This window comes from Dermacentor albipictus, chromosome 1, assembly GCF_038994185.2.
Source record: "Dermacentor albipictus isolate Rhodes 1998 colony chromosome 1, USDA_Dalb.pri_finalv2, whole genome shotgun sequence".
In the NCBI taxonomy this organism is placed as follows: Eukaryota; Metazoa; Arthropoda; class Arachnida; order Ixodida; family Ixodidae; genus Dermacentor; species Dermacentor albipictus.
The window spans coordinates 88,810,743-88,947,012 of NC_091821.1; the positions used below are offsets into that span (position 1 = coordinate 88,810,743).

A 136,270-nucleotide genomic window follows, 5' to 3' on the forward strand; every position below is an offset into this window, starting at 1 on the left:
TCTGTTTCTCCGACCTTCTCCGCTCTGGTGTTGAGCACTTCAGGGAAGCCGCATTCACTACCTGTCCGTTGTGATCAACGAGGGCAATAGCGAAGTTAGACGACTGTCCATATTGGGCTGCGTTGACAAAACATGCCAAATAGGGATCGTCTTTGGTATGCTTGAGGAGGGTGATGGCTCTTGTCCTGCGTCTGCGTACGTTGTGTTGAGGATGAACATTACGGGAAACGGTGCGACTCGTATGTTGTTCCTTTGATATTCTGAGATTTCATATTTTCGCTCTTCCATGAGGATAGGGTTGATTCCAAGAACCGCCAGAATGTTCTTTCCAGCCGGGGTACAGCATAGACGGGCCAGTTGGGTTGACTACTGCGCCTCGATTATCTCGTCCACTGTGTTGTGCACTCCTAGTTGCATAAGGAGGTCCGTGCTCGCCCGTAACGGAATGCCTAGTACTTCTTTGATACTTTTTCAGATGAGCGTGTTTAATCGTTTCTTCTCGGAGTTATACCAATTGTGCATGGGTGCCACATAAAATATATGACTCATGAGGAAGGCGTGGAACAACTTGAGGAGGTTGTCTTCCTGAAGGCTTCCACGGCTATTCGAGACTCTGTTGATGAGTCTGATCATGTTCTCAGTCTTGGCTGTGAGATTTTCGAGTGTCGTATTGTTACTGCCATTGGATTCGATGAACATGCCGAGGACCCGAATGGTGTCTAGTCTGGGGATGGTACAGCCGCTTTTAGAGTAGAGCTTTATGTTTATTTCAGACAACGGTTTCCAGCCTCTAGGTTTGGGAACGGTTTCCAGCCTCTAGGTTTGGGACCCCTCCTGACTGGCCTGTAGAGGAGGAGCCCAGACTTGCTCGGGGAGCATCTAAGCCCCGTATTTTTCAAGTATATCTCTGTTTGATACTTGGTAGAGAACGTGAGCTCTCAATTGGTAGAACATGGCGCGCAAAATGCGGAGGTTGTGGGATAATCCCCAATCTGCGGCAAGTTGTTTTTTCATCCCCTTTCATTTCCATTAATTTATCGTTTCTTTATTTCATTTATTAAGCAGAGCTAATTTCCCCTATGTTGTCCTCGGTGTCAGTGTTTGTTGGCTTCTTATGACATGGCTAATAAAAATCGGGCCCCTCGGTTAACCCAATTTCTTCTCGTTTATTACATAACGAGGATATCGAATCTGGCAACATTGACGCCTTCAGGTAGCATGTGTGGGTTTACTGACCGGCTGCCTTCGCCCAAAAAGATCACGCTCTCGTGGCGCCTGGGGCAGAAAGGATGTTCCACATCTGCCACCAAGGTCTGTCAGTGGTGGCGTGGGCTAACGCTACCAGGGTTCTACTAGGAAACATAAATACCCAAGAGAATGGATGGGGAAACGGCGCGTTGGTAACTCAATTGGTAGAACATCGCACGCAAAATGCGAAGGTTGTGGGATAATCCCCAACCTGCGGCAAGTTGTTTTTTGATCCCCTTTCATTTCCATTAATTTATCGTTTCTTTATTTCATTTATTAAGCACGAGTAATTTACCCTATGTTGTCCTTGGTGTCAGTGTTTGTTGGCTTCTTATGATGTCTCTAATACAAATCGGGCCCCTCGGTTAACCCATTTCTTCTCGTTCTTTTCCAACAACGTAATGTCATAAGCCCGCGTTGAACGGCCGGCCTAGATATGCCAAAGGCATATCTAGGCTGGCAGTGACAGCAGTGCAACAGCGCATCATTCCTGGCCTTACGCGCGACTCTTTACTGCGCAGTTATCCGTGTTTCGACGCATCGACAAGGACCCGTGGACGCCAGCCGCTTTATCGTGGAAGCAAGCCTGCTGCACTGTCATCGACGACACGTGTGGAAGCTGCGGTCATTCATCTGTCTTCGCACTGCGGGGATAGTTGCACTGGCGATCCGCTAGATGGCTTCACTTCGGCTGGCGCCACCATATAAAGGCACCGGGATCGACGGCTGGGCATCGTTCCCAAGGCCGATTCAAATAGGTCGCGAAGCTTCGGGCGAAAAGCGGTTCAGTACAGATTGTCACCGACATCAGCATGGGGGGTTATGGGAGCAGCGATCGAAGCGCGACTATGTTTGGAGGGAACAAACATTTGGAAAGAAAAACGCCTTTTTTAATTCAAACGAGACACAGTTAGATTCATTCAACGAAAATAAAATTCCTAGTCAATTTTATATATTCGTGATGAGTTAAAAAAATACGTTTAATTTTATTATTATTATTAAATGCATTTTTTTTCAGCGCCCGTCGCTACAGGGGGCGTTGACGCCACTATCACTCGCAGTGCAATGCACGTCTTGAAATGGGCAGAAAGGCGCACTCGTATCACCTGCTGAAATACGCCCCCCTCACAATTTGTGCTTTCTTGCTTGTCGAAGTTTGTCTGAATTTGGTGACGCGGGTAGCTTCATTGCTTCTTAATCTGTTCAGTCAAAAGTAGTGAGTTGCGACCGCCAGATAATTGTGTAGTTGTTTTCGTGCGACTGCGCTGGCCGACGGACTTGGCATCCGACAGTAGGATCAGCACTCTACACCTAAAGCTTTCGTCGGCCTCCAAAGAAAGTATGTTCTGCGCAGGGATGCGATTTCGACAACCGTACGGCTGGCCTTTTCCTGCATCGCTTTCCACGCTGAAAGCTCGAAACGCCCATCAAGTCGAATGGCAGGGCATTTGAATATATAGCTCCAAAGGAAGAACAACAAAACAAATTTCGCGCCTTCGAAAACAAAATGACGTCACTTCTGCTTTTAACGGACATGGCGTCACGTTATTTTTTCTTCCGCCGGAAGTGTTCCCACCACATACAGATGGCGCTAAGCCCCATGAACCGGCGATGGACCGCCATGTTTTGAACGTATGGGCTCCTATGGAAGCTTCGCTACCAGGTACATTTACCTTGTCGTTCCTGCCTTTACGTACGGCTCTTTTTCTGAGCAGGTTAGTCGTATTCACAGGTTCCCTTTGCGTTTTCGTTGCACTGTGGTTGCTGCCATATTGTTTGGGTGTCGCTTGCTGCGACTGATCGTGTTGCGCATATCTGTACCGCTTAGCTAAATTCTGCGGAATGCATACTGTTGCTGAGCTGAACAAAAAAAAAAACTTCTTGATCTTGAAGCAAGACTCGACGAGTGTCCTCATGATTTGGTAGACGCTACCTTGAACAAGTTCATTGTCAAAGCACAGCTATCTGGTGTGAACTTATGTAATGTAATCCCTCGTGTAATGCCTCCGGGCCTTTAAAGTGAAAATAAATGAAATGAAACTTCTTTGACATAAAAAAATAGCGTGCGCAGCTTGCACTAGTAGTGCAAGGCTGGAGTCAACAGCGGAGTTTGTGACAGCCTAGCTTTACGTGGCTCGCCGAAGTTGTTTGTAGGTTGGTGGGAGATTATGGTACGCTTGGCTAACTTTTTTCCAGGTTTTGCGAGGTTATGCTAGGTTTTGTTAATTTGTCTCGGGGGCTTCACGCTACAAATTTTCGAGCAGTCGCAGGCCACGATCGCTTTCTTGGTGACGTCGAGCGTTCAAGCGCCGACTCTCGCGTTTCCTGGACTGAAACTCGGGATCCTCGACTCGGCGTTGCCTCTTTTCAGCCGCAGCTTCAGCGCGGTGTTCCGGATCAGCTCGGCGGCGGCGCGTCGCATTACGCTTGGCAGTACTGCGTTCGTGCTGGTAAGCTGCCTCTTCTGCGGGCCTCTGGATTTTCTTCAGTCTTCCCACAGCAGCAGCACGTACCAACAGAGTAGAGGAGGCAAGAGGTGTGTCGCCACGCCAGCTGTTCCGAGCTTTTACTCGCCTGTGACGTCACCACTCCGCCATACGCGCTTCGGGTGCGAGGAGTCTACGTGGCTCGGTGCTCTCACAGGTGGTTGCTAGGCAACTTCTGCGGGCCTCTGGATTTTCTTCAGTCTTCCCACAGCAGCAGCACGTACCAACAAAGTAGAGGAGGCAAGAGGTGTGTCGCCGCGCCGGCTGTTCCAAGCTTTTACTCGCCTGTGACGTCACCACTCCGCCGTACGCACTTGGGGTGCGAGGAGGCTACGTGGCTCGGTGCTCTCACAGGTGGTTGCTAGGCAACGCGAGGCGGCCCACAGCTGGGCTGAGTTTTCTGGTAACACTCCACAGCGGAACTAAAGCTCAAACAGCTCCGCTGTTAAAACAAATGAATGAGCTAGTTTCTAGCGCTGAGCACATGAATGACCTCGTGGAAAGCTTACGACAGTATAACGCCTCTCTGACTGCGGAGAACAAGGCATTAAAGGCACATAATGCGGCGCTATCTCATAAAGTGGCGGAAATGGAGCAATATTCATGGAGCAACAACGTAGAGATCAAGGGAATCCCGGTAACGGAAGGAAAAGACTGCACAGCAATCACGCAGACTATAGGTGATAGGATTGACTGCAAACCCTATGATCTTGATGTTGTTCACCGTGTTGCGACCGTGAAAGCTGGTACAAAAAAAATATTTTTGTTTTCTGCTCCCGGACGAGAAAAGGCTGATTTCGTGAGCGCGGCTCGGAAGGCTAAACTGTGCCTACAAGACATTGGATTGTCTGAAACCGCCAATAGGCCTGTCTACATTAACGACCACCTCACACCCGAAAACAAGGCACCTTTTTTTCTCAGGCACTCCCCCTAAAAAAAGACGAACAACTGGAAGTTCTTATGGACTGGCAGCTGTCAAATCAAAGCCAGAAGGACCAATGAGAGCAAGGGGCTCCGCATCACTTGCGAAGCTGACCTATCGAAAATCTGTTAGCAGGCCACATTCAATTTGAAATTATCCCCTTTGTTGTAATTAAGTCCATCTACATATGGCTGCCTACTTCTCAATAGACCAACTCAACAGCTTTCTTTCGCCGGTGTCCCGCTCTGCTATTCATATTAATGCAAGAAGCATCCGTAAACATTTTAACGACATACAGCATCTTCTCTCGGCACTTGACAATACTTTTTTCACTTATCAGTATCCCTGAAACCTCGCTTTGCGACAACGACAAAAACCTGTTTTGTCTCCCTTCATACAACTCTGAATACTCGCATACAGCAAGCAGAAATCATGGAGGTGGAGCTATTTATATCAATTCTAACACATACCATATACGACGACATGACATTGCGTTAAGTGTAACTGAGTGAGAAAATGTCCGGGTACAATTCAACCAGGATATTTTTGAACTAGACAACAAAAGCTTCATCTTTGGATGCATTTATCGTTCCCCGTCCTCGTCGGTCATTAATTTCTGCGAAGCCCTCCACAATGTATTACATACGTTAGCTCTTGATCGCACAAATGTGATTATGGGGGATTTCAACATTAATTTACTTGACCTCTTTCCCCCGAATTCTTTGAATTATTCCAGTGCCTTTGAGAGGTTTGGATACGAATGTTTAGTCTCCCTCCCCACTGGCTGCGTTAATGGTGGAAGCACCTTAATTGATCACGCACTTTCTATTCTATCACCAGCACCGGATGCAGGGGCTCTTAATGTCGACATCATTTATCATTACCTGAGTTTTTGCGCTTCAACTTTAGTGCTACTCCAACCTGCAAATCCTTCACCAGGCATGTTTTAGACAAAGGATCGTTCATTGGTACTGTTGTGCGCAATGATTGGTCCTCAGCAATATCCATAGATGATCCAAAGATTGCCTATTTGAAGTTTTCATCCCTTTTTTTTGTCCCTCATTCAAAGTCACATGCAGGTTCGTAAATGTAAAAAAAAAGTATAGGCTAGTCCTCACAACCCTTCGATTACTGAAAAATTATTGAAAGAGCTGGGAGTCAAAGAGAACCTTTATAGAAAAAGAAAACGGAAGCATTTTAATTTAAAGCTACGTGCGTAATACAAAACGTTTTGCAACACCCGCACATTACGACTGGAAAATGCCAAAAGGATCTATTATTAGCGAATAATTGAAGATGCTGCCTCAAATGTTAAGCAAAAAAAAAGGGAAATCGTTAACTCATTCATGAAGAGGAACGAAAGGCAGACTAGCAAAACTACTTTTCAGTATAACAGCGATTCGTATGACAGTCCGTTAGAGATTGCTGAGGCATTCAGTAAATACTTTTTTCACACTGATGGCATCCCCAGTGCTATCATTTTCCCCTTTCTCGTTTGCCATAATTTTTTTTCTTATTTCCGATAAGATCTCATGAAGTTTACGATGTAATTCGCAACCTCAAAACAAGTGCTGGTCTTGATGGTATTCACCCCACCCACACAAAATTGATTGCGCATGCTGTTTCTGACATTCTGGCAGCCATCATCAACGTAGCTTTCTAATATGGCATCTTTCCTGTAGAACTAAAAAATGGTAAAGTCTTTCCCGTTTTTAAAAAAGCCCACTGAACGCTAATATCCAACTATCTACCCATTTGGATACTACCTTTTTTTCAGTAAAATATTAGTAAAAATACTCGAAATTTGCCTTACGAAATACCTCAATAAATTTCACATTCTATCACCTACCGAATTTGGTTTTCGTGAAGGATATTCCACTGATCTCGCTTTGTTATCTTTAACCGAAAAGCTGAAGAAAGCAATTGATGGGGGGCTACTACGCAGGTTCTGTATTTGTATATTTCGCCAAAGCATTCGACGCTATCAACCACCACATTCTTTTTAAGAAGTTTAACGCAATAGGCATAACTGGTCCCGCACTCTCATTAATAAAATATTACTTACTCAACAGAAGTCAGGTTGTTATAGTCTGTTGGGCTATAAATCTAGACCTAAAGCAATAAAGTAAGAAATACCCAAGGTTCTATTCTCTGCCCACTTCTTTTCATAATTTATACAAATGATCTGCCAACTCTCTTACGACTTCAGAATGCCTGCTTTATGCAGATGACACAATTGTTAACACTGATAAATGCTTCCAATCTCTGACAGATAAACTAAATAACGACCTGGCAAGCTTGGCGGCTTGGTGCATCCATAATAAATTGCCAATTAATCGCACTAAAACGAGGTTCGTTGTCTTTCACTCTCCTCAACGCGTCCATAATTATATCCCACCACTATTTCTAAATCAATTTGCAATTGAAGCACATGAAAAGGCTACGTTTTTGGGAATTCAACTGGACCGTCACTTGAAATTTCACTCGCATGTCGCTTACCTGCGAAGAAAAATGGCTTACGGCATACGTGTTTTAATTCAATCTCGTGATATATTTTCTCAGCCTACATTACTTTCGTTATACTGCGCTTTTATTCATTCCCATATTAATTACTGCATCACATCTTGGGTAAATACCTGCAGCAGTCGCATTGCCCGCTTTCAAACTTTACAGAAACAATCCATTATAAGACTTACCCGTAGTCCCTATCGCACTGACGCGAAATCACTCTTACATGCCAAAAACATCAGTTGACAACATTTTCAAATGCAAGCTAGGTTAATAATACTCAAGCTAATCAACAACCAGCTTCCTCCGTTTATCATCCCTCAATCCAACTTTCTGAATACTAACTTGGCAAGGTTTGCACAAAATCACAATTTTATTTTACCTTCAGTTCATGCCAACTATGGCAAACAAACAGCCTGCTTCACCGGAATCAGTCTCTGGAATACCATAATACCGGCAATCAAAATCTCACTCAATTGACAAAATCAAGAAAGGACTGAAAACTTTCCTCACACCTATGCTATCTTCTGCATAATTGTCGTTACTTCTCTTTGCTTGTTTTTTTTTGTCCCGCTACCTATCATACCTACCTGTCCGCAACTTTTTGTTGACGAAGCAGCTCATCAGCTCACCAGGGGTTGTTTTACATTTCTGAAAATAGATGTGACTTCATGTTTTCTTTTTTTTTCGTTTATTTTTACTATTTTTCACCCTGTAACCATCCTACAACTGCTTAGGAGTGTTGAATTATCTTTTTTTTATCCTGTCTAATTTTGGCTTCTGGTTCCTTTGTTTGCTGCTCTTTGTTTATTTTTTGTCTACGACGAATCTTATTGTTTGATTTCGCTACTGCTGTTTTTTCCTCCCTTTCTTTTTTTTCTTAGTTTTGCCTGTGTCGTATTTTATTGTTTGTGTTGGCTATTGGTGTTTGCTGCTTTAATTTTCCTTCGTTCACTATCATAGGAGGTCCCGATCCAGCCCTGCCTCTTACTATGGGACCTCCTTCTGTATGCAAAAATTTTGTAATTTATTTAATGCCTAAATAAGACCACTTCTCACTCTGACTCTGGCTGCCATGCAATCGTCTTTGACGTAGTCGTAGTCGTGCGGTCGTTGTCACACACACGTACGCTCGCGGCCCACACACCATCATCATCATCAGCCTGGTTACGCCCACTGCAGGGCAAAGGCCTTTCCCGTATATCTCCAACCCCGGTCATTCACTAATTGTGGCCATGCCGTCCCTGCAAACTTCTTAATCTCATCCGCCCACCTAACTTTCTGCCGCCCCCTGCTACGTTTCCCTTCCCTTGGGATCCAGTCCGTAACCCTTAATGACCATCGGTTATCTTCCCTCCTCATTACATGTCCTGCCCATGCCCATTTCTTTTTCTTGATTTCAACTAAGATGTCATTAACTCGCGTTTGTTCCCGCACCCAATCTGCTCTTTTCTTATCCCTTAACGTTACACCTATCATTCTTCTTTCCATAGCTCATTGCGTCGTCCTCAATTTGAGTAGAACCCTTTTCGTAAGCCTCCAGGTTTCTGCCCCATAGGTGAGTACTGCTAAGACATAGCTATTATACACTTTTCTCTTGAGGGATAATGGCAACCTGCTGTTCATGATCTGAGAATGCCTGCCAAACGCACCCCAGCCCATTGTTATTCTTCTGATTATTTCCGTCTCATGATCCGGATCCGCCGTCACTACCTGCCCTAAGTAGATGTATTCCCTTACGACTTCCAGTGCCTCGCTGCCTATTGTAAATTGCTGTTCTCTTCCGAGACTGTTAAACATTACTTTAGTTTTCTGCAGATTAATTTTTAGACCCTCTCTTCTGCTTTGCCTCTCGAGGTCAGTGAGCATGCATTGCAGTTGGTCCCCTGAGTTACTAAGCAAGGCAATATCATCAGCGAATCGCAAGTTACTAAGGTATTCTCCATTAACTTTTATCCCCATTTCTTCCCTATTCAGGTCTCTGAATACCTCCTGTAAACACGCTGTGAATAGCATTGGAGAGATCGTAGCTCCCTGTCTGACGCCTTTCTTTATTGGGATTGTGTTGCTTTCTTTATGGAGGACTACGGTGGCTGTGGAGCCGCTATAGATATCTTTCAGTATTTTTACATACGGCTCGTCTACACCCTGATTCCGTAATGCCTCCATGACTGCTGAGGTTTCGACAGAATCAAATGCTTTCTCGGAATCAGTGAAAGCTATATATAAGGGTTGGTTATATTCCGCACATTTCTCTATCACCTGATTGATGGTGTGAATATGGTCTATTGTTGAGTAGCCTTTATGAAATCCTGCCTGGTCCTTTGGTTAACAGAAGTCTAAGGTGTTCCTGATTCTATTTGCGATTACCTTAGTAAATACTTTGTAGGCAACAGACAGCAAGCTGATCGGTCTATAATTTGTCAAGTCTTTGGCGTCCCCTTTCTTATGGATTATGATTATGTTAGCGTTTTTCCAAGATTCCGGTACGCTCGACGTTATGAGGCATTGCGTATACAGGGTGGCCAGTTTCTCTAGAACAATCTGCCCACGATCCTTCAACAAATCTGCTGTTACCTGATCCTCCCCAGCTGCCTTCCCCCTTTGCATATCTCCCACACACACATAACTACTCAATTTACACAAACACGTTGTTTCATCTTGTAACGGTTTGCAAAGCCCCAAACAATGCTGGATAGCCCGGTACCATACTTCGCATAACATAGCTTCCCACCGTGCGCTGGATGTGCATACATTTTTTGAAAGCGAAGCGTTCTTTGTGAACTCTTCATGACTCTCCTGACCGTGGCTGCTGGGTGCTGCTGCTCTCTAGCCGGATTGCTCATGCTTAAACATAATTACACGCCACATGGTGGGATCGAACCACAGTCCCCCGGCACAGCAACCCGATGCTCTAACCATAAGGCCACCTTTCTTTTTTTTTTGCTTTATGGCCAGATTTCTGCAAGTCAGAAAGTGAAGAACATATGCAAAAATACTTACATATAAAGAGAAAAAAAATTGTGCAGTTTTACGTGCCAAAACCACAATCTGATTATGAGGCACGCCGTAGTGGGGGACTCAGGAAATTTGGGATACCTGGGGTTCTTTAACGCCACCTAAGCGACATCTCAGACAGGTAGTGCCTAAAGTACCCGCGACGTCGCGTATGGCACGGTCACCTAAAGCTCCTTTAATGTTGTCAGGGGCTCCACCCTGGTCAGTCACATATGAGGAAAATACTTCTGTTCAATTACGTCTATAAAACGACTAATGCGCTTAGAAGATACATCAGAGATGGTCTTCTATCTGGATCGCGATAGTAGCCAGTCATATGGAAGCTCTATATACAATGGGGGCCAGTTAGATTTATAAGGTCCAAGCGTGTTATATCTTCATTATGTATTGCTAAATACCTGATGCCGCGAGGATTCAAAAGAACTTCTTTCTCTTTTGCACGTTGTAATAAGTCCCAGAAATAAACACCTTCCCAGCAATGAAGAAAAACGTGATCTATTGCTTCTGGTTGCTTACATATGAAGCAGTGTGAAGCGTTCCTGTCTGTAATTTAAAGATGAAAGTCTTCATACCTGGTAGCATCCACATTCTTTTGACTCACTGTAGTACGTTATGACTCTGGCCTCCATTTACTCTGGCCGCCCCTCTGTACAGTGGAGCAGAGAGTGCCTTATCTGATGTGTTCGTATACAGCTAGGCCACAATCACACGTGCACTTCTATATTTTGTCACCACCCACTAGCTCCTTGTGGTGACCGCCGCGTGTGTCCCACTGCGTAGCACGGCTGCCCGAGAGCGCATGCGCGCGCGCCAGTTTCCTTTATGCCAAAGACGAAGGAATGAAATGGCCAAATTTAGAGCATTTGATTACCCGCTCCACGAAAGCTCTTCACGTAGATCCGAAGGTGGGCGTCGGGTCTGCATAGTTTTTGTTCTTGCACTCATCGCTCGACAGTATGCGCCGAACTGGCCGCTTGCCGCTATCAAACAATTGCTAGTACGCTCTACAACCGTTCCTCTCACTGCTATCGCTCTCTGTTTTCGTTCCGAAAAACTTTCGTCGTCGTCTTGCCACATTCGCCACTATGTTCCCATATATCGCCATTGGCCAGCACCTTTTCATGCGTTGTGCCCTAGGGTGTGAACCGCTTGCGGGAACACGGGCCCTGCTGTTCGAATGACTTGGGAACCCTGGTCCTGTGCTGGGCTACTCATATATGCGTTGTTCGTCATCTACATGTATCGTAGTTGCGCTCTTCTCGTATACGTTTAAAACTTATGCCCGGCGTAGGGTAGTGTGTATAGGACACTCACACAAGAGACGTGATATAACCAAGCACTTAGTTTACCCGTTTAATTACTAATCGTCTTGTCGAAGACCTTCAACTTTCTTGTAACTGCCGAAACACTTCTATCTCTACTCGCGCTGCGCACGCGGGTGTTCTCGAACATATCCAACCCCTCTCTACTACTCCTTCGTTCTGACCTCCTCTTACGTGCTCTCTTGTTAGCTTTTCCGTAGTTTCCTCTAAATCCTCAATCTTTCGGATTTGCGTGATTCAGTATACGCGAGTGCTTTTCATTACGTTTGAACTCGGATCGCTTTGTTCTCGGACATGCAGCGACAGCAGAAAGCACCGATGTTGTGAAGCCTTTCTTTAGTATTTTACAATCAAGTGCTTGGAAAACAAAATCAATTTTCTTGCGTTTGTGAGAAAATGTTCTAAGTGGGAGGAGCACTGTTAGACATATGTGGAGAATAATGGGCGCCGTGGAGCTTGAATTGTAGAAAGAAAGGCCTCTAAACGTTGCCATATTTCTTACAAAATGAAAAAAAAATGAGAGAGTAAAGAATGTCAGTGTCATTGCCACTTGCACGTCTAATACTGTTCACTGCCCACGCTTACATGCCAGTCAATACGACGAAGTCGTAGCTGCCATTCATTTTTGTTTTTCAAAATAGGTGCCCCTCGCACCAAAAGGTTCGCCATAAACTGGAGTTGCACTTAAATGATGCGCCCATACGACATAGGCTTATATTATATATTATATACCCGTCTTTTCTAACGCTGCAAGTCCTTGCTACGTCGTGGCATAGAATTTGCGATAGGCAGTATTCGTCTTATTTTCGAGCTACATAGCCTCGAAAAAGCTCAGAAGGATTCTCGTGTCATATTCTTTTTCCCCATTGGTGCTTAACTCTAGGTACATATTGGACAGCTCTCCCGAGCTTTATATACGTGTTCAGCTTCGTAATAACGATACGAGCAAAACAATCCACGGCTGTAAAAGCTCTAGATCTTATGGCGGGGTGAAGGGCTTGAAAACGCCTGCAAGGTCAACGTTCTAATCCCGAGAGGCAGTGCCCGTTTGATGACTATAAGCTCGGGCCCAGCCTTTCATGTCTGCGTACAGCGGTAAAACAACGCGAAAACCCAGAAGAGAAATTTTCCAAAGAACGTGTTTTGAGCGGCATGAGTACCGGCCAACATCCTGGTGAAGCGAACAGGGGACGTAATAACCGGGAGGTAAATAACTGCCGGCTGTTGCAGTTTTGGAAGGCAACTGCACGCGTGTGCATTCTCGCCTTGAGGGGAAGTGCGAGAGTTTGTTGTCATGGTCTGCACGGCTCAAGGATTAATACGATATATCCAAACGAATTACTGCCAGAGGAGATGAAATTTCAGAGGGGAATAGGCGGTGCTTGGCAGAACAGAAAAAAAAAAGCAGAGATTGCTGGGGGCCAATTCCCTACACCTAAACCGATGCTTGTGAAATTTGTTGTCGGAAAATTCTGTCCCGTTCTTTGAATAGTAATTAAGGTGCACTAGGATATGACGCACAGCGCAGTGGCCTTTCTCATTGTGGTAATAAAATCTCTAACAAATGTGCGAGAAGAAGCTAGTCATAAAAATCCCTCTCGAAGCGCTTGAGGGAGGCAGAGCGCTTTAGTGGCAATAAGGGCTTCAGGCCACTGATGCTGAAGGAACGACTTATCACGGGAATATATAAAGTGAGGTGTGTGGAGAAGAGGTGTCGGAAATTTTAATTACTAAAGCGCTGATATTGTTAATAACCCCCTTCAGTCGCATTGCATGACCAAGAGGTGGAAAATTTTTCCTTATTATATGTTTCTATGGAAATATTGTTCCGACTGCATAGAAAAGGATGCAAGCAAGTGACATGAATTCGCTGGTCTGTCTTGAAGGTTCCATTTAGATATTATTTCTGGATGTAGCGTTGCGACAAATGGTCCGCTGTTTGTCGAAGATAACCAAATCTTCGTTAAGAGTTGATGTGAGATGTGACAATTACCCTAGGTCACTTCAACACAGGAGGGAACACCAATAAGTGGCATTGATCAAGGTCACCACTTCAAACTTGTCGCGAAACGATAGTGTTTCTCCTAAAACAGTCGTGTTTCGTATTCCACGCACTAAAGTTAGGTGACACATGGAACCGCTTTCCGTTAGCAGGAGGTTCCACTTATACTTTTTTTTCTGTTACCGCCGATGCCCGTAATAAGTAGAGAGGTTGTGTGTTTGAACCGTGACTGAAGGGCACAGGGGCGTTAGTTGTCGAGGGATACAACGTCACTTAACTTTCTTGCGTCGCTCTTGTCTCTAATGAGAAAATAAACGCATACTAATTTTTCTCTATTTATTCCGGGGGATGGGGGATTCGAAAGCAGTTTTTGAAGTGCTTGCCGTTTCTTATGGACGAAGGTTATCTTTTTTTACTCGGCATCTGGAAAATCAAGTAACGCGTGAATTAGTCCATCAGAGCTTGCAATGTACGTACGGTAAAGATGGAAAATAGAAAGGCAGAGGAAGCTCTGGGTACTATCTGACAGATGTTAATATATACCTGCACCAGATAATATCTAATGCAGACATGAGTAGTATCACGGCCATGTGTGCGGCACCGCACACAAGACCTTACGCGCATTTGTAAAGCAACATTAGAGCCAGTTCACTGCGTGTAAGAAGTGGCTGTAAATTATGCTAAAACTGCACTGGAGTTGTCTAAGTATGCGTAAGCATACGCCCAAACTTCAGGTTGGCCCACCCCCAGATTTCTGTTGGCCCGCCCCTACTATAGGCTTCCCCATGCATTGTATAAGGAGCCATATATGTATGCCTATGGGCATGCATAAATCTGATCATGTGGGTATTCCCTCTGATAAAGTTTTTTGTTTCAATTGTTCCTTATCACCTATAAAGCTACCGATTATCTACAGTTGCACTATTATAACGACTAAATGTGTTAACTTCGCAAATTACGCATTTTTGTGCAGATACACGGTATTACTTTTCTCGTGAAGGATAGATTTTGCTGGGGTACTCGTCAAAGTATGCTTACGCAAAAAATGTCGGCAAAAGAAAACATAATGCCCAACCAACTAAATGCAGCACTTTATAGGTGTGGTATGTTGGTACGTTTTGAGTACATCACAGTGGTGTTCTCCAAGTGGCAGCGTGGGCACACCTTTGAGCTGTCCTCCTATAGATGATGGTAAGACTGCACTTTGGCAAGTGAGAAAGGCCGGTGAGAATCAAGAGCATCCCACTGGTGTTCCGCGCAATTTTTGCGCTGGAGTCCTTGAGGCACTCAACTGCTACGCGGAGTCCGTTCCTGTTTCCAGGATCATGCCGGGGAGATCTGTGAGGAGAGTACTTACCTGATGCCGTAGAAGCTCTTAAGTACGCGTTGTCGAGACACAAGCGGTACAGAAGAGTGTCGGTTCTTCTGGTATGTTCGAAATCTAATGGACTTCAAGGAATGTGTAAACGACGTATTCCTTGCTGTTGTCTCTCTCTTCATTCTCTCTTGAGCTTCTTGTGTAACGGATGATAAAATAGAACTAAATAGGAGTATAGGTTCTTGTGAGTTGGTCCTGTCAATCTACTCACCATTTCACTTTCTTTAGTGCCATATTTCCAAAGTCGTTAGTCATAAGCCACAGTCAATTTATCGTGTGGCTTAGTCACCTTTTCTCAAACACCATATGAATCAGATGTCGCGAAACGTACGCCATACGCATCACGCATAGTGTAAGTGCGTAATGGTTGGTTGAATCGTATCGCTGACTGGTTGAGGCATTCTGAGGTCATGAAAGAGCCGTCGTTCATGTTCATATTCTGTCATGGCACGTATCACCAAGAGCTTATAAAATTTATGACTAGGAAGACTGGCATAAGCGACACTGTCGTTGGGAAGTGATTCTATCCAAGGTAACAATTTGAAGTTGCATTTTAATAGATGGACTTCAATAAGACAAGGAAAGTAAACATATGGGGAGCCATCAAGCCGATATTGGAAGCTGAAACTTTGTATCTGAAAATTTGACTAAAAAGTTTAAAATTACGTGTATTTCTTGCCGATGTGTGCGCTGCACCCATAGCATCAAATTGCTAAAACTGGTATCTATGTGTCAATAAACCAAACACCTCATCTCAGCTGTGTGGAGCAGGGGCTGCAGTCGTACACTCCCATTTTTTTTTTACATCGAATGGTATTGTTAATTTCATTTCGCGCGAGTCTGAACTGCACATTCATTGTGTGGTGACAAATAATTGACTTTAGTATTGGAACCTCTAGCCAAAACACTCGCACCTCATCTTTCCACGCTGAAATAAAAATATCAGTGATTCCATGCATAGGCACCGACTACGGGGGGAGGGAGGGCTCCGGTTCCCGAGCCCCCTTCGGAGTTTTCCAGGGAGAGGGGGGCTGATCTCCGCCCCCCCCCCCCGGCGATGCCGAAGCCTCCCTCCTCCCCCCCACACACCCATATCATTTGAGGTTTCTTTTGACTTGGCTCGACCTTTCCAGTTAGAGTTCCAGCGTTCCAGTTAATCTGTTAACAAAACGTCGTTTCATGCCCTGACGCACGCAAGTAACTGGAACGCCAATGCATTTCTCCGCAAAGTTCGGTAATTTATATCTCGAAACTGGTGTCGTCCGGAGAATTCGTTCCAAGTGGATTAGCCTTGCGAATTTCACTGCTAGAATTACTAAATTGCAATATGGGTCATAAGGTAATTAGCTAAAAAAATTATTAGTGAATTATTGTTCTTTAGTCGATTTTTCATTTAAGTTTTTTTGTGCAAGTAGTGCCCGCCACTTCGAGTAGAACGGCTCATAAACTAGAATGGAGCTATCTGCCACAGGCAACCTTTAAAAAAATTTCAGTGTTCGCTGAAATAATCTGTATATAGCAGGCCCGCACCCAAGGGGGGTCCCGGGAGGGCCCGCCCCCCCCCCCCCCCAAAAAAAAAATTAAGACGCCTACTCCCTCCCCCCCCCCCTCCCCGTCCACGCCACCACTTCTCACACACATTCCTAAAGCGCCGCCTAATCAGTGTTGCTACTTGACAGCTATTCGGCGGTCAACATTTTGCTGCCTTTTTCACTCCTTTTGGATGGCTGTAGTTATCGGCATCTCCTGGGATGTGAAGGCCAGTTTCCTCATCAATTCAGTGCCCGCGCGATTAACTCGAGATGCTTTCAGTTGTCGCCGTCTATTCAACGTTCATGCGCATCGTTGATGCCTCGTTAGTTCAACTTTCTTCGTTTAGACTGATCCAGGGACCAGGAAAGAATTCCGTTCCTGGTCAGCTGGTCTGCATGCGCGTGGAACGAGTTGTGGCCAGAGAAATTGCCAATTGCGTTTAACTTTTTGTTTCATTTCTTCGAGTGACGGCTCGCCGCGACGCTGACAGATCCTAGGAACCATATACCCGTGATATGGGTTAGATAAGGTGGAAAATAAATGAATGCGAGATAGCGTCGATCATCAAACCCTGAATTAACCCTTACACTCATAGGCAATGTGACTGTCACCCGTTAACTCGTCTGGTTTTTCCCTAATTGTACAGGTCTTTTCGTGCGAAATTGCCCACTGGGAACAAGAGTCGTAAGGATTTGAGAAATTAAGTGATCTACTAAGGGAGAGAACCAAGGCAACAGCCAGACAGGAAGGAAAAGCGAAAATTAAGAAATTTAAGCATTGTTTATGAAAATATTTGTGGATCAGCATCTTTTTATTTAAAAAAGGAAGTAGAGAAAACGCCGCCGGAAGTGGAGGACAACTCCGTGTGTACTGAATGACGCTTATACAGTTATCATTCGAGCCGCCTGACGTAGCCTCTTCTCTGCTGTGCTTATATTGTCACGCTCTAGCACAAGAATAAGTGACAGTAGGATCAGCCAGAGATGAAAAATGCCAAGCACTGAGCGATGGTTCTCCAGCTAGCGCGGGATCTTCGACTTCGTCGTCTTCTTCGCCGTTTTGCTGGGCACGCAATGCTGAATGTTCGCTGGCTCAAAACACCAGGTGGCATTATTCCCCCTCCCTATGAATTATCGACTCGATGCTCAAACACAAGACGTACACGAAAGGTACGCGCATTAGGTAGGACATAAAAAAAAGGGGGGGGGGGGAAACGCGCTAGCACACATACGGGCATGCACACGAGGGGAAAAAAATGGGTTCTGTCGGCGGGAGCAAAAAAAGAAAAGAAAAATCACTTCGCAGTTCTTTGGAGGACGACGCGACGACAGCAAAAAACAAGAGTTTGTTTCACCAGTAGACTTAACATCACCGTGCAAAATACGGCTTGAGGCGGACGACATGTACAGTCTCTGCGCGTGGTAAACGGCGCTTGGGCGATGGTAGGTCTCCGTCTGGAATCACTTCATAGTTCACGTCGCTTACACGCCTTAGTACTGTGTATGGTCCAAAGTACTTGCTCAGGAGTTTCTCGCTGAGGCCTCGCCGTCTAATGGGGGTCCAAACCCAAACTTGGTCACCAGGCTCATAGGTAACTTGTCGATGGTGAAGATTGTACCTTATGGCATCTGTACACTGCTGCTGTCTTATGTGGACACGGGCCAGCTGACGTGCTTCCTCGGCACGCTGAACGTACTCCTCGACGCCAGGAGCTAACTGGTCGAGCTGATCAATGTCTTCATACGGAATCATGGCGTCTAGCATAGTTTGAACATCTCGACCATAAACGAGGTGAAACGGCGTAAATCGTGTAGTTTCCTGTGTGGCAGTGTTGTACGCAAACGTTACGTACGGCAGGATTTCGTCCCACGTTTTGTGCTGCACATCGACGTACATAGAGAGCATGTCTGCCAGTGTTTTGTTCAGTCTTTCTGTCAAGCCGTTAGTCTGAGGGTGGTATGCAGTGGTCTTTCGATGAGTCGTGTAACTCAACTTCAAGATGTCGTCCAGAAGCTTCGCCGTAAATGCCGTGCCTCGGTCAGTGATGATGAATGATGGTGCGCCATGCCGAAGCACAATGTGGTGCATAAAGAACTGGGCAACTTCCGATGCTGTCCCGCGTGGTAGTGCCTTCGTCTCAGCGTAACGCGTCAAGTAATCAGTTGCGACAATGATCCACTTATTGCCGGAGGAAGACAAGGGAAATGGTCCAAGAAGGTCCATTCCAACTTGATCAAACGGCGTACGCGGAGGGTCGATGGGTCGTAGAAGGCCTGCAGGCTTGAAGGGTGGTGACTTTCGGCGCTGGCATTCACGGCATCCTTTCACGTAGCGTTTGACGCAAGCAGTCAGGCCAGGCCAGTAGTACATTTGCCGTACCCTGTCCAGAGTCCTTGAGTAACCCAAGTGACCAGATGTCGGCTCGTCGTGGCAGGCTAATAGGATGTCGTCGCGAAGGGCTTGAGGAACTACTAGAAGATGTGGCTTGTCGCCGGCACCTGTGTTTCTTTTGTATAGGATGCCCTCTCGAAGGCAAAATGACGACAACCGTCGCGAAAGTGGGCGAGGAATGGGCGCGATGCCGCCTTCTAAGTGATCAATGATGGGCCTTAACTCAGCGTCCGATCGTTGTTTAGCGAGTAGGTCCGGTCTGCTGAGGGCTCCCAGGAAGGCGCTGTCGTCTTCCTCGTCAGGATTCTGAGATGCAACAGGTGCTCGTGATAGCGTGTCAGCATCTTCATGTTTCCTACCAGACTTGTATACGATGGTGATGTCAAACTCCTGGAGTCGCAGACTCCAACGTGCCAATCGTCCAGAAGGGTCTCGGAGGTTGGTCAACCAGCACAGAGCGTGATGATCGGTCACCACTTTAAATGGCCGCCCGTAGAGATACGGCCTAAACTTTGTAGTAGCCCAAATAACCGCAAGGCACTCCTTCTCTGTGGTGGAATAATTTGACTCTGCCCGTGACAGAGTGCGGCTCGCGTAGGCGATAACTCGTTCAGTTCCGTCTTGTCGTTGCACCAGGATAGCTCCGAGACCGATATTGCTGGCGTCAGTGCGTACTTCTGTGTCAGCATCCTCATCAAAATGACCGAGCACGGGAGGAGAAGACAATCGACGTTGTAGCTCCGCAAAGGCAGTCTGTTGTTCATCAGTCCAGAGGAATGGTACGTCGTCACGTGTAAGGCGAAATAGCGGCTCTGCAAGCTTCGAAAAATTTTCAATGAAGCGCCGATAGTAGGCACACAAGCCCAAAAACCGTCGGACACTTTTCTTGTCGGTTGGAGTGGGAAAAGCAGCTACGGCATCAGTCTTCTCGGGATCGGGCCGAACACCTGCCGCGCTCACGACGTGACCAAGGAACTTCAGTTCCTCGTAACCGAAATGGCATTTCCCTGGCTTGAGTGTAAGGTCAGCCGATCGAATGGCTTCGAGTACATTCCGAAGCCGTCGAAGGTGCTCGTCAAAAGTCTCCGAAAAGATAACGACATCATCGAGATAGACGAGGCAGCTTTTCCATTTGAGGTCAGCGAGAACTGTATCCATCATTCGCTGGAATGTGGCTGGCGCGGAACAGAGGCCGAAAGGGAGTACTCTAAATTCGTAAAGGCCGTCCGGAGTCACAAACGCGGTTTTCTCACGGTCCCGCTCATCTACTTCAATTTGCCAGTAGCCACTTTTCAGATCGATAGAGGAGAAATACTTCGCGCGCCTCAATCTATCCAGAGAATCGTCGACACGAGGCAACGGGTACACGTCTTTCTTTGTGACGTTGTTTAGCTTCCGGTAGTCAACACAAAACCGAAGCGTGCCATCTTTCTTTTTAACGAGAACGACTGGCGATGACCAGGGACTGCATGAAGGCTGTATTACGCCGTCTTGAAGCATTTCCTTCACCTGCGTTTGAATGGCATGTCGTTCGGTCGGGGAAACACGATAAGGCAGTTGCCGTATGGGGGACACGTCGTCATAGGTGATGATACGGTGTTTCGCAATCGACGTTTGACGTATCTTCGACGACCGTGCAAAGCAAGAGTGGAACTGGAGCAACAGCTCACGGAGGTGTTGTTTGTTCTCTTCAGGAAGCGTAGGACTAATGTCGACGTTGCGTATAGATGGTTCAGCATTGTCGATTGCCTCGGAAACAAAACACTCCGTGACGTCAGCGATCGGGTCGGCGTAGGCGATGACAGTACCGGGGAAAAGGTGCCGGTGTTCGTAGCTGAAGTTCGTGACAAGAACCTCACAGTGGCCATCATGGAGATCAATAAGGCTTCTTGCTACGCAAACACCTTGAGAAAGCAGCAGAGAGCGATTGCTTTCTGCGACCGCTTCACCGTGTAAGAGTCTGTCACATGCCACCTGAACCACGACACTTGCACGTGGTGGTAACAGGACAGCGTCGTTGACGACACGAAGAGGTGCTCGAGGGTGGATGGTGTTGGTCGTCGCTGCCGCGCTCTTTGTCGAGAAAGTGACGAGGCGTTGGCGAATGTCGATGATAGCTCCGTGCTCCCGGAGAAAGTCCATGCCGATGATTAGGTCTCGAGAACACTGAGGGAGAATGCTTAAGCTGGCAACAAACGTAGAGCCGCGAATCTGTATTCTTGCCGTGCACATGCCGAGTGGGGTGACGATGTGCCCGCCAGCTGTACGAACTGGCGCTTGATTCCAAGGCGTTGTCACTTTCTTCAGAAGGGTGGCCAGTTTTTCGCTGATTATAGAATAATCCGCTCCAGTGTCCACTAAAGCAGTCAATTCGCGACCGTCGAGGAGTACAGGAATGTCCAAGGAAACTCTTTTTCTGTAATCAGCAGGTACCGTCGTCGTCGATGTATCGTCGGTCCGCGTACGCGTCAGTAGGGGTCCTTGAGTACGTCCAGACTGAGCGGCCTCGCCCCCGAAGGTCGCTGTGGTTAGTTTTCCCGGCGCGGGCTGGGTGACCGACCCCGCACCACACTCGAATACGTACGGCGAGTCGGAGAAAACCGCCGCGGCGAAGGGGAGCGTGACTGGTGTCGAGTTGATGGGGATCCGCACTGTTGGGCAACGTATTGTTCAATTTCAGGAGGACGCTGGCCGAACCTAGGTCGCGGCGAGTTTGCTGAAAATCCGCATAGTCCGAGCTCGCGATAGGAGCACTGTCGGTAGACGTGCCCAGCTTCGCCACAGTGAAAGCAAAGGGGACGGCGATCAGGTGCCCGCCACACGTCTGATTTCCTTGGGGCCTGTCGGTGGTCCTGGTAATACGAGGCCGCTTGGACGGGCTGTAGCATGGCCGGGCACGCGGTGCGAAGCGGGGAGGGAGGTGGGGCAGGTGCCTCAAAGCTTGCGCATACGACATGCGGGAGCTGTCAGTGCTTAGTGGTCGAGCTTCGGTGTTGAAGGGTGGTTCCTCTAGCGCTTGCTGGACTTCGTCACGGAGAACGCTGGACAAGGAGTTGAGCGTCGGCTGTGAGGGTACCGACAGCTTCTGGAGTTCTTCGCGGATGACGGAACGAATGAGCTCTCGAAAGAAATCGACGTGGCCCCCGAGAGCTCCGAAGAAGTCCGTAGGTGAGGCAGCGTTCACTTGGCGTTCGTAGGATGGTGCCCGCTGCCGAAGCGCCTGTTCAATGGTGACGGCCTCGGAAAGAAATTCTGACACTGTTTTGGGAGGACTGCGCACGAGACCGCCGAACAGCTGCTCTTTCACTCCGCGCATCAGGTACCGCACCTTCTTTTCTTCCGACATGCTGGGGTCGGCTCGGCGAAAGAGACGCGTCATGTCCTCGACATACATTGCGACACCTTCGTTCGGCATTTGTATACGGGACTGAAGATCACGCTCAGCTCGCTCCCGGCGATCAGGGCTCGCGTACGTCTCAAGAATCCGGCGTTTGAATTCTGCCCATGAATTTAGGGCATCTGCACGGTTCTCGTACCAAACACGTGCACCATCGTTAAGGCTGAAATATACGTTTTTCAGTTTCTCTGCGTCATCCCACTTGTTGAACGCGGCAACACGTTCATAGTGGACCAGCCAGTCTTCAACATCCTCATGTATGGCGCCGTGGAAGGGATTTGGCGTTCGCGGATTCAGCAGCGTACAATGAATCGGCGTTGGGCCTTCCATACCTGTTGGCGTGGTCGGAGCTGCCATTTTCTCTGGGAGGAGTCCAAACTCAGGGGCTTGTCCACGGATCCTTCTGCTGGCGCGGTGTACAGGCGTAACCACCGGTACAGGGCTGGAGCTCCTACTGCTCGGAGGGGTGTGGTGCATAGATTAAATTACCCCGCACCTCCACCAGTTTGTCACGCTCTAGCACAAGAATAAGTGACAGTAGGATCAGCCAGAGATGAAAAATGCCAAGCACTGAGCGATGGTTCTCCAGCTGGCGCGGGATCTTCGACTTCGTCGTCTTCTTCGCCGTTTTGCTGGGCACGCAATGCTGAATGTTCGCTGGCTCAAAACACCAGGTGGCAATATATATAGTTGTCTTTCTAATCTTCCATGGTGGGCGCAGTACGTTTAGAATCCCAGCGTCCTGCGTCCTAACGCGGTTGTACGGGTCGGTTGTGGCACTTGGTAGAGCAGTAAACGAGGGATCCAAAAGAACTATGATTGGTCCGCAAATATATATTTCTGTATAATTCTTCCAGATCTAATTAAAAAAAGCTTTTCTATAGTCGGATACAACTTAAGTCTGTAATGAAGCTTCGCCCACACCCTCATAACCGCCAGCCACTGTTCCTCTGCGAGGCTGCAAACAATTCGTACTTAAAACTTTTTCTGTTACCCAAATAACGCGGGAACTACAAAAATAAAATTATTAGCGCGTAATTTTATACCTTTTCCCTCGCCTATTATAGTGGAATGGCGAATGCCTAATTCTTCACTGAAGTGAAATAACATGCTTGCTTCGCTGCAACTATTTGTTGTGAAGTTTCGCTTCTGTTGGCAGTGAAGTTTCATGAATAAAACGGGTTCAGCAGTTAAGTGAACTGCTCCACAGACTTTTGAAGAGTGGAATGCTCAGACTCCATTCATTTCGTCCACGTCTCTTGCACACCTCATTGCTTCCGCCTATGAAAAGACTCTTCAAGAACAGCAGACGCTCCGGAGGTATCAAGTATGACGCCATTTCGAAAAGGCCCCATGACGACGATTTTGTTTGCTTCTGTGATTGGCTGGCGGAGTAACACAACTCCGCACCGTCCGTGTGTCTTTGGTGCCAAATGGTGCTTTTTTAAGTTCTATTCAACGAATCTATATTTTACACTTTCGCTTATTTACTTGTTCTTGGCAGTATTCTTCCTGCGCGAGTCCATTTGACGTGGTTCTTTGTTTGACAAACAAAGGAGAGGTGCATCGCACATGCGTACCTGCAAAATACACCTTATTTCATTTCTCTTTTGTGGGTTTATGCGTTTTTATGGCGAATGGTGGGCGTTATTCACATCTGCACTAGTAAAGGTACCCCCCCCCCTCACTTGCATAGAAAGTTTACCTTGAGTTGCCCCTCCCCCCTCCCCCCCCCCCGAAAAAAATTCCTGGGCACGTGCCAGGTATATAGGGTGTCCCAATGAACTATCATTCACCAAGATTAAAAAAAAAGAGCAATGCGTTGCTCGAAGAAAATCTAGTGCATATTGTTTCCAGTAAAGTGGAGTAGCTGCCAGTAATTTTTTGTTACTGATATTTAATTAGGTAATTACAATTAATTACCTAACTCGAGATGTACTATCCTAATTATAAAAGTTTCACTGAGGTATTTGTAGCCAAGGGGCATCTAACTGTGGTAGTTTCAGTGACTTACTAATTGCGTACAAATTTTTTACGATTGATAAATAAAGTCTGCGAAATATGAAGAATACCATGTGACTGCGCTCCCCGCATCATAAAGCAGCGCTCTCGAACGAACTTCCTCTGAGTTAGCCAGGACAAAATAAAGGAAATAAAGAAAAACATCGTGATAGTCACGCCCCGGCCGAATTAACACGTCGCGTTTGGTGTTAGTTGGAAAAAACCGGTGATAGCTGCTGTCTTAGTCTACATAAAGTGCATGGATGGTTTATTGTTTTTGGCCACAAAACCTGTCACCATAAAAGCGAATTGACAACGTCAGTGCAAGGGTTTAAAGGTGCGTTTTGTTTCATCCGAGTCGCCATGTCTTTCTCTAATGAGCAGAAGGAAAACAAGATCCTTGTCTTGCAAATGGCAACAAGAGAAAGGCCACAAGTATGTGGAAGTGTGGTGCAAGACAAAACGCATCGTTTATCGTAAGAAGTTATGAAAACCTGAGACAAACCGGCAGCATCAAGCAACAGCGGCGGAGGATTCCATCTTTGAGACCTAGCCTAAGCACGGATGTTCTACCATTCATGGCCTCAAACCCTCATGCTAGCGTGCGGGACGTGGACGCCTAGTGCTGCGGCTGGGTTGGCGTTCTGGGCACGCAATCCACCAAGCCTATCGACAACGACGTCAAGTTGTAGAAAATGAAGGAAAAAAGGGTTTAGTAAGCTTACTTACACGGCTCCAGTACGGGAGGCTACTCCGTGCAGGAGCAAGTTCAACGTCTCAGTTCACATCAGGACTCTCTGTCCTCACTCTTGAAAGGTATCTGCTTTTAATCCCGTCGTCTTCACTAGGCGAGTCGACTAGGGAATCTGAAGACTGTCCAGCAGCAAATCACCATCGTCGACTCCGTTGCGATGGCACGCCCATGCTATTCATAACCCGCAGCAACTCCGCTTCGAAGAAACTGGTTTGGAATTTGTGGAAGAGAGAAATCCCCCGGCGACACCTGGTTCGTTCGTCGTGGCCCACGCCGTTCTTCGCTCAGTCTGTAAGGTGAAGGGCGGGCTGAGGGCCTTTCGTGAAATCCGGCAACAGCTGGTTTACACACTATCTTGACGGCTGGATAAGCGCCGAGGGATGGGTGGTGATTTGACTCGTCTAGTTAATTGCGCCTATCCATTCGTTGTCGTAGTTCCCTCCCGTTCACCCTTTTCTCCGGTTTCAAGGTAATGGTGTGGTGCGCGCCTTTAGTCGTTGTCCACGCCGCGTTGACGTCTGGTTAGGAGGTGTGGTGGGTTGACACGTGGCAAACGTTCAATTAACACCCTTGGTGTTGTTGAGACGTAACACCCGGTACGTGGTACGGCCTTTCACCCATACCACCTTAATCAGCACCAATGCTTGGAAGATAGGGCCCTGTAGAATCGCCTAGATTTCTCGAATGGGTCCTCACAAATGTCAGTGCGTCACCGGACTTTTTGAGCAACATTATGTGCACAGATGAAGCCATTTTTTCACAGAAACGCCCAGGTAAATTTGCATAATGCACACTATTCAAGTGACTCCACTCATCACTGGGTAAAGCGCAATCGCTACAAGTTTCAGTGGTCGTTCATTGTGTGGTGCAAAATTTACGCCGGTGCTATAATCAGTCCCATATTCTTCGATCACACACTGACTGGACAGCGTTATGTGGACTAAATCTATGAAGGAGTGGTAGATGAGTTTCTCAGCGAAGTCCCGCTCTCATGTCTTCCGCTTCTGTGGTATCGGCAAGATGGGGCACAAGCCCAAAGCAGTAGACCAGCACGAAACTGGCTGGATGCGACTTTTTATGCGCAATAGATTGGAAGGTACGGGCCCGTAAATTGGCTGGCTATAGGTTACCTGACCTCTCTACACTCAATGTCTTTCTTTGGGCTTATGCGAAAAATCCTGCTTACATGATCAAAACGGACGTCAGATTAGCTCAAGGCAAGGATAACGGACGCCTGCCGTAGAGGTCTAGCGTCGGTCATCAAGAAAGCCACTGAAGATGTGATAAAGCGGACTCAGTACTGCATAGCTGCAGAAGGAGGCCTATTCGAACATGTCCTTTAGGCAGCAGCTGGTCTTCAACGACGCTTACGAATTCATAGATAATAGGGGCACACTGAAATATGATGTTGCTTTTTTATTTTTTTGTGCAGGAATCCCGATTGACAATTCGGCCCATCTAGAAGTGGTATATTTTCTTAATGAGCGCATCGGTTTTGCCTTTCCTCTACACGTGGTTCGCTTCTCGGTCTGTTTATTTCGCTTTTATTTTTGCCATGAACCTCTTTTTGCAGCAAGCATACACTTTCATGACACCGTCACTTGAATTTGGTTTTGGCCCGAAGCAAGTTTCTGGAGCGAAATATAGCTGCGCGCACACTCTTTCGATGCGGTGCGAGCAGAGCCCGAATTTTGAAACCTTCCATGTCTATTTCATTGCTTGTCGCATTTCGTGCGTATTCAGAGCGGCGTTTTGGGCCCGTTATCATGGGGTTTTGTTCTCAGTGGTGATCAGTCGTCCTTGAGAGACGGATAATAAGCGGGTCGTAGAAATGAGAGGTAGGAATAGCTGCGAAACGCGAAACCTGCTGTTGATACTCCTTCCGTACCGTTATCAAGGTGATGCGCTGTCTCTTCGGGTTTGCGACAGGCATGCAGTCGTTTTCAATCAGCTTATTTGAGGGTGCTGCTTTATGATGCAGGTGGGAGCACAGTCACGTGGTATTTTTTATATTTCGTAATATGTTTCTTTGCCAGTCGGAAAATTTTGTACAGAATTAGTACGTCGCTGAAAACACCGCAATTAGATGTAATTTAGGTGTGCCTATAAATGTCCTATTGACACTTTGATAATTAGGACAATAGTTCTCGTGTTAGTTAAATAATTGCAATTACCGTAATAAATCTCAGTAACAAAAATTACTGGCGGCTGGAATAATGCTACTGCTCTTTTAAGTCTTTGTGCATGATAGTTGAAGCACCCTGTAGCTTTTGTTATCAATGTGATCAGTCGGCCATGAGAGACGGATTAGTAAGTGTGACGTAGAAATGAGAGGAAGGAAACGCTGCGAAGTCGCGAAACCAGCTGTTGGTGCTCCTTCCGTACCATTATCAACGTGATGCGCTGTCTCTTAGGGTTCGCGACAGGAAATTCAGTTGCTTTCAATCAGCTTACTTGAGGGCGCTGTTTTCGTGAGGTTTCTTTGCGAGTCGGAAAAAATTGTACGCAATTAGTACGTCGCTGAAAGCATCGCAGTTAGATGTCATTTGGGATAGCCTACAAATGCCTCATTGACACTTTGAAAATTAAGACAGTACTCGTCTAGTTAAATGCGTAATTGCAATTACCGAATTAAATTTCTGTAACGAAATAATTACTGGCGGCTACTCCACTGTACTGGAAACAATATGCACTAGGTTTTATTCAAGTAACGCAACTGTAATTTTTTTAAGTCTTTGTGCCTGATAGTAGGGGAACACTGTATAATTAATTCAGTAACCGAAATGAGGCGAAGCCGGATTCACTCGAAATCATAATCATCAGCAGTCATGCGCAGCAGCGATTATACTCGGACTCGCAGCAAAGGAAAATAAGAGAGAGAGGCTGCAGTTTCGCCGGACAGGCGAAGCACTATTAGTGATAGCCAAGTATACCACGATTACACGAAGGAAGATTACACCACCGAGAGACGCCAGATTATCGGTGTGTTGCGAGAGGACTCAAGCTGTGAAGCCGAACACCATGTGTGTCTATATATATATATATATATATGTATATATATATATATATATATATATATATATATATATATATATATATATATATATATATATATATATATATATATATATAGACACACATGGTGTTCGGAAAAATGGTCACTCCCCCCCCCCCCAAAAAAAAAATGAACTCACTCCGCCTATGATACCATGAGCTTTACGGCAAGCATCTTGTTTCCTCTTCAGCGTCATTCATGATTTATGTAAGCGGCGGAACTCTATTGTCCTGGATGAGCAGTGTGGAAGAGGCATATGACGAGTGTTCATTTTGAGGATTGCAATAAAGAGAGGCTTACCTATCTTAGCAGTTGCTGGAGGGCTGCATCTCGTGGAACTCCCAGGCGCGAGCTTGAAATGAGCAGCCAGTAAGTCTCGGTTTACTATTCAATAGGCTTATAGCTGACACATCCTAGGTAATTTCGTGATCTTGTTGCGGATAACACTGAAGTGAACACGCAGTATTTACGAAGTCAACTCAGTCTACAGTGCATCCTCAAAACGCCGAAGGCTGGTTGGTTGAAATGTCAAGTTTGCTCACATGTTCACTGGTAATGCAATTTTATGATAGCACATACAGAGAAAGGAAAGATGAATAGAAGTACTCGACTTCAGCTGAGGTTATTCTACGGTTACAAATTTGGCGCGGAGGCGCAATAATCAGGCATGTGTGAAAAGGAGCGATGGCAATTGCAAAAGTGAACAAAACTAAACGATACACGATCCTAAGACGCAATGGAAGATGACCATGGGAAAAACGAACATCAACAACTAAAGATATTCGGCAAAGATACTTAGGACTGCTTACATGGGGGAAACGCGAAAGCATTAAACCGTTTTTAGACCTCGGAACGTCATGAACGCCCTCATTTTATACACTCATGGCGTGGCGCCACCTACTCCCTATTGGCTGAGCTGTCACGTGCCCAATGACAGACGCACTAGGTCACACATTTAGACAGCCAGATGGCTGTGACTTGGCGTGCGTAATATGCATGCACCAGGTACTCCTTTGTCAGCCAGGAGCGTAGAGCCGCCGTGGCGTCGGAGAAGCATGCTCGTCTTGCAGCCAGACCGAAATGTACCAAATTTTCTTTCCAAAGCTGTCAACTTGCTTTGTTTACAGGAACCTAATAAGAAGTTTGATGTTAATCCGAGCATTTTGTGACCTGTTTTTAGTCTTTGCGCCATCGGCCATCGCTCGGTCACGCCGTCGACGCCGCCGCTGGATTTTCGCGTAATGGGGCATATAATACTTTCGCGTAAAAAAAAAAAACGATAAAAGGCACGAATTGTTACACGCCCCAGAGAATACCTGTACACACACGTGATGCTGTCGTTCAGGTATTCCAACCATTTTTCTGAAAGTTCCGCACGCTGTACGCCCACACAGTTGTCTAGGTATACACTGTCACGTAGTAGTGACGGTGAAGAAAGCATCAAAAATGTGAGTGACGAAACTAGCGTTTTATTGGGTGACCTGTGCATGCCTCTGCCCTGAAAAGCAGGCTACACTCAAAGAACGACAGCGGTGAACAGTTGGCGATCGTCAAAATCTGTCGGTCAAGCGCGTCGGTTTTTTATACATGAGTCATCGAAGGTTCCGAGTAATCACTGGTGCCCGCGTGTCTTCCAGAAAGTTCTACACAATTCGCGTCGCACAAGCAATCAGATTGCACTCGCTTCGTTGACAAGAGACAGCCCGAAGTACCATCGATAACATTCGCGAAACTTCCGATACATGAGGGTGCGTCCCGCACTGAGCGACAACATTTGTCAGAGGGTGCGGTCACACGAAAACGATAAACGTTTAAGTACGCTTGTCGATACGCATGCATGGTTGTGAAAAGGTATATAGGTTACATGAAACGTATAGAACCCATCGTGTTGGCGTAGTGGCTTTGCCGTTGCTCTACCAAGCCAGAGGGCGCGGCCTCAAATCCGAGCTGGGGCGGCCGCATTTCGATGGGGAACGCGAACATATAACGCGCATTGGGTGCACGCTGAAGAGCCACAGGTGGTCAGAATTTACCCGGAATGCCACAATACGGCATGTTTTATGATTAGATGTGGTTTTGGCACGCAAAAGGCCGGAATATAATTATAATCTTATACATTCAAAACAAGCTGGTTTATAAAGACTGGCGCCATCTGTGTGCCAGGTTGAACAGTTCCGGCACGAGGAAACTTGGTGTAACTGTGGATCCTGCTCAACGGACGAAAATTCTCAGAAAGTGAGGAATACAATGTTAAGGGCACCTGAAAGCCTGCTAAAGGAGCACCTCCAATGCGTGCGTTTTTTAAAAGCAATAATGTTTTTAGTTCCCGTTGCCGGCGATCTTCAAGCGAACTTGAGCCAAAAGCCAGAGTGGTTATCCGGGCATCGTAGCGAGAACGAGATCTTCGGGGCAACCAGCCAAAACTTTAGAAAATGCGATGTCTGGTTCCGAACTATTTGTACAGGACTGCATTATATACGCTAGTCAGTGCCCAAACATGTTACAAAAATATTGCTTCTTGCTCTTCCTAATGCTTGTTTACAATATCACTGAAGCTGTAACTTCTAGCTCGCTGAAGTTTTCTTTGTCATTTCCAATAGGAGACGTTCTAAAGGCAGATACAGGGCACCGTAAACTTCATTGTCATCTTTTGGCGCTGAGACAAGGTTGCCCGTGCTCTTTTGAACGCCAGCGGTCTGCGAGTTCCGCGGCGCAGGTTTTGCGTCGCCTCGAGAGATGGCGCCACTCTGCGTGGCGCTTTCTAGCTGAGCAGTGCACTCTGTCCCTCTGGCATCTTTCGCTGCCTGTCGTGCCGCCTTCGGCCCGTTTTCTTCTTCTAGCTGGGCAGCGTTTATATGGACCAGTGCGCAGAGTATGGAGTCGTGCCATGTGGTGCAATGTGGTGTGGTGAGGCGTGGAGTTGAGAATATGCACCACAGCAATTTTAAGATTGCGGCTAGTATCCTCTTAAACGAATCTGCTTTGCAGAAATCAATTTTATGCTTACATCTACTCTGAATGACGGGAGAGCCAGCGATTTTTTTTTTCATATGCCACACTGACTGCGAAAACTTCATGCGCACTATTGACTGAAGAGGGCAGTGGAAATACTATCAAGATATTTCCAGCCAAAATGTCAGAATTGGAAATGACGCGCTGTGGGAATCCGTTCAAACAAATATTTTTTTTTTAGTGTTGGCGAGGAATGCTTTTCTTGTTTTCCGACAATTCACGAGCATAGAGCTCCCGACGAATTCGTTGTTCCCGTTTTCACTGGGAAACCTCTCGCTCAACGTAAACTTGTGGCGTTACAAAACCACAGACGTATCCGACAGAAAACAGAGTCTGTCGCAGACACCCTACCGAACTGTTCCCGTGGACGACACAGTGGCGTTCCGCTGCATTGTACTACGTATCGACGACACCCAACTTCGCGTTAACGAGCAAGTTTGCGCTCGCGTTCCGAGCTATTCTTCGCTGCGATTGACGCTGCTCGAATTCGAGTTTCTGGCCGAAGTGCTCACCGTGTGCTCATCGGCACACCTCGATGCTGCTCCACTTGGCGTTCACGAGCCAACATGCACTCGTATTCGAAACCACACTTCGCTGTGTATAGAAGACGTTCCTGCTTCGCTTGACGCTTCTCCCGAGCTATAGCAGCCAGCATCTGCAAACTGGGTGGGAGGGTTAAAGGAAGCTTGTCTTCAAGAGTGGCGCTGCGTTGAACCGAGTCCTATAACCACCACCACATTTCCTTGACCCTCCCCGCAGGGGCGTCTGCGTCAGCAGGCGTTTGGTGTGTTGCGACACCACGGACCCGAGCACACGAGGGTCGGACCCTCCCGCGTGTAGCCGTGCGCGGCTTAGCCGTGTCCGGGGAAAGGGGGATCCTGGGGGTTGAGCCGATGCCGGGTGTTCGGACCTTTAAGGCCCTCCGGCGGAGGCAACACACCCCTTTGGCCTCTGCTTCACGTAGACGGCACCCCCGGACTGACCCACCCGGGGGAAATCGGCAGTCGCCTTTTCCTGTCTCTCTCTTCCTACAACCTTCGTCTTTCCCTTACTTTCCACCTTTCCTGTCTCCTTCTCTCTTCTATTTACTTCCTTATTCTTGGCGGCAAGGGTTAACCCTGTGTGGCTATCCAACCTTGGGTACACCATATTTGGTTATAGTGGCGGCGTACGACTGGCGTCGTGCAGACTTGCATGCAAGCTCTGCCGCGTCCCCTCGTTGGGCTCCGTGGTGGGCGGTCGGCGCTGTTGCCGAATTTTTATATATTTTCATGGAAACTTCCTACCCCAAACTTCCCGATCGCCCTCAGAAACGAGGGCGCACCGAAGATGTATTTCAGTTTTTTGGACACCAAATGCAGAATTTCCCCCGGTTCCATGTTATTCATTCCGAAAAGCCAAACAAAGCAGTGCGAAACATTTCACCATTTCTTGTGTCAAAGTCCTTGACTGATGTTTTTGGTCCAGGTTACAAGGTGTCCAGGATGGCAAGCGGTGACCTCCTCTTGGAGCTCCGCGATTTGAAACAATATCAAAAACTATCGAAACTAGTGTCATTTGGGGAGACCCACATAACAGTAACCCCGCACCGTACATTGAACACCACCCGCGGTGTTGTGTCGGATGACGATCTGCTTGAACTGACTGAAGCGGAACTCCTGGAGGGCTTCAGTGAGCAAAATGTTATCAATGTCAGAAGAATTAAGATAAGGCGAGATGGCAAAGAGATCCAGACCAAGCACCTAATAATCACATTTGGTTCAAGTGTTCTGCCCGAGTCAATCGAGGCCGGGTACATCAAGCTCCGTGTTAGGCCGTACGTGCCCAACCCACTCCGTTGTTTCAAATGCCAGCGCTTTGGCCACAGCTCGCAGAGCTGCCGAGGCCGCCAAACTTGTGCCAAATGTAGTAATGAAGAACACACCTCTGAAGCTTGTGAGAACGCTCTCCACTGTGTAAATTGTGACGGGGATCGCGCCGCGTACTCGCGGTCGTGCCCCTCTTGGAAAAAAGAAAAGGAAATTTTAACAATTAAAGTTAAGGAAAATATAACGTTCAAAGAGGCACGCAGGCGGGTAGCATACCTGCCAAAGAAAAGCTTTGCCGAAGTGGCGCGTCAGGGGGCAGCGTCACAACGGCCTCCGGCGACTGTCCGACCCACACGCAGTGAGTCGGCAGTTACGCCATCTGCCCCCAAGGTGGTTGCGGCTAGCGCTGCTCCGCCAACCGAGGAAAAGGGGCCATCGACCCCGAAGGTGGGCGCAGCCGAGGCTGCCTCAACCTGCCAAGTGCCTTCCAGTGCCGGCAATGGCCGGCGCAGCCAAATCCCCCAGGGAACTCCATCGACCTCCGGGCTGGTGGGCGCAGGGGTCTTGCCCTCCAAGGCGGGCCCTTCCCTGGTAACTTCTCGCTCACAAGAGCACGTGTCCGGCGCCTCACAAGAGGCAATGGACACTACACCTACCCCCAAGGCGCCCCAGGTGCCTAAGGAGCGGCGAGGTTCCCTCGAACGCTTCAAAAAGAGCAAAACCCCGGTTACAGGGCCTCGAAAGGGCTCTGTAATCTAAGACATCCCTTCCGTTTCCGTAAACACAGCACCAATTAAATTTAAAATATGGATACACAAATCATTCAATGGAATGTCAGAGGTCTACTTAGGAATCTTGATGATGTTCAAGAACTTATCCATAAACACAATCCAAAAGTGCTGTGTTTACAGGAAACACACTTAAAATCCAAACACACAAACTTTCTCCGTACGTATGTTACGTTTCGCAAAGATCGCGATGATGCCGTCGCATCATCGGGTGGTGTGGCGATTCTCACTCATAAAAGTATAGCATGTCAATCTTTACAGCTACGTACGCCCCTAGAGGCAGTGGCGGTGCGAGCTGTTCTGCTAAACAAACTCATCACTATTTGCTCGCTTTATATACCCCCACATTACAAATTAACTAAACATGAATTTCAGTCCTTTATAGATGAATTGCCAGAACCTTATCTGGTTCTTGGCGACTTCAATGCACACAACTACCTGTGGGGCGACCCTCGTATAGATGCGCGAGGACGTCTTGTTGAACAGTTCCTTTTCTCTTCTGGTGCTTGTCTACTGAATAAGAAGGAAGCGACATACTATTCTCTTGCAAACAGAACATTTTCTTCAATAGATCTTAGCCTAGTCTCCCCGTCACTATTGTCTGAACTCGAATGGCAAGTTAACAACAATCCTTACGGAAGCGACCACTTCCCAATACTGCTTAGAACACCCGAAGAAAAGGAATATCCACCACAGGCTCCTAGGTGGAAAATTGACACTGCCGACTGGGAAAAATTTCGAACTCTATCTTGTATTTCGTGGGATGACATGTCCTCGCTAGAAATTGACGCTGCTGTCGAATATTTTACAGCCTTCATAATAGATGCCGCATCTAAATGTATATCACAAGTGAATGGTCTGTCCTGCAAACGGCGTGTCCCGTGGTGGAACGACGATTGTAGGATCGCACGTAAAAATCAGAACAAAGCGTGGGGGTTGCTACGCGCCTCCCTCACTGCGGAGAATCTTATTAACTTTAAAAAAGTAAAATCACAAGGCAGGCGAACCCGCCGGCAGGCCAGAAGAGAAAGCTGGCAAAAGTTTTTATCGGGCATCAACTCTTATACAGAGGAATCGAAGGTCTGGAACAGGGTTAACAGGATAAGAGGACGACAAACTTATTCACTCCCCTTGGTAAACCCACAAGGCGATACCCTGCTTGAACAAGCAGACTCACTTGGGGAGCACTTTGAGAGTGTATCAAGCTCCAACCATTATTCGCAATCATTCCTGAAATATAAAGAAATAGAAGAATGCAAGCCACTCATCAATAAATGCCGACAGAATGAACCCTATAATTGCCCATTTAGTGCTGCCGAGTTGAAAGCGGCATTGAGCGCATGCAAGAGTTCCGCACCAGGATCTGATAGAATCTTATATGAAATGCTCAAAAACTTACACAATGACACGCAACTTACACTACTTACACTTTTCAATACCATCTGGGATGCAGGGTACCTTCCAACCGCGTGGAAGGAAGCCATTGTAGTCCCTGTTTTGAAACAAGGCAAAGACCCTTCCTCAGTGGCGAGTTACCGCCCGATAGCCCTCACAAGCTGCATTTGTAAGGTGTTCGAAAAAATGATAAATCGGCGACTCATTCATTTCCTTGAACAGAGCAAAATGCTTGATCCTTATCAGTGCGGCTTCCGAGAAGGGCGCTCCACAACCGACCATCTCGTGCGTGTTGAAGGGAATATCCGCGACGCATTTATACATAAACAGTTCTTCCTATCGATATTTCTCGATATGGAAAAGGCGTATGACACAACGTGGCGTTACGGAATCTTAAGAGACCTGTCAGAAATGGGCATCCACGGTAATATGTTTAAGATAATCAAAAGCTATCTGTCAAATCGTACCTTCCGGGTAAAAGTCGGCAATGTACTCTCACGTCCTTTTACGCAAGAAACGGGTGTACCCCAAGGAGGCGTGCTCAGCTGCACCCTCTTTATCGCGAAGATGAACACGCTTCGTGCTTCACTACCACCCGCCATCTTTTACTCTGTCTACGTAGACGACATTCAAATAGCTTTCAAATCTTGTAACCTCGCAGTCTGCGAGAGACAGGTACAGCATGGCCTGAACAAAGTGTCAACGTGGGCAGACAGGAATGGATTTAGGATCAATCCTAACAAAAGCTCTTGTGTTCTTTTTACAAGAAAGAGAGGAGTTATCCCAGATCCTTGCATAGAACTGCGTGGACAACAGATACCTGTAAACAAAGAACACAAATTTCTGGGTGTCATACTTGACTACAGACTCACTTTCGTCCCCCACATTAAATATCTTAAACAAAAATGTCTGAAAACAATGAATCTTCTATCCCAGACTACGTGGGGTAGTGACAGGAAGTGTCTAATGAATATCTATAAGAGCCTCATTCGATCACGACTAGACTATGGTGCCGTGATCTATCATTCTGCAGCCCCGAGCGCGCTAAAGATGCTAGATCCGGTCCACCATCTAGGAATCCGACTGGCCACAGGCGCTTTCAGAACGAGTCCCATACAAAGTTTATATGTAGAATCAAATGAGTGGTCACTTCATCTGCAGAGAACATACATTAGCCAAACATATTTTCTGAAAGTCCACTCAAATCCACAGCATCCCTGTTTTAATACCATCAATGACATGACATATGCTACACTCTTTCGCAATCGTCCCTCCGTTAGACAGCCCTTCTCGCTGCGTGTGAGGGAGCTTAGTGATCAAATGCATGTCCCACTCCTCGAGCTCCCCCTAATGCATCCAGCCAAGCTACTACCTCCTTAGGAGTGGCAGCTCATACAATGCGATATATCTTTCATGCAAGTTACAAAACACGCTTCAGACATTGAAATCCAAATGCATTTCCGGGAACTCCAGCACAAACACTCCTGCACGGAGTTCTACACAGACGCATCGAAGTCACATGACGGGGTGTCCTATGCAGCCGTCGGGCCATCCTTCTCGGAATCCGACGTACTGCATCCGGAAACTAGTATCTTCACGGCAGAGGCCTACGCAATATTGTCGACCGTGAAGCATATAAGGAAATCAAAACTCAAAAAATCAGTTATATATACGGACTCCCTAAGTGTGGTGAAGGCTTTGATATCGTTCTGGAAGCACAAAAATCCTGTTATAATTGGACTCTATTCCGTCCTATGTAAAGCATATGTATCTAACCAGCATGTGACTATATGCTGGGTGCCAGGTCATAGGACCATCGAAGGTAATGTTCTGGCGGACCAGATGGCCACGTCAATTGTACGGCCTTCTGCTAATCCCACTGCTGCAGTTCCTGTCACAGATCTGAAGCCCTTCTTACGGAGGAAACTACGGAACCACTGGCAACGCCTATGGGACGCGGAAACAAATAATAAGCTCAACGTGATAAAACCAAAGTTAGGATTCTGGCCCTCTGTAACAAAATCACGCCGAACAGATGTCCTATTCTGTCGTCTGAGAATAGGACACACATTTGGCACGCATAACTATTTACTCACTGAAAATGATCCTCCAACCTGCGGTAGATGCGGGGAGAGGCTGACCGTCCTCCACGTCCTCCTGGAGTGTCGGGAAGCCGAATATGAAAGAAAGAAACATTTTCCCTTAGCCTACCGGCAGCGCATCCCCCTTCATCCTGTTATGTTACTCGGCCAAGAACCTTTATTTGACACCAACGCAGTCCTGAGTTTTTTGAAAGATGTTCTCTTGCATGTTTTTAGCCCTACATGTTCATAGCGGGTCCTCTCTTCAGAGGACGCCGCTGTGATAGCTCCTTGGTATAGCACATGCCTCTAGACCCTTGTTTTCAAGGGCTCTGGCGAGGCAGCAGTGCTCCAAGTTATTTTACCATCTTATACATTTTATATTTTGCATCATTCTTGTACGATGGATTTTAATGTTCATAGTATTCATTAGTCATCGCCATAATTTTATAGTACGTAGATTTTACGCACTTTACAGCGAATATTTTTAGGCCACTCTACAGCCAAGTCACATCTTCATAATACACCGTCAACATTACCACTTGTCATGGCGCTCTTTGGCCAAACCTGGCCCTTGCGCCACAAAAAACCACACATCATCATCATTTCCTTGACCCTCAGCAGTGCAAGACAGCAGCTAGCACCCATAAATGGGGGAAATCACTACAAAATAAGTTGGTATGTATTAGTAAAGAAAGCCGTTCTTATACCCTGAGAGGAGGCATGATAAGCCAAAAAAGGCGCAGAAATGGTGGGCACGCAAAGCTGTCAACGCCGCCTTTGAAGTTCTCGCGCCAGCATGCCGTGACGTCACGTATTTTGACTGCGTCTGCACAGGCCAAATTAATTTATCATCATCATCATAATCATCCTCATCATCATCATCATCATGGTTACGCCCACTGCAGGGCAAAGGCCTCTCCCATACTTCTCCAACTATGCCGGTCATGTACTAACTGTGGCCATGTTGTCCCTGCAAACTTCTTAATCTCATCCACCCACCTAACCTTCTGCCACCCTCTGCTACGCTTGACTTCCCTGGGAATCCATTCCGTAACTCTTAATGACCATCGGTTATCTTCCCTACTCATTACGTGTCCTGCCCATGCCCATTTCTTTTTCTTGATTTAAACTAAGATATCATTAACTCGCGTTTGTTCCCTCACCCAATCAGCTCTTTTCTTCATCCCTCACCCAATCAGCCCTTAACGTTACCGCATATCATTCTTCTTTCCATAGCTCGTTGCTTCGTCCTCAATTTAACCCTTTACTGCACCTTGTTGCATTTACGCAACATTCTGATGAACGGCGTTAAAAACCGAAGCAAAGTCAGTTTCGAGCTTCCTGTACATGTTGTTGCATACCCGCAACATTGGTCTGTAAAACGCGGCACCTTGTGCTGCAATCTGTGCTAATTCTTTGCATCTTCTACCAAAACAAACGTGGCGGAGGCTGCGCGCGCAGGAGCAGTGATATAGGTAAGTTTTACAAATTGTAAATGTATTTCTCCATAAGACAAAGCGCAAAAAAAAATTGTTACGCTATGCTCCACATCCTTCTGACTCTGTAGGTTCAAAAAAGATATTGTAATTTCAGAATAGTTTGTTCCTGGCGACAGAACGTTGCTATGTTGCGCAAAAGCAACAACGTGTACATGGTTTATTTTCTACGGAATAATGAAATGGCTTCGAAACGCTGGTATGGCCTAGAAATTCTTCCTGATAGTGAAGGCAGTGACTATTCAATTAGTCGCGACAGCCACGAGTGTAAATCCGTTTCGATTCTATATGCGGACAAGATGTTCTCTGGTCAAATTTCCTTTTTTCTTTTCAAAAGTACGCTGTGCCTCCGCACGTTGCCGTGTCACGTTGTCACGGGCACAGCTTTACGTCTGTGCTTCGATGTTCTGCATTTTGTCAATAACCCGAAAACACTGTATTGTTTCCTGGCTGGACGGGAATCTGCATGACGTACTGCACGAAGTGTGGGAACCACCTGTGCTGCACAAACATGTACAAGTGCTTCTTTTTGTTTCACACTAAATCATAGGTGCACCAATGATTGTCTTGTGCAAATAAGCATCTGAGTATGAATCGCACTAAATCTATCTTTTACTTTCAACTTCTTCTTTATTGGCACATTGTTGCAAATATGCAACATACCCTTTTTCTGCTAATTGAAACTACAGACATTCGCTAAAGTAAGTTTCCATGGGAGTACAGGTACTATTATGCTTCCCTACAACGCCATGAATAATATTTTGAGGAAACAAAAAATTGTGCAGTAAAGGGTTAAGTAGAACCCTTTTCGTAAGCCTCCAGGTTTCTGCCCCGTACGTGAGTACTGCTAAGACACAGCTGTTATAAACTTTTTTCGTAAGGGATAATGGCAACCTGCTGTTCATGATCTGAGAATGCCTGCGTTTTTATAAAGACGGCACTAATTTCGCGACGGGCTCACATTTTTGGATTGCGATATCAACGGGATCAGCCCACATTTTTTGACTGCACTATGTTTGGGATCGGCCCACGAAAACGGTTAGCTATATAGCCAAAAATAGAACTTGTCTGACAATGCCAAGAATGCGGTTCGCATTAATACCACAGCATGTACGCAAGCTGTATACAGCTAGGTCGGGCGGACGCAGTTTCTGCGACGAGATGTCACATTTATAGATAATGACAGAATTGTTGTTTACGTACTTCTTGTTACAAAGGCGAAGACGATCGTTATTCCAGGCAAATCTATTTAGCAGGATTCTGCTGACGATCGATTATTCGTGCTTGCAATGTCGCGCTTTAAAGTTTGCGGTCGATCGGCTCGATTCGTAAAACTGCGCTGAGCCCGTCCTGTCACTGTAGGCGTAACGGCAGCGAGCGACTCCCTATTCGGAAACACCGAAGCTCATGCTGGCGTTCACCAACAGAAAAGTTGGAACAGGGCACCGGCTGGCGCGTACGTCGATCAAAGTGAAGAGGAAGGGGCCTTGCCAGGTAACGAGGCGCACCGAATTCGACGCCTGACATCAGAGCGCGCACTCATTAGAGCAACTCTACAGAGCGGGTTAACCTCCAATAACGAGCGCTCTTGACTTTGCAATAGAATAAGTGAATTCGGTAAGTAACACGGTGCCGTTAAGAGTAGCAGCTTCGTCGAACTCACTCGTGCAGATTCTGGTTGCTTGGACAAATAATCTGGCATGCACGAATGCAGGTTCTGTTATGCTACACGCTCTTTCTTTTTTTTACAAAGTTTTCAAAAGATTCGTTTCGAATGGTGTGTGTTCCTCCACTTGCCATATCTGTTTATCTCCCCCTTCCACTCTGTTTCTCTTCTTATCCCCCTTGACCCTTCCTCCCGTGCAGGGTAGCCAACCGGAACTACCTCTGGTTAATCTCCCTGCCTTTCTCTGCATTCTTTCCTCTCTCTCTCTCTTTGTGCTATGAAAGATAAAGTCAAAGGGCAGGTTGCCACGAGCCCCAGTCTTACGTACGAGCCGGTGTCTTAGTCAAGAAAAAAAAAGTGACCCCTGCATCCGGGATTGTTATGCCAACTTCATAGCTTTGGTATTGCTTTTTGATGTACTAACTTGGTACTAACTTTGGTCCTGCTTTAACTGTACTACTCTTTCGTCGTCTTCTAAAGCATGCTTTGTTTAAAAGTATTAGTTATTAAGAAAAAAGTGCATAAAGCCAAACATTTCTTTATTATAATAAATAAATAAAGAAAGAAATAAATAAATAAATAAATAAATAAATAAATCAGGAAAGAAAGATGCATTGAAGGCGGTAGACCAGTGGGTGGACAGTGGGGCTAGTTTCGGTATCGGCAAATAAAGCGTAGCCACGACACTGGTAGGCAAAAGAAAATTCAATAACTTTTGCATATGGGGCTGTATCTTTTCAACCTACATAGCATTAAAGCGAAGTGATGCAACTATGTGTAGAAATAAAACGTGTTTCTGGCTGTTTTCTTTTTTAACGTCCTATATCTTTATTTAGTCGCTTCATTTGCTTCATTCGTTGCGCCAACGGGTGGCGCGTTCGCTTCGTCTGCTCCGGCCGCTTTCTATGCACGCGCACGTTTTATTGTAATCTCTGCAGTTAAAAACTTTCTGTGCCTGCGAATGCTCCGGCCATGTAGGAAAAACCGAGGAAAGGATACAAGGCTTGCTTCGCGGCTGCGTGATGTGACAACTCGGGGAGCAACACAAGGGCGAAATTTTTCTGTTTCGCAGCGGATGAGAGGTAAGTACACGTTTCCTGCAGTCGTTATGAAGAAACAGGCGCTGTACTTATCAAGAGAGCTATAAGACGAAACGAAAGGTCTTCCGCACTTGTTTTCAAGTGAACATCGTTTCTGATGTGGCGCGGCGCATTTTTCTGCTGTGTAAGCAATTGATGTTACTTGACCGACTGATGCTAGCTGAGGCGCAGACGGAAATTTCGCTTCTGTATATGTTAGCGGTTGCTGTTAATTTTTTTTCCATGAGTAGAAAACTTGCGATTTATATCAGCCGAAGGTAATTGAATCTTTGCTGCACAAAGTGGCTACGCTGGAGAGCATTCCGGTGACTAGCTTATGTTGTTACATTACGACCTTTGAATAGAAGTAAAAACAATCACGTAGCAGTCACAGTTGGCGTCTTGAATTACAAGTTCGAGTTACCTATCTGACGACATAGGTTCGCTTTACTTTCCAATCTGTGCCTAGAAGGGCAGAATTTTTAGTTGCTTTTTCGTACTCTCAACTGTGGTTTCGCTTTTAAGTGTTATTTAATCATGACCACGCTGCATTTTTCCCATTTTTCAGATGTGACATATGGCGAAACTACGCTAAATGGGGAGTCCTGGCGTGGTTGACATGGGAGCAGATGTACAACGACTATACGGCCTCTGCTCGGACCACTTCAGAGGAAGGGACTACGTCGACCCTCTCGTGGTCGTCTGTGCCGACTGTTGGAGTGGAAGAGCAGTCCCTGGGGATCGACGAAGGTAAGGAAAAGAAGCTATTAGTGGTGGCCAACCTGTGCTTCCGTATTTCATTATTTTCGTACAAAAATCCCATTGAAAGGGCACGGCGACCTTTTCCTCGTCGTTTGCTACGGGGGTATGCGGCGCCGGGTGACGTTACGCAGTGACACTTGCTCCGCGTACGCCAAGAAACCACGTGCTTGGCAGTTTTTCGTTATCGCTTGCTCGTCTGCGGTGCGTGATGATTTCGATTATAAGCGAAACTACAAAGCCGAACAGTTTTCGCTGACAATGAGCGAATTTACGTTCGTAAAATGTCGCTCCTCGCTTGGCGTTACAGCATACGACACAGCGAAGCCAATTCTTGCCGCGCGCTGCCGTCTTCTCCCTAACCTTGGTTTGCCGCTTTATAGCAGAAATTCTTCCCAAGCAACAATTTCAATGCTAGTTGCCCAGCAGCTTTAAACTATTTGTAGTTTTGCTGTTCTGGGTATATTGCAGGAAAAAGCAAGTCAAATAATTAAAACGCTCAGTTACCTAATCCTTAACAAAATGAATAAAAACTCATCGATCAAGAAAACGACCTCTAAAAACTGATGCCTAATATTCTCAGCCAGCTGTTGAGAAACCAGCACTGCTTAGCATGTTACATGAATATAGAGCAGCACTAAAACTTGGAACTTTGCTTATTAAATTTTCGGCGCGTATTTCTACTTTAAATCCTGCAACCAAATATGTTCAGAACTAACCTGCATGTAATAAGTACTATTGTACGAAAACAGTTCCGTTTTTAGTCCTGTGCACTAGAATTTTTATCATGAACGGGCTTTTCATGTCCTGTTTCCATAAACGGGAAACAATGTCATATGGCATGCTTGTGTTGCCAATGGAATTCGCTTTACAGTGCAACATGACACTCAAGCATAGGCAGGGCACTGCGCTCGTCCTGTGTGCATGTGTGTACCTTGACACAACGTGCAACTTCGGCGAAAATTTGCCAACTAGCCTGACAAGTTGTTCTGATGATGTGTCTGTCTTTACAGGTGCACACTGCCGCAGCGACGCAAAAAGCGGAAAATATACTCACGAGAGACCGCAGGCGTCATCACTCGACTGAAAGATGATACACAAAGGTATCGCAAGTCAGCGAAGTTAAAGAGCTGCCGAAAGATTACCACGAGGAAAGCACTAGAGAAGTTGATGCATCATGTGAGCCCCGGAATTCTACCAAATCTTGCAGTGCCAGGTGACGCTCCATTATCGCAAGGGGAAGGGAAGGACCCGGAGAAATGTTTTCCGGAGCACATTCATGTGGTCGCGGCGTTGTGTCGTGTGTCCACTGTATTGAAAGGCAAGCTAAACAGCAGTGTACTATAAGAATTCTTTTGCTCTAATGAACATCGCACAGACCTACTGTTGTAGTTCTGCTATGCGTGGCTTATGCTGCACATAAATTCACCGAAAATATACCGCGTAGCTAGGCGCGTTCAAGGCCGCATGCGTGCGTGAGATTCGGGAACCACGATGTTAGGACCGCTGAGAATTGACACTATATTGTGCAACCTATGACGATCAGCAAAACCCACCAATGGGGGATACTAAATCAACGGATCTCTTAGGCATGGAAGCTTTACGAAAAGGGCTTTGCAATACACTACTGACATACCTTGCACTTGCTTTCTAATGACAACACTATAAAATATAACGCGGAAGGATTCCTAACATCTGTACATGCCGCGATGACGTTGTAAAAAAGAATGAACGTGATTCTCTCTTTGTAAGCCTACATACATAGGAGCTTGCTCATACAGATCTCGCAAACGTATTCAGGGAACCTAATACTTTAATAGATGTTGGCACTGCACACTCCAAAACACTACAAATGTTCAAGAATTTATTCGGAGAAACTTGCGAGGCGCGCTGCCAAAACGGGCTTTCTTTGATGATGCAAAATTTCCGCGCCAGAGGAACAAAGTAACGAGAAGGTTTTGCAGTATTTACGCAAAGAATAAGGAAAAAGCACGTAGCGACACCACTTGTAAGGTTAACTAACAGATTTTCACCATGTCAGAACGATCGCATTTGCGTTCATTCATTTCGTCTACGTTTGCAGTTATTCGTTCTTGCGTATTTTTGTTTGTATTCTCGGGAATTGCATTGTGAGCGTGGCGGAAACAGGGCCGTCAATTGCTTCCAATTGCTTCCATGCTTCCGGAATTTATTTGTACATTTCGGTGATAAGATAGCCTCACCTCCTATGGTATCATCTGACTGAGCTATGTTGAATGCTCCGGGTCCCCGAATTGCTGGCCCTAAATAGGCGTATCGCCAATTGTGATGAGGAGGAAGACCGCGAAAGGTGCCTTCTTGGATGGTGTGGACAACCTCTTGAAGAGCCTCCAGCGTGGGCATCTTCGCCCTAAGGATCTGACTAGGAACGTGGTCACGTATTTCATGAAGAATAACCTTCAGCTCTTGTAAGCTGACAAGGAGAGCGGCTTCGTCGTCCTGTCGGCCAAAGCTCTTAATGAGAAAGCAGTGCAAGCAAAGAACTTCGCCCTAGGCAAGACACAAGGAAATAAGGTAAAGGACAAGGCTATTTTGCTGTACAAAGAACTGGAATCTGTCTAAGACCATGGTCATCTCTAAGCAAGTCGCGCTGTCGGTTTTTTTTTTCAATGTGAAAACACGTAAGCCGGACATGTCATTCAGATGTATTGTCAGTGAGTGGGACTTATGGCAGCAACACGTAAACAAATAATTATTTATGCACTTGATTGCGCGTGAGGTGGATATTCCGTTCGCCATTGAGAACGGAGTTGACGTTACGCAGTTCTTACAGAGCGTTCACGGCGGTGGCAGTGCCTTTTCTGTTTACGCCGAAGATTTATTCTGTACACGCAGAACTGTTTTTAATTGTAAGAGCCTCCTTTGAGCAGAGCGGGGTTCTCGCCTTTGAGAGGGCCGCAAGCATTTCGCTTGATAACTTTATGACCTTATTAAAATTTTATCTGTGCTCGACGTTGGTCTCTTACGATAATAAACTTTATATTCAATGAAATAGGATCTGCATTGGCTCGGGTGTCGCGCCAGTTCTGTGCAAAATATTTTTAGCTACTGTTGACAGAGAATTGGCTAAGGTATTTGACAATGCAAAGATGTTGACATTAAGGTATATTGACGACTTTTTAGTGATCTTAAAAGTTACCCTTTTCGTTACCGCAACTAACTCATTGGATGAAATTTAGCACTATTTAGACAAGCTGTCAAAAGGCTTTCTTTTACGCATGAGTTTCCCACTAAGGGCAAGTTGCAATTTTTAGACCTGAGAATGACAATCTCAGAACAGTACTCATGCTGGGCTTATTGCCTACTTTCACACAACGAGTTTTTACCCTTCGACGTGGCCCATTCCAAACTAAGAGGGCCATTGCTTCCATGTGTCTTGAGGGGACTATGGTGAAATATTGTCCTCACAAGATGTAGGAGAGCTCGATATTCAAGTCACGCGGCTCTATTCAGCTGGCTGTTCTAGTTCTGTCGTCGCACTTTCTGAAACCTTCTTATAAAAAGTGAAGGGAACGAAGCAAAACAGGCATGCAGCCGGTGGACAAAATACCAATGGTTGTGCCTTACGTGCATGAGGTTGCGCACAACCTTAAGAGCGTCTCTAACAGGTACGAGGTACCTATGGTCTTCTCGGCGCCACGCCAGCCGGCTGAGCTGTGTCCATGCTTTTCCTAAGCGCCGAGGCCCTCCCCTTGCGTGAAGAGGCACGCTAGGCCGTATGTCACCTGTTTGGTTGGCCTGTGTATGAAATCACGCTTAGCTGCGGTAGGGTTTACATCGGTCAAACATGCTGGTGCCTAAATGACAGAGATATAAAACACGAGCTTTCGATAAAAGAACACGCTTTCAGCACATTGCTTGTGCATTTGGATTCCAGCATGTGGGAGCCGAGATTTTCTGGTGTTTGCATTCTCGGTAAGAGTACAGATGCCCAGGCACGTGAGATAATGGAAGCATACTACATTCAAAAGAAAATAGACATTTGGATCAGTGAGATATCTGCGGTTCTGCGTGGCGTCGAATTCAATTTTTTTCAGTCTTCACTAGTCTTCATTTTTGGGAACCCGCCTCACCCTCCACGCACGCACGCACACACATGCACGCTTGTAACATTATCTAATCTCTTAGGAAAGCTAGTACTATATAAGATAGTGAGATATAGTGTTAAATCATCAGTCCTCTCCCGCCGCCAGGAGATTTTTATGTGTTATTGGACCAAAAAGTGTTGCGTTAATGAATTAAGGGAGTGACTTGCGATGGGAAAGCGGTTATTGCTTCCTAAAATATCCCATTCGGTCACTTTCAACGTGCTATGTTCTGCATAATTATTTTATCCGCAGTTTATTCGCAGCGCGCGAAATGTGAAACGTACCACGTGATTACGCTCGCTTGCGTCGTGACGCCAGTGGTCCCGAAAGTGATTTGACGGAATTAACTCGGCTCATTGTCTGTCTCGGCAAACACCTGGAAGTGGCAAGCTAGTTGTGTTCGCTTGCGCTGATCGCGAGCTGTGTGGTCCACGTTGCGATCGCAGCGTATACAGATTAACCAGACCGTTGCCGAGAAAAAGAGATATATTTAATGGATCCTGGAGAGGTTTGCCTGGAGGCATGTCTAGCCGAGTCAGGCAAAGTGCAGAGTTAGTTTTGACAGTCTCACTTTAGCAATCATCTCCAAAATTATTACTTGTAAAATGTATGTAGTCCTTCCACGTTGCTCGTATGGGGCCATTTCTTGTCTTTACGCTTTTTTGCAGGATAGATACCTGCACTACAGACTGTATTCGCCAGGAGCCCCGTGGACAGACATTCTCCAAGCGAAAATTTATGGCTGAGCAAAGGTCGGAGATGCTACGAATGGTGTCCTTCAAGATTCATTGATCCCTTCAACAATGCCAGTAAGTCTGTCCCGAAAAACAAAGACGACTCCTGGACGCCATTGACCATCAATGCCAAATTCTACAATTCAACAAGCGTTAGTCATTGGACCACCTTTCCTTCTACGCAGAAACAGCATACAGGCATACCCGCCTCCACATCTGTTTGCGTCGCGCTCTTCTCGCTGGGCTTCGTTATCCTTCGGCATGACTCAAATTCGTGTTACCATGAGTGACAGACTGCGACCGTCAGCCCGTGCAATCCCCATCATCAGCCATTTCTTTCACACATACTTCAATCGTAAAATAAGGGGAATATATATATGTGAATATGTGAAGGGAGTTTGTTTACAAGGGATAAGTGTTGTCGATCGCACAGGCTTATATAATGCATCTATATACTTGAAAGACATGGTGAAGATGCTTGACACTGCATTATTTTAACGCCCTTCAGGGTGAATTGTGTCTAAGTGAGGCGCCGAAGCGGTAAAGGAAAGACGTAAATTGAAACTGGGATCCTCTATAGAAGTGAAAGGTCCTTAGTGCTCGTCGTCACACACGTGTGCCCATCAGTGAGATAAACTTGCGGCGCCACAGAATCGTTGTTGATGTTACACCACTAAGGGTTCTCCTGCCCTGAGAGTGCGGCCAAGTCAACAATCCATCAATCTCACGGCGGCCACAGGCACGTGCTATCGCATCTCTCGGCTCCAATACTTTGAGGGAAAAACAACGCAAGAGGCGAGACGAAAGAGACGAAAAGCGAAAGGAGGGGAAGACAGATACTTTGGCTGCTTCGAAAACAAAGCAGGCGCGTCAGCCAGTCCGGGATCGAAGACTGCGGCGGCCAGCAGCCCACGCGTCCTTCTTTCGCATAGAAACCGCGACGGCGCGCAGCCTTCATGCGTTTCCACTCAAGGCCGCGGGCCGCCGCGAGGGTCGTGCTTGAAGATCCTCGCGAGCCATTGAGCCCACGGGTACGTGAGAAGCCTGGGATTGCGGTGCCGCCGGGACCTGATTCAATTACCTTGGCCGTTTGGGTCATGGCGGTGGCTGCCGCGTATTCGTATGGACGACAACGTGACTGTCTTAAGTGCGGCAGCTAGCACGCAAGCGAGGTTCACAGATTGGTTTCGTACATGCGCCTCTCGCGCAGCAATATATTGAGAGCTCGCGACTTGTATGTGGTTATGGCACCGATTTCAATCTACTTACGCGCCCTTAGTTCTTTCTCCGGGGGACATATATACACGAATTATATGGGGAGTGCTATACGGTGACAAATGGACGAGCTTTGTGCTCTTGCTTCACCGTGCGGCGGCGGCGGTGGCGGAGGCCGTTTCTTGGTTTGCTGCAAGAACGGAATGTCGTGTTCTTTCCCACAATACGCGGAGAATGTGGTATTTAGTCCCGCTCGTAGCGTGTCTCTGACCTAGATTCTTGAATACACTAAGCACATATTTAATACATCAAAACGATCGTATAAGAAGGAGATGGTTAATAGCGACGGATGAATGGATATTGTCGACCATTTACGCCAGACATATATGGAGAAAGAAAATGGGGATTTTTCAACTGCAAAGAAAATGAGTCGAATGAAGGCAAGCAAGTGACGTAAAAGCTGGCATAAAGAAAACAAAAAAAAACATTGAAGAGAACAACTTTACTATGTTATACATGTTAAGTTACAGCTTTAGCAAGTAGTTCTGGCATAACTTAGTTGTATTCATGTCATGCCTCCTTTTCTACGCCCAATAACATTTCAAGACAATGTTCGTACCTCCCTTCAAATAAGGAAGCCTCCTTAGCACATAACATATGGTATGACTAATCCACTGATAACGAAAATATTCGAAGCGGATATCGAGCAGTCGAAGTCTTACAAAAACGAGTTACAGGCGTGGCCGTGTGGACAAACATATGCTCTTACTGCCATTTCATCTGATCCCCATAACTTGAGCAGCCGTTATCCTGTGTTTAGTGCTCATCGCGTGCATCAGAGATAGTAGCAGTTGTCGATCCTCTGCAATGTAGTGTTCGCCTCTCAATGTTAGTTTATAGTTGTCAAGTGGCAGAAGGCAGGTCAAATATACCTTGCAGAACCAACTCAAGGTGAGGGTTTTGATAACTTTTCATGCGTACATTGCAACGTGGGCGCAGGACAGCCAGAGGGAGCGAACACGAATGTGATCTACTTGTGGATACAGATATTTTGTGGAAAAGACACTTTGCCTTCAGGAGCGTGTATGCTCGGTCGAATTGTTAGCATAAAGTGGAAGCACCATTAGACGGGGACAGTGGGGACAACACCCCTGTGAATACGTCGGACACCCTTTCCGCCAACCGCGATTTCGAATGTTAACTTCCCATTGCGCACAACACTTCTACAAAACCGGCACCACCCCCTGCCGTGTGGTGCCGCCGGTTTTTGTCGCTTTATGTGTTGTCCGGCTGTCAATACTCCAAACTACAATAATGCTGCAAAAACAAACTACATTGTCAATGAAGGGAACGACATGCAGAACTCTGCGCACACATATGCACGCAGGACCGCACGACCGGCATGTCTCCTTATTGCATTGTCCTATGTATACATTACAAGGCAGGTCGAGAGCCTCTTTGCAGAGTCAGTTAGACAGTTCAATGGTCTTGGCAAGTTTTAGTGGACAGAGTGAGCAGATTAGAATTTCAGACGTCAGCGTGGTCGTCCCATGTGTCAATGGTGCTTCTTTCGAGCCTTGTTTCCCGTTGCTGTGACGGCGCTCGAGTGGCATGTTACGGGTGATGACCGAAAGCCGTCCCGTAACATTGCACACCCCACAGTTCCCATTTGCCATATCAGCTTGTGCTTAAAGGTAGGACGCCTGTGTAGCTCAGAGAACATTTTAAATAGGCGAAAAGCCGAATGCATGGCCCACCAGCCATGGAATATATCGACTCCAAGTACGCCTCTCATGAGCGCGAAAATACTGAAACATTATCCCGACTTTGTAATCATGTGAATGGTAACTATAGAATGAATAGAACCAGAGTGCTCACTTCTGAATGCCTCGCGGTGCGTAATCCAGTGTGGCACCAAATGAGATTGTGATGCTTGCGCTACCTGCTGAGCTGATGCATCGATGCACGTGGTCAACTCAATGATGACATCATCTGAGGTTGTTCGCGTGCGTTTACGCTAATGTATCGCATGATCTATGTTTGGACCTATATACATAACTCTAGCGACATGCGATCCTTACAGAGGGATGCTACAGGGGAGACAAGCTATTTTTGTTTCCGGATACTGCGCAAGCAGCGCAGCCGCAAAATACGCGGTATTTCCCTTTTATAGCGAAACTTTCTTTGCCTCTCCCTTCGACTTTCCCACTGCTGCTGTCTGGCACTCATTGTCGGGGGGGGGTGGTTCAGAGCGCATGTATACATGACAGGAACGAGTTAGCGAGGAAAGGCGACTCGAGAAACTCTTTTGGAACCGACTGCGTCGAATGTGCATAATGCCCTCCGGAGTTTCCGGGGCGACGCCACCTTAGCCTCTTCACAGCTGAAATTATCATCCGTGACCCTCCTCAAAAGCATTGCGGAAACTGCACTGCTTCTCTTTCAACTAACACGCAAGACCAGAGGGAAGCTAGATAGAATGGTAGAGGGAGGAGAAGATGCAGTTCCCATACAAGGAAAAAAGGGGGGGGGGGAAGGTGACGTTAGAACGCAAGGAAACCCTACTGCTATACAACAGCGATTGCGGAGAAACTGGATAAGCTTAAGTTCAAGCTACGGTACAGTACGTTCCTGCTATTATTGAAAAATAAACACCATGCAAATATGCCAAGCGGACAAATTACCCAGGGCATGCAGAAGCAGAGCCGCAATAATCAAAGCGCACCGCAGGGTCCACGCGGCACTATGGAAGTAGTCGACCATTGAATCAACACTTCTGTGCCCGCCGCGGTAGCTTTGGGGCTATGGCGTTGCTAGAGGTCGTGGATTTGATTCCGACCGCGGCAGCCGCATTTCGACGGAGATGAAATAGAAAACGCACGTGCACTTAGATTTTTGGATACGTTAAAGAACATCACTGTGTCAAAATTAATCCGGAGTCCACTCCTACGGCCTGCATCATAATCCAATTGTGGTTTTGGGACGTACAGCCCCATATTCCTATTCAAGTTTAATGCTTCTGCCATGACGCGATGTGCCTGTGAGGCAATGACAATGCTCAACCCTCTCAGAGGTCAGGAAATATGGCACACAACAATGCCTCAAGCAAACACCTCTCCCTGTGTGTTCTGTGTACTAAGCAAACAAAGAGCAGTGGTGCACGCAAGGTAACGTTTGACATCAACTCACCACTTTCGTGTTGGACGAAATGTTGAAGAAATTTAACATTCGTCGTCAACATCACCGCTAATTATCGTCAAAGTAACCAGCACAGAAAGCTTCGCGTACATCGATTCCCACAGTGCGTGGGATTTGCATAATTTTTCTACTCTTGACCGTTGCCTACTACGCGGCAACTGGTGGTGCTATACGTCGGTGATGCTATCCTGAAACAGCGACTGCCATGACCTTGGTTGCTATTTTCTCCTTTTGCATGTTCGTCGGTATGTTTAATCCTGTGTTTGTGTGCTCGCCTGGGTTTCTGGACTTCTTGACCGTCTAGGCCTGGGACCGTCCACGCAAGCTTTTGAAGAAATGACAAAAGAACCGAATAAAGTTGGTCAACGGCACTGTGACTCAGCAACGCCAGAAGAGATAGTCGACGGACAAATTAAGGTTTGCTTGAGAACAGACAATATAGGCGTAATTGTGGCACTTGTCGTGAGCCTATGAGGTGAAGTGACGCTAAACATTTATTGTAGCAGCTAGGCTAATGCCGCGACTAGTCTTTATGCGAAGCATTCTTTGGCTACATCCACCCATTCTGCGATAGTGGTTACTGTATGGTTCCGCAGTACCACATGAAGACGCCGCAAGAGGCACCACCTGACAGAGGGCAAGCACGCACATCCGTCGACTTGCAGACCGACGGTAGAAAGGTGGCAGCACGGTGGCAGAAAGCTGAATGAAAAGGGAGGCAGACGAGGGCTGGAGGTCCAGGAAATGTAGGATCTAATACGGTAAGCCTTTCATTTAGTCTTTAAATATTGTAACGGGGATAACGTATATTTACAAATTATCATCATACATCAAGTTACAACAGCCACACGCAGCGGCGACTGATGCAAGGCTTTCGTGCGTGCTTCTGGCCACTTCGTCGCCGTCGTCTTCGTTCGACCAACAGTAACAGCCCGCTCACTGTCTTGTGGCACTGCCCCCCAGGTCGACAGCACCGACCCGGTGCTTGTTATGACGGGCCAGAGGGGCCCGTTACGTACGGCTGAAGTCTCACTATGTGCACGATAGCAGAGGGCGGTGGCTCGATGACAGGTTTGATTTCGTATGTAACGTCGGTGACTTGACGTAGCACCCTGTAAGGACCGTCCTAGCGGGATAAATAGCCTTTCGGAGAAACCAATGCGGCGGCACGGAGTAGCACGAGGGCCCCTGGGGAGTAACAAACGTCGCTGAGGCGACTGTCATACAGGGCTCTTTTGGGAAGCCTGAGACGCTGTGAGTCGTTCGCGAGTGATCTGGCGAGCTGTGTCGGCACGCGCTATGTCATCGCGAACAGACGTAGTGGATGAGGTTATAGCAGCGTGAAGTATCGAGAGCCAGAAAAGTTCGCGTCCATACAGAAGATAAAATGGTGAGTAACCAGTGGCATCATATCTGGACGAGTTGTAGGCGAAAGTAACATACGGCAAAGTAGTGTCCCAATCGCGGTTGTTGGTGGAGACGTACTGAAGCACGTTGAAATCATATCGGTCATAGTTTCGTTCAGGCACTCTGTGAGTGCATTCGGTTGTGGGTGACAAGTAGTTGTGAGCTTGTGGCGGGTAGAGCATGAACGAAGGATGTCCTTGATGACGCGAGACAAAAAGTACCGGCCTTCATCAGTCAGAAGCTGTCGAGGAGCACCATGATGAAAAATGATGTCATGAAGAAGAAAGTCGGTGACATCCGTGGCGCAGCTGGTTGGGATGGCGAGGGTGATGGCGTATCATGTCGCATAGTCGGTGGCGACGGCGACCCAATTGTTGCCTGATGTCGAGGTTGGAAAGGGGCCAAGAAGGTCGAGCCTGACGTGATAGAACGGTTCGGCGGGAATGTTGATAGGATGAAGCAGACCTGCAGGTACACTCTTAAACAAATGTACACCCTTTGGGGTGTATAGTTGCCGCACAACAATAATCGTCATTTGCCTTGCTTGCGTTCCCTTTCTTGAAAATGCTGCGCCCGCTACTTTCCTGTCGAGATTGTTCAGTAATGCTGATAACGCGCCTGCCGTTCGTGACATGGAAGTGCCGGGCTCGCAGTGTTAAAGAAAGAAAGTGCGGACAAGACAGATGGAGATTATCGTTGTGTGGCAAGATACGACCCAAAGGGCGTAATTTTGCTTAAGAGTGTACACTCTTAAAAGAATGTGCACCCTTTGGGTCATATCTTACCACACAACGATAATCGTCATCTGTTTTGCTTGCGTTTCCTTTCTTGAAAACGCTGCACTCGCTACTTTCTTCTCGAGAACGCTTTGTCATGCTGATAACGCGCATGCCGTTCGTGACTTGGAAGTACTGGGCTCGCATTGTTAAAGAAAGTAAGTGCGGACAATACAGATCCCGATTGTTGTGTGGCAACATACGACCCAAAGGGTGTAATTTTTGTCTAAATGTGCACTCTTACAATCTAAATACAGTTGCACCCTTTGGGGTGTATAAATTTGCCACACAACAATAATCGTCATCTATCTTGTCCGCATTTCCTTTCTTTAACGCGGCGAGCACGGCATTTTTCATTAAAGGCCGATCCACACGACGGACCAAATTGCTCTTTTGGACCGCGGTCCGCGCATCACGTGATAGGACGTGACCAGTTCGTGCGTACCGCCGTTGGCCCGCGCAAGACCGCGGCCCTCGCGGTCCAACAAATCGCCGAGGCTTTTCCCGCTTCCGTATTGGCGGCGGACCGCATGCAAACCGCAGCGATTTTGGCTTAGCCAACTAATGTTGTCCAGCAACAGAGTGTCTTCAGCCAAATCCAATATAGTTTTCGGCTCAGCAAAAGCCAGTCAAGCCAGTCGTTTCATGTCCGCCGTTCCGCCTACACGTCCGTGCAGCAGATATATTTTTTAAACACCGTGTCCTCTTGGAGTGACGAGGAGGTTTTTTTCATCTTGTATGCCTCGTTGAGCAGTTCCCGGCTTTGTGGGACTCGAGCCGGAATGATAACAATGATAACACTCTGGCCGAGAGTGTAGCTGGTTGGTCCGCTCTGCCGTCTGCTATGGCGGTCCGCCGTGTGGATGTGCTCTGCGCCGGACCGGACCGCTGCGGGCCGTGACGTCGCATCACGTGACCGATCGGCCCGCGGACTTGGTCCGTCGTGTGGATCGGCCTTAACTAACGTCATGCACGTTATCAGCATGACACAGCATACCCGACAGGAAAGTAACGAGCGCAGCGTTTTCAAGAAAGGAAATGCGGGCAAGACAGATGACGATTATTGTTGTGCGGCAAATATACACTCCAAAGGGTGTAAACTTTTCTTACACTCTTAAAACGGTTGCACCCTTTGGGGTGTATATTAGTCCCACAACAACAATCGTCATCTGCCTTGCTTGCGTTTCCTTTTTTGAAAACTCGGCGCTCGCTACTTTCCTGTCGAGAATGCTGCGTCACACTGATAACGCGCATGCCGTTCGTGACTGGGAAGTACCGGGCTAGCAGCGTTAAAGAAAGGAAACGCGGGCAAGACGGATGACGATTATTGTTGTGGGACAAGCTAAGCCCCAAAGGGTGTAAATTTTTCTAAGAGTCTAGAGCTTACAGTCTTAGGCAAAGTTACACCCTTTGGAGGGACCCTTCTGCCACACAACGATAATCGTCATCTGCCTTGATGCGTTTCCTTTCTTTAACGCTGTGAACCCGGTACTTCCCAGTTACGAACGGCATGCGCGTTATCAGCATGATAGCATTCCCGACAGGAAAGTAGCGGGTGCGGCGTTTTCAAGAAAGAAAACGCATCAAGGCAGACGACGATTATTGTTGTGTGGCAGAAGGGGCACTCCAAAGGGTGTAACTTTGCCTACACTCTAAAAACAGTTGGACCCTTTGGGGTGTATATTTGTCCCACAACAATAATCGCCATCCGTGCTGCCCGCGTTTCCTTTCTTTAACGCTGCGAGCCCGGTACTTCCCAGTCACGAACGGCATGCGCCTTATCAGTTTGACGCAGCTTCTCGACAGCAAAGTAGCGAGAGCCGACTTTTCAAGAAAGGAAACGCAAACAAGGCGGATGACGATTATTGTTGTGGGACAAATATACACCCCAAAGGGTGCAACCGTTTTAAGAGTGTAGAATGTAAGAGTATACTCTTAGAAAAGTTTACACCCTTTTGGGGCATACCTTGTCCCACAACAATAATCGTCGTCTGCCTTGCCCGCGTTTCCTTTCCTTAACGCTGCGAGCCCGGTACTTTCCAGTCACGAACGGCATGCGCGTTATCAGTGTGACCCAGCATTCTCGACAGGAAAGTAGCGAGCGCCGAGTTTTCAGGAAAGGAAACGTAAGCAAGGCGGATGACGATTATTGTTGTGGGACAAATATACACTCCAAAGGGTGCAACCGTTTTAAGAGTGTATAGGCACAGGTACACCCTTTGGGGCGTATCTTTGCCACACAACAATAACTGTCACGTGCCTTGCCTGCGTTTCCTTTCTTGAAAACGCCGGGCCCGCTACTTTCCTGTCGCGAATGCTATGTCATGCTGATAACGCGCATGCCATTCGTTACTGGGAAGTACCGGGCTCGCCGCATTAAAGAAAGGAAATGCGGACAAGGCAGATGACGATTGTTGTTGTATGGCAAAAGGGTGTAATTTTGCTTAAGAGTGCGTAGTGACATATCGTCATATCGTTGCACGGAGCGGTAGAGTCCAGGCCAGAAGAAACGGCGCCTGACACGGTCATAAATGCGGGTGACACCAAAGTGACCAGCAATGGGCTCATCGTGAAACTGGCGGAGGACAGCTGACTGCAAATGGGCCGGCATGGCTAGGAGGGATTCAGGGCCGTCAGGATCCATATTGTGGCGGTATAAGGTGCCGTCGTGAAGGCAGAACAAGTGGCGTGAAGGGTCGGGTGTGGTAGAGCTAAGACTGTCGAGTATAGAACGTAAAGTCAAGTCGCGGCGTTGTTCATCCCGTATAATAACGAGGTCCGAGGTAGACACGACACAGGTGTCTGTGTCTTGCTCTGGGACATCAGGGGACTCCACGGGATGCCGTGACAGGCAATCGGCATTCTTACGAAGCTGACTGAACTTGTGTACTACCGAAAACAAATATTCTTGCAGGCGAAGAGCCCAACAACCAAGGCGACCTGTAGGGTCTTTGAGCGAAGGAAGCCAAAAAGGGTACGATGATCGTTACGACGGTAAAAGTGCGGCCAAGCAGGTCTCTCTCTCGCTCAGTGCGTTCTCTATCGACGAGAGCATTTATTTTACTTGTTCCGTTCACTACCTTCATTTACATGACATTTTAGCACGTTACATCTCAATGTTCACTGTGGTAAATTGTTTGATCAAAATCCTAAAACAGACGCAAAGCGCCCCAACCAGCCTCAAAATAATTTTATGAGGCGCGTTGTTTCTTACGGCTCTATGCAATTTCTGTGTTCTTCTCTAAAATGGCCAGAGCGTACAAGAGAAAGACATTCAATGCTGCATTGGCGGGAAATAATGTGCAAATAGCAACTGAATTCGTCCATCACGGGAACGATTTTAGTTGAGCTGCACCGAAAGCTTTCGGTGTGGCGAAAAATACTCTGCATTGGTATTTGCGAAAACTCGCTGAACAAAGACGACCGCATTAAAAGGGATAAACCCTTCCATAAATTTTTTTTCACGGTCGATAAAATAAAAGGCTAAAGGAGAGAATGCAGAGATGAGTTCAATCCACACTTCATCTACCCGCAAGGCTATGTTTTTAGCAAAGCAATAACCAGTTCCTCATTACGCCGCGTGGCAATCCACGAGAATGAGATAATTGAAGGTATTTGAAAATTATCGCCACCCATAGCGTCTCTTCCATGTGATCCAACACCTCTTTTCACAGAATCTCGATTTTTCCACATCGCGCTTCGAATGTAGAATACCGCATGTCTTGCTATAAGTTCATTGCGCGCGCCTGATTATTATTATTATTATTATTATTATTATTATTATTATTATTATTATTATTATTATTATTATTATTATTATTACGAGTGAATTTCCCTTTAAAAAGTCACGATGGCGTATGCCCTCACTTTCCAGCTTCGGTTCTATGCCTATACGCCAGCGATATTCCAAACGTCTCTTATGTTTACTACGCTAGTGTTTACCTTCTCATTACTGTCTTTAGACTCAGCACTGTGACCATCATAGTGCTGCCTCAAGGCTTTTTTTAACAAACTTGCAATAAGTCCACTTGACATCAGAGCTCTATGCGTATTGTAAAAGTGATTATGGCATTTGTTTTGACTCTGTACAGAAGAGTCATGCGTTGTTGACCGAATCTTCCGAACTAAAAAAAGAAAGGCTCTAAAGAAGCGACAACGATGTAGTCATAACTCGTATTGCACAATGCATTTGGGCTTTTTACTTTCTCGTCGAAGGGGTAACTTATGCGTTAGACGGAATTAACGTACATACTGATGCAAGTCACCGAGCCATTTACAGGCTTACGAACTCTTTTAAGAGGCCTTTAAAGAAATCTACCATGGCTCCCAAAAATAAAATAAAGCTTAGAAGGAGAAATAAAAAGAGAGCCCGTGAATCGATAACGAAATAATGGAGATTTACCATGAGAAAAGCAAACTTCATAAAAAGTGTCAAGATAAATCCGGGGACGCGCTTGCAAGAGAAGAAGTTAGGCAAATGAGAAACAATGTTAATGATAAAATAAGATTAGCTAGGAAGCATTACCACACAGGCAAGTTTGCAGCCTGCAGTCGTAATACCGGTAAAACGTGGAACTTGATTAACTTTACAACAGGGAGACCTACAAGGAAGAATATAGACGATACTCTTACACACGCCCTTCCCAAGTCACCCGCTGCCCAGCTAGCGAATGATTTTAGCAACTACTTTATTGAGGTAGTAAACAACATCACAAATGGACGAACACCAGCAAAACTCTGAAACATTATGTTCTCTAACGTTCATTCTTCTGTTCTGCCTACAGTTGATGAAGCCGAATCGCGACATATAATACGATCCGTAAGCTTAGTGAAATCTTCAGGTTTTGATATAATTAGGTTGAGATGTACAGCTACGAATTTTGATGTGCTCAAATCAACACTGCTTTCCTTCTTGAATGAAACATTAGAAACCGGCCAGACACATGAAAACATGAAAGTTAGTACTCTGACCCCCGTATTCACAAACCAAACTTAACTTATCGCGATAAGGTCACTTATGAAAGGACGAGAAAAGTATAAGTATAAGGAAAGAACAAGGTGCGTTTCGAAAACGCTCCTTAACGCGCCATAAGTGTGCCTTATGAAAGGCACCCTTCACTCGTTAAGTGTTTTACCTGGGAGCGAGGCTAGAGAATTTTTTGCTACGAAATAGATACTTTGACGACGTTTAAACTGCTTTTATTATAATAAAGCAATAATGGCATGCACACAAGCATCTGTACATAAATAAAGTATAAATGCTTGATGAAACTTGATGAAACGCTCGCCGTTTTTGGTGAGTCCGCCATTTACGTCTGGCCACGTTGGTCTAAACCACTCGACGCAGCGCACGTTTTTGTACCGTCTTCTCCAGATTGGTTTTGTCCGTGTTGTGTTTGTATTTCGTTCGTCCGTGTTGTTTTGCCTCGTTATTACTTCCTTCGCTTTTTCTTGCTTATTTATAATTAGCTGTGCATTATTTTACTCATTTTTTATCAGTTTAGTTGTTTAAATAGTCGCAGTATTATCTTTTTTTTTGGTAAACCGCGTTGAGAATGGAGCGGCGCAAAATTAACTTTACGGACGAAGAGCGCACCATCCTGATGGACCTGATGGAGAGGCACCGCGATGTGCTTGAGTGTAAACGGACTGATGCGGTGTCGATCAACGCAAAGAACGCAGTGTTATAAGGAGCTGCAGGAGAGGCGGCACAGGGAACCCACGTCCGTCGGTGTGTTCCCGCAGAGGCAGCATTGCGAGCAGCTGCTGCACGGCACTTTTGCTGAAGCGGAATCGGCACAAAAACTCGTCGTCGTTGTAAAGCTCCATCGGATTTAAACGATCCCTGACTACTCGACGCGGCGGCGATGCGTATTCGAAGGCTGCTCCAGTCGATATTTCTTCGTGGCGATCCAGGTAGCCCACAAACTCCTCGAAGTCGTCCATCGCCGCCATTTTGTTTGTATACAAGGGAGCGTTAAGGTAGGTCAGAGGCTACCTTAACTGAGCCTTACTTATCACGACCATAAGTACGAGAAAAGTTCTGCGATAAATACAAGGTTGGTTCTTGAAAAGCGTTAAGGGCTGTTCACTGATTAAGTCATAAGCATAAGTATAAGTTTGGTTTGTGAATACGGCGGTGAGACGTCTTTATAAGAATTGAATTGAATATTTATTATCATGCGTTGTACATGAAGGATGGCGGCCGTAAAAACTGCACAAAAGAAGCTTGACTAGTTCGCACTACCAACGAAAGGGCCGCAAAGCAGTGACATGTAATAGTAAACATAAAATATCGAACATGAGATCGAATAATTATTACAACAATAATTCACAGTTATTGCAAAACAAGGTTTAACAGGATACAATAGCTATACAACAATTTACAGTACAATTCTTGAACAATGGTTTAAAGGATTTCAAAACTTTACGAGAATAACCGACCAATTTCAGTTTTTTCGTCTTTGTTATACAAGGAGCATTTGACACATTAGATTATGAACTGTTACTCTCAAAACTAAGCAGCTGTGGCTTCAGAGGACCGTATTACTCATTTATTGTGAAATATTTAACAGGCACTCAGCAATGTGTCCGTGTAGCGGAGTCTTATAGCTCTTTGTTGTGCTTTAAATCAGGTGTTCCACAAGGGTCTGTTTTGAAACTGCTCTTGTTCAACATTCATATGAACGATCTCCCATGCTTACCACTAAAAAAAGTAATATTTACACAGCTTTGGTTATATTGAACAAATCCTTGAACGAAGCCATTCGAGTATTACAGTATGATATGTCTAAACTACTGGATCGGCTCGTTGACAACAAAATGTTTAACAATGAATAGAAGACTAACATGTGTTTTCACAGCCCATATAAAGTATACTTGTGGGTATTTTCTTTATCTATTTCTGCACCATTGACTGCGATGCATGCTCATCTCTTCCGGCAAATTTGGTCATGGAATGTCCGCATTGAAGAGCTCGCGAGGCGTTTACGTGCTGTGTGCGCTCATTTGTATGCCCTAAAAGCTATGCGCTGTGCAGATGTTCGTAAGATTGTTTACAAATCAGTCAGTGAATCTATCATAAGGTGCGGAATAACAATTTAGGGCGTTTGGCTTCTCTTGCGGAACACATCTCGCCCGTCTCTGTGTTTTTCTGGACTTCTTACTGCACCTGTGGGGTCTACCGCCCCCTCCATCGCGGTGATGGATGTACAACACCCCGAGGATCCTCCCGGTTCCCGTTCACCCGCGGACATCGGTTCGAGGAAGCGAGGAAGTACGTCGAGTGGTAGCGAGGACACGGAGCTGTACTGCGCTTCAGGTGACGAGTCCTCGGAGGACAGCTTTCGACTTGTCCAGTACCGCAAGGCCAAACGAAGAATTATCAACTCATCTTCGGCGTCCAGCTCGAACACTGTGAAAACAGCTCCTCAGCGATGGCCTCACTCCATCCTGTTTGTGCCACAGAACGCTACCGACAACCTGCGCGTCCTCAACAGGCAAGCACTCTCCGTGTATCTAGAGAACACCGTGCCAAATGAGATCAAGGATGTTAGGATAAATACAAGACGAAACATCCTGGCAATCGATGTGATGAACCCGAGTGCACTGACCATACTACAACATGTCGCGCAGCTGGGACACATCAAGGTCCGATCCATCGTGCCAACGAATGGTGCCACAATAACTGGAGTCATCTATGACATTGACAATGAAATATCTAATGCGGACCTCCCAATTCTCATAAAACCAGCAAGCGAACACAACGTGATTGTGCATGTTGGTCGCCTCGGCAACACACGTTGTGTGAAGATAACCTTCAAAGGCGACTGCCTTCCACCCTACGTGAAGGTCGGCCACTTTCGCCACCAGGTTCGACCATTTATTCCAAGACCAATGCAATGCTTCAATTGTCAGAAGATTGGACATGTGAAGGGTGTTTGCAGAAATTCGGCCGTGTGCCCTCGATGTGCCGAACCCCACTCAGAAGACAACTGCAACGCAACCACGTTCAAGTGTCCGAACTGTCAAGGTGATCACTGCGCCTCTTCCAAAGACTGTCCCCAGATCAAGAAAGAGTTCACCATTCTTAAGCAAATGGTGAGAGACAACTCTACCCACAAAGAGGCCGCTGTGAAAGTACGGCGAAGACGACGTCACCGACAACGGTCTTCACGGCGAAAAACATCAAGCTTTCAGGAAAAGTCCCCTCGTCAAGCATCATCATCAGCGGACGTTTCCAGCACTCCGATCACCAATGTTGGAAGGGGGCAAACTGCCAGATCTCTCTCCACAAAGGAATGGCCGCCACTTCCACGTACACGACCGCCAGAAGAGCCGCAGAAGAAGCCGCCCCCAGTACAGCAAGGTGCTGTATCCGAGGAGTCGCGGAAAACAGATGAGCAAGTGATAGCACTTATTAGGCCTTTAATGAATGCCATTCGCGTGCTGCTAAGCAACATGCACACACCGTCTGCCAGAAGTGCGCTTCAAGTACTGGACGCTCTGAGTCCGGTGCTTGCAACCCTTGAGTAGATCATGGCTGCACAGCCACGGTCTTTTAGGGAAGACGTCCGACAAGCAGCTATTTTTCAGTGGAATGCCCGCGGACTCAGAGCGCGCCTTTCGGATTTCCGTCGCTTCGTGTTCGCCAATATGTTTCCCATTATCGTCATTTGCGAGCCGAACTTATCGAACAAAATCAGGCTTTCTGGATATGAATGATTTATGTCGTCAGCTGTTTATGAAAACAGTAAGGTTTTGGTGTTCATTCGCCGTGACCTCACCTACACTCATCAGCCTGTACCACCTAATGACAGTAATCAATATATATGCCTCAACGTAAGGAAAAAGAATCTGGCCTTCACTTTTGTGGGCGCCTACCTATCTCCGTCAAGTCGATTTGATTACAGAAGACTACGAGACATCCTTTCCTCAACTTCCAATCCCTGGGTCATCACTGGAGATTTCAACGCCCATCATACACTCTGGGGAAGTCCGATCATCAACGCAAGAGGCAGAGCTCTGGTATCTTTCGCCTCCAGTAATGAACTTTGGCTGCTGAATGATGGAAGTCCTACGTTCTTACGTGGCTCCACGTACAGCAGCTGTCTTGACTTGGCTTTCGTCTCACGAAGCCTAGTCAGGCGTGCAGGGTGGTTTGCGGACATAGAGACGCACGGAAGCGACCATATCCCCACATACATCAAGATCAGAGGATTGACCGCTTCCAAAATACGGGATACGATCCAAAGAGTGGACTGGCCTAAATTTCAGTCTATTATAGAAGAACACTGCGACGCCAATCCATCTTTCGACCTGGAAGAGGCAATCAAGAGCGTGGTGCAAGACACTATGCGTACTCTAACATGCTCCTCGAAACTTAATGATTATGATGTGGAACTAGAACGACTTCGAGCAATCCGACGACGTGCCGAACGAAGATACCGACGTACGAAAACAATGGACGATCTACGGACCGCCAGGCGCACGCAAAAGAAGATACAGCGCCGGTTAGACAAGCTCGAATCGCAACGTTCGGCTGCCTTCTGTGAGTCGCTAGGTCCACGCAAGCCTTTATCGCAACTATGGAGAACGGTGCGCGGACTGCGGACACTTCCCGTACAGCGATTCCCATTCAAGGCACTTGCCCTCTCTCAAAAGAGATCGGAGATTGACGTGGCAGAGGATTTCTGCGCCAGATTATCCGGCCAACTCACAGCTACCAACATTCCATCGCCTTCGAGCAGCTGTCCGCCACCACGTGATCACCGGTTGGATCTACCATTCTCGATCCACGAACTTAAGGCAGCATTAGCTTTGTGTAGCCGCACATCAGCGCCAGGACCTGACGGAATTTCCTACCGAGCTTTGTGTCACCTGGGGGAGCGAGCGAGAGGGGTTCTTCTTGAGGTGTACAATGAATCTTGGAGAAATGGCACGCTACCAACAACCTGGAAGACAAGTCGCCTTGTTCCACTGCTGAAGCCTGGCAAGTCGCCGTTGGAGCTCTCCTCATATCGCCCGATCGCTTTGGCGAGCTGTGTGGGCAAAGTAATGGAGAGGATGATCCTAGGACGCCTGGAGTGGTACTTGGAGTACCACAACACCTACCCAGATGCCATGGCGGGCTTCCGACGTGGTCGATCATCGATCGATAACGTCGTCGACCTGGTCACCTACATTCAACATGAGAAACGCCGTAAGCGTCTCTGCGCATCCTTATTCCTCGACGTTAAAGGGGCGTATGACAACGTTACGCATGAAGCCATCCTCTCTGCTCTCGCAGAGGTAGGAGTGGGTGGTCGCATGTTTCAATGGATACGGAGCTATCTATCCATGCGATCCTTCTTTGTAAGCACCGAGGAAGGCCATACTTCACTACATTATAGCTACCGCGGCGTCCCCCAGGGCGGTGTACTTAGCCCCGTGTTATTTAATCTAACACTAATTGCTCTCCTTGAGCACGTGCCAACCACAGTCAGGCTATCAATGTACGCGGATGACATCTGCATATGGACATCTGCAGTAACACGCCTACAGCTGCGAGCGAGAATTCAGAAAGCCGCGACACAAACTGCTGTCTACCTCCGTAATCGAGGCCTCGAAATTTCCTCCGAGAAATGCGCACTGGTGCCATTTACGCGCAAACCCATGGCAAACTACAGTGTAACGATAAATGGCCAAGTAATACGACGGGTCCGATCGTACAAGTTTCTAGGTGTCATAATCGACAGGGACTTGTCATGGAGCCCACACATATCTTACGTGAAAAAACGGTTGACAGGCATATGCCACCTGTTCAAATTTTTCGCTGGCAAGACCTGGGGAATGTCGCCTAGTGCCATGTTACAACTGTACAGGGTGCTTTTTCTGGGATTTCTGCGATACAGCTTGCCAGCAATAATCAACACAGGCAAAACGAATCTACGCACTATACAAAGTCTTCAGGGTCAAGTGCTCCGGATCTGTCTAGGCCTGCCTCAGAGTGCTTCAACAGTGGCTACGATAGCAATCGCTAGAGACCACCTTGTCAAGACCCACATTGACATTGAAGTACTCAGGACCCATATAAGGCATCTAGCCAGGACTCCTCGTCACCATTTAGCCTCTCTACCAGCGGACAGGCCACACACATCTTTCAGCCAAACGATAACTGCATATGATGAATCATTGCCAGCTTGTTTCACTCCGGCTGCGAGACCTTCGATCCCTCCATGGTGCCTCGCTCAGCCGAAAATCAACCTCGCAATACCTGGTATCTCGAAAAAAGCTGATCTGTCATCACCAGCCCTTAGACAGCTCACGCTACTATATTTGTACGAGAACTACCGTGACTCTACGCATATTTACACTGATGGATCTGTCCTTCCAAGCAGCTCCGCGGCGGCAATCGTCATACCAGCGCAAGCTACAACAATCAAATTTAAGACGACCCACGCGACAACATCGACAGCAGCAGAGCTCGCAGCGCTATTTACTGCTCTTCATCACATTGGTGATGAACCGCCACACAAATGGACTATATTCTGTGACTCGAAGGCGGCACTGCAGTCTCTACTGTCACCTCTACGACGCGGACCACATGAACAACTAATATTCCATATTACAGAGACATTACACCATATCAGTGATGCAGGCCACGACATAACCTTTCAGTGGCTTCCAAGTCACTGCGGGATTGTCGGCAATGAACGGGCGGATCACGCTGCCCGCTCAGCCCATACTGAGGAGCGCCACGTCCCCATTCCTCTTTCTAGAACTGACGCTGCACGGAAGCTCCACCTACTTGCTCGGCAGTGCACCGCGTCGCAATGGAATGAGCCACATTTAAGAAATCCGCGACTGCACTCACTTGATCCAACATTAAGTCTTCGAGCGCCATCACAGCTTCGCCGTAGAGACGCCACGCTTTTATATCGACTTTGGTTGGGCGTTGCCTTTACTAAAGCCTATGCCTTCCGCATAGGGATGACCGACACCCCAACCTGTGACCACTGCGGCCATGAAGAATCAATTGGCCATATTTTGTGCACCTGCCCGGAGTACAGTCCACAGAGGGCATGCCTCAGCCAGGAACTAGACCAATTGGACGACCAACCGCTATCTGAAAAAAGGATTCTGCAACATCGAAAGGACCTACCGTCACAGAAGAAGGCCGTGAAAGCGCTTTTGCGCTTCTTGCGATCTACCGGCCTTTGTGAACGACTTTAACTGGAACGCCTTTTGTGTGTATGTCTCCATGTGTGCGCGTTCGTTTTTTTTTTCTCTCTCTGTCATCTTTCTAACCCCTATCCCCCATCCCCAGTGTAGGGTAGCAAACCGGAGACTCATATCTGGTTAACCTCCCTGCCTTTCCTCTTCATTCTCTCTCTCTCTCTCTCTCTAGGGCGTTTATTTTGCTAGTAGACTTAAGATAGTTAACCGCATCCTAAAAAAATTCCTTGTACCCTCTTTTATGGCACACTTGGTCATGGGGAGAATATTTTGTTGAGTATGTACCGCTCGAACATATTGTTTGTTCCTCCTCCTCCTCCTCCTCCCCCATCTTCTTCTTCATCTTCGTCTTCTTCTTCTTCTTAACTTTCAGTCTCATCTTCATAATATTGCAGTTGCCGTTGGTAGCGTGCAGCCCAACAAAAATCACATTCGAGGGAATGGAACGGTATAACTGTAGTTATACACCGCCCATATTCGTACAACTATACACATATTTTCGCCTGTAATATTGAGCTTTTCTGTTTCAGCTTATTCTTGTAATAAAGCTACTGTGCGGCCTTTCACGAATTTTGTAGCTTCGCGGGAGTGCTCTGAAGCAACCACTCGAATATGCCATAAAGTCATTTTTTTTTAATATAGAAAATAGAAATGGGACGTCATCGCAAAGAAACATGGACACATACTTTCAATTGAGAGAAAGGTAATTAACAGCTAATGGCAGGAGAGCAACGACAAACGTGAAAGGTATTCCCACACTGTGGAACCTCTACAAGTGCTGGAAACACCAATAATCGCCTCTCTCTACTTCTAGAGCTCTGACCACATATTTAGAAACGTTCGTATATACGGCGGCATCCGAAGAAACTCTAGCTGTCCTTTGTCTTTTAGGAACGAGGTCATCCTCAAGGGTGGCGTGCGATCTGTGTTCAGCCTTTGTCTTTTATCGAACCTCTACTGGTCAATGGAACAGCAGCCTAGAATGACCACGCACAAGGCACTGCTCTTCTCATTTGCATTTACAACTCACCCTAGCTATAGCACAAGGTGATCGAGGCGGCATGGGACAAAAACTGCTTTTTTGAATTTTTTTGCTTGTGCAGTCATCGCGTGTGCACAGACTAGAGAGTTCTTATAACTTCCCTTATAACCGGTGGGGTGGACCGCACATTCGCATGGCCCTCACATATTTGCTGCCGCTTTGAGTCCAGGAAACAACTTTGTTGATTGAGGCCATTTCGCCATCGATCGGGCATTAAAGATACAGGTCCAGCCGACCCTTCCTTCTCTCGCGGAGTCAAAATGTCGACGGCATGCACTTGGCTGATTGCTCATCTCGGTCGTCGTCTCTGCTGCGTCAGATGCCATGCGGCGTATAGTAGTACACTGAAGCACGTTCGCTACAACCGCGGTTGCGTGTCGGGCTGTATATCCGCTCTGTTTGTCGTGAGAAACTGAGCCGGTTGGTCTGGTTAGGACATCGGGTGGCCGTTACAAGTCCACCCGACAGGAGAAAACCCTTGGTGTCGGCACAATGCCGGGATTTGTGCTTGTTTATGCCCGGTGCTGTCGGCACAATGCCGGGTATATACATTGTACTTGTTTTTATACACAAGTACATACGTACAATATCTTCGACGATCTCCTACAACGTAACGTAATGCGATCTTCAGATACCCTTACTTTAATTGCCTTTATTTCCGGCTAGTATGGCTAGTTGCTGTTGTTCGATAGCTCGAAAGTTGTACTAGCTGGAGCGGTTGCCCTAGCTAGTACGTGTTACCTACAGCGCGAGGAAAAAAAGTAATGCTCCTTCTTTTTTTTAACTCGCGCTAAGTGAAATGCATCAGTAAAAAAAATAAATAAATACTATATAATCCTATGCACTAATGGTGCGACACGGGAACCGTGCAAACAACTCACGGGCCTAATTCTGTTGGCATTGAAATAAAGGGCTGTACATGCAGTTCAAAATGCTGAGGACTCGGAGACAAAAATAAATTAGCACGTGATATACAAGCACCCAAACGTGGTTACATTAAATATATGATGCTGAAGAATGTTGATATATACTATACTTGCACTCGAGCCAACATATCGCCGCCTTTTGTAGACGATAAAAAGCTTCATAACACAGCTTACTACATGTACTATCTAAATGAGGTTTGGCAATGCAGCACCCAGTGTCTCTCTTAAATATGAGATCGTGTAAACTGCGTTTTACTTTCGGCATGCCAATCGATAAGTGACAGCATAACGTGGCACATTTTTGTACAGCTTGATCTAGAAACTGCGTAGCTAATCTCTGCAGCATTAGTGAAACTTTAAGGCTAGACAGTCGCCGATAAACGTGCATTCTAGCATTTGCAGTACCTCTTGCGCAGTACTGAACGAGAAAGAAATATAAAATCTGCCGCGGTGTAAGCTGCGTACGAGTTGGCACTAGAAAGACAGGGAGATAATTTATGTATAATGTGAATGGTCCTGAAACAAAATCCTGAAGGCTTTTGACCACTCTGTGAATCGACTTGAATTGAGTCGTCAGGATGGCAACGAATCTCACTATCTCTTTTATTTCTATTCATTGGTAACGCCGCTTTGTGTGCGCATCCTTAATGCACCGAACTTTAATGGGTTTGCCTTCTCTTCACAATTGTTTCCTGTTTTCGATTATGGAAAGGATGTGACCTTTTTCTGTAGTGAAAAGAGCCTTCAATCATTCCTTGCTTTTTGGAGTAAATGTTAATCTTGGGAATAACTCCGAGTGCTGGCGTATATACCTTGCGCTTCTACGCCATATTACTTTGCTGGGATTTTATAGAAAAAAAATAATGGTATTGTTTCTTGATTGTTTTTTTTTCCTTTTGAGTATACACGACTGTTCATTTCGAGTACATTGCAAACATTATATCGCCCTTACTATACACATGTTATACAAAGGGATATTAGCGGCATACATTTTTTCCATTTTGGTCACGCTGAACCTCGTAACACGTTTTTAGGTGAACGCCTCACGCATGCGCTACAGGTGTACACCTTTTATACACTAAACTTCAAGCAGTGTACACTACTTGCGATTGAAGTTACAAACATTCAACCTCATTTTATCCACGCTAATTCGGAGCGCGCATGGTCGGGCTATGGACGTAAGGTATTCCACCTGTCGAGCGTGGCAATCTAGAGCTACTTCACCAATTTTTTCAGACAACCTACGTCGAGCTGGTCTCTTTTTTTTATTCAGAACATTAAATATTTCTTTAAGTCTGTGATATTGCGCATGCCTTTAATCCATTATTTTCCAGATGTAAATCATGTTCTCTAAGGAGTCGTCCGGAGGTTTTCTCAAGGCAGTGGTTGTAGTCGTTTAAAAAGCCCGCTTCAAGCCTGGGTAAAACTCTTGCTTAGGCTAGTTGGTTCATGCTTGAATGAATAAAGGGCAAGGCACAATAGACCAGGACAGAAGAACACAAATGACAGGACTGGCGGCAGGACCGGGCTGGTGCACTGGGTCCTGTCGTTTGTGTTCTTCTGTCCTGGTCTATTGCGCCTTGCTCTTTACTCATTCAGGCTTGGATACTTTCTCTAGATTCTCAGGAGACAAATGAGAACACCGTCTGTCGCGCAGGTTGACGGGATTTCCTATGTCCCAATCTATCACATGCATTACTTAGTCCTTCATTTATAGGACGTACTATGCGCACGCGATAGCAGTGCCTGTTCTGCACTAGCTATCAAATGGTTTTACTGCGAGGGGAAGTTACGAGCTGGAACGGGCCAATCATGTTCGTTGTTATAGACGGTTTCGCGCACACGAGAACAGCAGTGAGCGTGTGGCTCCAAATAACTTTCCGCTCTACTACACCGGAACAAAAAGCGCGTTTTGAAGACAAGGTATTCTTAGGCGACTCCAGACAGATTTGGCGTATCCGGAATCTGGGTATCTTGTGACCACTTCTTGGAAGAAATGGCTTTACAGATGCCGTGTGGACATGACAATTATTTTCAATGATACCTGGTTATAACGAGAATACGCAGCAATAGTCAGCAACTAAGGATATAATGCAGAACGAGTGCACGTAGCTCTAAACGGGGTAGGATTTGAGTCTCTGTGTCGCTGTCACCCTCTGCCGGGCCATCGCCAAGTCCAACCCACCTTAACTGCTGCGCCCTTCACCAGATGGCGTGGAGTGCCCGGGTTCGAACTTCGGCAGGAAAGTGAGAGCGTGGCGGCGTGGTTGAACACGTGCAAAAACGTGTCATACCTTAAGTCTGTGCGGCATTGATTGCTTTTAAAATATTGGTAAGAATTACTTTGCGGTATTTCAAGGATCTCGATTCTGTGCGTATTGATTTTTGCTAGAAGGCACGTACTGTGCATTATTATAGTATTATAGAATTTGGATTAGAAAAAGCCGTGCAATACATCACAAGAAAGCCAGGAAAGTGTGCAGTGTGTGGGGGTCCCTCAAGGCAGACGAGGGGACGGATGTGAATGGAGAGGGAGTCGAGTCAATCGGCACACACTGTGATGTCGATGCTAGGCTGAAGAAAATGGAGGCTTTCCAGGATGAGCTCATCAAACAGGTCGAAGAGCTCAAGAATGAGCTAAATATGGAGCGTGATGCACGGAAGGTAGTGGAAAAAACAGTTGAAGCAGCCGAGGAAAAGCTGAACAGCGCCGCCATTTTGAACGAGAATGGTCGTGACAATGGAACGCAGTTCCCCGACGTGACAGGAAAGGGAGTGTCAGTAAAGCATGTGGAATGCATGCAACGTGGTGAGAGGGTAGCTAGAAAGAGCGGCACCTTCCTTGAGACCGTCACACAAAAAAAGCAGGAGCGCAGTGGTCAATGCCCCTTGTCAAGTTCGAATCACGCGGAAAAGGACAAAGGGAAGCAGGTAGAGGTATGAGAGAGTGAAATGGTGATTATCACCGGCGACTCAAACCTGGCTAGGTGCTCAGAAGCAATTTAGGAGAGAGTTAAAGGTCATAAAAGAGTGGTGGTAGGGACATTTTCAGGGCGAACACTGAGTTATGTCAATGGAGGGAGCAAAAGCAAAGTTCGCGGAAAATGCCCACGTGCTCAACTTTGTCATAGTAGCAGGTGAGATAAATGACGTCCTAAAGAGAAAGGGGACATGACTAGCCCAGCACTTGCCGAAGGGCAGAGACAACTTGCGCGAGCTGTTCCCTCAGGTGCAGATCGTGGTGTGCACCATGCCGCAGGTGCCTGTACGTGACAATCACGTACAAAGACCCGTAGTGGCTGCTAATGAGGCAATATGAAAAATGAGCTGAGAGAATGGTTTCGAGGTTGTCGAAGTAACCAGGGAAGTGAGAAGGTGTGGTTGTTTGGAAGGACACGGGATCCACTTCAATTACAGGCTTGGACGAGAAGTGGACTGGCGACTTGCTGGTCGCGCTGTTGCTTCCTAAGGGGGCCCACGGGTGCTCAGGAGGCTAGAGTTGGTAGTAATGAAGAAGGTCCTCGGGGAACCTCGGAATAGCACCGCCGTCAATAGCAGAAAAAGGAGGAAAACTAAATAGAGAGCTCGCCATGCAATAGGCTACATCAACATGCAGGCCGGCAGAAGAAAAGAAAAGTGGGCAGAGATTGAGGAGCAGTAAAATAGACAACAAATAGGGGTGTATGCGGTTACAGAAACGCACCTTAGAGACTCAGAAGAACCGCCAGTGATTGAGAATTATGTTTGGCAAGGGTGTGACAGAATTAAGTTGGAAAGAAGGGAGGGGAAGTCGGGACGCTCATCCACCAGGGAGCCAAATGGAAAAGAGTAAATTCAAGATGTCAAGAGTATCTTTGGTTGTCAGGTGCAATGAGCAAAAAGAAACTTGGCTGGGCGTAACCTATTCGTGCACAGCAAATAATTGCACAGCGAAGAATCAAGAGCTGGTGGAATGCATAAATGCTGATATTAAGGGCTTTGGGAATGATGCGAAATTATCCTATTCGGTTACATGAATGCCCACATACAGGATTTAGATGCCTATACTGACAACAACGGGACGTCAATGCTAGACTTTTCTGGCAACATAACCTTGTTATCATGAATGCAGGGCCTAAGTTTGAAGGACAGATCATGTCGGAAGTGGGAAACCAGCAATCGACCACTGATTACTGTCTGATGACAGAAGGAATTCATGATAAGTTGAGAGAAATAGTCATTGACGAGGAAGGGTATAGCAGCATAGTGAGTGACCATAAACGCATCATTTTGAAAATTGGATATGTAGTTGGGAAAGAGAGCAAGGAGTGCAAAATGACCAGTCCAAATTTGAATGCTGAACAAATAACAAATACAGTCCCTAGAGTCAAGGAAGAACTTGGCAAATGGCCATGTATAAAGTGGGAATATAGTGTGATTATAAGTGTAATAGTGGCAGAAATACAGAAAGAAAAACAACATGTTCGTTGGGAAAGAAAACAGAAACTGAAAGGCTGGTGGAACTGGGAGATACGAGAAGCGATCGCCGAACGACAGAAAGCACCCCGAGAGCACAGGCAGGTAAAGAAGGCGCAGTTGCCACAGGATTAAGTAGCCAGGAAATCGGAAATATACCGGGAGAAGTCTATGGTTCAAATATTGGTGTAAGGAAAGATAAAAGCTGAAAGTGAAGGTCCGATGTCAAAATGCGTGAGAAAAAGAAGGCCGAGCCTGGAATATTTTGGAACCAAATAAAAGTATTAGGCAGGAAGTCAACAACAATACAACAACATATCCTTGATGAAAATGGGAGCAAACTGGAAGTAGAAGCAGCATTAAATTAATCCGAAAAATAACCGCCAAAACATAACAGCCGAATTTTTCCAAGGCAATGACGAGGTTGTATTTGAAGAACAAAAGAACATGAAAGAGAATCAGATGGAATGCAGCTGGTGCTGACAAATTTCGACTGGAAGAAAGCCGTAGAGAAAATTCCTACGCGCACAGGCACAGGACTAGACGAGGTTCTCGTTAGGCTGATTAATGAACTAGGACCAAGGAGTAAGGAAGCTTTGGTGAAAGCATCGGGAAAAATTTTTTAAGTTTCTTTGTACCAGACCGTTTCGACAAAGTAGAATGAATTTAATTTATAAAGGTAAGATGGGGAGAAAGATATACAATTCACTCGTATAGACCATTTGCCATTACATCGGTAATATACTGGTTAGCAATGGAGGCAATGAAATTAAAGCTGCAAGCACGGGCAGAGAATAACGGCATTTTGGGAGATTTTCAGTTTGGCTTCAGAATGGGTAGGCGTTTCGATGATAGCTTATTTGTTCTTACTCAGTGTATTGAAATATCAAGAGTAGAAAGAAGAACGTTATATGTGACCTTTTAGGCATTACAGGATTGTACGACAACGTAGACCGCAGCATTTTGTGGAATCTTCTGCAAGGGGAAGGCTTAGGCGACGATTGTCTGCTGCTTTTGAGAGAGATTTACCTAGAAAATACCGTTTTTGTTGAATGGGAAAGGATGAGGAGCGAGGAGAAAGTTGATATAAACAAGGGACTGAGGAAGGGCTATCCTTTATCTACACTGCTGTTTATGGTGTACACGGTGAGGATGGATAGGGCGCTACAGGGATGTAATATCGGGTTTAATCTCTCATACAAACAGAAGGGTACAGTAGTAGAGCAGCCGCTTGCAGGTTTATTTTATGCGGACGACATTATATTGCTAGCGAACAAGCAAAGTGATTTGCAACGTCTGGCTAATATCTGTGGACAGGAAGGCGATAATTTAGGTTTGAAATTTAGTGTCAGAAAATCAGGTGGTATTCAATGAAAACAGTGAACAGACAGTGGCAATACAGGGCTAGGAAATACTTCGGATAAAAGAATATGAGTTATGTGAGTTCAGTATGACCTCGTGGGCGACGTTGTCGTATGCTCCTTTTATATCTAGAAAAAGTGCCGCAGATAGGCGCGTGAGGCTTGCTTGATTTTGGACCCATGTTACGATGTCAATGACATTGTCGACGGACGTGCGACCTCGACGAAAGCCTGTTATGGCGTCTGGATAGATGTTGAATCGTTCTAGGTACCATTCCAAGCGAGCAAGAATCATTCTTTCCATCACTTTGCCGACGCAGCTCGAAAGCGCAATCGGACGATATGATGAGAGGAAGATGATGACTGAGGAATATGGAAGAAAGTAAATGGGCTGGGAGAGCGTTGAGGCATTTCTGCAGGAAAAACATTGTTTCACAGTAGTGGGAAAGAACTAGGAAGCTTACCAGCAAGTAGGCGGCCTGTAGTGTGAGCAACACAGCAACAGAGAACGTCAAGCTGAAAGTCAGAGAGGCTGAAATAATCTCATGGGTGGCGGCAATGGAAAAGAAACCTGCCATGTATAACTACTTAAGAGGAAAAAACGAAATCAGGAAAGAAACAATTTATGAAAACTCAAAGGGAAGCTCATTACTTTTCGAAGCGAGATCAGGATGACTTATAACACGCACTTATAACGCGAGATATCAGAACGAAGAAGCAGCCCGTGCTTGCTGCAGTAAATCAAAGTCGCAGCGAAATAGACATTGCTGAAGAATTTCGCTCAAGACTTGCCAGCTCGCAGCTCCAACGCGCACTTACACCATGTTCCACTCCTGTGCCACGGGATTCCCGCATGGATGTAATGTTTTCGGTGGAGGAGCTTGAAGCGGCACTGGCAACTTGCAAGCGCTCTTCGTCACCTGGCCTGGACGGGGTTACCTATGCGGCGCTCGCCAGTCTTGGGCAGAAAGCACGACTCATGCTGCTAAACCATTACAACGAGTCTTGGCGCAACGGTTTGGTTCCACGTGAATGGAAATGCAGCCGCTTGGTTCCATTTCTCAAACCTGGCAAATCGGCGCTAAACTTGTCATCGTACCGCCCCATCGCTCTGGCCAGCTGCGTAGGGAAAATAATGGAAAGAATGATTTTGACGTGCCTGCAATGGTACCTGGAAAATTACAACGTGTACCCAGATGCTATGTCTGGCTTCCGGCGTGGGCGCTCATCCATAGATAATGTCATCGATTTGGTTACGTTTGTTCAGCATCAAAAACGTCGGAAACGACTCACTGCTGCATTATTCCTAGACATAAAAGGCGCCTATGATAATATAGCACATTATGCCATTATAGATGCTCTGATTGAAGCCGGAATCGGTGGCCGCACTTTTCAGTGGCTGTGCAGTTATTTGACTAACAGGCATGACCGAGGATGGCGCCACGACTCAACACCAAACGTGCCGTGGAGTACCGCAAGGCGGAGTGTTGAGCCCGACGCTATTCAACCTAGTGCTCGTTGGCCTAGTCCGATGCTTGCCCAACACAGTTCAGGTATCAATATATGTCGACGATATCTGCATTTGGGCGTCTGCTGTAACACGACTGCAGGTACGAGCACGGCTACAAAAGGCAGCTACGCTAACATCACTGTACTTGCGAAAACAGAACTTAGAGCTGTCTTGAGAGAAATACTGCCTTGTTACATTCACTCGGAAGGAAATGAAGCGTTACACTGTAAAGGTCAATGGGCAAGCAGTGGCAAATGCACGGAAACACCGCTTTTTAGGGGTAATTATTGACCGCGACCTATCATGGAGTCCGCATGTTTCATACCTGAAGAAGAGATTATTGACAATAATACATCTCCTCAAATTTCTCGGCGGAAAGTCATGGGGCACTTCTGTGCGGTCAATGCTGCAGCTTTATAACGCCTTGTTCCTCGGTTTCGCAAGATACAGCCTCCCTGTGCTTGGGAACACCTGCAAAACAAACCTGCGTGTACTCCAGGGGCTACAAGCTCAAGCCCTAAGGACGTGCCTCGGTCTTCCGAGGTGTGCGTCTACAGCGGCAACGATTGTCATAGCTCGAGATCATCCAATATCAACGTACTTGACAACCGACGCTCTCAGGGCGCATATTCGGCATGTTGCCCGATTACCTTCTCACCATCTTGCCGCTCTACCCGCAGAAAGGCCACACACAACCTTCAGTCATTTAATTGATGCCAATCGTACCTCATTGACATCGAACTATATGCCTGCAGCAAGACCATCCTCACCTTTATGGGGCCTGCACAGACCTGACATACGCTTCACCATCCCAGGAATCACGAAGAAAGCCAACAAGCCGTCGTTTGCCCTTAAGCAGGCCACGTTAGAACTTTTACATGAGGTGCACAGTGGCCGCGTACACGTTTACATCGATGGTTCAGTCACATCTGCAAGCGCAGCTGCTGCTGTGGTGATACCAAGAAGATCCGTCAAGATACAGCTAAAGACGTCACATGGATCATCAACGACAGCTGTTGAACTGGTAGCCCTGCGTGCGGCTCTTCATTTCATTAAGGAGGAACCATCCCACGCATTGTCAATCTTCTGTGATTCCAAGGCAGCCCTACAGAGTGTACTCTCAGCACTGCGCCATAGGTCACATGAGCAGCTCGTCGCAGAGATCAGAGAAGTCCACCATCGACTAGTTGACGAAGGACACGATATAATATATGAGTGGTTGCCTAGTCACTGTGACATACATGGCAATGATCGAGCAGACGCAGCTACCCGATCTGCCCATGACGGCGTCAACTGTGTTGCCATTCCTCCTTCGAGAGCCAACGCAGCGAAAAAACTTTCCGCACTTGCGCGTGACCTGACATTAACCCAATGGAATTCATCCGATTTCACAAGTGCACGCCTCCATACCCTGGACCCTAATTTACAGCTCCATATTCCGCCCGAGCTTCCACGACGTGACTGCACCCTTCTTGTCCGTCTATGGCTTGGGGTAGCATTTGCAAATGCCTACTCTTTCCCTATCGGAATGGCCAACAGCCCACTGTGTGACTTCTGCGGGTGCAACGAAACGATCGAGCATCTTCTTTGTCAGTGCTCTCGTTTTAACCCACAAAGAGCAGTCCTCTCAGCACCTTAGACAAACTGGGCAAGCGCCCAATGACCGAAAAAAAGATCCTTGGAACCTAGCCTACACGAACATCCGCGCGATCCGCTATGAAGACGCTGCTGCGATACTTGGAAGACACGGGACTATCCGACAAATTGTGACTATACACTTTGCGGGCTGCGTCACAGTGCCCACAGAAATAGTTCGTGTGTACGTGCGTGTGTGTGCTTAGGTTTTTATGCGAAGCATATTAACGTAGGTTTCGGGCCTTCGCGCGACGCCCGGCGGTGGCCACCATTGACCCTGAAGTGGAGTCACGTGACATGACGTCACGTGATGACGTCACACAGGCTGCAGATGGGGCCTCATATTGCGCCGTCGGTCGCCTCCCGGCGGTGGCCACCATTGACCTTCAAGTGACCTTCAAGTAGGTCACGTGACATGACGTCACGTGATGACGTCACACCAGCTGCAGATGGGGCCTCATATCGCGCCGTCGGTCACCTCCCGGCGGTGGCCACCATTGACCCTGAAGTGAGATCACATGATGTGACTTCACGTGATGACGTCACACCGGCTGCAGATGGGGCCTCATATCGCGCCGTCGGACGTCGCCCGGCGGAGGCCTCCCCGCTTCGGTTCGCGCCGTCGCGCGCGACGTGGCGGCAGCGCCACCATCGCTGCAACACGTGATATGTGACGTCACGCCAGGGATGAAGCGGCGCGCGCCCGCCGTCGCGTCAGTCTCTGTGCCCGCAACCGCGCCAGTGTCTTTGCGCCGGGCGTGTATGCGGTCAAGATGCCTCCAAACGCTAAGGATACGCTAAGGTTAAGCCCTGTGGATGCTTCGCATCCACAGGGCTTAACCTTGATAAGCCTCCAGTTTTTTTTCCTTTTTTATCCTTCTTTCTTTCTCAGCTCTTGCATACCCCTGCGCCCCCCCCCCCCCAGTACAGGGTAGCCAACCGGAGATAATCGCTGGTTAACCTCCCTGCCTTTCCTTTGTCTTTTTTTCTCTCTCTCTCTCTAGGAAAACGATCGAGCATGTTTTATTAGAATGTGAAGATACGTGCCCAGCGTCCCATTTAGGCACCACTGGCCTCCTTGAAGCCCTTCGGTTCTGCGAGAGCAGGTGGGAAATTAACATGTCCGCAATAGAGATTAGTGATACGTGATTGGAAGATTGCTGGAACAAAAGTAGGGAAACGACAAAAAAAGGAGACGTACAAAAACAAAGTTCACAATAGGGGGTCAGAATATTTGGTCATGGAAATTTATTGTGTTTAATTAACCTAGCTAAGACATTAGGCAGTATAATAGCAAGAGCTTGGTGGCGCAACCTACCACCCCGTTCCAAAGGGGATGCTCATAACATTCATCCATCGAGTCATCCTTCCGAGCGGGCGACCTAAATGACGTGCGAAACAGTAAAAGGCGACACTAGCGCAGCATTTGGCGAAGAGGTTAGACGACTTGCGCGAGATGTCCTCTCGGGTGCACATTAGGGTTAGGGTGTTCACGGTGCCGGAGGTACCTGTACGTTACGCTAACGTACAAAGAACGGTTGCGACCGCTGAGGAGGTGATATGGGGAGTGAGTCGAGAGAAAGGTTTCAAGGCTGGGGTTGGAAATTGGGAAGTGAGAAGGTATGATGTTTGTTAACAAGATGGAATCCAACTCAATCACATGCTTGGACGAGAAGCGGGCTGGCGACTTCCTGGTTGCGCAATTGCTTTTTTTGGGGGGGCCCATGGGCGCTAAGGAGGCCCGGCCGGGTAAGTAGTAATGAAGAAGAAGGTCCCTTAGGGGAAGGTCAGGCTAGCATCACCGCCAATAACTGAAACATGTGGAAAAGAGGAAAAAAGAGAGCTCGCCGTGCAATAAGCTAAATAAACATGCAGGGCGGCAGAATAAAGAAAAAGGTGGTTAGAGATTGAGGAGCGGCTAACTAGAGAACAAACAGGGGTATATGCGATTACAAAGGCGCACCTTAGAGACTTAGAAGAGTCACCAGTGATTGAAAATTATGTTTGCGTAGGGTGCAACAGAACTAAATTGGAAAGAAAGGATGGGGGAGTTTGAATGCTCATGCATCAGGTAGCCAAATTGGAAAGAATAAATTCGAAGTGTCAAGAGCATCTTTGGTTATCAGCCACAGTGAGTGGAAAGAAAACTTGGCTGGACGCAACGTATTGATGGACAGGCAGAAATTGCAAAGAATCAATAGTTAGTGGAATCCCTAAGTGCTGATATTATGATTTTCAGGAATTATGGCGAAATTATCGTGGTAGGTGACATGAATGTCCACAGGCAGGATATGGACGCTTAGACTGACAACAACGGGCAGTTAATGCTAGATCTCTGTGAGCAACGTAATCTCGTTATCGGGAAAACGGGGCCTTAATGTGATCGCCAGATCACATGGGATGTTGGAAATAGGCAATCGACCGTTGATTACTGTATTTATATTAAGTTGACAGAAATGGTCATTGTGATCGTAAACATGATCATAAACAGTGACCATAAAAGCATCATTTTGAATATGGGACATATATTTGGGAAAGCCATCAAGAAGTGAAAAATGGCCAGTCCAAATGTGAACCCTGAACAAATAACAGATGTAGTCACAAGAGTCGAGCAAGGGGTGGGAAATGGCCAAGCAAGCATGAGATTATGGTGATCTGCTGAGTGTAATAACGAAAGAAAATATCCCTGCCCAAGCACCCCCTACAGATCGTTAAACAGCGAAGCTGAAACGTGCAGCCCCAGTGTTTATCACTCGTTTAATCTCGACAGTGCATTAAAGTATTTCTCAATTATTGGTTATGTCTTTGTGTTTCTTAATGAGGTTACACACACGTTCGGCTCCGACGGAGAGAACGACGTCAGTGACGGTATGCCCGCAGTCCGCCGTTGTCGCTTGTGTTCGATGTCTCGAGTTTGCTCGGCGGCGTAATTAGCAGCATCCGCTCGGCACTGACGGTGGCGATTCTTCAAAATTAAATTGCTTCTAAATTACATCTCTCCGTGATGTAAGACAATGAATGGCTCATAGCCTCTTAAGAAATGGCACATACCCTCGTATCGTGCCTAAGTATCCGTGGCGTCAAGGCCTCCAGCTCTCAACAGAAAAATGTTCTGTGATGGCATTCACGCAAAAACGAATGACCAGGTATCCGATAATCGTTAACGGAGTAGCGCTACCTACGGTCACACACCACATATTCCTTGGCTGAGTCATAGACCGGGGAATATCTTGGTCAAGACACGTCGCCGCACTGAAGTCAAAGCTAAAGAGTTTTGTTCACGTCCTTCGCGTCGTTGCAGGAGCAAGACGGGGCCCCTAGGAGTCGTCATTACTCCAGTTGTACCAAGCACTATTCGTAGGATATATACGGTACAGCATGGCGGCGCTCTCAAGCATGGGACTTAGCTGTGTGCGCGCGCTGGAGAGCATTCAAGCTCAAGCATTGCGCACATGTTTGGGCCTCCCACGATGCATGTCAACCAATGGAACAATAGTGGAAGCTCGTGCTTGTCCTATTGGGGTATACTTGCTCTACGAGCCTCTTCGAATGTACCTTCGCGTGTTGACCCGACACTTGCACTATCCTCTGTCATCGCTCCCTGCCACCAACACAGGTTCCAGCTTTTAAAGGACTATATCGCGTCATCAGAGTGTTCTGTGGTTAAGGTTTTCTCCGACTTGTATTTAATTATATTGTATTAGCTTGTAATAATATTTAGTAACTATTCACAATTAATTATCAGTAATGAAAACATTACTGGCAGTTACTCCATAGTACCAGAAACAATATGCACTAGGTTTTCTTCGAGTAACGCAATTGCTCTTTTTTAAAATCTGGGTGCACGATAGTTACTGGGATGCCCTGCTTATATTTATCACTTCCGCGTGCAAGTGACGATGTTTCAATCCCTAATAAGTATTCTCAATTATTGGAGGAATTTTTTTTCGTCAGTCATTGTATTGCTTACTGGAAAGAGAAGAAATACTGAGACACCTATCATTCACATGCATTTCAGACGCCATTGATAAAAGTCTTTCAAAGGGGTCACTGAAGTGTGCAGGTTCTTTTTCAGGATAAAAAAAAAAGAACACGCCAAGTAATTTGAAGGGAGGTAAAATTATAGCAACATATTCACTCTCTAGGCATAGGCTATCCATACCTTTAGAAATAATGTTTAATTGGCTACCTCCTTCTTTTTCTAAAATATAAGAAACATTGTATTGTGTGTTATTTAAATATATTGTGTATGTGCATGGTGTTCACAGTGGAAATTTAAAATAATGCTGAAGTGAGATAATACAGATGAGGCATCCGCCGCTAGTGCTTCTAATGCGCTTGCCCTCCTATTATCAAGATTTGCAAAAATAAAGCGAAAGTATGAATTAAAGGCCGTGCACATCGGCGCCAACAATGATGCAGTAAGCTATTAGTCACAATCAAATTTTAAGTGAAATGGTCGAGGCAAGTCAAAAGAAATCTCAAATGATGTGAGTAAAAAAGCTCTAGTAATGACATTAAGGTGTGTGTGTGTGGGGGGGGGGGGGGGGGAAGGGGCAGGCTTCAGCATCGCCGGGAGGAAGGCTCTGCCCTCTCCGGAAATCAGCGGAGTAAGCTCGAGCTCCGGAGCGCGGCCTCTGCAGCGATGCGACTGCTGGTGGTACAAGTTCCTACATTCAAAAGACAACACTGAGGTGCGCATAATGGGCGACTATCGTGATCACAGTCGCAGCAGGCGCTACGGAACTCGGCGAGTGAAGTTTCGTAATTGAATGGTGGCCCACTGCTCTCAGTGTCGGGCCCTTGAAATACCTGCTGCATCGATTATTACAAACACATGTTTTCGAGAGGAACTGTTTTAACATTTTGTTATATTTTTCATCTCATGGCATGAAAAATGCCATGACATGAAAAATGCCCGTGCCCTCCAGTCCTTCCTGGAGGGCACGGGTCTCCAACTATCCCCGACCAAGTCAGAGCTCATGTTATACAGACCGGCAAGGCAGGGGGTTCGGGGGCTCGTGCCGCTCGAGCAGATTCCCATAGATGTGTACGCGAGGGACGGCCTGAAGATCCCCAGGGTGAATTAGATTAGAGTTCTAAGATTGTTGCTCGATGCCAGGGGCTGTAATGCCAAAACCATTGCGCATTTTACCGCCAAAACCGAGAATATTCTCAGACTAATCATGAGAGTCTCCAATAAGAAGGGGGGCGTAGGCGAGAACAAGCTACTTAGGGTGCATCACGCTTTTCTTATGAGCCACATCAATTATGTGGTCTCGGCCCTGCAGTGGAGTAAGACTGAAAGGGACAAGCTTGAAACGTTGATGCGGAAAAGCGTCAAGAAGGTATTGGGTATTCCGGTCACGGCAAGCGCGGACAGGCTAATGCAGCTAGGAGTTCATAACACCACCCTCGAACTCATAGAGGCGCAACGAGTGGCGCAGATCACAAGGCTTTCGGGCTCTAGCACCGGTAGGCGCCTCTTGGAGGCGGCGGGCTTGCAGCCGCGTTACAGTCGCAGCGAGGCGGTTCAGCTGGTCGAGAATTCCAGAGGGACCTACGTCGTCGGTCCCTTCCCTAGAAACGTTCACCCACAGCATAATGCGGGCAGGCGAGCAGCTCGTGCCAGGACGATATTGAAGAAAACGGTCGGCATGGAAGCTTTCGTGGACGCAGCTCAATATGGGCGCTCCAGTAAGTTCACGGTCACGGCGGTCAGCGAAAAGGGCGAGCTCCTATCTGCGGCCTCGGTAGGCGCTATGGCGGTCGACGTGGCAGAACAGGTGGTGGTTGCGCTGGCGATGCAGAATTCAAAAAGGCCGTATATCTACACTGACTCACGCGCGGCCGTCAGGGCTTTCGCTTCGGGAATGGTTGCGAGACAGGTGGAGGCGATTCTGAAAAGCAAATGTAGAACTAATTGTGACCCCCTGCATTATATTATATGGTTCCCCGCTCACATGGGCGACAACGTGCTGCCGGGTCACCCGAACCCCAATGAGATTGCTCACCGCCGTGCGCGAGAATTAACGCGCCGCGACGGCTGTGGGGCTACATTGGATCCGGAGGAGCTCGGCCACAGCGACCCCTTATTAACCTTTCATGAGATCGTTTCCCACTATAAAGAGGAACGCAGGCGCTTCCCGCCTCCACACCCAAATCTATGCAGATCTCAATCGATCATGCTTAGGATGCTTCAGACGAGGTCATATCCCTCGCGAGGTTTCTTAAGCAGGATTTATCCAGAAATTGACCCACAGTGCCCGGCTTGTGGGGAGGTTAGCACTCTACCTCATATGCTCTGGCAGTGTCCTGCGTTACGGAATACGTCCCTCACCAGCGAACGGGACTGGGACGAGGCCATATCTAGTACGCAACTCAAGCTCCAGTCCATGGCCGTCCAGAGGGCCTGTGAAAGAGCGGAGAGGCTTGGCCTCCCGATTCCGACATGGGAGCAGCCAGCGGCGAGCCGGGGGCCCCAAAAGGTCTCCGCCGGCTAGTCCCTCAGGACTTGAATAAAAGTTCATTGTCTGTCTCTCTGTGTGTCATGGCATATTCTAACTCGTATCATGACGACCGCTCGCGGGCACTGTATGACTGCGATTTGTTCTATTTTGAGTGCTCGGTTGCACATGGGAACCGAAGTAAGAGGCGGGAAGGAGCGGTGGGGGAGCCATGGGGGGGGGGGGGTGTATGGTTCTAGATGATTAGCATGCCTATTGTACGACGCCCCCGATCCCAAAATTATGGTTCGAAACCTCATAATCGCTGAGAACTCGATGGCCTCATGTTAGAGATGACGACATTGATTTGCGTACCTAAACACAGTCATGCTTTCTTTCCAAAGGAAGCTGCACGGTGGCTGTATAGCCACACACTTTTTTTATCAGAGCCATGCCGCGTGGTGCATTTTAGTGGTCTTTTCTATCTTTAGCAACAGATAAATTGTACCTGAACTAATATTTTCGAGGCATGGAAGGAATGCTTGCAAAAGCTTTCACATTCTTACGTCAGCCTAAGCACACCAAGCATATTGAATGAGAGAGAGAGAGAGAGAATTTTTAAGGGAAGAAAGATGAAGAGGTCGGCCTGAGTGAAGTGCCCCTAGCCTGCTACTCCACGCTGGGGAAATGGCTGGGGGGAATAACAGAGAAGGTGGAGGAGGAGTGAGTGAGTGAGTGAGTAAGTAAAAACTTTACTGAGCTCTAGTAATTGTGTTTTTCTGTGGTTAGGGAGGATTCTTCAGGGGAGTCTTTCTCCTTGTGTCTTCCCCGGAGGTCTTCCCCCGCTGTTTCGTCCGTGCTGTATCGCAATGGTCGACTGCCCTTAGTCCAGGCTCCACTGGCCTCTGCTCTCCATCGTGCACGCCGCACTAGGCCTAGCTGGTCTTCGCAGCGGTCGCTGGACAGCAGTTCCTCCCATTGCTCCGCAATGATTGGGACTACTTCAGTTTGTTGACATGCCCATGTTCTGCGGTATAATGTGGGTTTCTCATTGTACCATGGACATTTGTCCTTATATAGTTTGAGGTGCATTTTACTTAGCACGTTAAGGTTAGGGTACGACCCTGTTTGTTCTTGTCTCCATACGACAGCTTCTTCTCTGCTAAGGGACTTCTGCGGCGGGGGTGACCTCTTCCTGCTTCCACTGTAATTGTCTAAAATGGCTGAGTACTCTCTGGGTACAGGGCGTGTGTTCCTCGAGGCTGTCGACGCTAGACGCTCAGTAATTAGTGCACTCTCGAGCTATCCTGTCCGCCTCTGGTTTCCTGCCATCCCCGTGTTTCCCGGTTCCCATACGATCTTGAGTCGCATCGCTTCATGTGGTTCTGTGCCTGTTCTTTGTTTTGTTTCACAGTCTACTGAGCAGACTATGCGGAGTGCTCGGTGACTGATTCTGCCATGCAAGTAGTTGCGGCAGGCTGTTTGCGAGTCGGAGAGTATTGTTAGCGTCTGTCCGATCCCATAGCCCTCCGCTACCGCTAGAGCGATTGCCACTTCTTTAGCCTCGACTACCGTGCAGTCTTGCAGCGAAACGTTGGTTCTCTCTCGTAGCGCCGAGTCGACTATCGTTGCTACTGCATTCTTGCTTTCCCTTTGTCTGGTGTATATGACTGCGTCCACATACACCATCGTCTTTTGGGGAGTGTAAGTTTTCTGGACGTGTTGGGCCCTTGTCTCCCTGCGACCTTTATGGAGGTTGGGGTCCATATTCCTTGAGATTGGTGCTATTTTATTTGCGCTGTGGTACTCGTCGGGGATAGCTTCAGTACAATGCGTTGGCGGGCTAGTTGGTGCGAATCCATAATTACTTTGTTTAGCGCAAAACAATGGACACCAGAAAGATGACAGGACAAGGCGCCTTGTCCTGTCGTCTTTCTTGTTTCTGTTGTTTTGCGCGAAACAGAGTAATTATAGCTTCGGTCCTCGAGATTTCCCATATCTGCTCAACGCAGCCGAGTCTCTGGAGGAGAGCATGGCCTGTAGCTGTCTGCCGTAGTCTGCACATTTGGGCCGTGAGTTGTGCTCGTCTCATGGAACGTGTTCTGCAGTCCCAGGGCTAGGAAATTTTTGGTTGAGGTGTTTTAGGGAAGCCGAAGCGCAGTTTTGTACGCCTTGCGCTTGATGGAATCCGCCTGTTGGATGTCGCTCTTAATGTGGCTGTGGTACGGGAGGCTATATGTCATTCGGCTGACCACCAGACTTCTAACTAGCTTGACTGTGTCTTCTTCTCGCAAGCTATGGTGTGTGTTCGAGACTCGCATGATCATGCGTGCGACTTGGAGTGTTGATGCCTTTAGTAGCGTAAGGGTGTGGGAACAACGCTGGTTTGACTGTAGCCATGTCCCTAGGATTCGTATGATTGTCTTTTGGGGTATCGGTGTTCCATCCAGGTAGACTTTAAGCCACAGCTTTTCAGTTTTCGGGACCGTTCGGTTTTGTTTTCATCTCCATACTCGTAGGAGCTCTGATTTTTCGGTGGAGCACGCTAGTCCTCTTTCTTTAACGTAGTTTTCTACACAGGTGGCCCTTTTCTATAGTTTTTTTTTTCGCTGAGTGAGCCCGTGTTGGTCCACATGGTGATATCGTCGCCATAAGTTTCGTGCTGTATGCCGCCAATTTCTCCTAGTCTTCGTACCAGCCCGATCATTGCCACGTTGAATAGCGAGGGCAAGATGACCGACCCTTCCGGTATTCCCTTGTTAGGTGTTTGAAACTTCTCCGACCGAAGTTCTCCTACACTTATGGTTGCCGTTCTGTTTGACAGGAAAACAATTATGGGGTTTTACGTACCAAAACCACTTTCCGTTTATGAGGCACGCCGTAGTGGATGACTCCGAAAATTTTGACCACCTGGGATTCTTTAACGTGCACCTATATCTAAGTATACAGGTGTTTTCGCAATTCGCCTCCATCGAAATGCGGCCGCCTCCATCCCGCGACCTCGTCAGCAGCCGAACACCATAGCCACTGAACAACCACGGCGGGTTTTGAGAGGAAAGCCTTGACGTAGCCGTGAATCCTTCGTCCGCAGTTCAGGTCGTCCAAACCCGTGAGGATTGCTTCGTGACTTACATTATCGCATGCTCCTTTGATGTCTAGGGCCATTATTACGTTTTCTCCGTACCTGGGAACGTTCTGGAGTGCTTCTACATATATTTAGAGGAGTACGTCCTGTGTTGACAGCTTAGGTCTGAAGCCGAACATTGTGCGGGGAACTAGTTCATTATCTTCCATATAGTTTTGTAGCCTCGCTCATACAGCTTTCCCAGGCATGGTGTAAGCGAGATTTGTCTGAGGTTTTCTATTTGGAGTTTCTTGCCTGGTTTAGGTATCATTACCACTTCGGCATGTTTCCACTCCTCCGGGACTGTTCATGCTTCCCAATATTTGTCGATGAATTCGGTTAATTCGGTAACCATTTCATCACTGAGGTTGCGGATTAGCGCGTTGATTGTCTTATCCGCACCTGCAGGCGTGTTCTTGGTGGTATTTCGTAAGGCCGCATAGATCTCTTCTTTTATTATGGGTCTGTACTGCTTAGCGTTCTCGTCTCCCCAGTACGTCCCTGTGTAGTTTGGCAGGTTCGTATTGCCAAAGCACTTGGTTTGCACAAGGCACGTACGCAGGAATTTTTTTTGGGAGGGGGGGGGGGCAACCCATGGTAACCTTTCTATGCAAATGAGGGGGCACTTTAACTAGTACAAATGGTAATAATGCGCACCATTCTCCATAAGGACGCGTGAACCTGCAAATGATATCTCACAGGTACGCCTGTAAGATACACCTCTCCTTTACTTGACAAACAAAGAACCACACCAAATGGAATCGCGCATGAAAGATGCGCAGGAAGAACCTTGCCAAGAACAAGTTAACAAGCGAACATGCAAAATAAAGATTTCCAGCAGCGTTTTCAGAATCAGCTCTGGAAGAACTATAAAGAAATATATATTTGTGGAACAATAACAGTTCTTTTGGATCCCTCGTTTACTGCTCTAACAAGTGCCAGAACTGACTCGCGTTGTTATTTGGGAAGTCGCGTAACGATGGGTGGTCGCCAGTCTTGTACGACCACGTAGAGTGCAGGACGTTGCGGTTCTAGGCATACTGAGCCCACCGCGGAAAGTTAGAAAAACAGCCACATTAGCACAGCAGAGAATTGGCTACGTCATGCGGCTCGATTGATAACGGTAGAGGCGTCATTCAAAACATACGGAATTATTCTCCACTGGCGGCGGCGTTTTCTCTACTTTCTTTTAATAGATCGCTTAATTTCTCAACTCTTTGCGACTCTTGTTTCCAGTTTCCAATTTTGCATGAAAAGTGCTGTACAATTAGGGAAAAGCCACACTAGGTAACGGGTGACAGTCATATTGCTTATGGGTTTAACGGCTATTGCAAGGTCTGATGATGGACGCTGTTTCGCATTATCTTATTTTACCCCTTATCTAACCGATAACGCGGGTATATGGTTCCGAGGATCTGCCAGCGTCGCGGCGAGCCGTCACTCGAGGAAATAATGAAGGAAAAGGAAATGTTAAACGCAACTGGCATTTTTTCCGGCCACAACTCCATCTACGATCATACACACCAGCTGACTATGAACCGAATCCCTTTCCTGGCCCCTGGATGAGTAAACAAGGAAGGTTTAACTAATGAAGCAACAGCGATGCGCGTGATGGTTGAATAGATGGTGACATAAAAATTGTGCTGGGCATTATAAATAAAATAAAATATTCTAATTAAAACAATAAACTACGCCCTGTCTGCTGCAATAGATGGTGACAACTTAACTCATCTCGAGTTAATCGCGCGTGCACCGAATCAATCAGAAAACTGACCTCGACACCCCAGGAGATGCCGATAACTACCGCCATCCAAAAGGGGTGAAACAATTGACAACCATTCCACTCTGTGAAGATGGAATGGTAGCGAAAGCTGACGACAGTCAAAGCTCTCAAAGGAAAAGCAAAGTGTTTCACCTCCGCCGCATGTCGGCCTGAAGATATTGCAATGTTGGGCCGACCCGCGGCGGAGGTGAAGCAGGCGTTATGCACCGCCCATACGTGGGCCGCTCTCGAAGTTAGTGCAATACCGGGCTCACCCACGGCGGAGGTGAAGCAGGCGTTAAGTGCTCCCCATACGTGGACCCATCCCAAAGATCCCGAAGGGCGCGCTATAGGTTCCCGAGTCCTCAGGGGTATGTGCCAATGATCTTGGACCCTTTCACCAGGATCGGCCCACATGATAGTTGTTTTCTATTGAAGGACGCCGAAAAAACTACGGAAGTTAGTCATATACTGTTTTCGCTGTAAAAGACTGCAAAATGTTGATCGCAGAGTAGATTGATTTGTCGGCGCTTTAGAAATATGTGTGAGGAGTGGTGGTGTGGCAGGATAAGGGGAGGGGGGTATGCCACTAAATTTCGGCGGGGGGGGGGGGGGGGTCTCCCCTGGGTACGTGCCTGGTTTGCACCTTCTTTAAGAGTTATGTGTCCGGTTCCTGGTATTGGTCGCTTAGCCAGTATATAGCTTTGTTGTTCTCTGATTTGGATTTGGTCGGGTCGATGAGTGCTCTTAGGAGATGCCACGTCTTTGTCGTGCCTAGCGTTCCCTTGAGCGAGTTAGTTGTTCCCAATCTTGTTTCGCCAGTTGTGTGGCGTATTCTTCGGCTTTCGCCGTGATCTCTGCGATCTTGAGCCTGAGTTTTCTGTTGTACTTTTGCTTCCTCCATCTCCTGGTGAGGCCACGCTATAGCTTCCCAGAGTCTAAGCAGCCATGTGTCTAAATCGGGTGTTTCTGCTGTTCGGTTTACCTTCCGGGTGTATCTGTCTCGCGTCTCGTTTAGCATGTTTAGCATGCTTCCCAGCACAGCACAATAATATTCACTGGCAGAGGTACAAGATACTGCAGCGTAGCTAGGAGACTGTCTAAAGCTTTCATAATTTTTGCAGCTGTTAGCGCAACTGGTGTACAGTAGCAGCTGCAGGGTGTCGTTTATTTGTCGCAGCATGGCTTTGGTGACAGAGTCCTATGGTGATGTTCAAGTGCACTGTCCTTTCTGGCGCTCTGTCTGTTCCGTGTGCGCGGTGGCAAGCATGGCTATAAATTCGATTCCGGGCTTGCGCGGCTCGCTTGAAGCAACGGTTCTGAGAGATCTATCGATGTCAACTACCTTCTGCTGGACCTGCGGAATCGGAGATGGGGAGCTTTCGTTTGGACCTACAGCTTGTCCACGTCGACGACGCAATCGTTTCTTCCGGTGTGGCACTGACGCTGCCGCCTCTTTGTGGGACAGACCTGTCTTGCGAATTTGGTGAAGTATTTTTATCACCTTTTTCCGCTGAGGACAATCCTTGGAATCGGCCTCGTGGGGCCATCGCAATTCAAGCATTTCATTTTCTTAGTAGGATCTTGAGGAGGGCTAGTCGGTTCATATTTAGAACTGAGGTTAAACAGCCAGAATAAAACAAGGACACGAGAAAACAAATACCACAGAGAAGCGCTGACTGCCAAATGGAAGTTTATATGAAATTCTCCAGCCATTTGATAACTTTTTCAGCATAGGCATGCGTAGGCCAGTCGCAAAAACATCTGCAAATCAGCAGCATCATAATCTTTCATCCAAAAAAGCTATTTCTTTTCTCGACGATGCAAGAGAGGGAGCGTTTACACAATTATCTCCTTCCTTTCTAACGTGATAAGCGTCTATTATTTCCCTTTCCCTCTTACCTTTTCCTTTCCCTGTGAATTTTTTTTTCAAATATGGGAGTGCAGTGACACTTGTTACAATGTCCTGCTAAATGACTCCCATAGCCATTCTTTAGGTTGTTGCTTTGCTGACGAGCTCTTTAATTGAAACACTGTCCCGTTTGACCTATACAAGTTTTTCCACAGCGCAGCGGTATCTGATATAGAACGTTGCGCCTGCAGTCAGTGAAACGGGATTTATGATTTGTGGTGCACAAGGACCTTTCCCACGTTGTCATACGATTACATATCGAGGACAGCTTACACGGGGCACTGAAAAGCAAATTAATATTATGTCTATTGGAAACTTTCCATGCATTGTGTGACAACTTGTGCAAGTATGGCAGCACATGCGCTTGTCTCTTGTCTTTATTCTTTTCTCTTTGTGATGTTTCGGAACTCATTCTTTTCTCTTTCTGCAAGATGGATTCACATACTGAAGTGATCACAGAACTGGGAAAGCCTGCGTTCTATAATCGAGCTATCTGATTTAAAAAACTTTGATTGCAGTAAGCTTTAAACGGTGCAGAATCACTCAGCTTGCTTCAATATGTCTAAGTATCATTGCACTGCCATAGTTACCAGCATGAAATCCGGTCTAAGCCTTCCTTTACTCGCTACTGAACGAAAGCTGTCGCGCCTCTGTCTCTTTCATAAAATGTATCACAATAATCGCGTATTCAACGTACTTGGATCAGACCAGTTCCCTTCATTTTACCGTGTCTAGACCACATGTTCAAAGTTAGCATCCTACGTCATAACACTGTTACTTATTCTCAGTCGTTCGCTCCTAAAACATGCCACGACTTGAACCACCTTTCTGCTTCGTTAGTAAGTATTACCGACACTATTCATTTCCGCAGGTCACTCGCCATCATAATCTGAATAACATTTTTTTTTGTGCTCATATCTGTTCAGTTTCCGCATTCATCTGTTACTTTTTCCTTCGTTTGTATGTATCTAAAAACACCATCTCTGTTGCGCGAAGAAATTATTTTATTACATGGTTGTTTATTTGCTCATAGTGTTTTCTGCGATATTTTGTATTTTTTCCATTATATATGTGTTGATAGCCCCTCCCCTTTAAATGCATCGTATGAAATGAGGGCACAATAAATAAATAAATAAACCGACACACCTATACAGGACCATTTATTGCTATAGGTGAGGCGTATACTCGTAAAGGCTCATGGGACTCGTCATCTGCTCGGCGTTTCCGATTCTCCGTTCGCGAGGCCGGCCGCGGTTGCTCGCTGTGCACCCTCATCGCGAGATGTCGCCCCAAGCTGCTAGTTCCTAGAGCCGTTGGTGGTCTTATCGATGTACTGACCAGGAAATTTGAGTGCAGGCAGTCATTTAACATATTTTTTTAATCGATCGATCGAACGCGTGAATTAGCTGTACCTACTGTCGCAGTTTTGAATCGCATTTTGAATGATGAATCGCACTTGTACTCAAGTCAGTTCTGTTCGGGGTCAAGGACGTGAGGGATTTTGTAACATTTCTACCATGATTATCGGAGTTGTGCTAGAGCCCGTCGTATACACTAACATGCTCACCTGTCGTAGCCATTGATAAATCGCATTGGGCAAGTGCGCACAGCTGCTAAGACTTTCCCTAAGAAGAATACTGTTCGCATATATGGCTTTTTCGAATTGTTATATCATATTACAGAGAACCTTTGTATGTTTTGGTGACGCTTACATATGAATCGTGCATATGTTGTTTGGTGAAATTGCTTGCCGTCCACATTACTAATATTTCATGGAACATTCGCAATACCAAAACATTAACCACGTGGTCGGCTTTGTTTAACCATGTTTTAACCTAGTAACTCTTTCTCCAACTTCTCCAAAACATTTGTTAGAAACGTATCTAACGCGTTAAAAGCTGCAGTATACCCCTTGCGCTTGGGATGCTTGGGATAACGTGAGGCATGCTAGAAGTGTTCGTCGACTTCAGTTGGCTTCCTCGCATGCTTGAATCTGTCCTAATGTGCTTTCCACGTCTCTTTATAAGGAAAACATTGCAGATTTGTGATCTTTCGGCTACTGCTTCTCGTTAAGTCTCGCCTCGCGTATGTTGTAATGCCACGATGGGGCGGCCGGAAGCGGCATTACAACAGCAGTGTACCGTTCACAAAAATTACGGTCTACGTGTTTTCAATCCTCGTAGTACACCTCGTTCATCTCGCATCGAACACCAAATTAAGGTCGCTACAGCACGCAAGGTGCTCACGTAAATGGTGTTTCAAGACGTTCATGCCAGGAAATAGCTTGGATTGGAACCGCCAGCCCGCTATAGTGCATCCACTACTAAACCATGCACGTTTGTTATCAGCCTAGTCAAACTGAGATTAAATAAGTAACGAGAGATGTCACTGGCACGAACAGAATTCACTTGAGAACAAGAAAGTTCGATTAGTCATTCAAGATAAGCATGGAACTGCGACAGCACGCATAGATATAATTTACGTGTTCGATCGATTCGGCCAAAAAAGTATGTTTAAATAACTGCCGTTGTTCAGATTTCGTGGTCAGTCATCGATGCGACCACGAAAAGCTCTAGAAATTAGTAGCATTAGGAGATATTCCTTGATGAGGGTGCACAGAGAGCAAGCGCGACCAGCCTCGCGAACGGAGAATCGTACGCCGGAACCGTCATCTGTCGAAGCCGAAGCGCCGAGCAGACGACGAGTCCCATGAGCCTTTACGAGTTTACGCCTCACCCATGCTTCACCTCTGAAGCTGGAACTCCTTACACCACCTCTTCGTGCAAAACACCACGTGACTGTGTACGAGTGTTTGACCATTACTTATGATCGTGCGCATGGCTATACCCATATTGGGCTTGCAATGACGAAACTAGAGGGCAAGCGATGAAACAGCTTCGTCGGCAAGGTGCTGCAGTGCCCTCAACTTTAAGGGCTCATTCACACCGGCAAATCGCAGAGGTCGCAATTGGGCAGTTTGATCGAAAAATGACTGTTTCAGGTCAGTCGCTCGCAGCTAGATTTTTCGGTCGCACGACTACAGTCGCAAAGCTACTGAATCAATAAGCGGCTCAGGAGCACGACGCCTGTGCACGCTGATGATTATCTTACGTGGCGATGGTGGTGCGAAACAGCGAGACATTTCGGCGTGGCCGTGGGCAGGTCACGCTAACCTGTGTGAACATCGGTCGCCGTGGGTTGCGCCTTGGTCGCCAGTCGCTGTCAATCAGGTGGCCTCTATCAATCACAGATGTCAATGAGCCCTGAGATAGAGAGAGAAAGCAAGGACAGGAAAGGCAGGGAGGTCAACTAGAAGAGCACCCGGTTTGCTACCCTACACTGGGGGTGGGGGAAAGGGGAATAGAAAGAGAAAAAAGGTAGAGAGTAAGCACTGAATGCGTGTGGGAGGGACACTATAAACGGTCTCTTAAGCAGGTGCACTTCAAGTATTGCACTATTGCACGAATCGCTTTTCGTGCCAGTGGCGGGTGTGGCCACGGTCCGAGTATCTTTGACTAAGTGAACGGTCTTGAGTCCAGTCGGTGCAAAGTCGCCCGCAGAGAGAGGCGTTGTACATTGTAGCGAGGGCAGCTACACAATAGGTGTTCGATGATTTCCTCGCACCCACAGGAGTCGCACATCGGGCTCTCGGCCAATCCCAAACGATAGTATGAGTTCGTGAACGCCACTTCGAGCCACAAACGGCACATCAAGGTTGTTTCGCTGCGGGAAAGGCTAGATGGCAGTTGTAGCCGTAGCGCAGGGTCCAGCTTACGTAAACGGCAATTGAAGGCACTTGCAATCGGACTTGTGCAATCGGAAGATATGATGAGAGCTCAAGTGGAGACTTTCCAGGTTTCAGAATGGGGATCAAGCGACTCGATTTCCATTGTTTAGGAACGGCGCCATTCTGTCAAGACTCATTGTAGTCGTTGAGCAATTCTTCACGTGCGTCTTGTCCAAGGTGGCATAGGGCAGCATACGTTATGCCATCAGGTCCTGGTGACGAAGAACGCCTGCAGGTCGCCAACGCAGCATCGAGCTCTTCGAGTGAGAATAGCATGTTCATTTCTGGTACACGTGCCTCAGGGATGTCATTCAGTGCTGCGTCGGTAATGATGGCCACGGACCCAGCAAACCGTGCACAGAACTCTTCAGCCACTTGAAGTTCCGAGCGGAGTTGGTAGAGGGCCAGAGCAGCAAAGGGCTTCCTTTGATGCGGAAATGAGCGAAGACCTCTAACCGTTCTCCATATGTGCGAGAGCGATTTCCTGGGATCAAGCGACTGACAGAAAGTTTCCCATCGCTTGTCTTCCAATTGATACATACGACGCTGGACTTTCTTTTGCATGCGTCGTGAAGCCCTCAGATCCAAGACAGACTTCGTGCGCCGATACCTTCTCTCCGCCTGTCGGCGTGCCGCACGCAGCCTCTCCAGTTCCATGTCTAAGTCTGTTCGCCTTGCTGATTTTGTAAGTGAGCAGATGAATGTTTTCAATATTTCTGCGATTGCATCTGCGATAGTGTGTGAGAGGCCTTCCCAACAGGCCTCATTCATATCCTTCCTAAACTTTGACCAATTAACTGTACGCAAGACAGTAGAGGAGCGTTGTTCAATTCCTCTAATCTTTATATATGTTGGAATATGGTCGCTTCCATTTGTTTCTATGTCCGTAAACCACTTGAATCTCGAGTCAAAGCGTCGCGACACCAAAGTTAAGTCCAAGCAGCTACTGTTGGTCTTGCCTCGCAGAAAGGGAGGGCTGCCGTCATTCACACAGCACAAATCATGGTCGGCAGCAAAGGAGGCGAGACTCCTGCCTTTGGAATCAATTTTAGTGCTTCCCCATAGCTGGTGATGCGCGTTGAAGTCACCTGTGATAACCCAGGGGCCATTGTTCATCAGTAATATTTTCTTGAGTCGTTCGCCGTCAAAGTGACCCGCTGGGGATATATAGGCTCCAATTAGTGTGAATGACACATCTTTCTTTTGGATATTTAGGCAGACATATTGGTTGTCGTCGTGAGGCTCTACCGCGTTAGTGACATATGTAAAGTCCGTGCGGATGTAGATGATTACTTTCGTGCTCGCACCGCATGTGGACGAGACGAAAGATTCGTAACCGGACAGTCTGAGTGGCGTTGACGTATTTGGCTCGCAAATGACCAGTATGGGAAAGCGATGTGTAAAAATGAATTGGCGAAAGTCTGCTATGCGGGTCCTTAGACCCCTAGCATTCCACTGAAAGATCGACGCACCTTTAACTTCAGTGCGGTAGTGGACTATTGGTCGAGCCATGATGCTTAAAAGAAGCTAGCAAGCACTGGATTTAGTGCATCCAGTATTTACAAAGCACTTTGAGCTGCTGGTGTTTCCAGCTTGTTCACGATGATGCGCATTGTATTAATGAGCGATTGCAGCATATCAGCCACCTGCCTGTCTTGGTCACACAAATCACCGACAGTAGACGGCGGGGATTGTCCAGCAAAAGTTTGCTGTGCGTCTGTTGGTGGATGCTGTCGTTTCGGTAGAGCTGGCCAAGATTCTGCAGATGTGGTCTTCTCAGTGGCCTTGTTCTTCGCGGTACTTTCCCCAGTGTCTGGCCTGGGCGGTAGAGGAGGAGGTGACGTTGTATGAAGTGGCATGCTCGTCGCAGAGGCAGCAGCCTTCCTTGAGGAGCGCCGGCGACGGGAACGTCGCTTCCTGATTTTATGGGTGGCTTCACGATGCGATGAATGATCTCTCGCCATCTTTTTCATGATGGCCACTTCCTTCTTGATATGTAGCCATTTCTTTGATGAAGCTTCATGTGACCCTCCACAGTTCGAACATTTCATTACAGTCACGCCACATTTATCTGCAGTGTGGGGCTCGGCGCAGCGGAGGCATGCTGCCTGATTTTCGCAGACGCTGCTCACGTGTCTCAGTTTCATGAATTTGCGGCACTGAAGAGGCTTCGCAATGAAAGGCCGCACTGCATGTCTGAAGTGTCCCACCTTAACATGCGAGGGTATATATTTACCCTTGAATGCAATTTTCACGCAGCGTGACTTGCCTAGCCGCTTAACATCAACGATGACCTCATCTTTGGCTGGCTTGATAAAAATCGGCAAGTCGTTATTAAGGATTGCTACGGCTACGTCGTAGATAATGCCGGTGACTACGTCAGATCCCAGAGGGATGTAAGAGCGCACCTGAATGCCATCGAGGTCCGTTACGCTGCGTAGAGTGGTCATAGCAGCCGCATGCTGGACATCAACCACCAGTAGATTTTTTCGGATGTTCACTCGAATGTCCGATATTTCCTTTGACACCAAGGGCTTCCAGTGACATCAACACAGATTGCCTGTTAAGTAGCTTCATGTTGACGGTGGGAAGCATGGGCACAAATATGATGGTATTGGCGTCCGGTCTCTGCGTGTGTCTTACTGTTTGCGTGCTTGACGATGAGGACGTCCTGGTGTCCCTTCTCTTCGCTCTGCGACTCTGCACAAGCTGGAAGTCGTCATTGGAAGTATCCTCACTGCTGAGAGTGTAAACATGGGTGTCCTCGCTGTCGGTGTCGCTCTGCTGACCTATCCGCTTCCTGGAGGCGACTGCCGCTGACGCCGCCGTCACCTGCACACGTGCGGGGTCGTCCACGTCCATCACGACCGAGCCGGGAGCGAGGGCCAGCGGATGAACTTAGATTTGCACAGAAATAAACCGGAGCTAGAAAGAACAGCACTGTATGAAAAACACTTCGTCATGGTCCTCACCAATGTAATCAATGAGCCCTGAGTCTGTTAGCAATAAGCAGGAAGTAAGAAAAGAAAATTGTGCAAGCAGAAACCATGTCCGAGACTCTGTGAAAAAGTTTCTTCTTTATATTTGCGTACTGTTAAAAAAAGAAATGTACTCGATAAGACGCCGGATACTGCTTCACTACGACGCGTGATAAAAACACATTGCGAAGACCCGTTTCATACGGACAATACAAACAATTAAGGATAAAGTTTAGTGAGGAGTTTAGTAATCGTGATACAGCTACTGCACCACAACTGAAGTTCCGCTGAGCCTTTGGGGAGGAGGAGGAATAGACGTTTATTCTTCGAAACAGCGAGAAAGTGTCCCTTCTTCGCCTTAGGTGGGCGGCTCTCTCAGCACAGAAAGCCGTTGGCTAATGCCGTGACCCGGTCCCGGTTTACCAGACTTTGCTTATCCTCCAGGCTCTGTGCCGTTAACAGTATCTTACTTCCCACGATAAAAAAAAAAGAAAAAAAGAAAAGCGAGAACTTAAAAGTTGTCGACTCTATAAATTCCTTTCTCTTCCATTTCCACAAGAGTACTTCGCATTTTATCGCATGTGCGACCGGTGGAAATATATTTTCTGAACTCAAGAAACGTGAACGAATGCGTCCAGTACAGTATTTGCCGGTCTTTGCGGGAAACCAGGCAGGCCACTTTGGATTAACAGTGCAAGCTAAAGATGTCCTGCATGCAGGCGCAATATTTCATTGGGCACGCTGAGGAGCCATCCATATATGCATGCTGCGGACCTAAGTATTCCAGCTGTGGAACGCATAAGTAACAAGACATCGCGAGTATAGAGAATGCACAAGCATGCTGCTTTTATGCTCTGCAAACTGTGCATGATAAGCACGCGTGAGCGAATAATAATAATAATAATAATAATAATAATAATAATAATAATAATAATAATAATAATAATAATAATAATAATAATAATAATAATAATAATTTCGTGGTAACATAACAACACCACACAAAAATAAATACAATTGCAGGTTAGCAATTGTATCCTTAAGCATGGCTTAGCTGACAACATACTTTCAACCAGCGAAAAGCGGGTAAAAACTGAGATCAAGGAACAGAAACGGAGGCCGCTGTACTGAAATCCTCGTATTGAAAAAAAAAAACTGCTGCAAACAGGTAGAATAACGTCCAAAGCGTTCACCTCGGCGGGGATTCTGCTTTTCCGCAAGCGCAGCAGCGGCACGGGTTGCAGGCGAGAGAGACCGAACGTTGTTAGAATGCACACCTGGCTGTACTGCATCCCACATTCATTATTCAGCACAAGCTTCTCTTTCTGCACAGTGTCCTCCCGTCATTTTTATTTCACGGTTCTGCATTTACCGACGGAAAATCTTCCGCATAAAGCTGCGCCTCACGGTGCGTGGTCGCCGTTTCGTTGGTTTCCAAATAACAGATTTCTTGTGGCTTTTTCTTCAAGCTGTGTATTAAAGTCACAATAAATGTATATTTGCCTCTCTATATGCACCCTCTTTTCTTTCCCTTTCTCCCTACAACATCTTTCCAACTCCGCTTCTGAAAGAAAAAAAAACCCAACAAAAACAAAACAAACAACACGAAAGGGTATTAGGCCTGCACTTCGAGTGCAACCACCGCACGGGATATACAGCGCGGATAGCCGCCTTTATCTCAGCGGTGCCTCTTTTTTTTGTGCCCGTAAGGCATGACCAGGAAACGCCGCCGGCAGTTTCGCTGCTATAAAACGTGGCCCAGGAACTCCGCAAGCGCTTGTTTACTTGTAGTGTCGCATTAGAGTGCAGCAGGCGATGCTTTTTATGCCGGCAGTCGAAAGCATTGGCTTGATCGCCGCTCACTCAGGCGCAGCAAGCTTCTGTGCAAGGTCAGCGTGTGATCCACACGAGCTATAAATGCGGTCCTTATTACCGTGCTGGTCGGTCGTAGCCGAACAAGGTCGTTTGCATATTTATCCATGCGTGCGCCCAGTTTGTATTTGTCGTAGGACTATTGATGAGAATACGAAAATAATTCAATATGAAATATGCCTCAGCTCACAAAAAAGTACAGTCTAGGTGCAGAATGAAATGTTAAAACAACAGCAGATATCTTTATTTCGGCAAGAAACAGCGAAAATAAAAGATCCTTTAAAAATGATGAAAGTGGCAGTTTGTCTCATTGTTCATGGTCATGTCCTTAAAGAACATGTCCGAACCATCATTTTCCCTTGCTCTTTAAAACCCAATTACCATCAAAAACACGTCCGAGTATGGCAGTGCGAATGATTATTTTTTGCCAAGAGATTTTGAATGTTCAGCGCAAGCTGCTTTTTCTGTGCAGTGCCCTTGTTTCGTTTTTATTTTTCGCTTCTATATTCACCTATATATTAATTCTATATTCACGAAGAAGTGAAAGTGAATTACTGACCACTGCATTCTGAGCCCATTCTGCTACTGATATCAAAAGTATCGCGATCTGTCTTGTGTCAACGTAATTTCGTAACAGAGTCAGCTTGCCATAACAAACTAGCCAGCAAGAAAATCCAATTCGTGGCAATAACTCGGGCCACTTTGTCCTTCTATTGCGATGGCAATTATATGGACACTCCAGGTGCGTTCTTGCCGTTGGCGTCGCCGTGATGTTCCATATAAATTCCAAGGGCGATAACACCGTCGCCGCGCGTCGTACGCTCCGTGTGCGAGCTAAAGCACGCGAGGGAAGCTTACGATCGGGGCTGAATCTCGCGCGCGCGAATTAAGAAACTGGAGAGCAAACGCACCGTCTTCTGTCGCGCGAAAGGCCGGAGGGGGGGTGTTGTGTTTTGGCAGCAAACTGCGCATTTCCCCACCGGGTGCTTGGAGAACTGACAATCGCGGCTCAATCTCGCGCGCCATATATGGAGGAAAGCGGGGAGGCAGCACGGGCAGGAGTGGGGACGGCTTCGACTCCGCCAACAAGTGCGTACTTTGCACGGCCGTGTGCGGTCGATCGCGCGCACCGTATTTTGAAATGGATCCGCAGGTAGCTCATACCTTTGTGTTCTCGCCGCTCTTTTTAAGCGATTGACCGCACGAAGGGCCCTTCGCTCGCTGCTGCTGCTGCCACGCTTGCTCACATCAGCGTTTTGACAGCGAGTGTCCGAGCTCATCGTGTGATATCTGCATGTTTGCTTGTACGCGATGACACCGTGCTTGTCAATTCAGTTAGTAAGCGAATGTTTCCAAATTTATATTGCCGATATAATTACTATTACTTGGTATAGCTGTCCACTAATTTGCCATCGCAATCGATGCTTCGCCTTTCGGACGAAACGGAGGCTTTTTTTTATTACCTTTCTGAAGGGCTTTATCACGATTGGGGGCTCAATCCCATCGCACGTCATCCGTTGTCAAGATTGGAGTCCGGCATGAATTCGAAGGTAGCTTGCCCATGCCGTCGTTCAAGTTATCCACGCTGAGGACGTTGATGAAGGGAAGGACTGCTTCTCATCGAGAACGAGGAATATGGGTTTATTTACAGTATTTACATACAGTTCATCAGTCTAGCATGACTGCCAGAGAATGTACGTAAGTCTAACACGACTGCTTGAGAGAGTGTCTCAGTCCAACATGACTGCTTAAGAAAAGTGTATCGAACATCCGCACAACTGCCGTGTATATGCACTCGGCCCCCCCTTGATTCCAAGGGGATGGAAAACGTTCGTCCGGTCATTGTAAACAGGCCGCCTCTCCCCGGGACGGGCTACACACACGCACGCACGCACGCACACACACACACAGGTGCATGGTCCGGAGCCGACGTAAGAGGGGCTTCATAGAACTCGGAGCTGATCCGGGTAGCGCGCCCCGTTAGCACATAGTCTTGCGTCTTGGTCGGCGCGTGGGAAGGTGCCTTCATCGGCGTTCCCGCGGCAACTCCCCCACTCATAGCAGAACAGGGCGGCGTTGTCGTGTTGCGCACAAAGCCTGCTTCATCGAACTCATTCCGTCACAACGGCGACGAGGCTAGAGCGTAACGGTGGCGGTTTCAGCACAAAACCTGCTTCGTCAAACGCATCCTAGCTGGAGCGACAGAGAGTGGAGGACGTGCGTATTGTTCCCGACACAAAGTCGAGTTAGTCACGCCGTGGCTAGAGGTTGGCGGCGGCGTTCCAAGATGAGATTGCCACCGCTGGCGTACTGGCAAACTTGCGCTGCAGCTGGCCGTTCTTAACAGCCTACACAAAAGGCGTGGGAACATATCTAACGTCATTATACGGAGAGAAAATGATGAAATTATCCCTGAACGGGTTGTTTGTTGTGAATAAATCATAATAGATACTTGATGTTCTTATTCTTGGCTATATCATGTATTCGAGAAACTGGGCCCTTTGGGTGAGCTAATAACCTGTGCTACAACTTATTTCCGTGCTTATTTCTTCTGGTGCAGTCAATTAGCGAAGAAAAAGTTTGTACGAACTGCCAGTACATTTCTGATCGAATGAAAAATTTGTGTTTATCCCTCTTTAAAGTTACCCATGACATAAATGTGAAGGCGGATTTCTTGAAGCAGTGACTCCTTTATAAAATATTATATACGTTGCTGTAAGAGTCATATTGATTATCAAAATCGTCGACACTAGTTCTAGCTTACAACCAAAGCTGCGTACTATATTTTCTGCACTAAGTGTTCATCGCGAGTCCCAGCTAACGTTAGCCAAGCCGTTTAACAAAGAATAGTAGTAAAAAAATACAGTGCTGGATGCAACTATAAAACCTGCGGTATTATGTTGTCAGGCCGATGCAGGTCGAATACCGTAGGTCTTACAATTGTATCTTGCACCGCGTTTCTAAAATATTTTTTTTTTCGTTGAGCGTATTGGCTAACGTTATCTGTGACAACCTCTACGTATAGCTGTTCCGATGGCACCTCCCTCAAATAAATTGGATCTCTCTCCTTTAAGACATTTCATTTCACTGTTTGAGTGTTTCGATTGCTTTGTCCGGCACTTTCGTTCTTTTTTATGGTGAACGTAGCCGCCTACATTTCTCATGCTTCGTTCTTCCTTCATGTTAGCACGTTATTTTCCTACGCTTTTTACGTCTGAAATATTTTTATAAGCGAAATAATTGTGTTGTTACGTGCGCTGTGCCTCAATTAAAGTCTCTCCGTCGCAGCGTTTACAGCGGCGACTGACAGAAGTCGCACGACCGTCTGCGACTGGTGACCCAAGCAATGACTCGCAACGAGCATTTCCCACCGGCAAGCGCGACTTACCCGTCACTACACCTAAATGGCTAACAACTGGTGCCATTCATGTGTGCTCACACAACTATTGCCACGTCAAACAACCATTAGCTAGCTTATTCCGGCGTCCTCCTTCTGTGTCGCTGATTGGTTCAGCAGCTTGCGATTACAGTCACGGAGATGAAAAATTGGAGGACGCTTAAGCTTCGCCTTCAAGAGTGGGACGCGACAGCGTTCCTGTCGACCCGCCAAGGGGTATAAGACAATGCGCTACGGCACAGCAATCACTTACGATGCGCCCCGCATCGGACTTAGCGCCCACCTATCACGCGGTGAGCGTCGAGCAACGCAGCGTTCGGCGCGGCAACGAAACGTGCGCCTGAGCGAACGAAACGAACCAAAGAACTCGGTGTCTCAGAGGGGAAACGATCTACGCCAGCCAAACGTCGTGATCGGCACGGGCAGAGAGATAGATAGTAATCTAAACCGGGAGCACGGCGAAGCGTCGTCAGGGGAGAGGCAGTCCCGCGACGCGCCTGGCAGCGGTCCCAATGCGCGCGCGGCGCGCCTCCTGTCGGGGCAGCGCCGTACATTGAGAGGAGGGGGTCTTCTGTGTTTGCCGCAAGATGGCTCTGCGTGTGCGGAAAGCGCAGAAGAAATGCAGCGGAAACGCACTTCGCAACTCGTGTAATTGTGACTTCTGTACGTTACATGTTCATAATTACCGATATACACCGCAGTATAACTTTCCACGGCTCGTTTCGAAGGCAACACCGCATTCACTAGAGGCGCGTTTGCACCGCTTGGAAGCATCGAACTCGTGGCTGAGTGGTAGCGTCTCCGTCTCACACTCCGGAGACCCGGGTTCGATTCCCACCGGGCCAATCTTGGAAGTTGCTTTTTATTTACGAAGCGCCTGCCGTGATTTATCGCTCACGGTCAACGCCGCCGACGCCGACACCGACGCCGACGACACCGGCTTTTCTGCAACACGAGCTCCTTAACGCTATCGCGTTAAAAATAAAGCACTGAGCGCCTGGGGAGCCGAAGCGGTCGCTTTTCGACGAAAACGACCATCCACGACCGTCTCATCGCGACCAACTTGGTCGCGCGACCTCTCCGACTCGCGAGTGCCAATGCTGCTTATCACCATAGTGAAAGTATCGGAGGTATACACCGGAAGGGATCAACTGGCCTACGTGCGCCATTAATTCAGGGCCCGCCCACGAAGTGCATACGTTCATAAAGTAAAACACATACAACTCCCCCTATTATTGGGCAATTGTACACTAGTTAACAGGAGGTGCTTTAGTGGGGCTAAAAACTTTAGCCGCCATGTTGCGTCCGAGTCGATGCGATCATCTGATAGCTACTAAAGTGCACGATACGGGTAATCCATGCCTGATCGATCGGTTGTCGTTCAGCGAATTGCGAACAGGCTTCTCGAGTAATCGTGGGGCGGCCTTGGCTGTAAGCGCGGGCGCTTAATTACGGATCACGCTGTAATCGCTGATGTCGCATCTTTTTGCTTTCTTCTTGCATGGTATGAAACTGAACAGCTACTTACATGCTTCAGTCACATTTCGCAAGCCATGAGTGCGTACTGCACAGCGGGGTTAGGAGACGCACAGTCGACCAGATATTATTGAAATTGTGAAGTGGCGTGATACACGTGCAAAATTTAAGTGGCAACAGCGACAAGATGGAATTATGCCCGTTTGAATACGTGATAGCTCCCGTAGTGTGTTACGGCCTATTCTAAAATTCTTGCCGCTATTCAGATTCAATGTCATGCTACGGAAGACATTTGTTTACCAACCATCATGGCTCAAATAATTGAACTATTTATATTAACGTGAATGAGCCTTTTTAAAAATTTCAGTCTCATAAATGTATGAACCTCTAAGAAAAAGAAAGCACCTTGCAGGAATAAATGCAGACATCTGCAATTGAAGCCTGGAACCGTCTGCCGGAACCAATTGCACATGTTGACTCCATCGAAGTATTTGCAACCAAGATACGTGCACTTTTTTATGATAAGGTCTGTTTCCGATTATGTACTTTATGTACTACTTCGCTACAACGTTGTGTTGCGCAACTGTGTTTTGGCCGTTTCCCGCCACATCTGAATTGTTCGTAGCTCTTACCACTTCCCTGTATTATATGCCTTGTACTAATTGCTTTGGTCTGTCGTTTTGTTTGCGTGTTATATCTTTGAATTGTAATAATTGGCGTGTTTCATTGCCTTCTATTTTGACCAACAATGTTTCGTTGTTTTGATTGTGACCCACTCCTGTATGAGCCTGTAAAAGGCTTACAGTATTGCTAAATAAAAAAAAATAAAAAAATTGCTAACAGTAGGTGCTTCTTTGGTCTGATAGGGTCACCAACAAGACATTGCAAAGCATATTTGCCTACTTACCGATCATTAGGACAGCGCCCTACAGGCTGATGTTTCAAATATGATGACGTACATTCGCGAAAAAAGACATATCCTTTGTTATTTTGCTGTAAGCCGTTTTATTTATTGACCTGAATAAATGAGCTGATGTTGGCCCCAATATAGGGTGCCGGCTACTCCTTTTCACGTGGGTGTTACGGACATGCTTCAAACGATATAACAAATGTAATCAATACATTATAAAGTGATACATTATATATCGACACATTATAAGTGTCACACACACACACCACATATACTGTACAGGTAAACAATTTGTCCCAAGAGAGGAACATGCATGATAAAATGAGACATGAGAAATGTTCCTAACACCACAAGTTCAATACAGATGCAGAGAATGTCAGAAAAGAGAAATGAAGCAGAGCATACATAAATACATTACGTATACGTAAAGTAGTATTTTCACCAGGAAAAACTCGCATGTATTTCTAATCCTATCGTCTTTGCCCAATATCCGTAACCCTTAAAGACTCTTAAAGAACAGTGAGCACACGTTTTTGATGAGTATTGGTCGGCCACGGTCTCAGCAGCTTCTCAAGCCGTTGTGAATATTATTAACTGCGATTATGTCTTAGTAACAACTCTTTTTATGAATTGGCAAAGTGTTCCGCGGCAGAAAATGTCTAAGGAAATGTATTAGTCTGTGTGAAGCTACCACATGTAATTGACATGTTAGCTTAGCGTCACCTATGGTTCGCTCCACTCCTGTTGGCACGCGCTCAATCGCTGCTGTTGCGTACTCCAGGGTAGCGTACCGTACTGCTGCCGAGAAGTAGCGGCGCCTGCCTATCGAAGCTCGACCGACATTACTTATTGGGTAGCGTGGCGTTGTTGGCGGGCTGCAGGCATCCGGTAGCCCATGGCGACCGAGCAAGGGCGAGACGATTTGCTAGTGCGAAACTTGCACGGTTTATGCAAAGGTAGTTGAAAGAAAATAAGAAAAGCATGAAGTATATAAAAGTACATTTCGGAGCCCCTTAAATAGGCTCTCTACAAGTGTGGGTGGGATCTTGCTTCCGTCTATGTCACGCGACAGGCACAGAGAGAGGGCCCCTTCTCCTGCATTACCGAGCAAGGAAAGGAGATGTCAACCCTCATTTCGACGAATCCTGGTAGAAGGCCCTTTTTGCGCAAGGTGCCCGACGTTAACCCTCGCAGGAGAAGTCAACCCTCCTTTCGACGAATCCTGGTAGAAGGTTGGGCGAAATTCCTGTCGCCACGTGGTGTCAGACGCCAACCCTAACACTGCAAAGAACTTCTTTGATTTGGCATTTTTGATAAGTGCATTTTCCGGAGACGCGAGCCACGTGCCGTCAATTTTGCTGCCAAACGATAAAGACGCCAGGTGGCTCACTCCCATGGCGCCGCGAAATCGTCTCGACCACAGAACCAGGGCACCGTTCTGCCTTCCACTGTCGGCACGAGCATTGAGCACACGCGCACTAGCGTTCGCGCGGAGCGTTCGTGTGCAGATTGCGACTGTCCACCGGTCTGAGCGGAGCGGACCGTAGACGCTCAGCTAAAGCTCTCCAATATCGGTTTCTTTCTTTCTCTCTTTCCTTTTTTTTTTTTTACAGCGAAGTTATATATAGTTACCCTCCGGCGGTGGTCAATGTCCGCCGTTCCACGCGTGGCGTCGACACGAAAAACGTTTTCGTCTTCAGTGTCTCGCGAATCCTCTGTAGCTCTCCATTTAACGTAGATATCTTGGAAAAAATTATCCTGAAATTGGCCGCTATGACCACTGTATCATTACGCCGAGTTTCATAGACTTGTCTTAATTAGTTAGTTCACAGTGAAGTTCTAAACGTTACAGAATTCCCGTCTGCTGTCAATAAATGGCCGTTTAAGGAAGGAGTATGGTTACAGAAAACGTCTTTAACTCTTGTTTTATCGACACTATACCGAAAAGAATTAAAATACAATTAGCCGCAAAGACGACTCTAATATTACGCTGAGTTTCATGTACTTTTCATAATTACGTAGTTCACAGTGAAGTTGTAAATATCTTGAAATTCCAGCTTGCCGTGCGGCCGTACTTGCCCACGTCACTAGTTCATAAAAGAATAAGAATAAATCACTCCACAGTCAAAAGATGTATTCGTCGTCTGTGTCCTTTAATAATAACAATAATAATAATAATAATAATAATAATAATAATAATAATAATATATAGTAATAATAATAATACCTATACTATATATACGTAGACGCATCGATTGAGGTAAATAACACCCCATGTTCGCTGCTCGTCCTTCTTCACAGAGTGGAAGGGCTGATGAATTTCTTTAGTGTGAAGCATTGTTTGCTACATTCTTAGCTGTTTGCAGTAGGCAGGTTCCGGCACAGCCTTACTTTAAGACAAATAATGTGCGGCCGATGTGAGAATTGGACCTTTGCAGTAGAGCACAGCCGCCGGGTGCTCTAACCATTAGGGCACGATTGATTTTTTTCTTCATTTCCAGCTGGGCTACAAGCCTGAACAAGTGTTTGTGATCACAGATCACACTCGTTTTATATGTGTCAATGCATTGGACGTTGACATCATGTTTTCATCACAGTCAATCGTCTTAAACACATCACGTACTTTCATAACCACTTCTACAAAGTGCTCATGCACAGATTGGCCTTTAACATCACAGTGTCTATATGCCAACAGACCACGCCAGACTGCATGCAGCCCGAGAAAAAAAAAATAAGGTCGATCTGTTGGAAATTATGTTCAGGCGTTAAAGAACGAATGCAATGTGGATTGAAGGGTAGGTCTGTCTTCAAAGTTCTCTGTAATTTCATTTCGTTTGTTAGATCCTCAAGGTCTGTCAAGGCTTTACACAGGGGAGTGGGTTACAGATAATATCAGCAATTACATGAGAAAGAAAATACAACATAAAAAGAACAATATGACAAATAATTAGGTAGGGATTATAGAATAAGTAAAGAAGAAAGGAGCTATTACAAAAATATAGAGGATATACAGGTACATGAAACCGCATTCTTATAAATAATGTTGTCTAAGGCATCTCGAAGCACGGAATTATCGCTGATGGATGCAATGTTTGCGGGAAGGCTGTTCCACTCTGGTGACGTCCTAGGTACGAATGACTGGGAAAATGTATTTGTGCTGCAAGAAGGAACGTGAACCTTGTAGAATGGTCGATGCGACGGGATACGTAGTGTGGAGTATGAATGAATACATCATGCAGTGTAGTATGGTGAAAGATTTTGTGAAATAATGATAAACGAGAAACATTAGGAAAGGCTAGTTTTCATGACTGTTGCACTGGCAGTTTGTTATAATTGGAAAGAATAAAACGAGCAGGGTTATTCTGAAATAATTCTAATCTGTTAATCTTTTTTTCCACTACTCACTTTAAGTACTGTTCAAGCGTGTCCAAGATGTCTCATATACCTAGCCGCGTTCACGGTCGGCTGCGTACGTGAGATTACGGAACCATGATGTTAGAACCATTTAGAAGTAATGCTATATCATGCTAACGCTACATATTTTGCTAATTTTAACGCTTCAATATATTCGTTAGAGGACACCTATCGCGATAAGCAAAACCTGTTAATCGCGAATAAATCAAGGAAGTCTTTAGGCATGTAAGATCTACGAAAAGAGCTTAGGCTGTGCACTACTGACATACCTTGCGCAGACTTTCTAGTGAGAACCGAAAATATTATCTAAACGGAACAAATTGCTCGCATCTGTCTCAGTATTCAGCCACTGTATATGTATGCCGAGATGGGGTTGTTTAAAAAAAAAGCGGACGATATTTCCCCGTAGTAAGCCTACCTACATATGAGTTTGCTTATACCTATCTCGCAAGGGTATTCGGATAAGTTAACGAGTGAATAGATCTTAGCACTGTACACTTAATAACGTAAGAAATGCGCAAGAATTTAGCAGCAGCCACTTCCAAAGCGCGCTTAAGAAACACGCATGCTTGCAAAATTTTTGCGCAAAAGGAAGAGAGAAAAGTGATTAGAAGGCTCTGTAGTGTTCAAGGAAAGAATCAGGAAAAATCACGTAGCGACAGCAGTCGTAAAGTTCACATACAGATTTTCATCACGTCAAAACGGTCGTATTTGCGTTCATTTCTTCCTTCTGGATTTACATATATATTCGCTTTCGCGTGTTTCCTATGTGTTCCCGCGGATCTCGATCGTCTATTCGTAACTGCTGTGTTTTGAGCACGGCGGTGACAGGGACGTCAACTGCAAAGCAAAGCGACCCATTCCTTCACTCTTTTTCTCATTAGTTCTTTTATAAGCGCTGTTCAAACCTGTAGAAAAGTCGAGGGCACCTAGCCGTTGTCAAGGTCGCCTGTTTTACGCGTGGCTCATGACCACAATGTTCTGGAGGCCCGCTACGCCACTCCTTTTCTCCACTACTCGTTTTAAGGGGTGTCAAAGCTCGTCGAAAATGTCTCATATACCTAGCCGCGTTCCCTGTCACCTGCGTACGTGAGATTCCGAACCACGATCTAGGAAACCGTTTAAAAATAATGATATATTGTGCTACTTATCGCGACCAGCAAAACCTGCCCATCGCGGATAAATCAAGGGAGATTTAGGCATGTAAGATTTATGAGAAGGGCTTAGACTTGCACTACTGACATACCTTGCGCGGACGTTCTAGAGAGAAACCAAAGAATAATCTAAAGTGGCAAATTCCCTACATCTGTCCTAGTATTCATCCACCGTATATACATGCCGAGATGGCGTTGTTAAAAAAAAGAAGGAGGGGACGACGACATTTCCCCTTCGTAAGCCTACCTATAAATTTGATTGTACCTACTCGCAAACGTATTCTGGGAACTTATTGCTTGAATAGAGGTTAGCACCGTGAACTTCATAAACACGTCTATCGCGGATAAATCAAGGGAGCTTTTAGGCTTGTAATATCTCCTGGGGTGGACTTCTCCGCCATAAGTTGGCCTCGCCGCCTACAGCCTTATCTGACTGAGCTATGTCGTTTGCTCGGTTGCCATAGTCAGGAGTTCAAATCCTCGTTTTTTTTATTAATCTGAAGGTGGTGCACTCGAATACACCTCCAGTAGAATACATCTCCTTTCCCGGCTTGGAGTGGCGCCTCACACCGACGAAAAGGAAGAGAACCAGTGAGATTATTCTAATCCAAGTATTACCAAATTAGGAAGGCCCATTAGGCTTCAACAAAAGAGAGTCCTTAACCAGAACAGGAATTGGCCTTCTTGGTGCGGAATTCGGCCACTACTTCCCTGATGACTCATTGAATCAACCAATGGCCGTCAGTCCCAGCAGCTGTGGAGCACCTGACCAAAGCGGTGGTCAGACCAGCAACGCAGCAGAGGGTGCTAAGAATACCTGGACCCGAACAGGCCGCCAATGGAACTTGCTCTGGCAACGTAAAATACACGAACGCTGCAGAGTGAAGTTAAATTAGCGGGGCTCTCTGAGGAACTCGTTTGGGATACCACTGGCCTTAGTGAGGTAAAAAGAACTGATTGGTGAGTTTTTATACGGTGCGAGCCACGTCCTCTGCTATAGAGGGCTCCCAAATAATAAGCAATACGGGGTAGGATTACTAATCCATAAGGACATAGCGGGCAACATTGGCAAATTCTGCAGCATTATAGAGAGGGTAGAAGTAGTAGTACTAAAACGAAATAGGAGGTATAGAAAAAAGGTAGTATAAGCCTACGCTCCAACCTCCAGCCACGATGATGATGAAACGGAAGAGTTTTATGAAGATGTTGAATTAGTGATGAGAAAAGTGCAAACTCAATATACTGTAGTCATGGTCAACTACAACGCAAAAGTAAGGAAAAAGCAAGCTGGTGAACAAGCAATTCGAAACTACGGCATCGGTTCTAGGAACACTAGAGGAGAGACATTGATAGAAATTGCGGAAAAGAATAAGCTGCGAATAATGCACACTTTGTTCAGGCTGCTACCAGCAGAAAGTATACCTGGAAAAGCCCCAATGGTGAAACAAGAAATGAAATAGATTTCATACTTTCTACCAATACTACCATAATGCAGGATGTACAAGTGTTAGGCAGGGTAAAATACAGTGATCATATGTTAGTGAGGACTAGGATTCACCTAAATATGAAGAGAGAAAGACTAAAATTGGTCAAGAAGAAGCAGGCTAACCTTGACACAGTGAGGGTAAAAGCAGACCAATTTAAGCTGTTGCATTCAAACAAATATTCAGCCTTAGAGTAGAGGGAAGAAAATGACATAGGGTTAATTAACAAAACCGTAACCAGAATGGCTTCAGAGGAAGCAATTGAAGTAGGACGTAAGACACCAAGGCAACCAGTAGGTAAGCTCTCCCAACTAACGAAAGAACTCATAAAGAAATGACAAAGATTGAAAGTGTCCAAATCAAGACATGAGATAAAATTCGCGGAACTGTCAAAACTAATCAACAAAGAGACACTAAGGGATATTCGAGATTATAGCGTAAGAAAGACTGAGGAAGCAGTAAAAAAATGGACGCAGCATGAAATCAGTGAGAAGAAAACTTGGCATAGGACATTCCAACATGTATGCACTGAAAGATAAGCAGGGTAATATCATCCGCAATTTCGATGACATAGTAAAAGCAGCGGAATAATTCTATACTGACTTCTATACTGATCTGTTCAGTACCCAGAGCAGCCATCATACCTACATTCAAAGTAGCAATGAACAGGTTACAGAGGCTCCTTCTATAGCTAGCGATGAAGTTAGAAGGGCCTTGCAAGACATGAAGCGGGGAAAACCGGCAGGAGAAGATGGAATAATAGTAGATTTATACAAAGATAGAGAAGACAACATGCTTGAAAATCTTGCGGCCCTTAATACTAAATGCCTCACGAATGCAAGGGTCCCAGAGAAGTGGAAGAATGTCCACATTATACTAATCCACAAAAAAGGGAGACGTTAAAGAACTGAAAAATCATAGACCCATTAGCTTACTTCCAGTATTGTATAAAATATTCACCAAGATAATTTGCAACAAAATAAGGGCAACACTGCAGTCAACTAAGGGAACAGGCTGGCTTCAGGAAGGGATACTCTACAATGGATCACATCCATGTAATCAATCAGGTAATCGAGGAATCTGCAGAGTACAATCAGCCTGTCCATATGGCTTATTACGAAAAAGCGTTTGATTCAGTAGAGGTACCAGCAGTCATTGAGGCATTACGTAATCAAGGAGTACAGGAGGTTTACGTAAATATTTTGGAAAATATCTACAAAGATTCCACAGCTACCTTGATTCTTCACAAGTAGAAAGATACCTGTAAAAAAAGGGGTCAGACAAGGAGACAATCTCTCCAATGCTATTCATTGCATGCTTAGAAGAAGTCAAACTATTAGGCTGGGAAGACTTAGGCGTGAGGATCAACGGCGTATATCTCAGCAACCTTCGGTTTGCAGATGACATTTTCCTGTCAGCAACACTGGTGACGAGTTACAACAAATGACTGAGGACCTTAACAGTGAGAGTGTAGCATTAGGGCTGAAGATTAATATGCAGACTTCAAAGATAATGATGAATACAGAAGTCAAAGGTAATGATGAATAGCCGAGCAAGGTAACAAGATTTCAAGATCGCCAGCTGGCCTGTAGAGTCTGTGAAGGAGTACATTTACCTAGATAAATTACTCACAGGGGACCCTGACCATGAGAAGCATATTTTAAGAAGAATAACAATGGGTTGTAGTGCATACGGCAGACATTGCCAGATCCTGACTGGAAGCTTACCACTATTATTGAAATGAAACTTGTATAATCAATGCATTTTACCGGGGCTAGCATATTGGGCAGAAACTTGGAGACGGACAAAGAAGCTCAAGAACAAGTTAAGGACAGCGCAAAGAGCGGTGGAATGAAGAATGATAGGCGTAACGATAAAAGACAGGAAGTGGGCGGTACGGATCAGAGAGCAAACGGGTATAGCCTATGTTCTAATTGACATTAAGAGAAATAAATGGAGCTGGACAAGCCATGTAGTGCGTACATTAGATAACTGGTGAACCATTGGTGTTACAGAATGGGTGGCAAGAGTAGGGAAACGCAGTCGAGGACGACAGAAGACAAGGTGGGGTGATGAAATGAGGAAATTCGCAGGCGCATCTCGGAATCGGTTGGCGCAGGACAATGTTGATTTGAGATCGCAGGGAGCAGGCTTCGTCTTGCAGTGTACATGAAATAGGCTGATGATGAATTGAGTTCATGTTATTAGGGTCCAAGAATGCTGTAGCATATTCCAGTTTCGGGCGTATTAATGTTTATAAAGCAACAATTTAAAATAGTTTAAAACCTTAAAAATGTTCGCCTTAAGTAACCAAGAGCGTGGTTAGCATTGTTCACTACATTATTAATGTGGGTTTCCCAGGTAAGGTTGAATGTGATATGAGTTCTTAAGTACTTGGAAGGAAGGTCGTTAATAGATTAGGAACACTAAGGGACCGAGACGCAATCCTTGGGGCACACCGTACGCAACGGAGTACATCGGTGAATTATAGCCGTTAGCAGTAACGTATTGTGAGCGATCAACAAGAAAACATTTGAGCCATTTCGAAAAATTAGCATCAATATATAAATGCATTAGTTTGTGCATTAGAAGTTTGTGACAGACTGTATCGAATGCTTTTGAGAAGTAAAAAAATGCAGTTAGCTCATGACGAGCGATGAGGGATTCGATGCAATTGATCAATGAAAAATACGAGTTCAGTCTCCCATGAGTGTGATTTCTTAAAACCATGTTGTGCATGTGGAAAAAATGCCTTATGCTCGAAGAAGTCGACGAGGCTTTTGAGTACATTGTGTTCTCGCAGTTTGCAGCATCTTCTGGTAAGTGATGTAGGGCGCTGGTTAGTTGCTAAGTTTTTTTTACCAGATTTGTGGAACGGAACCACCTTCCCAACCTTCCACTGATTAGATAAAGCATCTGTATTGAGTGACAGCTGAAAAATTTTGGTTAGGGCAATACAACTGTACACGAAAGCGTTTTTTAAGGACTTCGTGTTAGTTGACTCGAAGCTACGTGAAGAATTGTAGTCGAGTTTTTCAATAAGTTTAGCAAAACCAGATGTATCAATTATCACTGGGAACATGACTGGATAATCAGTGTTACGTAACTAAAGAAGTTGCAGAACCATTTTTAGGAACAGGCTGCCCAATAGAGTTGTCTAATAAGATAAAGTTATCAGGCACAGGTCTAATTATTTTCCAAAATTTTTCTTCTAGTTTTGGGAACGTATGGAAGAGTAACGGTAAGAAAAGTACGTTTTGCTATTTTTAGCGCTTGAATATATTGGTTAGAAGCCGCCTTGTACGCCGTCCAACGAGAAGCACTCGATGACAACTTAGCTGAGTGGTAGATACGCTTTCTATGGTTGGAAATTCATTTAATGTGAGTGTTGTACCTAGGGGATTGTGGATTAAAAGTTTAGTCATGGCTGGGAAGATATTTGTGCATTAGTTCTTTTACGTTATCAGTGAACATGTTCGGATTAGATTGAACAGAATGGTCATCAAAGTTAGTCAGGAATCTGTCAAGAAAGGTACATAACTCGCTATTGATGGCCTCGAAATTCGCTCTCGTATGATCGAGTATCGTTTTCTTTTTCCCGTTATTTTTATGATGGTTTGCACTAATGCTAAAATGCATAGAAGTATGGCATCTGAAAGGCGGAAGCAAGGTAATGTTAGAAGTTAGTTTGGGTTCACTAGTAAGTACTAGTCGACATTGTTTGATACACTAGCGGAATCCCTAATACGTTGCGCTACAACTTGCGAAAAAGAAAAAGTTGAACATAAATCTAAAAATTCTTGGGCCTGAGACGAAAATGGCAGTAATGAAGGAGGTTGAGTGTTCCATCTATTTTTTGAAGGTTAAAATTGCCTAATAAATAAAGGCGCGATGATGGAAAGCGTGACGATATGTTATTAATTACATCATTAAATTCGCTAACGAATGTGTATGAGGAAAAAGGCGGTCAGTAGCATACGCCTACAATAGCATTGTGGTGATAATATCCCAAGTGAATATGGCATTATGACAAACAAAGAAAACATGTTCAATAGTTTCAGCTTTGTTGCACAGAAAGCGCATGCTTCCCCATGGCACATAAATATCTGTTTCCTATAACCAGGTTTTTACCGGCAAGGTTCCGGTGTGAAGCTTGAAGAAAAATGTTTTGACGTTCACCGGTATCCACATCTTTTTAACCATTTTGAGAACGTCTTTCCCACGCCCTTCTTGAAACGTTAACCAATACAGTGGTGCAGTGAACACACTCTCAATAAGATCCTTAATAAAACGCTTTCTATTAACATCAGAAAAATAGTCAAGTCAAAAATATTTCCCCGGGGAGACGATAGGACGTCGCAGTTTCGCGCGAGAACCGTGAAATTGGGTAACGAGCGCCAATGGCTAAATAGACAAAAGAGAAAAAAACTAATAAGGCATGGCATTTGTCAGCACGCTCTGAAATAAAAAAAAAACACACACAGAAAAAGAAGAAAAGGGTGTCTTTCGTCTCTTATCAATAAGTACTGTGATATAATTTGCTGAAGAATCAGTGACACTACGACAGACCGCTTCTCTTTACTTGTCGAAACAAATCTGTCCTTGATGTTCGATCTCACGTAGAGCTCCAGATCAACGTGGCAAAGATGCCGCAAAATTTTTGAATGTGTTTACATGTGTAATACAGTGCCTGCAGGAAGTAAATAACTTTCGCTGTGAGAAAAAACGTCACATATAGTGGCGCACACTTTGTGCAGATCTTGTAAGACTCACACAATATGTTCGCAAAACTTTGAAGGTCGGATTTTCACCCAATGAGTTACTTAAATAGTGACGAAAACTTTGCCAATTAGTATATTTTGAGTAGCGCCTGGTCCCTTCGCTCCGTATAAGACGATATTTTATCAGAACCGGAAAATGATCGCTACTGTGCGTTTCTATGTCCGTTGACCATTTACTGCCATCAAGAAGGTCTTGTGAGCAGAGCGTAACATATATACAATTTTAGTGACGAAAGCCCCTCAAGAACTTTGGAGAGCTGTCATTTAACACGATCAAATTACTTTTTTCTGCAGCGCACTCTATAACGCTTCCGCGGAAATCATTATATTCAGTGCCCCAGATGACGTTATGTGCGTTGAAGTACTGATAGCCACTGATAACACTGATAACACTGATACCTCTAACATCTAAAGCACACAAAATTGATATGTCACATAATATTCTCACAGCTTAACATTCACCCTACTAGAATTGCATGGATCATCGATTTTCTCTCATCTAGAATACAGTTTACATCAGTTAACAATTCCAACTCATGTTATGCTGATGTTACGTCTGGATTTCCACAAGGCAGCGTACATGGACCTTTACTCTTTCTAATTTATATCGTTACGTGTGGAAAGGCACAGACGAGAGATGCTATTTACACGCTATTTACACTGGAGCCAGGCAGCTAGGCTGACACTCGCTCGTGCCAAGGGCACCGAACAACTTCTTCGTCGTTCTCGCGGCGGCTCGTCTCTTGAGCATCGCTCAATCATATCGTAATAATATTAATGATTTACCCGTTTGCGTGTCATTCAAAATCAGATTATTTGCAGACGATTGTGTAGTTTATCGATGTGTAACAAGTAACACTGATAGCCACTTACTACAAACTGACCTGGACGCGATAAGTGCATGGTGTTCTAATTGATTAATGCCATTAAATATTTCCAAAATTGAACTCATGTCTTTTACCAATAGGCCATGAATTCCAACCACCTACTCCCTTGATAACAACGCTGTGGAACTCGCAACTACTTACAAGTACCTTGGCATCAATCTTCAGTCTAACTTATCATGGAATAATCATATTATTCTTACTCTTGCCTCTTCAAACCGTACTCTCGGGCTTAGTAAACATAACTTAAAGGAAGCCCCAATACACGTTAAAAAACTAGCATACACAACATTAATCCATCCTAAACTAGAATACGCGTCTGCCATCTGGGATCCCGAGCAAACTTATATCATCAGTAACATCGAAGCCTTGCAGAACCGTGCTGCGTGATTTATATTTTCAGATTATTCACGTTAACCAGCGTCACCTCGTTTAAAAATAAAGCCGAGTTGGACAACTCAGCACTTCGCCGTAAAATGTCTCGCCTATAGCACCATCCATCACTTCACGATGATTTCTTTCAGTCACCAGCAGTTATTTTTCCACGCCGTGACCATCCATACAAAGTCAAACGCATTAACTGTCAGTCATGCCATTATGCATATTCATTCTCACCACGCACAATAACTGAATGGAACGCCTTACCATCATTCATTGCCACGGAACCAGACTTGACTAAGTTACAACATTTGATTCCCTCACGACTTATCGACTAATCTTATTACTATTTTTTGGGACTTTTACAGTGTTTTCGATGTGTGTTGGTGTTTTTCATTGCAGTTGACTTATGTTCTCCTAATATGTACTCATGTTTTCTCTGTAATAATTGTGACCTAATTATCTTGTATATATCTATGTTTCACTGTATTCTTACTTCTGTTACATTCTCTTGTTTTTAGTATGTACAAACTATATGACCAGTGCCTGTGATCGCCCCCCCCCCCCCCCCCGCCCCATGTAATACCCTCGTAATGAGGGCCTTTGGTGGTATTTTGAATAAATAAATAAATAAATAAATAAATAAATAAATAAATAAATAAATAAACATGTATTTAGATAGGAGAACCCGAGCGAACGCCTTAGGCGGCTCATGCCCCACATGGTCTGGAAGAAGGCGGCTTGCGGTACAGAGATTCACGTGAGCTCGCCTCTCGCCGACACGCGCTCGTGCTCCGATGCCGCTCATCATGCCAAAAAGAAAAGAAAGAAAGCAAATTAGGATACAGGTTTTTCAGGCACTCGAACCCACGACTTTCGGTGGGAGTCGAACCCTCTAGCTTTTTTGTGGAAGTTGAATCCACGACGTATACATGGTGTTAACAATGTTAGGTTAAATAAGGAATTGGTAATTAATATAGAGATAATTATGGTACTGTCAATTAACTAGGGTGGAGGATTGGCAGATTTTGTATTGCATTCTAAAACTGGTACAGCGCAACATTCTTAGAAAGGAAGAAACAAGCCGAGCCGGCCAGCGCTCTGTTGCTTTGTCTGGCCGGCTCGGCTTGTTTCTTCCTTTCTATGTTGCGCTGTACCAGTTTTAGACTGTTAATTAAGCCGCTCGAATCCACAACCTTATATGGGAGAAAACAAGCAATAAGAAGTAACAACGCATTCGAATGAGAATGTCAAGTTCCTTTAATGTCTCTTGAGCGCGCAGGCTTTCGCCTTCACTCTCTTTGGCGCATGCTAAAGTGACTGTCAAGTTCCTTTTTCAGTTCGTGCCGTGCTGTATCAAAAGGCTGCATCCAGACGGATGTGAAGTCCAGTTTGGTAGGCTAGTAGCGCTTTGCACGAAAATAAGCTTGCTGTTTATAACACAGCGCTCAGAACAAAGGTGAATATGGGTGACCTACTTCCTGTAAAATGTTTGCTACAGTTGGCAATTTCCAACTTTTTTTGCGAAAGTTCCTTCTAGCCATGACTGGCCAAGGTATATTTGATTTGAAAAAGAACAGCACGGTATTGACGGGGACAGCAGGGAGAACGACACGGACGAGCGCTGCCGCTGCTGTCCCCTGTCTCCCTGCTGTCCCCGTCAAAACCGCGCTGTTCTGTTTGAAATATGGCTTACCAATTCGCCCAAACCTCCGTTTTGGCCAAGGTAACACTTCAAGGTAACAGTACATGGTATTGCCTTGTCTGTCATGTCTTTCCATTTTTACAGGTTAATCACAAAAAGCAGGTAATAATAATAATAATATTTGGGGTTTTACGTGCCAAAACCACTTTCTGATTATGAGGCACGCCGTAGTGGAGGACTCCGGAAATTTTGACCACCTGGGGTTCTTTAACGTGCACCTAAATCTAAGCACACGGGTGTTTTCGCATTTCGCCCCCATCGAAATGCGGCCGCCGTGGCCGGGATTCGATCCCGCGACCTCGTGCTCAGCAGCCCAACACCATAGCCACTGAGCAACCACGGCGGGTAAAAAGCAGGTATGCTCTGAAAAAAGCATGTGAGGCTAGGCAGTATATTTTGTAAGCTGTATGCGCAAGCTACAGTGGCATGTATTAGTGTGCTGAATCCCCCTTAACCTTGTTGCACGGATAGCATTGCTTGTAAAGAATATTACTCAAGAAAGGGAAAATAAGGATCATTTATTGAACTAGTGTATTTGGGGTTTTCATTTCATTGTACATGACTTGGACTTCTCAATCAGACAGACAAATCTTGCATTTCAGCATCGTGTTACATTGAAAGTATCACTTCTTATCTGTGATTTGGCAGTTTCAAGCTTATAAGTCCTCATAATCACATTATTTTTTCACATATAAGAACACAAAGTTTTCAGTTGGTCCATGACTGATTATGCCTGTTACGAATGCAGACACCTATAGTTACAAAAGCTCTTCATGCATGGATACCCTAATGGCTACATGTATTTCCGTTGCAATGTGGAATAGCCTACCATGACTGTCAAGATTTGGATAGATGATCGTGTGTGGCTGCTGAGATCTGTGTGTATCTGAATAAGTTATGATAGTGGTAGCGGCTGAAATTACGTACCAGGCTTAGTAGATGATGCGGAATAAACCTGGGATTATAAGTTAGTAGTTACAATTGTTTTTTGCGTGGGTATTTTCAATTGCATTTGTAGCCTGCTTATCTGATATTCATTTCAGATACGTCACTGGCATACGCGAAGAAGAGGACACACGCCATCAAATGAATAGAAACAAAGTAGCCCGCTCAAAGGCTCTGGCGGCTTGCACAGAGATTTGGATCTTCAAGAGGAAATGCAGCTCTGTGAGTCTTTTTTTATTAATACTTGGTTCAATTCAAGGACTGATTTACTTTTTCTGCTTTTCGTTTTCAGTTTATCTGATAACCAAAGGCAGGTTGTTCATGTTATTCAAATACAGTAGAGCTGAAAACTGACCTTCTTGTGTTTTTTTTTGCGCGGACTGTCCTGAGCGTCCATGTCACCTTTATGGAGTATCAATAATTACTGCATCACAAACATTTGGCGGTGTGAGATAGAAAAGGAGAAAGCTCATCAACAAAACTTTAGCTCCTGATACCCATAAGAGAACCAAAATGGTGGGTTTATTCAATTTCTGGCTAAAATATTTCTTTTCTAATAAACTATGGGCTGTATGAGTTCGACTTTAATTAGACTACCTAACAGAGGGCTTCAACACTGGGGAACGCTGCAGAACACAGAAGGAAAGGAGTCGCACATGCGAGCACCTGTAGCAATCGCTGGTGCTGCGATTCTTTTCCTTCCGTGTATCTATGGTGCATTACTTTACGACGTTTTCATTATTAATCCAAGCTGCTGTGCAGCACAGCAACCCTACAAATTCATTACAGTGTCATTACAGTCAGGGTGTCTCATAGGCGAGATCCCTCATGCGCCAGTCACGGTTCTGATCCTGAACTTGCATGTTAGATTTATATAACCGTTTAACCATGGCACGGCATTGAAAATGTCGGTATGCAACTACGGCTATAAAAATTTTCATTCGTGGTACGGCATTTGTAATGTTGCAGCTTCAGAGGGTTTTGCTTGTGGTACGGCATCGGTGATGTTAAAAGGACTGACAACTGGCCAGAATGTGTTGTCAGACGTTGGTGGAACTGAAATTATCGTGATTTATAGTGATAGAATCTATCACGCTGTTCGCGATTTAAGTAGGAATTATAATTTAAAATCGGCAAAGAAAGCCTAAAAAACCAGTAAGTGGCGAGATGTGGCGGTGAAATCTTAGTACTTCGGATGCATTTTATGAGATTACTGTACGCAAGTCGACTATTATTAGGTGCAGTATAGTTATTGCTTAAAATTGCAGTTGGTATATTATGAACCACTCACGCATTATTCTACGCTTCGGAAACCAAAACGCACGCGTGGTTACGGCGACATACTGAACTCCGTATCTGATGTAAAGGCATCGTTTCGTTTTCGATCTGATTAGTTTCGCTTTGACAGGTTAAATACCAAAGCAGTTGGACAGGAAACCACAAAAACACATAGCTATTATCGCATAAATAACTTAAGAATTCGGAAAACATGAATCGCAGGAACATCGACTTGATAAATAAAATCATACTTTGTTACAGCTCGGGCTACACTTGTCGTCTGCCTCCCACTATTGCCGGCGTATAATCGCTATCGCGTTCACCTATCCCCGTTTTCAGCTTGCTTCTACTGAACGACTACATCCTCACTGCCGATCGAAAAATTCTGGCAAAAAGTGTTCCACGGCGTTTTCCGCGTTAGCACTTCATATTTAGACACTCTGATTGGTAAGCTTCCCATTGCATTAAAAAATTGGGTACCATAAAAACTGGTTGTCAGTCCTTTTAACTACGGCTTGAAAAGTAGTTTCTTGAGTTAGGGCATTGGTAATGTTGGTCGGTAACTACGGCTTCATTAGTATCATGTGTCATTACAGAAACTTTCTGGCATCAAGAGTTTGCAGGTTGTTATACCGTAATATGATGGGACTTTTTTGAACAGTGTACTGGCTTCGTGCCACGATATTGTAGCGATGCCTTCCACTGGAATCTATGACACTCTTATGGCAATCTATGGTACCGTACACGGCCGGCTGATACCCCATTGTTAACGCAGGCGGAGCGTCATTCTGACCACTATTGAATTACGAAAAGTGCAATAAAGAATAGCATTGTAAAAGGCATGGTTACAAATTCACAGCCCTGGCTTCGATTATTGTGGGCACTGCCCTTTGAATTATCAAAAAATTATTATATCGCTCCTAATTACCTTGTGTTGAATCCTAGCACCATCATGAACAACCTCTTCACGTTTCGCGCAAATACCATTTCATTTCATTTCATTTATTTACTCTCAAGGCCGTACAGGCAATACAGAGAGGAGTGGCAATAGAAAAATAAAGAAAAAAATAGCTAATGAGGCAGCACATGGTCACAGATAGCCGACTTGAACACATCATGGTCTGTGATAGTGACGATGGATGCGGGAAGGCGATTCCAGTCTTGATTTGTTTTCGGGATGAAGGCTTCGAGGTATACATTGCTTTTACACTGAGGCACCCCAACCTTCATTCGATGATCAATACGGGATGACAAATGGCTCGGTGGCAAAAAAAGTGTAATTTTTAGCTCCTTATTAGTGTAGTATATTTTGTGAAACAGGCATAAGCGGGAAATTCGACGTCTAGTAGAAAGGAGAGGTAGTTCAAGCATTTGCTTCATGTGAGAAACGCTGGCTAAGCGATAGTAGTTAGAGAGGATAAACCAAACTGAGCGGTTCTGAACCGATTCTATGGACTGTGTTAACGAGCTAGTGTACGGGTCCCATATCGATGAAGCGTACTCGAATTTAGAACGCACGAGTGTTTTATATAGTAGTAGTTTGAGCGGAACGGGAGCGAGGCGGAAATTCCGCCTAATAAAACCAAGGGAACTGCTAGCTTTGTTAATAACATGGTGGATATGCTTCTGCCATGACAGATTATTAGTGATATGGACGCCTAGATACTTGTAGCTGTCGACGAACTGAAGAGGGCAACCGTTAAGATCATAGCCCTGAGAAATGGACTGGTTAATCTTTCGAGACACCCTCATTGCTTTGCATTTGTTAATGTTTAGTTTCATAAGCCATGCATCACACCAGGAAGAAATTTTATTTAAGTCAGATTGAAGAACGGAGAAGTCAGACTCATTAGAAATTACGCGGTACAGAACGAAGTCATCTGCAAAGAGCCTTATGTTAAAAGTAACAGAATCAGGCAGGTCATTAATATAAATTAGAAAAAGAAGAGGCCCTAGGACTGACCCCTGAGGAACACCGGATGTTACATTGCATGATTTAGAGTCATGATCATTAACAGAAACGTACTTTCTATTCTGCTAGAAACATTCAATCCACTTAAGCAGGTTACAATCAAGATGGAGTGCGCTAAGTTTCAGTAATAGTAGTCGATGTGAGACGGTATCAAAAGCTTTCGCGAAGTCAAGGAAGATGCAGTCAATAAATGAAGCTAGATCTAATGCGGAAGACAAATCATTAGTAAAGGTTAATAATTGAGTCTCACAAGAATAATTCTTGCGAAAACCATGCTGCTGTGACGCAAAAAAATTATTAGACTCGAGAAAGCTAACCAGGTTGCAGTAGATTATGTGCTCTCATAATTTGCATGGAATAGAAGTTAAGGAGATCGGCCGGTAGTTTAAGGGGTTATGTGTATCACTGGATTTGTGGACTGGAATCACCTTCGCCGTCTTCCAGTCGTCCGGAAGTGTTGAACTCAACAAAGACTGCGTAAAAATATATGACAAGAAAGCAGATGAATATGCTACAGTACTCTTAAGGAATTTGTAATTTATGGTATCAACACCTGCCGATGAAGAAAGTTTAGCTTTCTTAATCAAATTGTGTATGCCATCTAAATCGATCGAAATCGGCTCCATCTCAGGGTACGTAAAGGCACATGCGGACGGTGAATTATCTATTAGAGCGTTAGAAAAAGATAGCGAGAATGTGTTGTTAAAACCGTTGAGCAAAGCTCACGGGGGACCGGAAATCCATCGTCAGTTTTCAGAACGATTTCTGTGGGTTTGCGTACGTTAATAATGTTCCAGAACTTCTTAGGATTAGTTGTGAGCAGATGAGGTAGTGTTTCAGAAAAAAAGTAATTCTTGGCTGAGCGAATGGCCATTTTACATTCAGACGTGATAGCTACGTAAGCAGCTTTTGCTTTGGTTTCCCCAGATAGCTTGAAGCGTCGAAAAATTCGTTTTTTCTTGTTAAGAAGTTGTTTTAAACTCAAGTTAAACCAAGGAGCCCGATTGCATGATGATAATAGGCGAGTCGGAACATATTTTTCAGTTAGCGTCTGGACCTTGTTCTTGAAAAGGAGCCAGTTTTCTGCAATAGTTCTTTCCCAGAACTGAGGAAAAAAGAAATCGGCAAAACTTTGTAATTCATTATTGATCGAGGAAAAATCTGCTCGACTGTAGTCACAAATTTTCTTACGGTGTTTTAGGTGTTTTAGGAGAACTTCTTCACTCATCCCAATCGTTCTAGGGCGAGAATGTGGTGGACATGTTTTGAAGAGAGGGTTCCCAACTAGAAATCAAAGCCGGTGCATTCACTGTATATGGCCGGTTAGCTGACTGCAATTCATTCCAACATGAGGGATATCGTCATGGCTCCAGGCTTGTCGAAGCAAGCTTTTGAGCACATTGACGCCTATACCTTGCTGCTTTCCCCAACTCACCCTTTCCGTCTTCCAATTCTTTCTTTTAGCTAATGTGGCAGGAAAACTGCATATTTCAAAAGCCCTTCGTGTTGCTTTTGCTCAAACCGGCCGCACACGCTTAGCAGCTGAACTGCTTTCACATAACCTGTGACGTGGCCTCACTGTCAATTGCCGAGAAGCCTGAAAACCTTTTGCTGCCAACGCGAGGGGGAAACACATTTCCTGGCTACGGAAGGAAACGGATGCGGTGGCGGAAACATGCGTCGCCAGTCGCGGGAACTCTGGAGCGCGACGCTCGCTAACAGAGCACGGTGAACAGATCGATCGGCAAAGGATGACAGGGCCTGGATTGCGCAGGGTTCGATGAAATTAGTACAGTGTGCTGCTACCAAGAGCACCTGATCACTTATATTCTAGTATACTCGAATCCGGGAAAGTTCTTTGGCATCCCTATGGTTGGAAATCGCAGCACCGAGGAATTAGAGTAAAGAAGACCAGCGGTGGGCTCACCAATAAAAAAATAATAAAGAAGTATCAGAATTCTGTGAACTGCACTGAATCATACGCGTAAACCGGACAAAGCTGATGTACTATACACCCCTTAAGGATATAGTATTCACTTGGGAGGAGGACTTGTGGAAGACCTTTGAAAAGATTGTAAGAAGTTCACGCAAACTGTAAATTGATATATAAAATTTGCCCACTTTAGATAATCTACCCAACGCAGTTTCCAGAACTGTCACATCTAGTATTGGTGCACAATTACGGATTTGTAAAATTCGTGCCTTATTTCGAAACATAAACGTTTTTGGTAATTAAACAAATTAGATCCAAAATAATGCTTCTGCATCCTACAATCATTATAATTTATCTTTCTGAAATGCATTCATTCCAATTGGTGCAACTGTTGTAGAATAAAAGCATTCATTCTTTTCATTTGTTTTTGAATAGGAAAATCGGAGCTGGTCCCGAGCTAAGGCTTCCTCTTGTGAAGTTACAGCGCCCGTGTTGAATATTTTCGTTATATTTTCATTCAAATAGCACATGTTAAAAAGTGTACCTATACTTTCTAGGAATGTAGGAACGTTAACTTGAAATGAAACTTGGAGAGACCGAGTGTAAGTATATTACATGTACTGGTTATTTTTGGCTGGCACAAAAATGTAGGGAACAAATGATTAAAAAGAACAAGCGGAAATTGGGAGGCCCCTACCTAAAACGTGCGTCACTGAAACTATTTCCGTACTACAAAAAATGAACCAAGACCTCATAATGCAAGAGTCACCTGCTCCACCAGACACACGATGACACAGCGGACGGTAACGTGTTGATTATTTATCGAGTTCAAGGTCCAGAAGCTATACAAGGATATGAGAGACGCTTCGGTGGAGGGTTCCAGGTTTATTTAGATTCCCTGCGATTGTCAACCCTGCACCCAATGCGCGTGGTATAAACGCGCGCGTTTTTGCATTCCACCCCGACTGTATAATGCAGCCGGCGCGGCCGCGAATCGAGTTCAAGACATCAAAAAATAATCTACTGTGCGCATTGACATATCTTTTTTCTTAGTCCTTGAACAAACAGGAGGGCTGACTAGAATAAACAATAATATTTCCTGAACAGTATACTTTTCGAATGCTCCGGAGTGCCCGAGAATTGTGTTTGTTTTGTCGTATCCCGAGAGAAGATGTATACGAAAGTGCTAGATAAGAAACTTGTATAGCATACCTCATTTAAATCAAGCAGGCGAGGTGACTATTTGTCACCGCCCCGTTTCAAAGGGGATGCCATTAAATCATCATGTTTTCGCCTCTTTCCTGAACAGCCTGAAATGCCAATAATCACAAAACTGACAAGACGGAAAAGTAGGAAATAAATAAAAAAAATCTATTACCAGTGTCGAAAACTCCTTGTGGTGTCTTCAGTATCTAGGATATATGCTACCAGTGCGGCGACTTCTTGAAATTGCCCATCTATTAAGCTCAAATTTTTAGTAGGTGAGCGATGATGCAACATTGCGATGTTTGCTACCGTTACTCTTTCAGGCCCCCAACCGGGCTTCCAAACAACCCACAAAGGCGTAGGGCTTTAGCTTTGCTGAGAGGATGAAAAGGCCAAAAGAGAAACAAACAGAACATTCAGATCAGAAACACGCTAAATAGTACGATGGACGTATACAGCGGCACATGCTGTTGCCCCCTTGTTAATATTTATGCTACTTTTTTTCCTGTCGTCTAATACTGCGTTAAGATGTCTCGTGTGAGCTTTTATACAAGGTGTCTTCTTTATGTTAATTGCTTGCAGAGCACATTAGTTGGCTCACGCAGAACAGGTTACTTTCGAAGTTAGTGAGCTGACTTGAATCACATGACGACGAACTTACTATATGGACTCTGAGAAGTGCTTCGACGGGGGCTAGTTTGCATGGTATGACTGTATGGTGGCGCGCACAGGCACACGGAGGCGTACTAGACACGAAACGAACACGGATCTTGCTCAAAGTCGGCGATCTAGGTTGCTGCGCAAGGTCTGTGTTCGTTTTTTGTTTACGTGTCACAGTCCCTGTGTATGCCACCTTAGCAGCGCAACCACACGCTAGACTCATGCAGCACCAAACAGGCTGTTACAATATGTCTACAGAGTAACCAGGCTCCTCTTAGCACGGACACCAGTCACCCGATTACTTTCAAGTTCCGGTCGGCCTGACGAGCGTCCCGTGCATGACACGACGGGACAGGCGTTCGCTTTCCTGTTACGCCTGCGATGAGCGTATTACCCGCCGTGGTTGCTCAGTGGCTATGGTGTTGGGCTACTGAGCACGAGGTCGCGGGATCGAATCCCGGCCACGGCGGCCGCATTTCGATGGGGGCGAAATGCGAAAACACCCGTGTGCTTAGATTTAGGTGCACGTTAAAGAACCCCAGGTGGTCAAAATTTCCGGAGTCCTCCACTACGGCGTGCCTCATAATCAGAAAGTGGTTTTGGCACGTAAAACCCCAAATATTATTTATTTATTTTATTGTACCCTCAAGACCGAAGTATTACAGAGGGGAGTGGGTAAAAAAAAAATATACACAAATAAATAAACAAAGAAGCAATAAACAACAAATGTGGTTAGTTAATTGCATCCGGGAGTAATGATGTCTTATAATGCCGAACGAAACTTTGAGTTGTCCTTGATTGCGACAACTGCGCCGGGAAGGTGGTTCCATTCCTGAGAGGTCCTAGGAATGAATGATTCGTTACAGGTTCTGGTGCGGCACTGAATGATTCCAACCTTGTGGCTATGGTAGATGCGAGAGGAAATGTAGGTAGGAGGTGATATTAGATTATCGCATAGGTACGAATTGTGGAAATATAGTTTATGAAATAAAGCAAGGCGAAAGCACTTACGCCGGGCTGAGAGAGGAGCAAGCAGCAAAGAGTTTTTCATGGCAGTTACGCTTGATGTACGGCTGTAGTTGCTATGAATGAAACGTACGGCATCGTTTTGGATTAGTTCGAGTGATTGAGTAAGGGTTTCGAGGTGCGGGACCCAGATGGATGAAGCGTACTCCATTTTACTCCTAATAAGTGTTTTGTATAGAATTAATTTTTATGATGTAGGAGCAGCAGAAAAGTTTCGGCGAAGATAACCTAGCATACGATTAGTATTGTTACGTTATCGATGTGCAACGACCAGGAAAGTGATGAGGTTATGTGGACACCTAGGTATTTATACGAGGTTACGACCTCCAGGGGAGTATCATTAAGGTAATAGTTCGGTGGAGGAATATGGCTGCGAGTTACACGCATACATTTACATTTACTTACGTTAAAGTTGCATTAACCATACGTCACACCAGTTAGAGATAGCGTTTATATCGTCTTGTAAGTATTTGTTATCAGATTTGTCCGAGATTTCACGGAGGATAACACAGTCATCTGCGAAAAGGTAAATGTTAGAACAAACGTCAATGGGTAAGTCGTTAATGTAAATTAAAAAAAGAAGAGGGCCTATAACAGATCCTTGGGGCACACCAGAGTCTACAGGATTAGATGAGGACATATGATTTTCAACCACAACATATTATTATTATTATTAGGAACAATGAAACAACGGCAGTCATCGAATAGAGAAGAGTTTGTGCTTGCGGCGGGCGTGGAGCCTGCACCTATAGAAGACCCTTCTGAGCAGCCCTATAACTATACACACCCAATCTCGTGACGTCAAATTTGCGTAACCACCGACGTAAGCATCGCGCGGTGACCCGCAGCGTTGTTTGGTCCGCCGAATCAAACGTTCTCATCGTTTATAGGGGGTAACTTCTGTTTGATTTCAAAGCGAATAGCATTACCTACTTTGATAGATTTTTCTGGCTGAGAAGAGGCGATGAGTATGCAGGAATTGCGAGAATTTCGGTTCGGCCGGGCTAGCGCAGTCAAATTATATAACTGGATGAGTAATGTCGTGCCGGCGTCTGGGGTTTTTCCAGTTCGCGGCGGCGTTCAACTGAAGGTTAAAGATGTCCCTAAAACGGATCCTGAGCGATGAAGAATTGGCAGAGTCAGCTCGTATATGTGCTGAAAGGGCTCGAAACGTATACGTTATACGTAAAAAAAATATTATGCGCAAATAAATCTGTTCTCCCCTGCAGCTGCAGGTGTGCCCAGTGCGAGAGTGATCAGTATAGGAAAACGTCTCCTATTCGTTTTGGAACGGGGCGGTCTCCTGCTATTTCGAGAAAGATTGAGTTTTGTTATGCATATTTATGCATCTTTAATACGGGCACTTCACTTAGACGTGGGGAGGTATCGCGGTTTTGCGATGTCGCGTGACAGAAATGCGGATGGGTGCACTCCACAAGCTTCTGACAAATAGTGGAGGTCTAACGGCGCAAAAGGTGTGGAATCAGAAATAATAATTTTTCTTTTCTTCTGTATAATCATGCATAAAGCCGTGCGCACACGCCATATCAGAGTGTCAGAGTGTCTTCGCGATTTCAGGGACGTCGTGTGATAGACAAGCGAAGCAGGAGTAGCACAAAGTATTTTGACCAATCGTGCAGGCGTGATTGCTGAAAAGGGGCACTATAACGTAAAGCTATTCCAAACTTTTCTATTCCATTTTTGCAATAAGCCCTCCATGATTGGTCAAAAAATTTTCGGGCCTGCCGCACTGCGCCGGTCTGTCACGCGACGTCACGAAAACCGCAAACATGCCCGATTGCATAAGATATGTGCATACTGATTATGCATTATTAAGCCGAACGAAAGAATAATTTCTGATTCGACACCTTTTTCACGATAAGCAAAGTAAAAAGGCGTCGTTGGACCAATGGCTATTGGTCAAACGTTTTTAGGCTCCGCGCACTTCGCCTGTGTCACGCGATGCCCCAAAACCGCTACGTCAAAGTGACATGTACGCGTTAAAGACGCATTAATATGTCGAACAAAAGATTTTTTTTCTGAATAGCCAGAGACAGCCCCGTTTCGAAAGGAATAGAAAGTGGCTGCCCGTCGATCACTCTGGCACTTGCTACTCGGAGCTGCCGGGGAGCACCGATCTATTTGTACATAAGAAAAATATTTTGCATGGCAGTATAACATTATCGAAACCTTTCGGCAAGCATACGACATTACTCTGCCAACTATTCTTCGCTGAGGATCCGTTTTAGCGGCATTTTTAACCTCCCGTTGCACGCCACTGCGATATTCGGCCAGCCACCGCAAGCTAAGCAAGGGAAGCCGACCAATCGCAGACGCCGGCACCGCCCTCCTCATCCGGTTATCTACTTCCACTTTGCTGGCTTGGCCCCATAGAAACTCTCTCCATTTTAACGTGCCCTTCGCTCCTTGTCAGCCAATTGGATAAGAAAAACTGCACAATGTAGGCAATGCTATTCGGTTTGAGAGGCAAAAAAGTGATATCCAAAATCTAGAAGCGCGTTTGACTGGGCTTTTCAAACAACGCAGCGGGTAACCGCCCGATAGTTGCGTCGGTGGTTGCATAAATTTGAGATCAGGGGCGCTATAACGCAAAACTATTCCAAACTTTTCTATTCCATTTCTGCTATCAGCCCTCCGCGATGGGTCAAAAAGCTTTTTTGGACCACCCTTATTTCACCCGTCTGTAACGCGGCGTCATGAAAACCGTGATACCTCCCCATCTGATATGATGTGTACACGCTGATTATGCATGAATTGACCGAAAAAAGAAAAACAGTTATTTCTGATTCGACGCCTCTTTGCCATTAGCCCCCGGCTATTGGTCAAGTTTTTGGGCTGCACCCACTTCACCTGCCTGTCACGTGATGTCACAAAACTGCGAAAAGTCACCGCGTCAAATTGACGTGTACGCATTAAAGATGCATTAATATGCCGAACAAAACTGAATTTTCTTCTGAATAGCCGCAAGCTGCCTCGCTCCGAAATGAATAATAGATGGCTGCCACCGATCACTCAGGCGCTGGCTACTCGCACCTGCCGGAGAGCATGGGTTTATTTGCGTACAATAAAACTTCTTGCGCGGCCGTGTAACGTTTTCGAGCACTTTCGGCACGTTTACGAACTCATTCGGCCAATTCTTTTTTGCTGAGGATCCGTTTTAGCGTCATTCTTAAGCTTCCGTTGCATGCCGCCGCGATTTTCTACCAGCCACCGCAAACTAAGTAAAGGAAAGCGGACCAATCGCAGACGCCGGCACCACCCTCTTCATCCGGTTATCGATTTTCAGTGCACTGGTTCTGCACCATCGAATCCCTCTCCACTTGAGCGTGCTCCTCGCCTCTTGTCGGCCATTTAGATAAGACAAGCCGCTTAGTGTAGGCGACGTTATTCGTTTTTCAAGCAAACAAAAGTGACCTCCTATCAACGAGGAGAGACTCGTTTGATTGCTCTGTTCAGACAACCCTGCGGGTGACCGCCGGGTGCTTGCGTCAGTGGTTACGCAAATTTGACGCCATGAGATTGGAATAAAAACATATTGGAATAGTTTTACGTTATAGGGCCCCAGGAGATTGGAAAGAAAACAGATTGGAATAGTCTTCCGTAATAGGGTCCACGGAATAGAAAAGGTTTGGAATAGCTTTACGTTATAGAGCCCCAGCTCTCCTGGCGAGCCGTTGCGTGACACTTCGCTCTTCTTCAGCAGCGGCTATTCGCGCTGCTCTTGCTCTTGCCGCTGCCGGCTGCGGAATTGCGCACGCGGTTCTATTGGCAGCATGCGCCAGCCCTTGAATGCTTGCGGACTGGCTGCTTTTCTAAGGTGACCCGCTTCCACATGAGGGCACTTCCTGGCTTCAGGTTGAGAGGTCACATCGAGACACTGGATTACCTGCTTTGCGCCTATCCACAGTCCGCCTCACGCAGGAACCATCCCGTCACATCACTATCTTGGCACCCACCTCCTCCGCTAGTGGCCTTTCCCATGAGGCCTGCCTGATACAACTTCCACGGACGGACGAGGCAACTTGCTGCTCCTGCACACCCTACCCCTTCCTATTCTTCCATTCTGAACTACCCTCCCCCCCCCCCCCTCCCCCGGAGCTGCGACCTGCTCGCTAAAGAGTTGCAGAAAAAAGCACCCTCTCCTACTTAACCGCTACCACGCCTAGATCGCATGCACGAAGAAGCAGGCGATCTAGACCACGGACCGACCAGAGAATGCACCCACGGCTACGACTCCCTCCCACGAGATTCGCCAGCTAATTCGACAGACCCTGTTTGAAGACTGTGCAGGGCCACTGTTGAAATGGAGAGGCCCTTAAGTCACAACCCTATAAATAATTTTGTATTATACATGTTCCTTTCCTGTCATTCGATGTGCGTCTTCGTAGTCGCCACTTGACCCTTGTTGTGAAACTCACTGCACCCAGCCCCGTCATTAATACACGTTTTCTGCAGTCTCGCTGTTCGGAAAAATAGCATAAATAATGTGCGGTGGATGGTATAATCTCAGAACTTCCACATGGACAGTCCCAGCAGAATTGCAGTTTTCTTTTGCTTCATGGAAAATTGTTTGTCAAGGTTGGCTGTAACGCCTTCGCGCGTACGAGGTGCATCATGCCATGCCCATCTTCTCTCGGGAAGCACGACGTGTGCGGTTGGTGAGTTCCAGATTCGGCTATCGATTTGTTTACGTGTTTCCGCACTCCCATCATTGCCTTCCCTCACCCCCGTTTTGTCATCTTTCTTTTTCTCACGAAAAGCGCAAGTATTGCGAGGCACCAACTGCTCTCGGTCTCGGGGTTCTCTTTTCCGTGTCATCTCGGTTAAAAATTCTCGTTGCCAAAGGTGCAAGCAGTCTTGCATTATTGACGTCTCTGAGCACCTGCATGGTGTGTAGCTGCAGCAAAGCAGGTTACCAGATAGGACACTGCTGTCGCGTCACACACAGTGTAGCGTGTTTAATGTGCCTTTCACCGCGTGAGTCTCATTGTGGTGAAAATGACAGAAATCTGGGCAAGTGAACATTTGATTTGTGGTGAAAAATAGCAGCCCGGCAACGACAAGGAAGAACGGAACAACGCGAGCGCTGACTATGAGCTGGAAATCTATTACGGAAAAAGCGCTCGTGTTGTGTCGCTCGTCTTCCTTCATCTTCGTCGCGCTTCTAGTTTTAACTACAATGGTTATGATTCGTTACGATTAGTTAAGGTCATGATTTCTGTATTATATCACTGAATGAAGTTGCCATGTTTTAACGGCCGCACCGTATACCGACTGTTCCATGTGAATGTCGCCAAGAAATAAAAAATAAGAATAACCGAATTATTTACGCAAACGGTGGTCACTGTATTTTGATGGGCGTTGTTCATGCCATTCATGAGCATTTTTTAAGTTTCGTTTGCGGATTGCAGTCAAGATCGAGTCGTCCCTTCAAGAAGCCATTCGTTACTATGATCGTTGACGAAAAGTGCTGGTTTTCTTCCAAGTTGTTCACAGAAGAACTTAAGACAAGCATTTTTTAAGCGCAGGAAAAGCACTGAAAAAAAGCAAACTGAATCTCGTGGTAGCATTGTGTTGTTCAGTTGTGCACCCAAATAAATGTGTACTAATTGCGTTGTGTGCTTCCAACATTCCAAAGCTGCGCTTTCACCGTGAGCGACGCCGTATACAGGGTGTGCTCTGAGGCAGTCTTGACCATGTTGACTTGTACATTCATAGAAACATCAGTGCACGGGCACTTTAACATAGTGCAGTTTCCGAATGCGACAGCCACAACCACTAATTAGAAAAGCTTCCCTGTTTCTCAAAAACGGGCGTATTGTTACTGAAGGTTCCCTTGGCGAGTTTCAAAAGAAACGCCTAAAAGCTAAAGGAGGATTGTTATGTTGCCTTTGACTGTTGCGACGCATACAACGGCGCATGCTGCGACCGCCATCTCCCCGAAAAAAATAATACGAAGTAGTTTGCCTAAATGATGAAAACAAAATGTCGGAGTTTTGTTCGAAAGGCGAAGCATTGGTAGCGATAGCAAAGTATCAGACTACTACGAGATTAAGATTCATAATGTTATCGGCCGTATAATTTGCAGTAAACAATCGCTTATTAATTAAATTACCGAGCATAGTATCTCGATCGCTCTGGCAAAGCAAGCATGATCAGATCTTAATCGATGGCCGCGAGCACTCGCTGTCACAACGCTGGCGTGATGAGGCTGCCAACGGGGAGCGAAAGCTTCGTGCTGTCGCTCGCTTCAGCGTGTCTCTGACATATGAGATTACATGACTTCCAACAATACACACACGGGAAGACAACACCCATAAAGCAACCACCCATCCTGGTTCGCCCTTAATCTTTGCGCACGCCATAGGCTACCTTGAAGACACGACGCGCGGACGGGGCCGCCTTTGATCTCCGTCGCTTGGACAGCCATGAGCAGCCATGGTCGGGCTAAAGAAGATGCACGCGCTCCTCCTCTCGCCCGCGCTTGATCACGTGACATCTACCATTTAATGGCGCGCGGGAAGATGGCGAGACGGAAAATTAGTAGACGATCAATAAGTTTGCGTGATAGCCCGATCTAGGAACTAAACTTTCCTTGCGGCAAACGTTTAACACACGTAAGGGTCTCCTTTTGAACAGAAACGTTTTATTTAAACAAGCGAAACTACTCACAGGAATGTGTAGTTACAAAGAGAGATGCTCGCCAATTATGTGGCGAACTCATCTAAAAATCGTCGTTGACAGTCATTTTTTGAACAAAAGGAACAAATGGAGACATTCTTGCCGATCTCTTTTTTACTTTCTTATCTGGAATATTTAGCAAAGGAAAAAATATAGAAATGGAGCACAGGGCATGCATCGCAAAAGCTGCGCTTTTTGGAGTGCAGCTCTTAGGCGACCGTTCCTCGGTTGAGCGTCAGCGTCGGCGTAACCGCGCGAACGCACTCGTGCCACTGCTCACGCGTTCATCGTCGTCTTCTTCCAAAGCTGGCTCTTTGGCTCCCCTCGGCGTAAACGCGCGAACGTGCTCGTGCCACTGCTCGCGCCTTCGTCTTCGTATTTTTCCCCAGCTGGCTTGTTGGCGCTCGTGCGACAGCTCGCGTGTTCGTCGTCTTCTTTCACAGCTGGCTTGTTGGCGCCCTTCGGCCTAAACGCGCGAACGGCTCGTGCCACTGCTCGCGTGTTCGTCGTCTTCTTCCACAGCTGGCTTGTTGGCGCCACTCGGCATAAACGCGTGAACGCGCTCGTGCAACAGCTCGCGTGTTCGTCGTCTTCTTCCACAGCTGGCTCGTTGGCGCCCTTTGGCCTAAACGCGCGAACGGCTCGTGCCACTGCTCGCGTGTTCCTGGTCTTCTTTCACAGCTGGCTTGTTGGCAACCCTCGGCGTAAACGCGTGAACGCGCTCGTCATCTTCTTCCACAGCTGGCTTGTTGGCACCCCTCGGCGCAAAAGTGCGAACGCGCTCGTGCCACAGCTCGCGTGTTCGTCGTCTTCTTCCACAGCTGGCTCGTTGGCGCCCTTTGGCCTAAACGCGCGAACGGCTCGTGCCACTGCTCGCGTGTTCGTGGTCTTCTTCCACAGCTGGCTCCTTGGCGCCTCTCTCGACGTAAACGCGCGAACGGCTCGTGTCACTGCTCGCGTGTTCGTCGTCTTCTTCCACAGCTGGCTTGTTGGCACCCCTCGGCGCAAAAGTGCGAACGCGCTCGTGCCACAGCTCGCGTGTTCGTCGTCTTCTTCCACAGCTGGCTCGTTGGCGCCCTTTGGCCTAAACGCGCGAACGGCTCGTGCCACTGCTCGCGTGTTCGTGGTCTTCTTCCACGGCTGGCTCCTTGGCGCCTCTCTCGACGTAAACGCGCGAACTCGCTCGTGTCACTGCTCGCGTGTTCGTCGTCTTCTTCCACAGCTGGCTTGTTGGCACCCCTCGGCGCAAAAGTGCGAACGCGCTCGTGCCACTGCTCGCGTGTTCGTCGTCTTCTTCCACAGCTGGCTTGTTGGCACCTCTCGGCGCAAAAGTGCGAACGCGCTCGTGCCACTGCTCGCGTGTTCGTCGTCTTCTTCCACAGCTGGCTTGTTGGCACCCCTCGGCGCAAAAGTGCGAACGCGCTCGTGCCACTGCTCGCGTGTTCGTCGTCTTCTTCCACAGCTGGCTCGTTGGCGCCCTTTGGCCTAAACGCGCGAACGGCTCGTGCCACTGCTCGCGTGTTCCTGGTCTTCTTTCACAGCTGGCTTGTTGGCAACCCTCGGCGTAAACGCGTGAACGCGCTCGTCATCTTCTTCCACAGCTGGCTTGTTGGCACCCCTCGGCGCAAAAGTGCGAACGCGCTCGTGCCACAGCTCGCGTGTTCGTCGTCTTCTTCCACAGCTGGCTCGTTGGCGCCCTTTGGCCTAAACGCGCGAACGGCTCGTGCCACTGCTCGCGTGTTCGTGGTCTTCTTCCACGGCTGGCTCCTTGGCGCCTCTCTCGACGTAAACGCGCGAACTCGCTCGTGTCACTGCTCGCGTGTTCGTCGTCTTCTTCCACAGCTGGCTTGTTGGCACCCCTCGGCGCAAAAGTGCGAACGCGCTCGTGCCACTGCTCGCGTGTTCGTCGTCTTCTTCCACAGCTGGCTTGTTGGCACCTCTCGGCGCAAAAGTGCGAACGCGCTCGTGCCACTGCTCGCGTGTTCGTCGTCTTCTTCCACAGCTGGCTTATTGGCTCCCTTCGGCGTAAATGCGTGAGCGCGCTCGTGCCACAGCTCGCGTGTTCGTCGTCTTCTTCCACAGCCGGCTCGTTGGCGCCCTTTGGCCTAAACGCGCGAACGGCTCGTGCCACTGCTCGCGTGTTCGTGGTCTTCTTCCACAGCTGGCTCCTTGGCGCCTCTCTCGACGTAAACGCGCGAACTCGCTCGTGTCACTGCTCGCGTGTTCGTCGTCTTCTTCCACAGCTGGCTTGTTGGCACCCCTCGGCGCAAAAGTGCGAACGCGCTCGTGCCACTGCTCGCGTGTTCGTCGTCTTCTTCCACAGCTGGCTTGTTGGCACCCCTCGGCGCAAAAGTGCGAACGCGCTCGTGCCACTGCTCGC

At 46.4% G+C, this 136,270-nt stretch overlaps 1 long non-coding RNA gene across 2 annotated transcripts; it reads left to right on the forward strand.

Moving 5' to 3' along the window:
- Positions 1–41,205: 41,205 nt before the first annotated feature.
- Positions 41,206–119,326, forward strand: LOC139055446 (uncharacterized). 2 transcript variants are annotated; one of them, XR_011511763.1, is made up of 5 exons: positions 41,206–41,346; positions 41,912–42,093; positions 43,116–43,318; positions 46,898–47,038; positions 119,212–119,326. It is a non-coding gene; the product is annotated as an uncharacterized lncRNA (long non-coding RNA). The 2 variants fall into 2 exon arrangements; XR_011511762.1 differs by lacking the exon at positions 119,212–119,326 and having other exon boundaries at positions 46,898–48,469.
- Positions 119,327–136,270: the final 16,944 nt, after the last annotated feature.